Below are 144,179 nucleotides of genomic sequence, written 5' to 3'. Positions count from 1 at the left end.
TGAAGTTTTGCCATATCTATTTTCTTTTTTTCTTCAGTTTTACTTGGTTCACCCTTTCCCATCTTTATAAATTTTTAACCTTTGTGTGTCATTCTATTTTAGATATCATGCTCATTAATAACAAAATACTGGATTTTTTATTTATTCTTTTTAAAATCTTATTCTGGCACTATTTTCCCTCTTCTCTGGGTTGTGGTTCCTTCCATGGTTCAGGATGATGCAGAGAGATGGAGGTTAACACCAAGATGTTGAGCAAAGTGCTGGCCCGACTGGGATTCACTGGCCAGTGGTGCTTCAAGGATGTGCTGGGGCTGGAGGAGGAAAAAAGTGTCTTATTCTGATAGTCACTTTTTAATAAGAAAATTTAACCCATTTACATTTATTAACACTGGCTCATATTTTATGCATTTTTCTATATGATGTGTTATTGTTTCCTTTCCCCCCTTTATTGGCCTGTGTGTGTGTGTGTGTGTGTGTGTGTGTGTGTGGTGTGTATGCATGCATATGGTGGAATTGAATGAGTTTTCTTAGTCCAGCTTTTTCATCTGGTTTGGAATTGTGGTTCAATACCTATTATTGGTACTTGATTTGTTTAAATGTTTAGTGCATATTTTAAAACTCATATTTTCTATAATCATTTAAAGTTAGTCATTGTATTTTTCTCTGACCACTGAAAGAAATTTAGGATACCATCTCTCTTATTCTCCTTATCATTCATAATTATTATATTTTCTTTAATTTATAAAGATTATGCATCAACTGTTGTTTAGAAATAACCATAATTTATTTTTTGGGTGCCCCATCATATTCCATATCATGTAATTAATTTTTCCACAGTATAACCTTGAATGATTTACAGAATGTTTGGTTTAATAGGACATCTGTATTCTTGCATGACCAAAATATTTTTTCTTCTTTGATATATATATATATATATAATAGATAGATAGAGAAAAAAAATCTATCTATATATATAGATAATAGATTTTTTTTTGCCCTTGTACTAATAAGTTAGTTTTACTGTGCATAGAATTCTAGGGTCCAACAGTTTAACCTTGAAACTTCAAATATTGCTTCTGATTTTGTAATAATTATTTAGTGATGCTGATGAAAAGACAAGTGTAATTTTTTTTAAAGGGGCCTCTGTCCATTTCTTTGAACATTTTATGCTTTTGTAGCTATCCACAGAATTCCAAAATTTTCCTAGAGTATGTTTTATATGAGTCATTTATGAATTTGTTAACTTGTTCAGTGCGCTTTTCACTATGAAGAAACATGACTTCACATCAAAGATGTTTTATTTTTCTTGTATTAATTGATTAATTAATCTCTTTGTTTCATGTCTCTATGCTTTTGACCTTTTACTAAATGGAATTGTGCTTTCTAGATTAATCCTCCAATATTTAACATAGTGCCTTTAATGTATTAGGTATATTATAAAATCACTTAAATAAAAAATGCCTCCAGCAAAGAACAGAATGCTTAATTCTTGATGGGTTCATTTATTAAGAGTTCACAGCACATTACGTATACCTTGGAGACAGAGCTAAATTATGATATGATAGTTGGAAAAATATTTTATGTAAAAGTAATGGCTTCAGTTAAGGTGTGGAGCTAGACAGGCACAAGAGAGGTTCAAGCAGCAGAAATAGCTTTGCTGGAATAAAGGGTATGGGATGAGAAGTAGCAAGTACGAAGCTGGAAAAATGAGTGTCAGAATGTAGAGGGTTTTGAACAGTAAATAATGAAATGTAAGTGCTTCATAAAGTGGACAGTGAGAAGCCACAGGCGGGACACCATTCATGTGACGTTACAGGAAGTTTAATGTGACTGAGTCGTAGGGGTGACTGGATTTGGAAGAGAAAGTTTAAAGGGAGATCAGATAGGAGGTTCTGAAGTTGTCCTGAGGAGAAGTGATAGAAGTCAGAACCAGGGCAATGGCATTAATCATTAAAGGAGAGAATGACTATGAGAGATACTAAGGAAGAGAAAAAAAGAGTTAATGTCACCTGTGGCTGTGGGCAGGTTAACACAAGGAAAAGTCAGAGCTTCAGAGAATTAGAGGCGGTCAACAAGAGGACTTCATTTTGGTAGAAAGATGATCCCAACTTTAGATGTATTGAGGTTCTGGTTCTTGTAGACTGTCCACCAGGGGAAATCCAATAGGCAGACAGAAATAGGGCATTAGTTATCATGGGAGAGGAATAACCCTTGATAACAGTGTGAAGGACGCTGATGGCCTTACAAGGTATAGTTTTTTCTCACGGGACTTAAAATCTATTTGTGAGGTCAAGGTAACACTTTATAAGCAACAACAATAAAAATAATGTAAGTTAGGGCTAAATTGTGCATGGCACATTTTCTTGGTTGTAAGAATTTAGGGGAAAAGAGAAAGACTTCTAAGGGACATGGAGGACTTGAGCTGGCTTTTCATGGGTGGAAAGTGTTTAGTCAGGTGCAAGAGCAGGGAAGATTGACATATTCTAAAGAATTAATATATATCCATGTGATATGGTCACTATGAATAAAAGTCTTGATAATTAATTAGTCTTGCTGAAGGACAGGCATGGGGTTCCCATGTACTTCTGGATTTCTGTACTCTGTGCCCCAGCTTGCTGTTGCATACACTGTCATCCACACTAAATCTGAAGTAGGTCTGTGTCTCCTTAGGACTGTAGCTGGCACAGGTAGCTAGTGTAACAAGAGATGCAAGCTGTGGAACTGGAGGGATTTATGCCCTTGTAAACAAGATGGTGCTTAATCCATTGGAAGGCAATGCAAGGTAAGATTTCACAGTCTTTAGGTGATTTTGTTTCCCAGGAAAACCTAACATAAATTATGCAGCTGTACTCCCTCATGCCTGGCATCAACAGACCAAAGAATGGACTGTAACCTCACCTAATATTTCCCACAGTATTCTCTGCTTTCTAGGAAGATGGCAGTGTGTGTATGTGTGTGTGTGTGTGTGTGTGTGTGTGTGAGATGTGGCATTTATTAAGAGTTCTACAGAGCAACTTTGGGGGGCCAGTTTTTTCTGGGCATCCTCACTGATTCCTGTGTGAAATATTTGGCCTAATGTTCCCCAGCCCCAGCTTCCTCTGGTGATCCTGTAAGGGGATATTCTGGAACCACTTATTCTGCAGATGGAGAATTGCCTGCCTCTGCCTGGACAGCTCCTGCTCCTCTTTCATGGCTCAGCTCAAGTGTCATGACTTCAAGGGAGCTTCGGCTCTCTGTCCCTCCTTGCCCCAACCCAGGCTCTGCTCAGTACACATCCATTCTGTTCCTTTAGCTTCATTTAAAGCACTGACCTCTCTGTCTATTAATGGTTGGTTGAATTGTCTGTGGACTTTGAACTTCTTGAATGTGTGAGGCCTGGTATCGTCATCTCTGAACACCATTCTAAGACTCATACTTGGCCACTGCAGGCTCTCTACAAAGGCTTGTTGAGTGGATGGATGAATGAATGGATAGCATTTAAGCGTGGCCTCTGATATATTTTGTGTCCACATTTTGTTAGTATCCACATTCATGAATAAGCTGATTATTGTCACTCTGTGATGTCTAAATCAGTCTTTGAAACAATTGCACAAAAATAAAAATATTCCAGCCTGTCAACATGTTGCCTGACATTATAATCAGGCAATGGGGATGAGTCCAGCTTTAGTAAATGTGTGGCATCTATGCTCTCCCTGGACATGGCCTGAGGACAATGCCAGGAGACAGTTGTGACATAATCTACCATCTGGGTCTCTGGAATATCTATGCAGCTCTCTGGGTTTTATAAAGACTTAGGCTATCAGCCATAAGGGGTGTTGCCTTTCTTTGCCAGAAGGCATTGGAACTAGAGTCTCCTTTCCAGTAGAGACTTGAATGGATGGAGATGCAAGTGCCGAGGATATTTGTCATTCCAATTCCTTATGCAGAAGGATACAGAACTCACTTGGCCATAAAAGTGAGAACTGAATTCTCTGTGTATTTCAATAACCTCCCAACTTTTCAATCCATTACAGTTAGAAAAAATTTCACCGTACAGATAGAGGTTGTGTACACCCTTCATCACTTTTCCCTTTCTTCCTGCCTTGGAGAAAACACCAGGTGAAGCTGGGAAATGCCATTAGCTCTCCTGCTCTAAATAGACTGAATGCTTCCTCCAATATCAAAGGTTTGGCACACTTGCAGTATCTTTGCCTGCACATCACCCCATTGCTGTTGTTTTGTTGTCCTTGAGAAATCCCTGTTTTGCTTTCCTGGGAATGGATGTTTATGAAATGGAAATGTGGAGCCCTGTGAAAATGTCCTTGGTACAAATGCTGTAACAAACTGCTCTCTGTGGGGTTCCATTCTGGAAAATGGATGCACAGTGTTGTTATCTCTACAGGCTGTGTTGCAGTAAGTCTAGTCACATACTGAGACCACCAACAAAAACAATATGTATCTCTATAACCGTCCAGGGAAATATTATGGATTACTAATTTTGTATTTTAGGGAGGTGGTAGAAGGGACGAACAAATTGAAGCTGAATTAAAAGAATTTTCATGTAAGGGTAGAACAAGCAAGAAGATCTCTGAATGGATTGGGGCTTTGGACCAGAAACAGAGGTTGTATGTTAATTTGAAGATCTCTAGTACTCCTCAGCTTAGCCTTTCAGACAGCTTTTTCTTGACTAGCATGGATTTGTGAGCAAATCCAGCTGTATCTTATGCTGTAGAATTAACCTTTCAAAAAGGATAATGTGTCATTAGCTTGAGATGATGATACATAGTAAATGCTGAGTGCTGCGCAACACACGGGAATGATGATGAGGATCATGATAATGATGGTGGTGGTGATGGTGATGATGACAATGATGGTAATGGTGCTGAGGAAGATGATGATGGTGATAATGATGGTGGTGATGATGATGATGATGGTGGTGGTGGTGATGACGATGATGATTTGTCAGCAGAAATTCTGGCCCAGAGGTATTTTTCCCAAATAAGCTCAGTGGGCAAAAGAAAGTCTAAGTTAACATAAATCATAACAAATCAATCCCCTGAGTCCCAGAAAAGGAGACAAAGGTGTGGATTTCCAAGTGTAGATCAGATTCAGAAGCAGCTCCAGGGTATTGAATATTGAGAGCAGGACCATCTCTAAGAGAGGAAACTCAGGGCAGGGCAGCTGAGGCAAAAGAAAGGCTTAGTTTGCTTTTCAGAGGATCGCATACATCACGTTGATTGCACAGACACACCACCCTGCTTTTACACACAGGACCTGCATGCAGTTCCTAGGCACACACCCTCACCTTGTATGTGTATCCCAGATGCGTATACACAGCTCCACACACACATTTCCTGCCTCATATACACACACCCACACTTACCACCCTAACAAACAGAACCCCCTCCATAGTCTCTAAATATCACCTACATAAGCTCATACACATTCTCTTTTCTAATCTCCATCCATACCCACGGCCCCACACCCCTTATTCAAGTACCCTTATACACATCCTCCAGATACACACCCTGCACACCCATACACACTCAAACCCCTCCACCTTATGCACTCTCAGTTTTCCCTTCCCTCATATACATACCACATATACAGAGACTCATACAGATACACCCAGACACACTCATTTTCATAGTCACCCACACATACCAATGGTCACACAGTGTGTTTGGGGCTGAAAATAGGAACTGGGCTAGGGGAACAAATTAATCTTGTTATATTTATTCCATTTCCTCTCTTTCTCTTCCCCTACTTTTGCTCCTCCCCCCCCGCCTCCTTCCCTAACTATTCCTTACAAAACCATTATTTTCAATTTTCATATGCATCATTTGCTTTGCTTAAAATGGAGGTATAGTGCCCAAATTACCATTTATCTACTTTTTGATTAACTCATATGAAGAAAGAGCTTAGTAAGAAAACTTGATTTAGGAATATTTTTGTGTTTATCCAGCTGCTTTCATTAACAGACCATCCAACCATCCTATAAATCCTATAATCTTCAAGTCCATTCAGATGAGATTAATTGCTTTGGATATTCAGGTGGAGCATGGAATGACTCTAGCAAGTAGTGTCCTGTAACCTGCCCATCAGCTTTTTCCTTGGTACCCTCCTTAGACGGAAAAGCAAAGCCAGGCCCAAGCATGCTGAAACTAATGAGCCATGGCCAAGAAGGAATCCACAGCTGCAGATGGAGCCAGGTAATTGACTTTTTTCATGTTCTCTTAGCTGAAGAAATATTTGTTTCAGAGACAATGACTTTGTCTCCTTAAGTGGCATAAGGAACATACATTTTGCAATTTCTCTCTTGCAGCTCAGCCAAATGAGATGACATTTCAGCTCGGTGCTTTGTGACCATCTAGAGAGGTGGGATAGGGAGGGTGGGAGGGAGATGCAAGAGGGAGGAGATATGGGGATATATGTATATGTATAGCTGATTCACTTTGTTATAAAGCAGAAACTAACACACCATTGTAAAGCAATTATACTCCAGTAAAGACGTTAAAAAAAATAATTAAATTTAAAAAAAAACAAAAAAAACCCTTGTGGTTTCCCTTCTGTCATATATGAGAGTTCTTTGATTTTTGCACAGCCATGAAATATTGGGTACCTCGTCTTCTTTTGTCATCCAGATCTGAAGTGCTCTGAGAATAGAAAAGGGTCTCCTACTTCCTGTAGATTTTGCAATGGAGAGCTTAAGCCTGTATTGATTATGGTGGATGCCCATGGAACCACTTTGGATTTCCCACAATGAATGTGAACTCACAGCTTTAGAACTCACAGTAAAGGCTTGGAAGTAAAGGCTTTTACTGAAAAAAACAAATGTCTGATTTATTTTCCTAGGGTATTTACAAGGAGGAATATTTTCTCAGAATCATGGGTTTGTTATTTCACACCAGGAACATGGGCCCAAGGACACTCTCCTTTGTCGACTGAACCAGGGCTGCCAGACACACAAGGACAAGAGAGATGGAAGGAGAGAGAAGGGTGATCAGGCTACAAATGGGGTTACGAAGGCAAACTTCAAGTTCATAGTCTTTTGCTTCTTGTTGTTTTTTTTCTTTCTAATTTTGTACCATCATTCTAGTTTTCCCATTAAGTTGGAGAGGTTAATGGAAGAGTGGGCATATATGGTCAATGATGCAACCTCAGCTGAAGTGGAATAAAACTGTTGGCAAGGACCTGGGTTTGAGCCCCATTAACAATATTTCTGACACCACTGGGTTTGTGGTAAGAATTAAATAAAATTGAGTAAGATAAAAAAGAATGTGAAAGCTCATTGTAAATTGTGAGGAGTCATACAACTGCTAGTTATTCCTAATTTATAAATAACTTTACTTAAAATATGGCATTCTTTTTCTGGAAATTTTATAAAAAGAATGTGATTTTATTTTATTTAAAATTTTTTTAAAAATTGAAGTATAGTTGATTTATAATGTTGTGTTTATTTCTGCTGTACAGCAAAGTGACTCAGTTATACATAAATATATATACACATTATTTTTTAAATATTCTTTTCCATAATCTTTTGTCATAGGCTTTTTTTTTTTTTTTTTGGCGGTACGCGGGCCTCTCACTGCTGTGGCCTCTCCCGTTGCGGAGCACAGGCTCGGGACACGCAGGCCCAGCGGCCACGGTGTACGGGCCCAGCCACTCCGCGGCACGCGGGATCCTCCCCCACCGGGGCACGAACCCGCGCCCCCTGCATTGGCAGTCAGACCCTCAACCACTGCGTCACCAGGGAAGCCCAGGTTTTTTTTTTTTTTTGATGCTGTGTTTTTATTAGAATTTGTCTTTTATTTTATTGGAGTAAAATTGCTTTACAATGATGGGTTAGTTTCTGCTGTACAATGAGGTGAATCAGCTATATTTATACCTATATCCCCTACCTCTTGGACCTCCCTCCCACCCACTATCCCACCCATCTAGGTCGTCACAGAGCACCAAGTTGCACTCCCTGTGTTGTACAGCATGTTCCCACTAGCTATCTATTTTACACATGGTAGTGTATTTATGTCAAACCTAATATCCCAATTCGTCCCACCCTCCCCTTCCTCGCCCTGTGTCCACATATCCATTCTCTATGTCTATGTCTCTATTCCTGCCCTACAAATAGGTTCATCTGTACCATTTTTCTAGATTCCACATAGATGTGTTAATATCTGGTATTTGTTTTTCTCTTTCTGGCTTCCTTCATTCTGTATGACAGACTCTAGGTCCATACACATCTCTACAAATGACCTAATTTCATTCCTTTTTATGGCTGAGTAATATTCCATTGTATATATGTGCCACATCTTCTTTATCCATTCATTTATCGTTGGACATTTAGGTTGTTGAATATAGTTCCCTATGTTGTACAGTAGGACCTTGTTGTCTGTCCATTCTATATATAATTGCTTACATCTGCTAACCCCAACCTCCCACTCCATCCTTCCCTCAACCCCTTCCCTTTTGGGAACTACAAGTCTATGTCCTTGAATCTGTTTCTCTTTTGTAGGTAGGTTCATATAAAGTGAATATGATTGTATGAACCCGTAATTAATCCAAGGCATCTTTGAGAGTAGGGGAAGTAAATTTGCCTTTTAAACTTCTCCAGGAAGAGGACAACAGTCCAGTAGATGATTAGAAAATCAGAAATTAATTGGTTTCCAAGCCTAGCAGAGTCATTAACAGGTGTCCTCTTCCTGGAAGCAGGTCCAGCCAGGTGAACATTTTTAGTCCCCTTGGCATTTGAGCCCAGAAAAATGGGGGTGCAGGGAAGCCCTCAGAGTGAGCAAAACAAGAAATGAGTGAAAAGTGACAGAGGAGAGGCCTGAAATAGGTAGAAGGCCCCGAGGCAGATGCTTCATGGACTTTCACTCACTTAATTCTTGCTGCCACCCTGAGGAGTGTCACCCACGTGTCCTCAAGCCCTCCACCCCTCCATATCCACAGCTCTCACTGCACAGGCAGTCAAGGGCCCTTCTCAATGCCTCCAGAGATTTTCTGTGTTTGTTTTGGCGGTGGTGGTTGTTTCTCCTAACCCAGTCACTTCCAGCTCTGCTATTACTTATTTTTTCACTCCAGCTATTTCTCCTTTTCTTTCTTTTTCTGGAATTTGGATCACAACAATTACTCCTCATCCTCTGGGCTGCCATCTTTTTTCCTGCTTCATCGCATGGTGGTTACCATCTACTTTCTTGTAATCCCCACAATCTCATTGATAACAAAGCATTTACTGGAAGTATGATGAGTATGCAGGGGCAGGTATGTGTGAGGAGGACAGCACAGGGCGTGAAATACCTTCAAACTTGACATTTGACTTGATAAGGACTTGTCATTTGGGCTGTTTCTCTTTGTAGACCCCTGTCCAGGGCTTTGGCAACATTTAGTGCTTTTGCCTGAAGGAAAAGGTAGCCTTAACCCTGGGCATATGGCTGGCTTGACTTGCACAGAATTCCAGCCCCCATGGCCTCACTTCCCCTTGCTGTCCATCCTTGTGCAGACTCATGTGCTCAAGCTTCCTTAGAAGGAAGCCTGCCCCTGTCTTCCACATAACTTTGGGGTTCTACTCATTGACCTCCTTCCATCCCTGTTTTCTCTCTGTTTCTGAAACCCTTCTCCCTGATCTAGGGTTTCCTGTAGAATCTTAGCATTCCTCACATGTTTTGGGGCATAGAAATCTGCTTCTTCCCATGTCTCCATCCATTTAGGCTCTGCCCAAGTGGTATCATATTTTTTAACCCCAAATGAGTCATCAAGACCAAACTGAGACATTTTTCTAAACGCCTCAGAAAGCTGTTCTGCCAGCTACACAAAGAAGAAATGTCTGCAGTTTTTGCATTAAAAGCAATGTCCTTTTTTGGTGTTTTTCTACAGTTATATATAAACAGCCCCTTTTAGAAACAAGAAAGCAGAAGCTCAATGAAGCTAAATAAACTTCCCAGTGAATTATGATACTAATTACTACTAAAAGATAGACCTGGAATTGAAGTTCAGGGCTGTGGGCTCCAAGACCCATTATTTTCTCATTTGCTGCATGGTCTATAGAAAGACAGCAGTTTTGGGCCAGCGGTATTTTAGGATGGTGCTCAGTAGACTTCACGAGCAAAGAATGTTGCTAATACAGCCCTGCCCTTGGCAGATGGACACTTTGGGGACACTGGGATGGGCTTCAATAGGAGGAATGATAAGAGCAGCCTTAACTGAGCACAAATCATCAGCTGCCTCTGACAGTGCTGGTTCCCTGCCTGCCTCCCCTGAGTCTGCAATACACAAGGAAAGGGCAGTGATTCTCAGGGGAACTTGCAAGTCAGCAGTAGGTCTTAAATCTCAATGACCTAGTGGCATTCCTGGCTAAACATTGTCACAGGGAAACACTCATTTCGATAACCAACTGCAAAGAAATGTCTAAGGAATGTGCAGCCCAAAACACATTTGCAAAAGGAACCTGAGAAAGGAACAAAATAAAAAACAAACAAGCTTTCCAGTATTTTCAAGACTCTGATATTTGACGTAAGTACTAAAAGAAAAAAAGGGAAAAAAAAAGATTGAAGTACTTGGGACCCATAACGAAAGCTTGTGAGCCAGGATGAAATTCCAGCTGCTTTAATTAAAAGATATTGTAGAAATCCACAGGAACACTGTTGAGACCATTTTAATTTTGGTTCTCCTCAAATGGCCTTTCATCTCAATCATTCACTTGTTAGTAGATTTCTTGAGCTGTGACAATGATTTCTTCTCATTGATCTGATACTTAGGGGATGACAGTCTCAGAAAGATGGAACAGGGGTAGTATAGATCTTTTTGTGAGTGACTCAGCAAAGCATCTGAGAACTCACCCTGAATCAACACTTTCCAAAGAAGATGACTGGTAATATTGAGACACATACATTTTTAAGATCCTAACATGATGAGAATGTTGTTTTCTGTTTTGTGTATTTACATATATTGTTTTAAATTGATTTTTATCTTCTTTCTAAAACTTTAATTTCCTTACCTATTTTGTAATATTTAGAAATGTCTATTAGTGCTGAGAGTTTTCATTTGGGTGATCCGTGAAAAGTTGTAATTATCCATAATGGAAAAGGAAAAGGGTTGGGTGGTGGAATCAGAAAGTCATGGGTTTGGGACATCATGTGATTGCTCTGTTTAGTTACTTCACTAACTCTTACTTTTGTTTTCTCAACTGTAAGATGAGGATAACAATATCTATCTAATAGGATTGTTTTTAGGATTAAAATAGCTTATATAAAAGGCCTCGAATACTGCCTGACATGGAGTAAGTGTTGAAATGGTCATTCTCTTCCCTCTTTGCTACCTTGAAGTGCTTATAATAACTATCATTACGAATTTATTCTTTAACACAATGTTTTGAGAACATCAGAGGCAACCAGGTGAGCTTTTGATGAAATTTATCACCTCATTTATTTATTCAATAAATATTTATTAATTCCAGACATGGTAAATGGAGTAAGCCAAAGTAAAACCAATTTACTTGCTATAGTAATTTCTCTAGCTCTGAGATTTAAGTGCCCTTGACTTTAAGTAAAAAAAAAAAAAAGAAAAAAGAAAAAGTCCAGCATTTTCTGAACATCCAGGACTATCTTTAAGAGTCAACTGATTCAAACATATGGAAGGAAAAAAAGCTAACAAAAGATTCAATTGTCAATTGACTAGTATATTTTATTTCTACCTTTCGTGAATATATATCTATGTATGATGCCAGGTGCTTGTCCCAGTAGGAAAGGTTGGCTGGCTTACCTTTGAAATTCCATTGATAAGAGTTAGAGTGAACTGGTTTTTCTCATTTAAGTTTGATTTATATCTATTGACAATGTAATTATTAATAAAACCTTCCTCTACTTTTAAAAGTGTTCCAGGAGATGATAAGTGTTTGGATGATTTATTACATGGTGTTCTCTCAGGAACAGTGGTTTTGTGGCTCCTTTTGAAAGGTTCTGGAAGTGGTCTCCTTGACCATTTCCTGTTCAGGGTCTGGGATTCCATTGCAAACACCTCTGGAACAGTGGGGCCGGACTATCCAAGGAGTTGCTATGATGGATGGAAACTCACAAGGCAGCTGAGGCCAGAAGGGGCAGATAATGAATGTCCAGTTTTGCAGGATGCACCATTGTTAACAGTTCCATCGCTAACTAGAGATCAGCCTTGTGAAAAATGACTTCCCATTTCCAGCTATAATGAGAGTGAAATCGTGCAAGGATAGATGAGACTCTGCTTGGAGTAGTCCTTGATGAAGCTGGTTTGAGAAATAAAACCATTTGTCTCTTCCATGCAACTGGCTCTAGTTATATCAAATAGCTATGTAATCATCTTAAACCAGAACGGGCTGAAGGGGCTAAGGGACAGAAACTTCTGAGTCTTATGTTTCTGTCATCCACAGCTGCTCATCAATAACAAAGAAGCAAATGTTTCAACAATTACTTTCTCATGACGATACTGGACACTCAGGCATAACCTGAAAGAAAAATCCTTCCATGGATTTGTAAGCACTTGTGCATTCAGTTTCACTCAGTGATTTGCCTTGATCAAAAAAAAAAAAAAAAAAATCAAGAGACAAGTCTTTGCCAGAAGCATGTTGTTACTCTAAATTAACTTTAGAGTCCAGCTCATTTCCAACCATTTGACTGTTTACCATTCAAATCCTTGGTGGTCTTCATGCCTGACGTCCATCCCGCCCTCTGTTGAATTTGCCATGTTGATAATTCAATCGGTTATTAGCACAGTCTAAACAACAGAAGGGTTTGGGGGGAGAAAGTGCTCTATTGGAGAAAACCCTGGATAAGGAGTCTGGTGACACTATTTTCTAGTTTGCTGTGGTTCGGCTTTATTTTCACTGTAGCCTTGGGAAAGTCACCTTGTTTCCTTATGCACACCCGCCCAACCCATCCCATGTAAATAGGGCTCATCCTGGTGCTGTGATCCAAAACACCAGCACTTCCTTCCACATACCATGAACATCCCCAGGCATCTGCCTGTACTCCTGAACTCTATTCCCCACCATTCTTTATACAAAAATTAACAATATTTTGAGATGCAGCACAAATGCCAACTTTGCCACGGGATAATTCCTCTTCTTCTTCCAGGTTCTTTGAAAGAAATGATGTCTGTCTCCTCTGAGCTCGTTAGCATGTTAGCTCTACTTTTTCAGGGCAACATCCATGTGCTCACTTTCCATGTTTTACTGTCATTCTCAAGAACATGTTGGGTGTCCTTGTGAGCTGGATCTGCTTGCAGCTCCATTTGCCTTGTTGCCAGAGGCAAAAACTTGCAAGTTTTTCTTGCTGCCCTACCCATTTTCTTCAGCTCTCTTCCCCAGTCCCCACCCTCCATGCAATCAAGATAGTGGTTCCTAAGTCCTTTATCTTCTCCTGGATCCTTCTGCACCTCTCTAGCCCTACTGCTACTGGCAGGTTGTTTAGGCCCTTCTAATTTTTCACGACAGTGCAGTTTTCTTCCCCAGGCCTCTTGATAACAATTGTCTACAATGCATCTGCACTGATCTTTCTTAAAGACATCCTTAAATCTGATCATCTTGGCCCTGCTTAACATCTATCAAAGATGCTTGATTGTGGGCTTCCATGGTGGCGCAGTGGTTGAGAGTCCGCCTGCCGATGCAGGGGACACGGGTTCATGCCCCGGTCCGGGAGGATCCCACATGCCGCAGAGCAGCTGGGCCCGTGAGCCATGGCCACTGAGCCTGCGCGTCCGGATCCTGTGCTCCGCAATGAGAGGGGCCACAGTAGTGAGAGGCCTGCGTACCGCAAAAAAAAAAAAAAAAAAGATGCTTGATTGTCTGTAGTCAGGGTTGGCTTCACGAGTGTGGCACAATGCAATTAACAGAGGGCCCCACACTTGGTTTAATTCTCTGTGGTTACCCTCTTGAACTTCTTAATAATTTTAAAACAAGGGGTCCTGAAATATCATTTCACACTGGGCTCCAAAACTTATGTAGCTGGTCCTGTCTTTGGTGTAGAATTCAAGCCCGGGAAAAAGCCATCATGGCCCACGTGACTGGTGATGGCATCTCCTTACAGCCAACACCCTGGTCAGAGTTCTCTGACCTCAACCCTGAGCTTTTCCTGTATCTTCCCATCCATCCTTCCTTCCCCAGCATCCCGTTTGGTCTAGTTGGTGCCATTTATGCATCAACAATCCATCCCATGCCTAATGCTTGCCAGATATTGTAGCTGGGTACTGGGAATACACAGATGAGGGGAGAAACCTTGTCTCATGGAAAAGACCAACTATGTAGAGTTAACAAAGACACAATTTGGAAAGTGCATTAAAAGAGAAATGAATATCTGATAAGCCAGTTACACACACACACACACACACACACACGACTTCCATTTGTTTAATTTTTCCAAAATAATATTGTATTTTACAAATTATCCTGAAATGGTACAAATTTTTGGTGATTTTTCTCCATATTTATGTAAAGGTTTTCTCATTGTTTTTCAAAACTGGCACATTGTACATTCTGCTTCTATTTTTTTCATTCTTCTCTGCTTCTTACTTTTCTCCCTCAATAACTCTTTGTGTAAATATCTCTTAAATCAATGATTAAAACAAAGTTGGTTTATCTTAAGAATCCCCTTTTAATCATTTCTTTGTTTCTATCATCAGAATAGCTAACTTAAAGTTCATTTTTCATTCCACTGCTTTGGAAAGAAACATTGAGTAGTAGCTGTTTTCCAACTTGATCTATTTGCTTATTAAAATTAGATACTCAGTCCCACCCTTGTATTTATTCTTTCAATTAGGCAAACTAACATGTTATTTGGAAACTGTATTGTAAATGCTGGCTTTCCCTTACAATTTTGTTCTTGAAACATCTATTTAGGAAGGAAGCATGTAAGTCATAAAATAATTCCATAAATAATGTTCTGATGAAAACTCCACCAGCTCAGCCTAAATTTAGGGCCACGTTATAAATATTCTGTTTAATTAATTTCATTTGCATTTGGTGTTCTTTCTCCTGTCACTTTCCTCTTCCCAGGGGGAACAGACCTTTCTTAATGCTCCCTTTCCTTCCTTCATGTCTATGCTGACTCCATGGGTCTCCATGTGCATTCTCCAAGATTTGCCTGCCCAAGTACACCCTGTCCTTGCCTTACTTCCTTTCTTCCTCAACCAGGTGGAAATTAGCAAACAGAGCCTGACTTTTTCCACTAGTTATGCAAAGGATGGCAGTTTTCATTTAATTTAAATTTTAGTCTTTATTTTTCCTAGTCTGAATTATCTTGGATAAAACCTGATTTTGATGGGGACCTGAGGATGTAGCAGGGAGCAGGCTAAATCAGAGGGCAGATTCTATTTGGGCTTGAAAACATAAAGCAGAGACAGGTAAGCCTGGAGACATGTTGAAATCTTATCCCGCTGCTGCTCCCAACCCTTCTCTCTGTACACTTAACGTCCTTACTCCCCTCCACTCTGCACCATGCCATGGATACATGCCTTCAAGTGGAAAATTGTTCTTCCACAGATTCTTCAGGCCTCCTCTTAGACTTCACTCTTCAAAGTATCAATTGCTGTCTGGGATGTTCTAAACAAGTCAGATCTCACACTGCACTCTCTCCAAGCACCCAGCACCTTTCCTTTGTAAGCACTATCTCAAATTATTCTTGCTGATTTATTTGAGAGAATACTTGCTTACAGTCTGTCTCCCAGCTGGGCTATATGCTCCTTGAAGGCAGGGCATACCAAACAGAACAAAACATAGAAGGACTCATATACGGACAGTGCTATGCCACAGAACTTTCTGCAATGATGGAAATGTTCTGTATCTGTGTTGCTTGTTATGGTAGCCGCGGGCCACCTGCATCTATTAAGTAATTGAAATGTGGCCAGTGTGACTGAGGAATAAAGTTTTATGGGATTAACATATACACACTACTATATATAAAATAGATAACAAGGACCTACTGTATAGTACAGGGACCTACGCTCAATACTCTGTAATAACCTAATGGGAAAATAATCTGAAAAAGAATAAGTATATGAATATGTGTAACTAAATCACTTTGCTGTGCACCTGAAACTAACACAACTATACTCCAATATAAAATAAAAAAATAAATTCCATTTAATTCTAATTCACTGACATTTAAGTTTCGAGAGCCCCATGTGGCTTCCATATTTGATAGCACTAACTGTGAACTAGGCTGTTGGGTATGTGGATAGACCAACATCAGTACCAAGGGTATGAGAGTAAAGGACAGTCAAAGTCATCACAGGTAATATTTTTGCATTTTTCATACTCAACATACACACTCGCCCAGACACATTCACACACCTGTGTGTTCCACTGGCTGGACTGGCCTGAAGCAGGAGGAGGATGTTTGTAGCCTCCCAAATTGACTCTGATGTCTCCCTGGCAATGAGTGAAACCTTACTGCAGTTGAGCAGGGTTTGCTAATCCCAGCCCCGTTTTACCCTTGCACTTGGCCCTGCCTTCCTCTGGTGCAAGGAGGCTGTCACCAGTCCAAGTGTATTGGTGTGGTCCCCTGAGTCACCAGGAAGCAGCAAATCCTCACTGGGTGAGTTCCTTGAACTGGGAGGATATCCTGAACATGTTATAACCTGAACAAGAGCATGTTTATCTTGTAACATAAAAACCCTCTATTGGCCATACAGCTCTTGTTAATCCAGGACTCTCTTTAAGCCTGACTCAGTAGGTAGTAAATAAAGAAATAAATTTACCCTCTCTTTTCCTGTAACCCATGCTGACTGCACATGTCTTGACTGGATGTTGGCTTTTTCTTTTCCAAAGGGTATGTTTCCAATGGTACATTGATTTGTGTCGATCAAAGACTCCCTTGCCTTAGATAACATAGGAGGTCACAACCCAATCAACTCAGTTCTCTATTTAGAGGAGCTATATCTGAAAGGATTGGCTTAGAAAGTTCCCATTTTTAAAAGCTGTGTCAGCAGGACAGTCTCAGCACATACCTGAAGACTCAGAATGTGAAAATCAGATTCTCAGATATGCCTCTTCAGCCAATGAGATGTAGTCTCCAGGCCACCTGAGTGAGAAAAGACCTTCTGACCCTACTAAACCCAACACAAATATTTCAACAGCCTTTCAAATATCTGTTTACATGTTCCTCTGTTGCTGGTTCAATCTGGTGGGCTTAGATATTGGGATGCTTCAGCTGAATTGTCTCTAGAAATCTGCCTTTTCTATGGCTGGTCTAAGTTATTCAAGGGATATTTAATTTATTTAGTCAGAGGAAAAAAACAATTCCAGAAGATGAAGCACTTATATTATTTTTGGTTTTAATAATGTTGTGGAATAAAGTAATTACTTAAATAACCAATAAGGATATATTGTATAACACAGGGAAATATAGCGATTATTTTGTAATAACTTTAAATGGAGTAGACTTTATTAAAACATTGAATCACTATGTTGTACACCTGAAACCAATATAATATTGTAACTCATCTACACCTCAGTTAAAAAATAAAATAAAAAAATAAAATGAAGTAATATATGTAGTTTTATTCCACTGAATTTCTGGATCCTTTCAAATTGCTCAAATTCCTTGCAATGGGGCCCTGAAACAAACCTATATGTCTATGGGACTCTGTTGTCAAGAAGAATAGCATTTTCTCTTGGAAGAAAAATACTGGATTGACATAAATATTTTGGGGACAATTGGTTATCTATCTTAAAAAGTACACCACACCACAGGCAAAAATAATCTAGATCGATTTAATTATAATCTTTTAAAAAATAAGCAAACAACAATAGCAATTCTAGAAGGAAATAAAAGGATATATTTGCATTAAGTAATATTCAGCCAGAAAGGCTTTCCTAAGAAATTTATAAAAATCGAATTTCATAAAGAAAAAGATAGAAAGATTTTAGCACACAGAAACTCAAAATATTTAGGTGATGAAAAACATTATAAATAAAAGATAAGCAAATGACTGGGGTATTTTTTACCAGCAACAAAAAGCACAGACAAGATTAATACTTAGAATAAAGAATTCCTATAGATTAACAAGAAAAAGACAAACAGCTGAATAAAAATAAGCAAACACTATGGGCAGATAATTCACAGTTGATGGAATACAAATGGCCAATAAATAGCTGAAAATAATGTCAATCCTGCTAATAATCAAACAAATGGAACTTAGTGGAATAGTTCTTATTTTATTAGCATAATATTTTAAAACAATATGTAGCACTGGGGAGGATGCAGAAAATGCGAGCTCTCATGCTGCTTGAGGGAATCTGAATTGGTACAACCTATTTGGACAGAAAGTCAACTTAATCTATTAAAATTCTAAATGTACTTGCCCTTTTCCCCAACAATTCACTGCTAGTAATTTATCCTACAGAAATACTTGCCCATGTGTGAACAGATATGTGTATAAGGTTATTCACCGAGGTGAAAAATTTGAACCAAGAAAAATGCTATGAGTAGCATCATGGTATAATAAATTAAGGTGCTTATAGAAATGACAGAAAGAGGTTTTCTGCCCACTTCAGTTTCTCTTTCATTTCTTTCTACCTTTTACTTTCTACCTTAATCTCTTGGATGCTTATGAAAAAATATGGCTTTATTCTAATATAGGTCAACTAGCATTGTGGCATACAATATCAATAATTTTTAAAACATAATCAAATTTATTTTTCATTTTTGCATGTAAAGGCTCTAAGCTGGGGACCAGGTTAAGGGAATGACCATTACTAGTGAAAGCCAAGATAGGGTGATTACCAGGTGAGATGATTGAGCTCCCCAAGAATAATACAATATATTTTCTGTACCAAGAGCCCAACTCAAGAAGAGGGAAATGAGAGAATCTGTAACCTACCAAGTTACAATCTTGAATTTGACTTAGTTATTAAAACTAATTGTTAAGGATGAAAGAGATTGTTTTAAATTGGAAAGGGGCTGAATTACTGTTGTCAAGTAAGGAGAGCTTTATTTTGGCTTGGATTTTGCCATTGGCAAAACTAGGTGTCTTGGGCTAATTGAGTTTAGTTTTAGAAAAATAAAGTTACATTTTGGCGTGGTCAGTATCTCCTGTCGTGGGGTGACTGCAAGGCCAGGAAGAACATAGAAGTCGTGGCCATTTCAGCCATTCCAGACAACTCACTGGGTCACCATGACATCGAGCCTTCTCATGTTCTCAGCCCAGGGTCCCTCCAGGCACTGAGGCTGCTGGTTACAGCAGGCAGGATCATGTGGGAATATGCAGACAGGTGATTCCTTACACATCTGTGGCCATGAAACTAGAGGAGAAAAGAGCAGGTCTGCTGTTGGCCATGTGTAATCTCAGTTTAATAACTTTATACAGAACATGGATTCTTTCGCCTCGTGACCTCATACTTTCATCTGACATGATCACCAGACTCCTCCAGTGTAGAATCAGCCATGTGACAAGTAGCTCTGCTATTCAGTACTGGTCTCCCTTTTATATTATTTTGTCAGAAGGTGAAGATAATGATGTCTGGGCCACAGAGAAACCTTAAGGCTACTTGATCAACGTTCTACTGAGTTGTAGGCACCATATCTCTGCCAGTAGCTGTAATTCTGCAAATCATCTCATACTTCTGCAGTTTTGTCTGTTTCTTTTGACCTGCACATTTGCCTACATTTTATTTCTATTAATATACCTTAACCATGTCTTTCCTCCTTTTCGACAGATGCCCCCTTCTGAACAATCCTGCCAACTCACTACTGTGTATCTGCATTGTTACTAAAATTCTTGACTCTCTTTCATTCAGAACAAATGGAGAGACCAGTTTGGTTGACTGAGGGTAGCAACAGGGAAAAAAATCTCTTGGAGGCACTAGGTTTCCCCCCTTTGACAGGCTTGCTCTTCCTATGATCCTCTCCTTCCCGTCTTCTGGATTTATAGAAACATCCAGCTTGGGGTGATCTAAAGACAGAACTGAAATAAAGCAAATGGAGAAATGGCATTTTACAGTGAAGGTGATTTATGGGATCATGGGACCATAGCAATCAATGCTGGAAAGGACCCCACAATTTACCTGGTCCAATTCTCATCTTTTCATGTGAATAAACTAAGTGATTTAAGTGACCTTCCCAATATCACACACCTAGATTTGAAACTCAAGTGAAATTAACTGAACTCACTTTCAGAAAGTTCAAATAAGATATATGCAGCAATCTCTGCAATCAACAATAAAATAAGCCTCTGAACGGGAATTTGAAATGAAGGTTAGGGCATTGCACTTCTTTGCATACTATTCTTTATGCAAAATAATGAAATTAACTTATGCAAAATAATAGTGTTATTTTAATTTTATAAGCTGATTTATGGTTATCCAACCAAGCATTTTGGTGTAAATACTCATTTAATATTCATGACAACTTTGCAAAGTCTGAATTATTATTCTGATTTTGCAGTTTAATTACTATAGGTGCATGGAGGTTAACTGGCTTTCATATTAACACAGAGCTGTTAGTTTTTGAAACACAGATTCCAATATGAGTCACATCACTCCAAGAGTAGCTTCAATCAGAGCCCAAACAGTAAAGGCACTTCTAATTCATACCAAAGATACATTGCCTAATGTTTCCAGAAGAATTAAATCAGTGATCCCCTTTCCTGCTCTGGTAAGCCTCATGTCAGGTTCCACTAGACCTCGTTATTGGTGTGATCCCAGTTATTAAGGAGACCAGAGAGGATCATGATGCATTATGTTTCCTTCAATACTTATAGCTTCAAATGTCAAAAATGGCAATAGAAGTTGAGAATGAAGCCATAGTATATGAGTATATTTTTTCAAAAATAAAGGAGTCCCTCTTACTTGCATTTTTATTTACAGTAATTACATTTGAATCAAGATTGACTGTCAGTTCATCAATTACAGAATTGATTATGCACTGGGTAAGGGAAAATGTAAATAAAACAAAAAATATTTTCTGTCTAGTTATAGGCAATTGACCAGGTTTCAGGGGCTGTATTGAAGGCTCCTTACCTAGTCTGCAGCAGTAACTAACTCTCTCCTTTTTCCCTCTTGGGATATGTCTATAATCTATCTTCTCAACTATAAAACCACTTACCCTCTCCCTCCCCACATCTAAAACCACATGATGCCTAATGGTTAATATGTGGGTAAATGTTAAAAATATTTTTGTTTGTTTCTTACTATATTGACAAGGCATTTCCCATTTTAAATAAGAATGATCATCATGTGTTATGGTGTTTACAACATACGGAGAAGAAACATTGTAGGACAAAATTAGCACAGAGAGCAAGAGGTGATAAATGAAAGTATAAGATTCTTGCATTATACATTAAGTGATATAATATGAATCCAAGGTGGAACATGATAGGTTAATGATGCAACTGTAATCCCTGGAGTGATCACCAAACAAATAAAAACAAAGTGATAGAACTAAAAACCAATAGAAGGGGTGAAGTTGATTCATATAAATATTCAGTTACAGAGCCTCCAAATACAAGAAGCAATTAAGTGACAGAACTGAAGGGAGGAACAGACAAATCCATAATTCTGCATGGCTATTTTAATAATCTTTTCCCAGTAATATACCAATGGGTTCAACACAATCCAAATCAGAATCTGAGCCAGATTTTCTGTAGAATTGATAAACTGATTTAAAAATTTATAGACATGCAAAGAAACTAGAATAGTCAAAATAATCTCAAAAAAGAAGATAGTTGAGGCCTTACACTATCAATTTTTCAAACTTAATATTTTTAACACTATATTAATCAAAGTATATAGTATTGGCATAAGGATAGACAAATAGGTCAATGAGACAGAATAGTCTTCAGAAATAGAACCACACTCATATGATCAAAAACATTTTTGACAGTAATAATGGCAATGTGGTTAATGAAAATCAGCAAAGAAAAACCTTTCAACAAATGGTGCTGTAACAACTAGATATTCATATGCAAAAGTTAACCTCAAGTCATTTCTTGTAACATAAATATTAATTTGGGATAGAACATAGACTGAAAGATAAAAATTAACACTACAAAGTTCTTGGGAGAAAATACAGGACAATATCTTTACCACTTCCAAGTGAGCAAAGTCTTCTTAGAACACCAAAAGCACCAATGATAATTATTTTAATTGATAAACTGGACTTCATCAACATTAAAACTTTTTGCTTATCAAAAGACAACACTAAGAAAGTGAACCGGCCAGCCACAGTTTAGCAGAAATTACTCATAGTGCATAATTGACAAAGGATTTGTATCTTAATTGTAAATAAGCTTACAACTCAATAATAAAAACAAATAACCGAATTTAAAACGGCCAAAAGCCTTGAAAAGAAGGCATAATGAAAGACTGAAAAGCATGTAAAAAAGTGCTTAACATCTGTAGCAATCAGGGGGATGCAAATTAAACCACAATGACATACTCTTACACAAACACTAGAATGACTAACAGTAAATATAAACAATTGATGACGTTTTAGAGAGAACTTTCACATACTGCTGGTGAGAGTAAAAAACTGTAGTAATACTTTGAAGAATTTCGATAGTTTCTCACAAAGTTAAACATGCTCTTACCTTATGAACAAATAATTCCACCACTAGGTATTTACCTAAGGGAAATAAAACATATACATTCTCCAAAGACTTATATGTACTAGAGTAATTATAGAAGCCTTATTCATAATATTCTCAAATGGGAAATGACCCAAATCATTTTCAATAGTATAATAGATAAATAATTGCCATATATTCACTGGAGTACTATTTAGCAATTTAAAATAACTTGTTACTGATACAACAGCATGGATGAATCTGAAACCGTAATGCTGAATGAGAGAAGAAAGACACAAAAGAATATATACTGTATGATTCCATTTATAAAGTAGCAGAAACACCAATATTAGTCTGTTGTGATAGAAATCAGAGAAGAAATTGCTTCTGGGAGGTTGAGACGAAGCACAAGGAAACTTTCTGGGGTGAAAGAAATATCCTATATCTTAATATGTCTGTAGGTTACTGTGGTATACACACTTTTCAAACTGCACATTTCTGGCCTGTACATTTCATAGCAAATGAATTCTACCTCTACTAAAATAGAAAAATGAAAAGCAAAATGAAGTTAGGAGGGATTATAGACATTTGTAAATTCACATTAATTCTTGTAACTGGATATATTAGCCATAGAATCTTCTCATTACAAAAAAAAATGAAAAAAGGATCACAGAGAGACAGACAGATGGATAAGTCAGGCAAGAAGATCCAACATGGTTATAATAATCTTATTTGTAGGAGAAAAATAAAACAAAGAAATAGACTTAATCATTTAAATTTATAATTCAAGAAAATTTTCCTTACAAAAAAGTCATGGATGAACATACTGAAAGGATTTACCGTGTATGTGGGAAAATAGGCCAAAAATAATCAATTCCAAGACATAGCCTAGTAAAAAATGTTACTGTTTTGAGATAAAATAGGAAAATTTCTATGGCTTCCAAAACAAAAACTGTTTCTTATGAAGGAAAGAAAATAATCTTGGTATCAGGTAATATTCTGTAATCACATTTGACTTGAACAAATGGAAAGACATCATAAATATGTCAATTCTCCCTATGTTAATATATAAATTTAATAGTTTAATATAATCTTAATAAAAACACCAAGGTGTCATTTTTTGTTGTTGGTGGTGAAATGATAATAAAGTTCATATGGGAAAATAACTAAGGAAGAATAACCAGAAAAAAAAACCTAAAAAAGAAGAGTCAAAGATTGGGAAGGGGCTGGTCTGATAAGATATTATCACTTACTAAAAAGCCTCTCTAATTATGTTGTGTGGATTTGACACCTAAATAGACAGACTGATGGCAAACTACAGAAAGTCCAGAAATAGACCAAGTACATATGAAAAGTTGGCATATGGTAAATGTGACACCTCATATCTTTGGAGAAACATTGACTTTTCAATAAATGGCACTGGGGCAACCTAGGAGCTAAGGAAAAAGATAAAATTTGACCCCAAACCCTGAGTGAACCTGAGAACTACATACAAAAGTAGAGAATATTATAATTGAGATGTGAGGAGGGCCTTTTTAAACAGGTCTCAAAATCCAAAAGCAATAAAATAATTATTGATAAATCTGGTTATATAAAAAGTTTGCATGGCACCAAGATCCAAAGCAAAGTCGAAGAAACATATATCACAAAATTTTCCCTGATTTATAAAATTACTTTTAATTAAGATGAATTCTGGGTGCTCTGTTTCTTGATCCAGGTAATGCTATGTGTGTGTTCAGTTTATGAAAATTCATCAAGCTATATACTCAAAACATGTATTTTTCTGATAACTGGGCAAAAGACATAAAAAATGAGTTCTTTACATTAGTTTTGTAATTATAAGAACTTATTAAGTAGGATGTTTAACTCATTAATTTTCAAACTTTTCATTCTTATTCAAGAAGTAATGGTTATAGATTCCTTATTTTATACTGCCTCAGCTACATATTATGTTTTGAAATGTAGTATTTCTTTTACTGTTTAGTCAAATGTTCTCAATTTTATTTTTATTTCTTCCTTAACCCATGAGTTATTTGAAAGTGTATTCTTTATTTTTTATGCATATATTTTTCTAGTTATTATCTTTTTATTGATTTTGAGTTACCTGGATGGTAGTTAGAGAATTTTGTTTGTATGCCATCGTAGGAAATTCTTTTGAGAGTTACTTTATAGTTTGAAACATGGTCCATTCTTATTAACTATCAATTTATGCTTTAATACAATATTTATTCTCCAATTGTGGGGTGCCATGTTCTGTGTATTTCTATTAGTTTGTGTTTTTAAATGTGTTGCTTTCATCTTTACTGATTTTTTGAGTCTGATTAATCACTTGATTACTGAGGTATGTATGCTATATTCTTCTTTTCGAAATTTTATTCTATTGTAATGAGAATTCTTAACATGAGATATACCCTTTTAACAAATTTTTAAGTGTACAGTAGTGTCATTGACTAGAGGTACAATGTTGTACATCAGATCTCTAGAGCTTATTCATTTTGCTTAACTGAAACTTTGTGCCCATCGATTAGTAACTCCCCATTCTCTGCTCTCTCAGGCCCTGGCAAACCCCATTCCACTCTTTGATTGTATGAATTTGACTGTTTTAGAAACCTCATATCAGTGGAATCATGCAGTATTTGTGTTTCTGTGACTGGCTTATTTTACTTAACATAATGTCCTCAAGGTTCATCCATGTTTATACATATTGCAGAATTTTCTTCTTATGTAAAGATAAATAGTATTCCATTTTGTGTGTGTGTGTGTGTGTGTGTGTGTGTGTGTGTGTTTTCTTTATCCATTCATCTGTCCATGGACAGCTGGGTTGTTTCCACATCTTGGCTATTGTAAATAGTGCTGCAATGAACATGGGAGGGGTGACTTCAATTCTTTTGGGTAAATACCCAGAAGTAGGATTGCTGGATCATATGGTAGTTCTATTTTCAATTTTTGAGTAATCTCCATATTGTTTTCCATAGTGGCTGCACCATTTTTCATTCACAAAAACAGTATACAAATGTTCCAATTTCTCCACATCCTTGCCAATACTTATTGTGTTTTGTTTTTTGATAATATCCATCGTGACAGGTGTGAGGTGATATCTCATTGTGATTTTGATTATATTCTTCTACTACACTGATGGATGTATCAGTTCTCTGTGTAGTTCCATTGATTTTTGTTTCCTATATTTGAGGCTAAGTTAATATTGTCTTTCTCAGGAGGTTTGTTTAAATTTTTAGAAATCATCTTGGTCATATTTTATAGTATCATGTTTATTTTTATTTTCTAAAACTATTTTCAATTTTTTGAAACATACTAAGCATACAATTTTTATAATTCTGTGTATGATAATTATAATACCTTAGGCCATTCTTTATGCTGCTGTTTTTGTTCTTTATGTATTCTTATTTATTTTTCAGCTGACACTCTTTCTTTGAGAGGATAATTGTACTTTCTTTCTTGCAGATACATGAAACAATAACCACCAAAACAGGTTTAGTATAAATTCTTGGCTGGAGGTATTCTGGACACATATGTGTAACTCTGCCCTCAAATTCTCATAAAATCTGGCTTACAGGTTTTTCCCCTCTCTACCCAACACCAAGTTAGACTTTGGCAAATTTCTTGCTCTGCTTTGTGACTTTTTTCTCTCATTCACCTAAACACTGAAGGAATAGGCCTTTGGGGTCCCAGCTTTACACAGACACTTTTAGTTGATTGTTAATTTTTAGATAAACCTGGGTTTCTTCCCCTGTTCTCCATACTGCATGTAAGTGTGGAAATAAAAACTATGGTTCATCAAGATTAATGAATCCAGGATAAAGTCAGCAATTGCTTGCCTTTTTGGATTCCTGCTTTCACTAAATAGTTGGTTTTGAAGAACTTTTTAATCTTCTTGCCAATAAAGGGATTTGTTTAAATTATGACTATATGTGCATGTGTGCACGTGTGCATGTGTGTGTTTATGTGTGTGTATACATATATGTGTATGTCTCCACTATTTTGGTTATTTTTCCACCATGAGTTTTAAAAAATATCTAGGCTATCATTCTGTCAGGAAGAGTGTGCCCTCTTACTTTAATTCCAGTCATATGTCAAATTTTAATATATGTATGGATTTATTTTAATACTACCTATTTTTTCCTTATTTAATTTATCCATACCTCATATTTAATCACTATATTTTATAGTATGAATTAATATCAGGTTATCTGATTCTAATACTTTGTATTTCTCCCATAAAATTATCTTAGTTATGTTTGGCCTTTGCTGTTTCATATCAATATTAGGGTCAGCTTGTCAAGTTCCACAAAAGTTTTGTTGCTATTTGATTCGTGGTGTTTAGGAAGGGTATCAAGTTCTACATATTAATCTTATTCACTAGAATTGGTTCTACTATTTTGCTGGTAGATATATAAATAATCAATAACCTCTAAATAAGGAGAATAAATATCAATCTTGGAAAAGTCTTGTTTTACTATATTGACTGGTAAAAATATCTGTTTGTACTGTATTAATGATGGATTCTGAGGCTAGACTCAGATATTCTAATTTCCTGGATCATATCCCAAATGTGAAAAAAAAAAACACAAAACACTGGAAGGCCATAATGGGCCTGAAGAAATTATTTGAAACTATTGAACACTTGAAAAAAAGGGTACCCTAGTCTTGTTCCTCACTATATTAAACATAATTCTAAAGCTTGATCTTTGAGTTTGATGATATCTGTAGGTTTTTGATAGAAATGCATAATCAGGCTGCTTTTGAAATTTTCTCTTTGTCTCTGGCTTAAGAGGTTTTACTACAGTTTCCTAGGTTTGGCTGTCTTTGAATTCATCTTGCTTTGCTTTTACAGAGTTTCTTGAACCTATGGCTTGGTGTCTCAAGTCTGTTTTAGAAATTTCTTAGCTGTTATCTATTCAAATACTGTCTCACTACCCTTCATCTCTCTGGTTCTTTAATTACATGTACATTAGAACTTTTCACTGTGTCCCATATATTTTTTAATACTCTTTTCTGAATTTTACATCTTTACTCTCTCTGTGCCCCAAACTAATTTATCTACAGATTTATCTTCCAATTCACTAGTTCTCTGTTCTGCTGTTAAATCCATCTTCTGAGCTCTTAATTTCTGAAAATTATTTTCTCAGTTCTGAAACTTCCTTTGATTCTTTTTTTTTTTTTTTTTTTTTTTTTTGCGGTATGCAGGCCTCTCACCGCTGTGGCCTCTCCTGCTGCAGAGCACAGGCTCCGGATGCGCAGGTCCAGTGGCCACAGCTCACGGGCCCAGCCGCTCCCCGGAATGTGGGATCCTCCCGGACCGGGGAATGAACCCACGTCCCCTGCATCGGCAGGCGGACTCCCAACCACTGCGCCACCAGGGAATCCCCCTTTGATTCTTTTTAATAGATTCCAGTTTTCTGGTAAATTTTTGCATCTATTTCTCTATTTTCTTAATTATATTCATTAAAGTTTTTAAAGTGTCCTTGTCTGATATTATAATAGCTATATATATCACTTGTGAGTTTATTTCTGTTGTCTATTTTTGGTCATTTGTTCCTGTTCATGCTTAGTAATTTTTGATTGAATGCTGGGCAATTCTTATGAACTATATCAGAGGACTTGGATGATGTTATCGTCCTACAAAGAGGATTTAATATCTTTCTGTTAGGCAGTTAGAATACTAGACAATTATCATAATCTAATTGAAGCTGAGTTTCAGGCCTTGTTAGGTCTGGTCTGTTTTTGGTTTGACCTTAGTCCTGGGAGATGCACTGAGATTTCATATTTACTTTGTTTCATACTTGGTGGAAGTTGGTAAGCTAGTCTTAGAATGATAGTTTAATAATTCTCCTTAGAAATACAAAGTTTGGTTTTATTTGTATTGATCATGGTCTCTGAGGCTATGATTCATAATTATTTATAGTCTTCTATAACTCTGTGGGCCATATACAAACAAACAAACAAACAAAACAATACTGGAAGCCCATAATGACCATGAAGAAATGCCTCTGAAACTCTGAACACTTGGAATTTATGGGTTAACAGTGTAATAATTTTGATGGTGAGGAACCAAGCTGACCATTACTTCTTATATCCAGATTCACTATTTTTTTTCCTTTTTTGGCTAGTGGAAGTGTTAATTAAATACATGAGAGTGACATTACAGTAAAATTAATGATTTAATTATATATGATAAAGTTTTGGGGCAACATCTATGTCCAATTTAAGTAACTTTCAACTGACAAAATTTAGGATGCTCTCATTTGATACACATTTACACATTTCTGAAGTTACTAGTTTATCTTCTGACTCTCAGAGAGAGCTTCTTATGAAGATCCATTTCAGTGTTTTTCAGGGGCATATAATCTGGATGTGACCCTTCACCAGCTAAATATCCAGAGGGATATAAAGCACATTTGTGTTTGCCTTTTTGTTTGTTTCCTTTAAATTTTAATGGTTTTGTCACAGGCCTGATCTAGGCAATCTTTTTCAGCCACGAAATTGCTGTTGGGTTTCCCCTATAATATGAATATTTGACTCTAGGCATGCATGCAGTCTGGTTATGGTTAATTTCAGAGTCCGATTACTGAAGAATCTCTACCCTAGTGTGGCACAGAGTCTCTTCTCACGAATTCTCAAACACTGTTTCACAAAACTTCCAAAAGAGGGCAAACCTCAAGCCAGATGGCTGGAGAATAATAGGGGAGGTTAGATGATAGACACCAGCATGCATTCCGGGAAAACAGCTATGGCTGGGCTGGTGTGTTAAGGTGGTGAGATACTTAGAAAATAAAATATGTCAAATCCCTGATTTTAACCAGCTGCTCACCATCTCCAGATGGATGGAAAGAATTCAATTTCCCCTTTGTCTTCTGTGACAAACAATACATTATTATAAATTAACGTTTTTTTCTGAAATGTGCATAACAGCTGCAGGTTGGCTGCAATAGTGAAGAGCATACAAAAAAAAAAAAAAAAAAGCCTAATGTGAAGCTTTCAAAACAGAGGGAATTGTCAGGCTCCACGAACTAGAGACAGTTCAAGTTGGCTGTGTCTTGTGAGCTGCCTGTTTTGTCTCCTTCCCTTCTCAGAATCTGTTGCTAAATCCTTGTGTCTGTAGGGAGATTTTTCCTGTTACTGTTAGCTTATAATCTTTCTCCTCAAGATATTGTATTCACTCCGTTTTGGAGAACATAGTTTGCAACAAGCTGTAAGGGAAAAACTCAGAGAGGGCTTTTTTTTTTTTTCCTCCATGAGTTATAATCTCTTCTTTTGTTAATTTCCAAACTCCTTCACTATTTGTACTTGAAAAAACAGTCACATGAACAAATGAGTTAAAGCATGTGTTCCTGTTCTTGGGAAAATAAACTTATCTATTATGGTATGAATTAATTAATTTTTTTCACTTTAAAAAGGCAAGCTTCTGAGATGAGATCTTGCTGGGAAGAAGCTGAAAGTCTAATTCTTGTTTCAAATTTGCATGAACCATAGAGAGAATAGAGTTATCCTTTTGAAATCACTTTCTACTTGGATCTGTCTGGGATAAATGGACATGATTTAGGGAGCCAGAGATACTCGATGACTTTCAGATGCACTGCATGACTTTCCCAAGCAATTGCACCGACTAGATAGAACCCATGGATTCCCTCTTTTATGGGTTCTCAATCCAAGGTCATTGTTTGCTTCCTTTTAGCTCTTTATTTTAATTCCAGAGCAGCTACAAATGAGAAACTCAATCCATGTAATGGCTCTGAAAGTGGTCGCCATGCCCATTTTGCTTTTAAAGTAAATAGATGTTCTCTCCCCATTCTATTGTGGGATTAAGCTGTCCTAGGTTTAGGGAGATAATTTCTCTAGGGCAAAGACATTTAACCTCTTTTGTTGGTTCACCTACCTATTGAGAATGAGATGGGTGTATTCATTCTCATCCTCCTCTCCCCAAATATACATATACCCCAAATTTAGCATATGATATGCAAGGGTGGTGAATCCTCCTGATAGTTCATATACACCAAGTAAAGAATCCCTGATTTAGAGGCATGTGGAGTAGATAGACATCCAAAGCCCAGGCTTTGGAGCTAGACAGACATGATTTTGAAACTCAGTCTGACACTTAATAACTGTGGGAATTTAGACAAAATACTTAAAACCATAGTGCATGTTTCCCCATCTATAAAATGAATATTATAGTACATATCTAATGGATTAGTTATGGTGGATATTGAAGTGCCATATAAACCATGAGAAATGAAAACGGAAAAATTACAACTCATAATCCTGTTCTATAACTTGCAAAACAGATAAAATGACATGCAACAAAACCATCAAAACTCAAGTTGTTCAAATACCGCTCCTTCAGATGAGTATGTTCTGAGATTAAACCATAAAAATACTGCTTTACTGGTAACTCCACATGGACCTATGTGTTCCAAAGATAAGAACACTGACTGTTTCATTCAACTATTTATAAGTTCTGATCAGTCCCTGCCCAGGTCTTGATTAATAACTATCCCCAAATCAGTCTATAACTCCTCTTCCTTAATTCCCCATTTTGAGACACTATGATACTTTATACGATTAGTGGGTTTCTCTAGTGGTCTTTGTAAGTGGGCTTCAATAACTACTAAGAGTCCCTCGAGTACAGAAATTGCCCTTTTTTCTTTCCCTTTTGTAGTATCATCCTTCCAAGTTCAGTTTTAATTTTGGGAAAGGAAGTGTTCCCCAAAGTGTGTTGTTTGTTTACTATTCTCACTGTTATGCCCATTTCCAGATAAGAAAAAAAAACAGAGCAAGACTGAGTGTGAGGCTATTGAGCAGTGGATTATTAGCCACACTTTTCTGTGAATTATTCATATATTTTCCCCATTTCTCTTGAGCTGTTGGTCTTTTTATTTCTAAGAACTTTTTATACATTAGGGAGATTAACCCATTATCTGTGATGAGTTGCAAATATTATTGTCCAGTTTGTCATTTGTCTTTTGACTCTGTTTATAGATTTTTGTTTCTTTTAGTTTGTCTTTCAAAAGAACTTACTATCATATAGATTTATGTATCAATCTGTTAATAGTTACTGCATTTTGAGCTGGAGCTACACATTTCTTTCCCATCAAAGATAAACATAAAGTTTGTTGGGAAAAAATAGGCAAATAAAAATGGTGAGGCTTTTTTTTTTAAAAGAAGAGCTAACAGTGGAGACTAGCACTGTCAGATGTGAAAACCATTTTAAAGGTGTGGTGATGGCATATGAAGTGATAGATGGACTAGAATAAAATGGAATATAATACGAACCTGAAAACAAAAACTCATAGGAATTTACTGTTCAATACCACTAGCATCTCAAATCAGCAGAAAACATACAGCCTACATAAACAATGGAATTGAAACTGTCAAGTCACATCTGGAAAGATGAAAAATGGAAACTTTAGATAAATTTTTAATGGATCAAATATTTAAATATGAAAAATAGAATCCATTACAATTCTAGGAGAAAAGAGAGGAGAATTCTTTTATAAGTTTGATTTTTTTTTTACCTGGCACACTGGACACATGTTAGTTGCCTTCCTCCCCACCATGATTCCATTTATATGAAATGTCCAAATTTTATAAAATATATAGATGCAGGAAGTACTTTAGTGGTTACCTGGTGCTGGAGGTGGGAACAGGGATTGACTAACTACAGATGGGCATGAGGGATAGTTTGGGGTTGATGGAAATGGCCACAGTGATGTTACAGTGACTGAATTGTACATTTAAAATGATGAATTTTGCAACATGAATGGACCTAGAGATTGTCATACTGAGTGAAGTAAGTCAGACAGAGAAAGATAAATATCATATGATATCGTTTATATGTGGAATCTAAAAAAAAAAAGGTACAAATGAACTTATCTATAAAACAGAAATAGAGTTACAGATGTAGAAAATAAATGTATGGTTCAGGGGCTAAGAGGTGGGGAGAGGGATAAATTGGAAGATTGACATATACACACTACTATATATAAAATTAATAACTAATAAGAACATACTGTGTAGCACAGGGAACTCTACTCAATATGCTGTAATGGCCTATATGGGAAAATAATCTTAAAAAGAGTGGATATATGTATATGGATAACTGATTCACTTTTCTGTACACCTGAAACTAAGACAACATTGTAAATCAACTATACTCCAATAAAAATTTAAAAAAAAAAATAAAATGATGAATTTTAGGGAATTCCCTAAGAGTCCAGTGGTTAGAACTCAGCACTTTCACTGCTGAGGCCTGGGTTCAATCCTTGGTCAGGGAACTAAGATCCTGCAAGCTGCACAGTGTGGCCAAATAATAAAAAAATTAAAATAAATTAAAAAAATAAAATGATGAATTTTATGCTATGCAAATTATATTTCAATTAAGCTGTTAAAATCAAGTATGGCTTAGTGGTAGACATGCTGGGCAGAATAAGCCAAGAGGTACCCTCACACCAAGGTATATCTATTCATCAAATAGCCAATTCTTCCCCAGGAATTGGATTTGGTAAGAATGGAGAGAAGTGATGAATAAAAAGGACAGAACTAGAAGAAAGGGAAAGTTGGTTTTTTTTTTTTTAATCTGAAGGTCTAATTTCCTTCCACCTGTTATCTTACTTCCAGCAGGTCCCAACAATCTTTATTGAAAATGGCATCCTAACTTGCTTTCACAGATGGTGACCGGCACAGCCTGTCTCATGGCTGAACAATAGCCAACAACCTTTATTGATCTCAGCCCAGTTGTTGCTTCTCTTGCTTAATTGGCTTTACATGGAAGTGCTTCAACTGAAAGCATGTCATGTTTTTACAGAATTGTGCCAGAAAATAATTAATTTCAAATACGCAGCTTTTATATTTGATGCTGCAGTTCCTGTCTGAGGCAACATTTATTTATGTTCCTGTCTGAAGGAGATAACACACTAGCTGAAGGAACAAGCAAATGCACACCTCTGGGAATAGCACTGTTGTTGGTCTAACTCTCCTCTTGGCTTTTGCATTGTGCAGCTGTGGCCGCCTTTGCAAAATGGTAGCAATCAACTGTACCCAGGGACTGTGGCTCTTCTTTCTTTTTTAAAAATTTAATTTATTAGCTGCTTCATAATCTGAATAGAACCCTAACAACTGTGGGAATGTTCCCATGAAATCCTACATGCAGAGGGATATTATTCGAATTCTGTGGGGATTTTCATGCCCATCTCAATGCTGGCTCTGCAAAAAAGAAAAAACAAAAACAAAAAAGGAACCATACCATTTATTCTCTTTATGTCTCTCAGGAGCCTACTAATGTTTCATTTAACCCAATATGTTTCCATGTTTTATTATGCTCTCCTGGGATTCTGTTGCTATCATTTAAACTTGTGAGGACATCTCAGAGAAGGATTGCCCCAGAAGGACAAGGACTCAGCATGATAGGGTCAGAGGCACTTGGGGTATTCCAGATCACGTCTGAGTGGTGGAGGTAGGTAGCTTCAAGGAGATGTACCCTATATGGCAGCACTGTCTTCTGCTGTCTCACTCTCCAGAGCTGTAGCAATATAATATTGCACACAAGAAATTTATAGAATGTTATAAACCAATGTTACCCCAATAAAAATAAATTTTAAAAAATGGGAAGAAAGTTAAAGGCTTATTCATTTCGGTTACTTGTCTCTCAAGTATGCAGAATGGAGAGCTTTACAGTTACTTCTGGTTAGAACTGATCAACTATCTTGTTCCTTTGGTCAAAGTCCCCTCTCCTGGTCATCTAGCTTTCAATTTTCTCTTTTGTGCCCGTAAAGTCTGCTATTGTTATTTGGCTAACACAAGCCATGTAGCTTGTGTTAAAGAATCCTTTCTATTTCTTTAAGAAAAATGTGATGTTAATAAAACGTCAAAATATTTTTTTTGCCAGCGACATTAGCAGGGGAAAAGGATACATAGATAATTCCTGATTCCTTGAACAATCTAATCCCATTTCAACAAATGCATTTCCTGCTTTACTCCTCCTTCCTCTATCCTTCCTTCCTGCTACTCTTCCTCTTTCCTTCCACATCTTTCTTCCCTCCTTCCCTTAGACAAATATAAAAAAGAAATTAAAAATTGCAACAACAAAAAGACAAATCAGAAGAGCAATACGTAAACAAGATCACAGTGCAGGCAACCCCCATAGACCCTTATATTGTTGTTAAAGTTGAACTTAAAATTTGGCTTTGTGGGCTTCCCTGGTGGCGCAGTGGTTGAGAGTCCGCCTGCCGATGCAGGGGACACGGGTTCGTGCCTCGGTCTGGGAGGATCCCGCGTGCCGCGGAGCGGCTGGGCCTGTGAGCCATGGCCGCTGAGCCTGCGCGTCCGGAGCCTGCGCGTCCGGAGCCTGCGCTCCGCAGCGGGAGAGGCCACAGCAGTGAGAGGCCCGCGTACCGCAAAAAAAAAAAAAAAAAAAAAAAAAAAATTTGGCTTTGTGCTTTCTAGTGGTTAGAACAAAAGAGAAGTATCGTCAGTTGTATGGGTTCTATTGACCACACAGAGAACACATATCAGTTTCACTAGAAAAGTAAAAATATTCTTGGCATTTGTTCTGAAAGTTACCCTCTGTGGCTCTATATAGTATAGCAGCCAGGCACCATGCAGTGTATAAGGCAATGGCTTTATAATAAAATGGATACTGGTTTTAATAACCTCGATTCTGTAACATTTCCTGGGAACACTCAGGCATGATACAAGTGTATGACTTAATAAAAGGAGTACTTGAAAGCTTGGGCAGTTTTCTACAAACTAATGTAGATTTCTGATTCTTTGGCTTAATGTATAGATGAAGCATGGATTATATTGAGAAATGGATTATCTTACTGATTTTCAGACCATCTAGTATAAATATCAATTATCCTGGCAAGGTTTTGGATAAGTGTTGGGCAACAGATAGCTCAGGGATATGTCCTCTGACAAATATCATAAAAGAGTAATTTCTCTCCCCTCCAACCTGCAACTAATTTGCCAAGGAATCCAAGTAATAAGCCTGAAATCAGAGAATGTGCTAGAGAATTCTTTAATGGTAAGAGTTGAAACATCATTGAAGAGTTGCATTCACCTTAGAAAATATAGGGAGATGATGAAAAAACCTCTGGATGTCTTCAGTGAATGCTGGTTGCCTCTTTTTGACAAATGAAGTTGTCTAGCTCTGCAATGTGTTCATTCATCTTGTTGGAGAACGATTGTTGTTTGCCATTTCAAAGTCCAGGTGAACCATCTATATTCATTAAGCTTGTTGGGATGTTGAAGGGAATGAATAAATAATGCCTTCTCGTTTCACAAAGATCTGTTATCACACTTTCAATTTATCTAGAAAACCCAGGCTAATATATGCATTTCTTCTTGTCTTCTGTAACAAGTGTTCCATATGGGTCCATCTAGCTGTTTTGCTGAGATCTATTTAATAGCTTTCCATCAATAACTAATGTTGGCATTTGATTGAAGAAGTTCAATTGCAGAATATCACCAAGAGTCAGCTTTAAGGAAGCTGGAAAGTTTCCAAAATGTGGTCATGAGTTAAGGCTCATGCTCTTCTGTCTTACAGTAAACTTTACTCAACAAATGGAAGCTGCTCCCCAACTTCTTGGTGTCTAGTAGATATCCTCTTATTCCCACCTCCTGAGCATGAAGTCAATGGTGTTTGAGACAGATTAAATGAGGATTAAAACTGAAGAATTTTATCCAGTGTGTCAGCAAAGCAACGGAGTGAGGAGTGTTAGAGGCAAAGAGGTATATAGTTAAAAATATTTACTTTGTATTTTAAAATAATTTCAGACTTACAAAAAATTGTAAAAATAGTACTAAGAACTCATGATTATCCTTTATCCATATTCCACAGCTGTTAAAATTTTAACACATTTTCTTTTTCTTTTTCTTTTACTATACAAATTTGTGTTTTCCCATTTTCCTTCTCCTTTTTCTCCTCTTTCTCCTTTTTCCTCTTCTCCTTCTCCTTCTTCTTCTTAGTATTATTAGTATTATTATTATCATTATTATTATTTTACGAAGACAATTTTTTAGAGTAGTTTTAGGTCCACAGCAAAACTGAGGGAAAGGTACAGACATGTACCATATACTTCCTGTTCCCCACACACACATAGCCTCACCACTGTTAACATTTCCCAGCAGAGTGGCACACTTGTTACAATTGATGAACCTACACTGACACCTCATAATCACCCAAAGTTCGTAGTTTACACTATGGTTCACTCTTGGTGATGTACGTTCTATGGGTTTGGACAAATGCATAATGATATGTATTAATAATTATGGTATCAAACAGTATTTTCACTGCTCTAAAAATGCTCTGTGCTCCACCTATTCATCCCTGCTACCCTCTAACCCTTGGCCATCATTGATTTTTTTTTTTTTTGAGGTACGTGGGCCTCTCACTGTTGTGGCCTCTCCCGTTGCAGAGCACAGGCTCTGGACGTGCAGGCTCAGCAGCCATGGCTCACGGGCCCAGCCACTCCACGGCATGTGGGATCTTCCCGGACTGGGGCATGAACCCGTGTCCCCTGCATCGGCAGGCGGACTCTCAACCACTGCGCCACCAGGGAAGCCCCATCATTGATCTTTTTACTGTCTACATAGTTTTGCTTTCTTCAGAATGTCATATATTTAAAATCATACAGTATGTAGACTTTTCTGATTGACTCCTTTCACTTATTTCTTTTTAATATGCATTTAATATTGCTCCATGTCTTTTTATGGCTTGATGGCCCATTTCTTTTTAACACTGAATAATATTCCATTGTCTGGATGTACCACAGTTTATCCACCCACCTAAAGAAAAACACCTTTGTTGCTTCCAACTTTTGGCAAGTATGATAAAGCTGCTTTGAACATCTGTGTTTTTGTGTAGACGTGTTTTCAACTTTTTTGCATAAATACCAAAAAGTGTGATCACTGGATAGTATGGTAAAAGTATGTTTAATTTTGTGAGAAACTACCAAAATGTCTTCCAAAGTGGCGGTACAATTTTGCATTCCCACCAGCAATTAATGAGAGCTCCTGTTGCTTACATCCTCTTCAGCATTTGGTGTTGTCAATGTTCCAGGCCATTCTAATAAGTATAAAGAACTATCTTTTTGTTTTAATTTGCATTTCCCTGATGATATATGATATGGAGCATCTTTTCATATGCTTATTCTCCATCTGTGTATCTCCTTTGGTAAGTTGTCTGCTAAGGTCTTTGGTCCATTTTTAATTGGGTTGTTTGTTTACCTGTTGTTGAGTTTTAAGATTTCTTTGTATATTTTAGATAACAGACTTTTATCAGATGTGTCTTTTGCAAATATTTTCTCCCAATCTGTGGCTTTTCTCATTCTCTTGATATTATCTTTCACAGAGCAGAAGTTCTTTTAATTTTAATGAAGTCCAGCTTATCAATTATTTCTTTCATGGTGTTGTATCTAAAAAGACTAATATCCATATCCAAGGTCATCTAGGTTTTCTCCTATTTTATCTTCTAAGAGTTTTATAGGGTTTTTCTTTTACACATATTATTTTTTATAAACCATTTGAAAATAAGTTGCACATATGATGCCCATTTTCTTTTAAGTATTTCACTGTGTACTTTCTAAGAATGAGGACATTTTATTATAGAACAACAGTACAATTGTAAAAATCAAGAAATTAATATTGATATTATATGTATAACATATGAACATTATTCATTTTCAATTTTCCCACTAATAACATTTATAGTGAAACAAAAGAGAGCGAGAGGCAGAGGGAGAGGGAGGGGAGAGAGGGAGAGAGAGAAAGAGAGAGGGAACATTTTTTGGTGCAAGAAATATCCTAGGATCAGATACTGTGTTCAGTTGTCTTTTTAGTCTCCTGTAATGTAGAATGGTTTATTGGTATGTCTTTGTGTTCCATAATCTTTATTTTTTGAAGAATACTGGGAAATTATTTTATGTATTATCCCCCTATTTGGATTTGTTCCACATTTTCTCAAGATTTGATTGAGGTAATAGGATTTGGCAGAACTACATAGAAGTGACATGTGCTTCTCATCAGCAGGCATGTGATGTCAAGTTTATCCCACTGCTAGTGAAACTAACTTTGATCATTTAGCTAAAATGGTGGATATATTTCTTTATTATGCTCCCTGGGTCTCCATTCTGTCCATGACAAGACTGTGTCATATCGGAGTCCTGGAAATTCTCTTTCCCTCTTTCCCTCTCATTCTCCCTTGCATCTTCTTGAGTCAAGAACTCACAAGACAAAGACAACTTTTTCTCATTGACAACATTTTTCTCTAAAAATTTTTTTGAAACCTTCAGCGATTCTGGAAAGAGCCAGTGATGGCAATATAGTTGTAAGGTCTCCAAATCCCCAAGTGAAAATAGAACAACTCAGTAGGAGATGAAACTTCAGGGACTACACTGAAAATAAGTATAAGAATGAGGTATCTCAACAAACTCCCAAATGCAAGCTGGTAGAACAAACTACAGAGAGCCACAAGAGTCACATGTGTGTCTTGGAGAAAGCAGAGGGATGTAGAGGCTGTCTGGTGGATTTGAGTACAGCAGAACTGCAGAATAGTCAAAAGGTATTTTCTGGAATGAGAACAGACACATTTAGGAATATTTTAAACTATAAAATGTTTTAACCAATTCAGTAGTTGGTAAATATAACAAGGACTTCAGTAAGGCCTGAAAAGACTGGCGCATTCTAGTTCTCATGGGACAATGAAGATAAAGAAAGAGAACATCCAAATAAAGGTGGGAGAGGGAACAGAATCAGGACATCACAGAAAGCAAGAGGCCAAAATTTTTAGCATTATATAGAAGCAATAGAAAATGGAGCTCTGGGGCATTAGAAAATACATATACATGAACAAAGTCTACTTCTAAAATCTCAGAAAAACTAATTTTACATGTAAAATACAACCACAGTCCAGCATCAGTGAGAACACTCAGCATCCAGATCTTGGTTTCTAATATCATTTTCCAATGAAAGGAATCAGAGTTCCTTGGAAAGATGTCTGAGTCTAGGACTAGGACAGAAAATATATATAAGATGAGCCTGGAGCATCATGTAATGCCAGAAAAAAGTAAATGCTCAAAAAACAAAACAATGCAAGTATATCAAAGGGACACAGGAGACAACTGAAATAGTTCCCAATGTCCAGAGCTGGAACAATTTGAGTGACAAAAAAGAAATAAAATAGTAATAGTTTATAACCCACATGTAAAATCTGAGTCACTGAGTTTATACTGATATAAATAAATGCTAGAATTAATAAATAAATAGGGGAGAATGAACAAATCTCCCACACAGAATAGTTACAAATAATTTATGTAGGTACTCCTCCCACAGAAGGTGAAGCATAACTCTCTACATCGTGAGTGTGGGCTATAATCCGCGACTTGCTTCCAAAGACTACAGTATGGAAAGGGGAAAAGTTACCAGTGGAAAACTGACAAACACTCTTAGCCAAGTGATTGACGTTAACATCATCAATGATAAATCATGCTGATAGCTTGTACCCTTGTTATGATGTGTTGAGAATATACACTCTGGCCTTCCTCCCTCAAACCCATAACCCTGGTATAATGTGAGAAAAACAGCAAACAAATTCAAATTGAGGGACATTCTGCAAAATATCTAAAGAGGACTCCTCAAAACCATGAAAGTCATCAAAAACAAAGAATGTCTGAGAAATTAACCTGGCTAAGAGGAGGCTAAATGATGACCAAGCTTAATCTGGTATACTGGATGGAAGCCAGGATGAGAAAGAGAATATTAGGTGGAAATTAATGACACCTGAATGAAGTATGGATTTAATTATTAATAATGTATCATTGTTAATTCTTCAGTTGTGACCAATGTGTCAGCATAATGTTACCTGCTAACAATAGAGGAAACTAGGTACAAAGTAAAAGGAAAATATCTGTAATATTTTTTGCAACTTTTTCTGTAAATCTAAAATTATTCTAAAAAAAAAGTTTATTTAAATATATAAAACTGAACTAAAGAAAAGTTTTAAGGTCAAATCCCATACAAAGTTACTATAAGAAAAAATAGAATGAATAGCAGAGAAATTTCCCTATAGGCAATGACCAGAAAGACATACTCATAAAAGGATCAAAACTCTAATGACTATTTGAAAATAAGTTAAAAGGCATAAAAAATGATTCAAAATATAAAACAATAACATCAGTCATAAATTAAAAAAAAAAAAAAACCTCAGAAATGAGGTGACAGAACTCAAGAAAGAATTGGAAATAAATATAAAAGTCATTTGGGAGCATGGCTTCAAGATGGCGGAAGAGTAAAACGCGGAGATCACCTTCCTCTCCACAAATACATCAGAAATACGTCTACATGTGGAACAAGTCCTACAGAACACCTACTGAACGCTGGCAGAAGACCTCAGACCTCCAAAAAGGCAAGAAACTCCCCACGTACCTGGGTAGGGCAAAAGAAAAAAGGAAAAGCAGAGACAAAAGAATAGGGACGGGACCTGCACCAGTGGGAGGGAGCCGTGAAGGAGGAAAGGTTTCCACACTAGAAGACCCTTTGCGGGCGGAGACTGCGGGTGGCAGAGGGGGGAAGCTTCGGAGCCGCGGAGGAGAGTTCAGGCACAGGGGTGCGGAGGGCAAGGTGGAGAGATTCCCACACAGAGGATCGGTGCCGACCAGCACTCACCAGCCTGAGAGGCTTGTCTGCTCAGCCGCCGGGGTGGGCGGGACTGGGAGCTGAGGCTCGGGCTTCGGTCGGAGCGTAGGGAGAGGACTGGGGCTGGCGGCGTGAACACAGTCTGAAGGGGTTAGTGCACCACGGCTAGCCGGGAGGGAGTCCGGGGAAAAGTCTGGAGCTGCCGAAGAGACAAGAGACTTTTTCTTGCCTCTTTGCTTTCTGGTGCGCGAGGAGAGGGGATTAAGAGCGCCGTTTAAAGGAGCTCCAGAGACAGGCGCAAGCCGCGGCTATCAGCGCGGACCCCAGAGACGGGCGTGGGACGCTAAGGCTGCTGCTGCCGCCACCAAGAAGCCTGTGTTCAAGCACAGGTCACTATCCACACCTCCTCTCCTGGGAGCCTGTGGAGCCCGCCACTGCCAGGGTCCCGTGATCCAGGGACAACTTCCCCGGGAGAACGCACGGCGCACCTCAGGCTGGTGCAACGTCACGGCGGCCTCTGCGCCGCAGGCTCGCCCTGCATCCGTGCCCCTCCCTCCCAAAGGCCTGAGTGAGCGAGGCCTCCTTAATCAGCTGCTACTTTAACCCCGTCCTGTCTGGGCGAAGAACAGACGCCCTCAGGCGACCTACAGGCAGAGGCCGGGACAAATCCAAAGCTGAACCCCAGGAGCTGTGCAAACAAAGAAGAGAAAGGGAAATCTCTCCCAGCATCCTCAGGAGCAGCGGATTAAATCTCCACAATCAACTTGATGTACCTACATCTGTGGAATACCTGAATAGACAATCAATAATCCCAAATTGAGGTGGTGGACTTTGGGAGCCAGGATATATATATTTTTTCCCTTTTTCTCTTTTTGTGATTGTGTATGTGTATGCTTCTCTGTGTGATTTTCTCTCTATAGCTTTGCTTTTACCGTTTGTCCTAAGGTTCTGTCCATTTTTCCTTTTTTTTTAGTATAGTATTTAGCACTTGTTATCATTGGTGGACTTGTTTTTTGGTTTGGTTGCTCTCTTCTTTCTTTCTTTCCTTTTTTTAATTACATTTAAAATTATTTTAATAATAATTTTTTATTTTAATAACTTTATTTTATTTTACCTTTCTTTCTTTCTTTCTTTCTTCTTTTCTCCCTTTTATTCTGAGCTGTGTGGATGAGAGAGTCCTTCTGCTCTGGCCACACGTCAGGCCTGTGCCTCACAGGTGTGAGAGCCGAGTTCAGGACATTGGTCCACCAGAAACCTCCCAGCTCCATGTAATATCAAATGACAAAAATCTCCCAGAAAGAAAGAAGGGAGAAGACTCAAATCAATAGAATTAGAAATGAAAAAGGAGAAGTAACAACTGACACTGCAGAAATACAAAAGATCATGAGAGATTACTATAAGCAACTCTATGCCAATAAAATGGACAACCTGGAAGAAATGGACAAATTCTTAGAAATGCACAACCTACCAAGACTTACTCAGGAAGAAATAGAAAATATGAATAGACCAATCACAAGCACTGAAATTGAAACTGTGATTAAAAATCTTCCAACAAACAAAAGCCCAGGACCAGATGGCTTCACAGGCGAATTCTATCAAACATTCAGAGAAGAGCTAACACCCATCCTTCTCAAACTCTTCCAAACAATATCAGAGGAAGGAACACTCCCAAACTCATTCTACGAGGCCACCATCACCTTGATACCAAAACCAGGCAAGGATGTCACAAAGAAAGAAAACTACAGGCCAATATCACTGATGAACATAGATGCAAAAATCCTCAACAAAATACTAGCAAACAGAATCCAACAGCACATTAAAAGGATCATACACCATGATCAAGTGGGGTTTATTCCAGGAATGCAAGGATTCTTCAATATACACAAATCAATCAATGTGATACACCATATTAACAAGTTGAAGGAGAAAAACCATATGATCATCTCAATAGATGCAGAGAAAGCTTTCGACAAAATTCAACACCCATTTATGATAAAAACTCTGCAGAAAGTAGGCATAGAGGGAACTTTCCTCAACATAATAAAGGCCATATATGACAAACCCACAGCCAACATTGTCCTCAATGGTGAAAAACTGAAACCATTTCCACTAAGATCAGGAACAAGACAAGGCTGCCCAATCTCACCACTCTTATTCAACATAGTTTTGGAAGTTTTAGCCACAGCAATCAGAGAAGAAAAGGAAATAAAAGGAATCCAAATTGGAAAAGAAGAAGTAAAGCTGTCATTGTTTGCAGATGACATGATACTATACATAGAGAATCCTAAAGATGCTACCGAAAAACTACTAGAGCTAATCAATGAATTTGGTAAAGTAGCAGGATACAAAATTAACGTACAGAAATCTCTGGCATTCCTGTACACTAATGATGAAAAATCTGAAAATGAAATCAAGAAAACACTCCCATTTACCATTGCAACAAAAAGAATAAAATATCTAGGAATAAACCTACCTAAGGAGACAAAAGACCTGTATGCAGAAAATTATAAGACACTGATGAAAGAAATTAAAGATGATACAAATAGATGGAGAGATATACCATGCTCCTGGATTGGAAGAATCAATATCGTGAAAATGACTCTACTACCCAAAGCAATCTACAGATTCAATGCAATCCCTATCAAACTACCACTGGCATTTTTCACAGAACTAGAACAAAAAATTTCAAAATTTGTTTGGAAAAACAAAAGACCCCGAATAGCCAAAGCAATCTTGAGAACAAAAAACGGAGCTGGAGGAATCAGGCTCCCTGACTTCAGACTATACTACAAAGCTACAGTAATTAAGACAGTATGGTACTGGCATAAAAACAGAAAGATAGATCAGTGGATCAGGATAGAAAGCCCAGAGATAAACCCACGCACATATGGCCAACTTATCTTTGATAAAGGAGGCAGGAATGTACAGTGGAGAAAGGACAGCCTCTTCAATAAGTGGTGCTGGGAAAACTGGACAGGGACATGTAAAAGTTTGAGACTAGATCATTCCCTAACACCATACACAAAAATAAGCTCAAAATGGATTAAAGACCTAAATGTAAGGCCAGACACTATCAAACTCTTAGAGGAAAACATAGGTAGAACACTCTATGACATAAATCACAGCAAGATCCTTTTGGACCCACCTCCTAGAGAAATGGAACTAAAAACAAAGATAAACAAATGGGACCTAATGAAACTTCAAAGCTTTTCCACAGCAAAGGAAACCATAAAGAAGACCAAAAGACAACCCTCAGAATGGGAGAAAATATTTGCAAATGAAGCAAATGACAAAGGATTAATCTCCAAAATTTATAAGCAGCTCATGCAGCTCAATAGCAAAAAAACAAACAACCCAATCCAAAAATGGGCAGAAGACTTAAATAGGCATTTCTCCAAAGAAGATATACAGACTGCCAACAAACACATGAAAGAATGCTCAACATCATTAATCATTAGAGAAATGCAAATCAAAACTACAATGAGATATCATCTCACACCAGTCAGAATGGCCATCATCAAGAAATCTAGAAACAATAAATGCTGGAGAGGGTGTGGAGAAAAGGGAACCCTCTTGCACTGCTGGTGGGAATGTAAATTGGTACAGCCACTATGGAGAACAGTATGGAGGTTCCTTAAAAAACTAAAAATAGAACTACCATATGACCCAGCAATCCCACTACTAGGCATATACCCTGAGAAAACCATAATTCAAAAAGAGACATGTACCAAAATGTTCATAGCAGCTCTATTCACAATAGCCCGGAGCTGGAAACAACCTAAGTGTCCATCATCGGATGAATGGATAAAGAAGATGTGGCACATATATACAATGGAATATTACTCAGCCATAAAAAGAAACGAAACTGAGCTATTTGTAATGAGGTGGATAGACCTAGAGTCTGTCATACAGAGTGAAGTAAGTCAGAAAGAGAAAGACAAATACCGTATGCTAACACATATATATGGAATTAAAAAAAAAAATGTCATGAAGAACCTAGGGGTAAAACGGGAATAAAGACACAGACCTACTTGAGAATGGACTAGAGGATATGGGGAGGGGGAAGAGTAAGCTGTGACAAAGCGAAAGAGAGGCATGGACATATATACACTACCAAACGTAAGGTAGATAGATAGTGGGAAGCAGCCGCAGAACACAGGGAGATCAGCTCGGTGCTTTGTGACCGCCTGGAGGGGTGGGATGGGGAGGATGGGAGGGAGGGAGATGCATGAGGGAAGGGATATGGGAACAGATGTATATGTATGACTGATTCACTTTGTTATAAAGCAGAAACTAATAAAAAATTAAAAAAAAAAAAAAAGAACCTAGGGGCAGGACAGGAATAAAGACGCAGATGTAGAGAATGGACTTGAGGACACGGGGAGGGGGAAGGGTAAGCTGGGACGAAATGAGAGAGTGGCATGGACATATATACACTACCAGGTGTAAAATAGATAGCTAGTGTGAAGCAGCCACATGGCACAGGGAAATCAGCTCGGTGCTTTGTGTCCACCTAGAGGGATGGGCTAGGGAGGGTGGGAGGGAGTCACAAGAGGGAGGAGATATGAGGATGTATGTATATGTATAGCTGATTCACTTTTTTATACAGCAGAAACTGACACACCACTGTAAAGTAATTATCCTCCAATAAAGATGCTTAAAAAAAAAAAAAAAAACTCCCAGAGATCACCATCTGAACACCAAGACCAAGCTCCACTCAACGACCAGCAAGCTACAGTGCAGGACACCCTATGCCAAACAACTAGCAAGACTGGAACACAAACCCACCCATTAGCAGAGAGGCTGCTAAAATCATAATAAGGTCACAGACACCGGATGCAGACCTGCTCACCAGAAAGACAAGATCCAGGCTCATCCACCAGAACACAGGCACCAGTTCCCTCCACCAGGAAGCCTACACAACCCAGTGAACCAACCTTAGCTACTGGGGTCAGACACCAAACATAATGGGAACTACGAACCTGCAGCCTGTGAAAAGGAGACCCCAAACACAGTATCATTTTGCTTAACTAACACAGTAAGTTGAGGAAAATGATATGACAAGGAAACACACAGCAGATGAAGGAGCAAGGTAAAAACCCACCAGACCAAACATATGAAGAGGAAATAGGCAGTCTACCTGAAAAAGAATTCAGAATAATGAGAGTAATCATGATCCAAAATCCTGGAAATAGAATGGAGAAAATGAAAGAAACATTTAACAAGGACCTAGAAGAACTAAAGAGCAAACAAACAATCATGAACAACACAATAAATGAAATTAAAAATTCTCTAGAAGGAATCGATAGCAGAATAATTGAAGCAAAAGAACGGATAAGTGACCTAGAAGACAAAGTAGTGGAAATAAATACTGCAGAGCAGAATAAAGAAAAAAGAATGAAAAGAAATGAGGATAGTCTCAGAGACCTCTGGGACAACATTAAATGCACCAACATTTGAATGATAGGGGTCCCAGAAGAAGAAGAGAAAAAGAAAGGGACTGAGAAAATATTTGAAGGGATTATAGTTGATAACTTCCCTAATATGGGAAAGGAAACAGTCAGTCAGTTCCAAGAAGAGCAGAGAGACCCATACAGGAGAAATCCAAGAAGAAACAGCCAAGACACATATTAATAAAACTATCAAAAAGTAAATACAAAGAAAAAATATTAAAAGCACCAAAGGAAAAAAAAACAACATACAAGGGAACCTCCATAAGGTTAACAGCTGATATTCCAGCTGAAACTCTGAAAGCCAGAAGGGAGTGGCAGGACATATTTAAAGTGAGGAAACAGAGAAAATTACAACCAAGATTACCCAGAAAGGATCTCATTCAGATTCGACAGAGAAATTAAAACTTTACAGACCAGCAAGAGCTAAGAGAATTCAGCACCACCAAACCAGCTTTACAACAAATGCTAAAGGGACTTCTCTAGGCAGGAAACACAAGAGAAGGAAAAGACCTACAATAATAAACCCAAAACAATTAAGAAAATAGTAATAGGAGCATACATATCGATAATTACTTTAAATGTAAATGGATTAAATGCTCCAATCAAAAGATATAGACTGACTGAATGGATACAAAAATAAGACCCATACATATGCTGTCTACAAGAGACTCATTTCAGAGCTAGGGACACATACACTGAAAGTGAGAGAATGGAAAAAGGTATTCCATGCAAATGCAAATCAAAAGAAAGCTGGAATAGCAATTCTCATACAGACAAAAGAGACTTTAAAAAAGACTATTACAAGAGACAAAGAAGGATACTACATAATGATCAAGGGATCAATCCAAGAAGAAGATATAACAATTGTAAATATCTATGCACCCAACATACGAGCACTTCAGTACAAAAGGCAAATGCTAACAGCCATAAAAGGGGAAATTGACAGTAACACAATCATAGTAGGGGACTTTATTCCCCATTTTCACCAATGGACAGATCATCCAAAATGAAAATAAATAAGGAAACACAAACTTTAAATGATACATTAAACAAGATGGAGTTAACTGATATTTATAGGACATTCCATCCAAAAACAACAGAATGCACTTTCTTCTCAAGTGTGCATGGAATATTCCCCAGGATATATCATATCTTGGGTCACTAATGAAGCCTTGGTAAATTTAAGAAAATTGAAATCGTATCAAGTGTCTTTTCTACCCACAATGCTATGAGACTAGATATCAATTACAGGAAAAAATCTGTAGAAAATACAAACACATGGAGGCTAAACAATACACTACTTAATAACCAAGAGATCACTGAAGAAATCAAAGAGGAAATCGAAAAATACCTAGGAATAAATGACAATAAAAACATGATGACTGAAACCTATGGGAAGTAGCAAAAGCAGTTCTAAGAGGGACGTTTATAGCAATACAATCCTACCTTAAGAAACAAGAAACATCTCAAAGAAAGAACCTAAACTTACACCCAAAGCAATTAGAGAAAGAAGATCAAAAAAACCCCCAAAGTTAGCAGAAGGAAAGAAATCATAAAGATCACATAAGAAATAAATGAAAAAGAAATGAAGGAAACAATAGCAAGGATCAATAAAACTAAAGGCTGGTTCTTTGAGAAGATAAACAAAATTGATAAACCATTAGCCAGACACATCAAGAAATAAGGGAGAAGACTCAAATCAATAGAATTAGAAATGAAAAAGGAGTAGTAACAAGTGACACTGCAGAAATACAAAGGATCATGAGAGATTACTACAAGCAACTCTATGCCAATAAAATGGAAAACCTGGAAGAAATGGACAAATACTTTGAAAAGCACAACCTTCCAAGGCTGAACCAGGAAGAAACAGAAAATATGAACAGACCAATCACAATTGAAACTATGATTAAAAATCTTCCAACAAACAAAAGCCCAGGATCAGATAGCTTCACAGGCGGATTCTATCGAACATTTAGAGAAGAGCTAACACCTATCCTTCTCAAACTCTTCCAAAATATAGCAGAGGGAGGAACACTCCCAAACTCCTTCTACAAGGCCACCATCACCCTGATACAAAAACCAGACAAAGATGTCACAAAGAAAGAAAACTACAGGCCAGTATCACTGAAGAACATAGATGCAAAAACCCACAAAAAAATTCTAGCAAACAGAATCCAACAGCACATTAAAAGGATCATGCACCATGATCAAGTGGGGTTTATCCCAGGAACGCAAAGATTCTTCAATATACACAAATGAATCCATGTGATACACCATATTAACAAGCTGAAAGAGAAAAACCAAATAATCATCTCAATAGATGCAGAGAAAGCATTTAACAAAATTCAACACCGATTTATGATAAAAATCCTCCAGAAAGTAAGCATAGAGGGAACTTTCCTCAACATAATAAAGGCCATATTTGAGAAACCTACAGCCCACATCATCCTCAATGGTGAAAAACTGAAACCATTTCCACTAAGATCAGGAACAAGACAAGGTTTCCCATACTCACCATTATTATTCAACATAGTTTTGGAAGTTTTAGCCACAGCAATCAGAGAAGAAAAGGAAATAAAAGGAATCCAAATCAGAAAAGAATATGTAAAGCTGTCACTCTTTGCAGATGACATGGTACTATACATAGAGAATCCTAAAGATCCTACCAGAAAACTACTAGAGCTAATCAATGAATTTGGTAAAGTAGCAGGGTAAAAAATTAATGAACAGAAATCTCTCGTATTACTATACACTAATGATGAAAAATCTGAAAGTGAAATTAAAGAAACTCTCCTGTTTACCATTGCAACAAAAAGAATAAAATACCTAGGAATAAACCTACCTAAGGAGAAAAAAGACAAGTATGCAGAAAATTATAAGACACTGAGAAAGAAATTAAAGATGATACCAACAGATGGAGAGATATACCATGTTCTTGGATAGGAAGAATCAACATTGGGAAAATGACTATACTACCCAAAGCAATATACATGTTCAATGCAATCCCTATCAAACTACCAGTGGAAATTTTCACAGAAGTAGAACAAAAAATTTCACAATTTTTATGGAAACACAAAAGACCCCGAATAGCGAAAGCAATCTTGAGAAAGATAAACAGAGCTGGAGGAATCAGGTTCCCTATCTTCAGACTATACTACAAAGCTACAGTAATCAAGATGGTATGGTACTGGCACAAAAACAAAAATATAGATCAATGGAACAGGATAGAAAGCCAAGAGATAAACCCACACACATATGGTCACCTTATTTTTGATAAAGGACCTAAGAATATACAATGGAGAAATGAGAGCATCTTCAATAAGTGGTGCTGAGAAAACTGGACAGCTACATGTAAAAGAATGAAATTAGAACACTCCCCAACACCATACACAAAAATAAACTCAATGGATTAAAGGCCTAAATGTAAGGCCAGACACTATCAAACTCTTAGAGAAATACATAGGCAGAACACCACTCTATGACATAAATCACAGCAAGATCCTTTTTGACCCACCTCCTAGAGAAATGGAAATTAAAAAAAATAAATAAATGAGACCCCATGAAACTTAAAAGCTTTTGCACAGCAAAGGAAACCATAAACAAGACGAAAAGACAACCCTCAGAATTTGGGAAAATATTTGCAAACAAAGCAACTGACAAAGGATTAATCTCCAAATTTTACAAGCAGCTCATGCACCTCAATACCAAAAAACAAACAACCCAATCCAAAAATGGGCAGAAGACCTAAACAGACATTTCTCAAAAGAAGATATACAGATTGCCAACAAACACATGAAAGAATGCTCAACATCATGAATCATTAGAGATGCAAATCAAAACTACAATGAGATATCATCTCACACTGGTCAGAATGACCATCAATAAAAAATCTACAAACAATAAATACAGGAGAGGGTGTGGAGAAAAGGGAACCCTCTTGCACTGTTGGTGGTAATGTAAATTGATACAGCCACTATTGAGAACAGTATGGAGGTTCCTTAAAAAACTAAAAATAGAACTACCATATGACCCAGCAATCCCACTACTGGGCATATACCCTGAGAAAACCATAATTCAAAAAGAGTCATGTACCACAATGTTCATTGCAGCTCTATTTACAATAGCCAGGACATGGAAGCAACCTAAGTGTCCATCGATAGATGAATGGATAAATAAGATGTGGCTCATATCTACAATGGAATATTACTCAGCCATAAAAGGAAACAAAATTGAGTTATTGGTAGTGAGGTGGATGGACCTAGAGTCTGTCATACAGAGTGAAGTAAGTCAGAAAGAGAAAAATAAATACTGTATGCTAACACATATCTATGGAATATATATATATAAAAAAAAGGTCATGAAGAAGCTAGGGCCAGGACAGGAATAAAGATGCAGACCTCCTAGAGAATGGACTTGAGGACATGGGGAGGGGGAAGGGTAAGCTGGGACAAAGTGAGAGAGTGGCATGCACATATATACACTACCAAGTGTAAAACTGATAGCTAGTGCAAAGCAGCCACATAGCACAGGTAGATTAGCTTGGTGCTTTGTGACCACGTAGAGGGGTGGGATAGAGAGTGTGGGAGGGAGGGAGACTCAAGAGGGAAGAGATACGTGGATATATGTATATGTATAGCTGATTCACTTTGTTATAAAGCAGAAACTAACACACCATTGTAAAGCAATTATAGTCCTATAAAGATGTTAAAAATAAATAAAAGTCATTTGGAGCTAAAAACTAAGCTAGAAGAAGTACAAGAAAAATAGACATAACAAATCATCCCTTAAGAGAAGTAGGAGGTGAATGAGGAAAAATTTAAAAACAAAAAGAAATGTAAGATAGAAGGAATTGAGAGAAAATAACACCTGTAGAAGATAGGCAAAGAAGTTCCAAATGAGAGAGAGAAATTCTCTCTTTTTTTTTTTTTTTTTTTGCGGTAGGCGGGCCTCTCACTGTTGTGGCCTCTCCCCTTGTGGAGCACAGGCTCTGGAGCACAGGCTCAGTGGCCATGGCTCACGGGCCTAGCCGCTCTGCAGCATGTGGGATCTTCCCAGACCAGGGCACGAACCCGTGTCCCCTGCATCGGCAGGTGGACTCTCAACCACTGCGCCACCAGGGAAGCCCAGAAATTCTCTTTTTAACAGTATATTTTTTAAAGGTTATTTTGATGTGGACCATTTTAAAAGTCTTTATTGAACTTGTTACAATATTGCTTCTGTTTTATGTTTGGTTTTTTGGCCATGAGGTATGTGGGATCTTAGCTCCCTGACCATAGATTGAACCCACTCCTCCTGCATTGGAAGGTGAAGTCTTAACCACTGGACTGCCAAGGGAAGTCCCTAGAGATAGAAGTTTCTGAAGAAGAAAACCAAAGCAAGGTAAAAGAATAAATACCAAAATATATAATTCAAGAAAACTTTTGAGAAATTAAGAAAAAAATTAAACTACGTATGGTAAGCACCCTCGTGGTTACAAGGGTATTTGTCTTGTAATAATTCTCTAAGCTATTAGAAAGTAATCAGATAATTGTTACTCTTGGGGGAGAACAGTGATTGGATGGGAGCATGAGGAGACAGGTGCTGGTAACATTCTGTTAATCTAAATTCTGGTTACACAATAGAATATGCTTTGTGAAAAGTCATTGAGTTGTACACGTATTTGCACTTTCTTGCATGTAAATTAGTGCAATAAATAAAAATGTAGAAAGAAAATGATAAAATTATTTAAAAAAAGAATACCCCATCACAGGTGAGGATGTGGAGGTATAAGCAGAATTCCATTTTGCCACACTGATGGGAATTGAGCAGAAAGAATATCAGTGGAGTAAAGATCATTGCCTTGCCCCATGTAGGGTGACCAACTGTCCCTGTGTTCTTGGGACTGAGGTTTTTCCTAGGATGCAAAACTTTCAGTGTCACAATGTAGACAGCCCTGGGTAAACTGGAAGGGCTGGTTATCTTAGCTCCAATGTATGTATATTTGGGACTGTGCTAGACAGAGGAAGCTATAAAATTCTTGCTGGTTATGCTGTAAGGAGGTTGCCCTGGCAGCTGAACCTAACTGCATTTCATTGACCACAGGTGGTGAACCAGAAGATGCCTCTTCTATTACTTGAGGTCAATTCTTTCCATTAAAGTTGCTTTGTACTGCAAAGTGGCAATCCTGCCCAATCGAAGCTGTCCTTCTTGGACAAGGTTAAAATAGAGATATAGGAGTCCCTGAGGCCAAAAAGCTATGAATGAGACCGCATCTCATACTATCCCACATTCTATATGTTTCCTGGCGTCTTCCTCACTGAAGGGAAGTGAAATCCAAAGGAAGTTGCTTAATACAGAAGCTATGAAATAAAAATTTATTTTTTAATAAACACAATAATAGTGACAAAAACCCTGTTTCTGAATTTAAAGTATTTTGCATCAGTTGTTCACAGGAAAAAAAGCCTTCTATTTTGAATCAATAGTAAGGGACTTAAAAGCTGTATCAAATAAGGTTTATTTTACCCACTTCCTACTTAAAGTGTGGGCTATGGAGCATCACAAGTGAGAAATGAAAAATCCAGGGTTTTCCCTAACATCTACTGGATTAGAATCTGTGTTTTAGCAAGTTCCTCCAAACAACCAGACCAGTATGTGGTCTGTGTGTGCATTTTTAGTTTACTTCAATACAAGTGTCCACTTAACTGTGCTACAGAATAGACATACTCATCACTTCTAAGCTAAATCTTACTGTTTAGCAAGATATCTCTATTTATACACAGTACTCTAGTACAATGCTTCTGAAAATGTGGCTCCTGGACCTGCAGCATCAACAGGCCCTGGGAATCTGTTAGACAAGCAAATACTCCACCACATCCCAGACCTACTGAATCAGAAGATCTGGGGCTGGAGCCCAGACATCTGTGTTTCAACAAGCCTTCCTGATAATTCTGATGGCTTCTAAAGTTTGAGATCCACTACCATAGGACCTAGCTGCTCCAATAAGCAGACAATCTTGTTATTACAAACAACTCACCAGAATTTAAAGGGGTAGAAATGGAATGAATCAGGGAAAACAGGAGAAAGAGTCATTTCCATTCTTATCTTAAAAATAATTGAAGAAAATATGGTTTCAATATTTCTTTTGAATTGTTCTCCAAAACACTTGGCCAGCACCTAGATTTTTACTTTTAACTGTGATGTCACCCTTGCTCGGAAAAACAGCCTTTGGCGAATGCCAAGAAGATTGCCATAAAGACAGCTTCACTACAGCCAGATGAGAAGAACCTGTACAGAATCGATAGCCCACACTAATGTGATTTTCTAACTAGATGATTTAACGGATCCACAAAGCATGTTTCAGAAAAGTAGTTGTGGCTGCAGCTTGAGCAGTCTGAATAGCATTCCCAATCAAACAAAAAAAGAGAAGGGATTTGCAAGCAAATGCTGATTTGTGGCTTAGCAGGGACTGTGGTGTTCATGGGCACAACTGAGATGAAGTTTTAAAGTCTGAAAAACCACTTAAGGATCAACTGAGGAGTCATCAGTATTAGTTGATGGGGCCCCTAAAGCACCAGGAGGAGGTATGTGCCATTTCAAACAGGTCCCACATCAGATGCAGATTAGAACCAACTGTCCAGGCAGTCCTTTCTCCTTAGGGCACCTTGAATCATCTCAGAGCCCATCACAAATTTCCAAAATTGACTTCTTGGCTTATTTTTGCAGTTGAAAATATTTTTGGGGAGTTTGCCTCTACTGAAGTCAGGAAAGTAAAATTACAACCAGTCCTGTTTTGGGTATAAATAAATATTTAAACATAAAATAATGTGAGTTTTAATAACCTGACTTCTCAATTTTCAACAATTTTCAACTACTTCAATGTTCTGGAAAAAAAGTACCATTAAAAATACACACAACTTCATGGATGAAATATGATTGATCTAAGTTAATCAAGGATTCATCTCTCCATGTCACGTGGACCAGTTCTGGACAATAGCCTATAAGGTAACTCTGACGGTGGCTTCTGGAAAGGTATGTTTTCTTATTGATCCTGATTGACCCCCTTTTTGCCCTTTCAATCCAAGTTCTTAAATCTTTTTTAGGTCTAGGACTTTCTCAATCATAAGTTCTTCAAGTGTATCCTACCCTCTTTTTACCTTTTCTTCTCACTTTGAATTCCAATTAGTTGGATGTTAAAATTTCTACTTTTATCATTCAGTTCTCTTTTATTCTGACCTCCTTTAACTCCATTCTAATGTCTTTTGGGGAGGTTCCTGAAAATCCCCTAGCTCTCTAGGTTTTTGTTGAATCCATTCTGTTACTCAAATCATCTTCTGAACTTTTCATTTTAGCAACTATAATTTTAATAGTGAATATATCTGGTTGGTTCCTCATAATGCTTATTCTTCCTTCATATTTCTAAGAATACTCCATTAATACCTTGAGCATATTTTTTTGAATTTTATTTTATTTATTTTTTTATACAGCAGGTTCTTATTAGTCATCAATGTTATACACATCAGTGTATACATGTCAATCCCAATCGCCCAATTCATCCCACCACCACCACCACCACCCGCTGCTTTCCCCCCTTAATGTTCATACGTTTTTTCTCTACATCTGTGTCTCAATTTCTGCCCTGAAAACTGGTTCATCTGTACCATTTTTCTAAGTTCCACATATATGCGTTAATATACGATATTTGTTTTTCTCTTTCTGACCTACTTCACTCTGTATGACAGTCTCTAGATCCATCCACGTCTCAACAAATGACCCAATTTCATTCCTTTTTATGGCTGAGTAATATTCCATTGTATGTATGTACCACATCTTTTTTTTTTAATTAATTAATTTATTTATTTTTGCTGTGTTGGGTCTTCGTTTCTGTGCAAGGGCCTTCTCTAGTTGTGGCAAGCGGGGGCCACTCTTCATTGCTGTGCGCGGGCCTCTCACTGTCGCAGCCTCTCTTGTTGCGGAGCACAGGCTCTAGACGCACAGGCTCAGTAGTTGTGGCTCACAGGCCTAGTTGCTCCGCGGCATGTGGGATCCTCCCAGACCGGGGCACAAACCCGCGTCCCCTGAATTAGCAGGCAGACTCTCAACTACTGCGCCACCAGGGAAGCCCATACCACATCTTCTTTATCCATTTGTCTGTTGATGGGCATTTAGGTTGCTTCCATGACCTGGCTATTGTAAATAGTGCTGCAATGAACATTGGGATGCATGTGCCTTTTTGAATTGTGGTTTTTCTCTGGGTATATGTCCAGTAGTGGGATTGCTGGATCATATGGTAATTTTATTTTTAGTTTTTTAAGGAACCTCCATACTGTTCTCCATAGTGGCTGTATCAATTTACATTCCCACCAACAGTGCAAGAGGGTTCCCTTTTCTCCACACCCTCTCCAGCGTTTGTTGTTTGTAGATTTTCTGAGGATGCCCATTCTAACTGGTGTGAGGTGATATCTCATTGTAGTTTTGATTTGCATTTCTCTAATAGTGATGTTGAGCAGCTTTTCATATGCCTCTTGGCTATCTGTATGTCTTCTTTGGAGAAATGTTTATTTAAGTCTTCTGCCCATTTTTGGATTGGGTTGTTTGTTTTTTAATATTGAGCTGCATGAGCTGTTTATATATTTTGGAGATTAATCCTTTGTCCGTTGATTTGTTTGCAAGAGCATATTAATTAAGCTAATTTTGAATCACTACTTTTTCTATTTCATTAGCCCTGCTTCTGCTCTGATGGGTTGCTCTTGTTTTTTCTTGTGGCTGTTGGTTCTTTAAATGTCTTATCATTTTTCACTGAGGTCATTTTTATTTTCTGGAGATTTCCTAGATGTAAATGATGACATTGAGAAGGAGGGACAGCGTGAATGCTTGGAAATTTAGGGGTTGGAGATTTAGAAGTTGTGAGTGAAGACTTTGAGTGTTTCTCTCTGTTCTTTGGAATCCAAAACCCTCTATCTCTCATCCAATCTATCTCTTTTCAGTGGCATTCTTGCCTCCCAGGGAAACTCCTGATATCTCTCTTTCAGGTAATGCTCTTAAAAGTCTGTGATTCTTTAACTCCGTGGCTGAAAATATGGAGGGACATCTCACAGGCTGGCCAGGCTGCCTTCACTCCTCATTGGTTCCCATTCATTCTGACTCCAGAGCTGTCTTGATGGCTTCTGTAGCCTTTGGCTGGAGTATCTGCTCTACTGATCTTCACCTAGAGCAACAGAAGGTAAAGAGTGGAATGGCCCAGGGAGCTGTCTCCCAGCCTGCTTCTTGTCTATAGCATCCTTATGCCTAGTCACTGAGTGAGATTCTGAAATGAAATACCAACTCCTGGTTGTGAGCACTGAGAAAAGGAAGTGATGATGACAAGGAGACAGACTGAGTATGCTGAAAACAAATCATATTAGGCCAGTCTCCTGTTTTTTTGAAATTTACTTTGCCAAAGATTAGGAAAAAGAGGTAGCCCCAGGAGATATCAGCAAGGCACAATATCTTCCTAGAGCCTTATGAGCTAAATACAGACATAAATAAAAGATTAAAGAGTTGTATTATTAGATGGCTGTTGACTGAACCCAGTTAAGTCAGTTAATGATAAATGTCTACCTCAAGAGAGTTTTCTAACAGTGTACTTCAGGGGTTTGGCCTTAGACCTACCCTCATAGTTTAATATTTATGGTATTAATAACATGGAAAAATGTAAGACATATTCATAGTTGCAGATGTTCAAAAGTTGGGAGCAGACAATGCTTATGACGTTACCAGAATCTGTCTCTAAATAAACATCAAAAGGCTAGAGAGGGGCTTCCCTGGTGGCGCAGTGGTTGCTAGTCCGCCTGCTGATGCAGGGGACGCGGGTTCGTGCCCCGGTCTGGGAAGATCCCACATGCCGCGGAGCGGCTGGGCCCGTGAGCCATGGCCGCTGAGCCTGCGCGTCCGGAGCCTGTGCTCCACAATGGGAGAGGCCACAACATTGAGAGGCCCCCGTAACGCAAAAAAAAAAAAAAAAGGCTAGAGAGATGAATTTAATAGAAGTTAATAGCAATAAACATGAGGTGCTGAAAATTTTCCAAAACCCAACAGGATTAGCATCAGCAAATGTTGAACATTTACCTAACTGTAAGCGTACTATGAATCGACAGTGTAATGTGGCCGACAAAATATTGTTACCAAAAGCTGCATCTATAGGAATATATTATGCAGAAAAAGGAAGGTAAGAGCCTGCTCTTCTCTATTCTGGTCACACTATAGCCAAGACAGCTCAGTTCAGTTCTAAGAATATCAAGTTCAGAACAACAAGCTTGAAGCTCAGTAAAAAGTACATTTGTGGTATAATCAGAGTAATAAAAGCATTTGCAACTACATCATATAAGGATTTGTTTAAGGAACTTATGATGTTCATCCTGAAAAGAGAAAGATGCCTGGAGAGGAAACGGGCATCCTCAAATAAGGGCTGTTGGGTAGAAAAGGAATCAACTGCATTTTATACCCTTCTAAAAGGATAGGGATATTTATACCCTTTCTAAAAGGATAATACCAACGGATGAAAGCTGCAAGCAAACGGGTTTCAGCTCAACCTGTGAAAAAATTTTTTCAAGAGAGTTTAGCCTTTGGACATTTCATCTTTGTGAAGGGGTTGACTGATAAAGATGTTCAAGAGTAAACTATATGAGTAGTTAAAGGCACACAGTGGATTAAAATTGGGCAACAGGAGAAGTGATCATGAAAATTCTCCTATAATCCAAAGTGGCTTGGACTATTTGGGGAATCTTTATGGAGGAGATATCACTTGAGTTGTGCCGGGAAGGATGGATATAAATTGGATCATGCATCTTAACAGGGATGCTATTACCCCAAGACAATGAAATTAGTTCTTAGGGGGTGAAAAATACCTAGATATTACAGTAGTCTGTGGCTCTCCTAAGAACCACACTACATATACAATATATATGTGATATTACTATTTCATGCTGGAAGGGGGCTGGTTAGGAAAATGAAAGGTCTAAAAATGTTCCTTACTGAAACCATGATGAAAAAAGAAGATTGGTGTATTCGTTTTCTATTGTTGCTGTGACAAATTATCACAAACTAGTCACTTTAAAAAGCACATATTTATTATCTTACAGTCCTGGAGTTCAGAAGTCTAAAATGGGTCCGCAGAGCATCAGTCCCTCTGGAGGTCCTAGGGGAGAATCCTTGGAATTGCTTGCCTTTTCCAATTTCTAAAGTCTGCCACATTCCTTGACTCATGGCCCCGCATCATCTCTCTGCTTCTGTAATCACATCTCCTCTCTCTCTTTTCCTTTATAAGGTCCCTGTGATTATATTGGTCCCACTTGGACAATCCAGGATAATCTTGCCACCCCAAAATCTTTAATTAAACACATTGGCAACATCCCTTGACCATGCAAGGTAATTTATTCACATGTTCTGGGATTGGACGTATTTGGGGAGGAGCACATTACTCTGCCTATCACTTGGGAAACACTGACTTAGATGAAAGAAAGGTATGTGTTATTAGTTTTGTGTTAGGGGAGGAGGAACAGGGAAAGAACATATATGGTCCTGTGCAATCATAATCATGGGAAAACAACTCAGGACAGAGATGGCCAACTAATGGGGATACAGGGACGTTATGCTCAAGTACGGATACCATTGTTATCATTTGAATTGTGGTTCACCACTGTTGGTCACCATAATAGTTTTGATTTTATGTTTCTACATGACTTTTTAAGTGTTCCTTCATTTGAATATGTAAATCCAAAAGTCCCAATCACTCCTTGCATTAGTTTCTTTTAATTATTGTAATGTTACCACAAATTGGGTGGCTTAAAACAGAAATTCATTCTCTCCTAGTTCTGGAGGCCAGAAGTTCAAAATCAAGGTGTTGGCAGGGCTATGCTCCCTCTGAAGGCTCTAGGGGTGAATGCTCCCCAGCCTCTTCCCATTTCTGGTGGTTCTAGGCATTCCTTGGCTTGAGGCTGCATCACTCCAATCTCTGCCTCTGTCTTCACATGACTACTTTCCTTCTCCCTCCCGTCGTCTGGGTCTTCTGTCTTTTATAAGGACACTTGTCATTAGATTCACAGTTCACTCACCTAATCCAGGATAATTACATCTGCAAAAACCCTTTATCCAAGTAAGATCACATGCACAGGTTCTGGGGGTTAGCTCATGGACGTATCTTTTGGGGAACCTCCATTTAACCCAGTACATTCCTCCAAATCAGAATTGTCTCATGGGAAAGAAATTACAATTTTTTTTCCCAAAGGAGCTGGCCTTCCAATATGCTGGCCTCATGATGAATCATTCTATTGGTAGTTGTTCTCAGATGTCAGTGGGCAGCAGCAGCATTTGGAGGGTAGGTGCAGTGGGGCCCTGAGAAACTGTACTATTGACAGATTCCCTGGGAATGGAGGTGGTGGCTAATATCTGATGCTGTTTCAAAACACTTATCTTATTGATTCTCATTTCCCCCCTCACTTCCCTCCTTCACACAGCAACTGGTGATGTGTTTCTAAAGCACAGTCCTGATCAAAGTTTTTCTTCCTCAAAACCATCATTAACTTTTCATTTTTTTAGACTAAGTCCAGATTCCCACCTTGACATCCAAGCCCTTTAATGATCCTGACCTCAACTCATCTGGATCTCAATCCTATGCTCCAGTTTGCTGCTTTCTGTACTCACCTGGTGTTCCCCTGGAGTCATGTCAATGCTTTGGGGTTTCTGCCCTCATTCCGTTTTCAGGGAGGCTCTCAACTGCTGGCATCTCTGCCTCTGGGTATAAGCATTTTGCTTTTACATTTCTTGTATGAAATGTAAAGAGATGCTTTACATTTCTTGTGCTTCTCAGGCTTTCAAGTACATAACAGGCTCACCGGGGAGCTTGTAAAAATACAGAATCTGATTCACCAGGTCTGGCGTGGGCTGGAGATTCTACATGTCTCACAAGCTTCCAGGTGATGCTTGGTTGCCGTCTCTGGGACTCCACGTTAGTGACGCAGTTCTATAGCACTCACCACCACCTGCCTTCCTGGTTAATGGTGTGTTGGCCTCCCCATCAGACTCTGATCTTCCAAGGGATTAAGAGCTGTGACTTGTTCCTGTCTTATATCCATGCCTAGCCCCCTGGGCTCAGCGAATATGCCAAGAAGCTGGTTAAAGGGAATGGAGATAAATTAAATTTTAGTAAAATTAGAGGATAATTGCTACAATTTGGCTCTGCTGTCTCCTTTCTGCTCTGCTGATGGACTATTAGCTCTGCAGAGAGGAGGCTGGTATCCTCAGCTGGCTAACGAGAGAACCACGGCCACCAGTCTTCAAGAGTCAAATGCTTATCTGCAGTATTTTCATGTACCCAAACTCTCCATTAGGCAAAAATAATTGTTTAAACAGATGATGTCACCCAGCAGATCCAAGCCATGGCAGCTATGAAGAGAGAAGACGTTTTGCATAATGTTTGTGGAATCATGAGAAAACACAGTATTTTCTCCAAAAAATTGTCTCTATTGGGAACATGCGGAATGAAATGGTAAAATTCCTGTTTGGAGGTGGGCCGGCTTGTTCTGCTGCTCTCTTTGGAGGTAACTGGAGAGGATATTAAGAAAATAACAAGACATAAAAATAGTATTCCTACGGGTCCCAGTAGACTACTCTTCCAAGGGACAGGGGTCCCTGGGTGCCTCTTTTTCTTCTGTGTGCTTAGTAGAAGGATTAGACAAGTGAAAGGGTGAAATGCAGTTTTAAAAGGAGAGAAGATAAAGTGGATTTCAGTGGCGAAATAACACCACACCCTGAGAAGCAAAGGTACAATGATCTGGCCACTGGAGCTCGGTAAGTATAGGTAGGGTGACCATGTCTTCTTGGTTGCCTAAGACCTTCCTGGTTTTAGCCCAGAAAGTCCCAACTCCCATAAAACCCTGCAGGCCTGGGCAAATTGGGAAGCTTAGTTATCCTAGGTACAGTAAGTCCCCATACATACGAACGAGTTCCGTTCGGAGAGCATGTTCATAATTCCAATTTTTTTGTAAGTCCAATAAAGTTAGCCTAGGTACCCAACTAACATAATCAGCTATATACTGCTGCTTTTATGCTTGCTTGCGGACATCCTGGGCTTGAAATAACGATACTGTACTACTGTACTCTACATAGTACTATACAGTAAAGTACAAAAACACAACCACTTGTAGAAGATACACGCACGTGACAATGTACACCAGACACATGAACTAACTTACATGATTGGACATGAGAACACACGTTTGCATCTTAGAAAGTTCACAACTTGAAGGTTTGTATGTAGGGGACTTACTGTATAAGAAAGGTTGGGCTTCCCTGGTGGCGCAGTGGTTGAGAGTCCACTTGCTGATGCAGGGGACACAGGTTCATGCCCCAGTCCAGGCAGAGCCCACATGCCGTGGAGTGGCTGGGCCTGTGAGCCATGGCCGCTGAGCCTGTGCGTCCGGAGCCTGTGCTCCACAACGGGAGAGGCCACAGCAGTGAGAGGCCCGCATATCTCAAAAAAAAAAAAGAAAGGTCACCTTAGGAAAGTTTTGAATCTGTTCAATTGTCTCTGTGTTGTCTAAACTTTTCAACGGCAATCTTCGTTCCTGTGATCTCCACCTGCCTTCTCATCATCAAAAAAATGGGGTTACCTTTGATGCTCTTCTTAATCCATCCTAAGTGTTTAATTCTGGAAACATTTAAGGGCTCTGCCTTCCAGGAACATTTAACTGTGAGCTCCTGGGACTCTTCCAGTCTCGATGCATTTGTACATGCCTGTTTTCATGTTTTTATTAACAACAACAACGTAACACAATTGCATAGAGTCTAATTTTGCAAGATGTTACCCTATTTTATCACCTTGCTGATAATTACAACTCCCCCATTAGGAGATTCTGTTGGGAAATGTGTTGGTATCTTTAAATTTCACTTGAAAAATCACATGGTCCAAAAGATGCACAGGTGGCCTAAAGTGACAAATGATTGGAGGGAGAGTTGGGGCTTCAAACTCAGGACTCTTTACTCCAAATGCAAGACACCTCCATGACCTCACTTAAAATGTTCTGTCTTTATCTTTAATTAATGATGTTGTTTCCATTCTCAAATTTTCTGTATGTGAAAGTCAAGTTACAAATTAGCCCATCAACAACAGCTACTAGAAAAGTGCCCTGTCTTATCTATGGTGGAAGTATAATGACTGGGTTTCATTATTTTTATTTCCATCTCCCATGGCTTCCAAGCTTTCAAATCAATTGGGAGAATTTTCTGTGTTTGATGACTTGAATCAGGCAAGAGGTTAACTGTCTACTCCTAGAGCCAGAGTCGGGTAGAGGAGGAGCAATGTCCCTTCTGAGGCCCACTAACTGTGCCAGTGTAGACCCTGGGAAAATGGATTCAGACAAAGAGTTTCACCCTGGCTTTCCAGGGCTGGGGAGATCCACTGTCTAAACAGAGCCTTTGACTCAGTTGTTGCTGTGGCAGCTGTGGACTCAAGGGTCTGTTATAGCTGTGGAGGGCGTGGCAATCACAGACACTAGAATTTGGGGTGTCTTCCTCCAAAAATCTGCAGAAAGATAGAGGATCCCAGCCTCATCCTTACAGGGATATTTCATGACAATATTTGATAACAGATAAACTATAAAGAGATGTGTGTGCCTTGTTTGCTTAGTAATACAGGTTTTAGCATCTAGACTGCTAAGGAGAAATCCAGATGAAAGTGGAAATGATTCACCTGATATTTTCCTACAAACAAATTGCTGTGGACCTGCAGGATTTTATCATTTTCATGGCTACTTGATTGAATTGTAATAAAGGAATTAGAAATGAGGAATTGAAAAATAGAGAATTTGACTGTTGGCTTTGGAATTCTTTTTATTATTTTAAGTTAGAACTGTTATATGTCTTAGCCCATAAAATATTTTTAGAGTGTGCAGTACTGAGGCACCCAGCAGGACACAGACAGGACATTCAAATTAGGATAATCTTGAGTAATTTTTTTAAACATCTTTATTGGAGTATAACTGCTTTACAATGGTGTGTTAGTTTCTGCTTTATATCAAAGTGAATCAGCTATACATATACATATATCCCCATATCACCTCCCTCTTGCATCTCCCTCCCACCCCTCTAGGTGGTCACAAAGCACCGAGCTGATCTCCCTGTGCTATGCAGCTGCTTCCCACTAGCTATCTATTTTACGTTTGGTAGTGTATATATGTCCATGCCACTCTCTCACTTCATCCTATCTTACCCTTCCCACTCCCCGTGTCCTCAAGTCCATGCTGTACGCCTGTGTCTTTATTTCTGTTCTGCCCCTGGGTTCTTCAGAACCATTTTTTTTTTTGATTGAGTAATATTTAATAAAAGATCTCTTAAGATGGTGTGAGCTGGATACAGCACAACCACAAAGGATAAAGCAGGACCCTGAGCTGGTAACAAAGCTGGGGGACACTTATGCATAAAGGAGTGAGGGGAGGGACAGTTATTGTAACTCACAAACAGAGGGTAGGCACCACCTCAGTTCAAAAGACATGACTAGCCTGGGGTGACCTTGCCAGGAAAGAGCCAAAGGAATACACCCCCAAACCCACTCTCCTTCTTCCTTCTGTTCTCCTGCTTCTGCTCACCATTGACAAAACCAACCTAAAGCCAGAGGGTGTAAGGGCCAGGAAAATTCATCCAGGTGTGTCTCCCAGGGTAGAGATGGGGCTGGAGAAGGGGACAGGGGGATTTAGTGTCAGCAGAGGGAAGCTACCCAGAACACAGTTCCCATGATTATCCCAACTTTTGAAACTTACAGTGGCTGAGTAGTATTCCATTGTATATACGTACCATATCTTTTATATATATATATATATACATACACACACACACACACAATGGTACATATATACAATGGAATGAAATAATGTCATTTACAGTAACATGGATACAACTAGAGATTATCATACTAAGTGAAGTAAGTCAGAAAGAGAAAGACAAATACCATATGATATGACTTATATGTGGAATCTAAAATACGACACAAATGAACCTATCTATAAAACAGAAACAGATATTCAATCTGTTTGAATAGATACTCAACAGGAACGATATTCAACAGGAGCGATATTCAATCTCCTGTGATAAACCATAATGGAAAAGAATATGAAAAAGAATATATATATATGTATAACTGAGTCACTTTGTTGTACAGCAGTAATTAACACAACATTGTAAATCAACTATACTTCAATTAAAAAAAGAAACTTACAGGGAATTCCTTGGTGGTCCAGTGGCTAGGACTCTGCACTTTCACTGCTGAAGGCCCAGGTTCAATCCCTGGTCGGGGAAATAAGATCCCCACAAGCCTCTCTGTGTGCCCCCCCCCCCCAAATAAAAGGAAACTTAAGTGATCCTATGAAAAGCCTGTACAGTTATTTCCATTTATAGATGAGAAAACTGAAGCCAGAGACATGTCATAGGTCGCCCATCAAAGCCACACCTTTTCTCTACAAACCCCTTGCTCTTTCTTCTGTTTCAGAGCAGCGAGTTGATGGGCTGGTTGATTGTGATGCTATGTCCAGTGGAACATTGTCCCAGAGAGGGCTAATACAGAACCTCACGTAACTCCTGATGTTTAAAATTGACTAAATCACTTCTTACTCTCTTTGGTACCAGGGCTGAATCACCATAGTTCTGCATCTGGTGAGTTTCCGTATCAATTTGACCTCTTGTGAGCATCTTGAGGTTGTCCAGACTTTGGTATCATATTTTATAACTCTTCTGGGGTTGATTGATACATTTTGCAATGTGGGGCTCATTTTATTTTATGGTTTAATTAACCCATTTGAAAAAGTTTCCCTGTCCTCAGACCTTCCTGTGTTGCCCATACTCTAAGTTCTGTAAATTGCAAGAAAACAATTTCATTACCTATATTTCCTGAAAGGAAAGGGATAGAACACTCCATAAGTCACCTCGATGGGGATGCTTCCATGGTCACAAAGAAGTCAGCTAGTATTTATGAAAAGGTGGAAAGGCACACTTTTCCTTCCTCATCAGGTACATGCAATTTGCATATCCCATTATCTGCTTATTAACCAGAGTGTCTAGTAACAATGGCAGATTGTGAAATAGGCACACACGGGCAGTTGAACACAAGCTCTCAGGGGTTCATCCTGTGATTACATCCCTGTAATGAAGAGGCAAAAGGTGAAGATGCGACAATTGGATATTCGGCAATGGAATAAAATCAGGATTTGATCTAATGCAACATGACTTGCTCACAGCACAGTTAGAAGAATATCAAATGATCCATGTGAAATTCAATCCTTGTATAATTTTCCTATTATATCCATTGTTCTCCTATTAATCTGAATGCCATACAAAACAGTATGTAAATTAGGTTTTCATTAACATGATGCTTCCTTTTATCTTCATTTAGTTTAATTGTGACTTCTATTTTTAGCTTAATTTTTTTGTGGGTATGTGAATGTCCTGGTAAATTTGGCAATATTATGGGAAGGAAAAAAATAAAGATACTCACTGACATCTAGGTTATGCATATTCAGTACCACTGAAGTTGGATACATAAAAGCTATTTCTTTGAAAGCAGTAGAGGTGGAGTTAAAAATGTCTAAAATGCAACATTGTTTTTGGAGTTTGCTATGTATTAATTTTATCCTTAAGAACTTCCTGAAATATAACTTTTGGACTTTATCTTATGTTAAAACAGCAGAAGATGTACAATGATCTCTTTGCAAGGAAGAGAAGAGTTACATAGTTACCCTGGGCCAGGGACTCTGATACTCAGCATCTGATTGGATTTCCACAATAACCTTTGAGGAAGCAATTACTATGACTCTTTCTGCTCTTTCAGAGCCCTTCTCAGCCAATCAGGATGCTCATAGGAGGAAATGAGGTAGTCAGTGGGAAGGGTTATTTAGCAAAGATCTCTACTTTGAGCTGCCAGAACAAGATCACGAGGCTCTTGAAGTTTCTGTTATTTGAAACATTATTGCTATTTTAAGCATATATACCCACACATCAGAATCTCCAGCCCTGGGATTTGGTTGCTCTGCCAGAGCAGTACATGCTGTTTAGTAAAAGGTTGCTCTGTTTCTTCCTGGCACCTAGGGTATCACCAGTGCTGGCTCCATCCTCAACTAGGCTCCATTCTTGCCACCCTCCCACTCCCTTTGATGGGGAGATGGATGTAGGTCCTTCTCCAGGACTTTCAGGTTACCTCATTCATTCCTTATTTCCTCTTCTGAGGAAGAGCCCATTATAAGGTTTGTGTTAATTCTGGGATCAGATCCCTATATCCTGATCAGGCATCTGGAAAATGGGTAAGCCTCTTTTTAAAAATGTTAAGTGGATACAACACAGCTACAGGAATTTAGCCAATCTATTTATTGTTCTGGAGAAGATATCTAATGCCAATAAAATTAAAAACAATTTCTGTCTCTGCTTAGAAAGAAACTTAAGCACCACTGGAAATGAACCTTTTAAAAAGAAAAGCTAGGTTCTCAACTCTCCTCACCATTTTAGCTGGCTGCATTGCCAGGTCCTGGTTTAAATTTGAAGGTCAAATAGTTAACTTATGATAAGTGATACTATATTGAGGTTTGAGCCAAGGCAAAGAGTGTGGGAAAGCTTATAAGAAAACCATTAAGGCTCCAATTTTGCTGACCTGTGAGGACTCTGGACTGAAAAAGTATAGATTCTTGTAATAAGTACTTGTGAAGAAGCCAGAGAGGGTATTACTGGCTGAGCTGAGGTCAGAGGAAGAAAGGGCATCAGAACCTGACAATATCCCCATTTAAGTTTGAGAATTTACAAACCTGTCCTCTGAAATTTCATATTTGCCTTTCTTTTTTTCTTTCCTTCTCTAACTGTATAGAAGAACTGTTATAAACTGTGCACTGATTGAGGGTTTGGAAAGTGGTTTCTAATACCACTTTTTCTGTATGATATTTTTGTTATGTTTAATAGGGCTTTGAAGCCAAACTGGTTCTGATAAGGCCTAAAATTGGTCTCCAATTTACCCAGTCCTCAGCTTTAGTATCACTACCATTGTTTTTTGTTGTTGTTTTGCTTCAAAAATCTGTAGGCTCATAAATAAGTACCATCTATGCTAGAGATAATTATGGGAAACTAAAGATAAATTCCATTTTAAACCTGAGTAACTCACATCATATCTCATGACCTCAGAGTTCCTTGCCTGTATCATGAAGGTATAATTCCCCCCCTTTATAACTATTAGAATTTAGTAAATGCTTGCTCTGTGCCAGGACTGACCAAAACATACTCTATATTCATACATACTGTCTCATTCAGTTTCAAAATCATCCTATGAATCAGTTATTTTTCTTATTTCCAGTTCCTTAGAGAAGGACACTAAGGCTCAGAGACGTCAAATAATTGGGAAGGGATGGAAAGTGAATTCAGCCCTTAAGCACTGGACTAAACGTTTATGTAACTTCCAGCCTTATCATTGTTTGACTCATATTTTTAAAATAAAGATTCTCATTGGTTTAGCTACTGAAATACTAACTGTAATGAAATCATTCTTTGTATGACAAAGGAATATTTTGATTTCTTCTAAAAGTTAAGGTGGCTTGTACATTGATATATTTTCCCATACAGTAAGTCCTTTTGTCAAAGAGAAAGGGTGAGTAGAGACGCCAGGCATTCTTTTTCAAGGAAGATGCTCAATGATAACAAATTTATATCTTCATTACATAAGTACAAATGAGCGAGATAGGAAATAAAAACAGCATTGAAAAAGCATTTTAAAATGTATACAACATACTTTGAATTTTAAATCATGAATGGTTTTTGTTGCTTCTTACAAGAATACAATCAACAGAAACAACATTTTTACTATTAAGGAGATTGCTGCTTTGATTTTTATTTAGATTTTTATTTTGGGGTCTCAAATTTTTCATGCCTTTTAATTAAGTCTAACAGCTCCAGGATGAGTAGAGGAGAACGGAGGATATGGACAGACCTTAGTTTCATCACAGCACATTGCAAGACAATGCCACTTTACTACAAAAAGCAAGTGGTAACTGGCTAGGAAATAGATTGTAACTTTTCTATCATCCATCCATCCATCCATCCACTCATCCATCCATCTGTACACCCATTAACTGAGACTTTTCATCAATACGTATTGAGTATTTGCTGGGTACCAGGCACAGGGCAGAAATTAGTAAGACTAAAATTAATGGCAAAGGTCTTGGTCTTTGGAATTTCTCAGTCAGTGAGGCAGACAGATAAGTGAAAAAACAACAAAAATACCCCAGGTGATTCTAACGTGTAAATAGAGTTATGAAAGAAGATGGTGCTGAATGTGGGGATACTTATTCCAATCTCTATGAGGACCAGGGCACACTATCTAGATCCAGAGCCTTAAAAGATGGATAGGTATTCTCCAAGAGACAAAATAGAGGGAAAGTGTTCCAGACATAAGCAAATAGATGAGGATTCAGGTAATAACAACACATTTAAGTGAATAGGGGCACAGTTTAAGGTGTGCAGGTGAGAATAAGGAAAGCTGAGATAGGTGTCATAGGAAGATTCAGGTCAATAAGAGCTTTGCGTGCTGAATACCTTAAACCCTTTCTTAAAACTCTCAAGGAATATCAAAATAAAAGGTGTCATGATGTGATTTTTTTCAAGACAATGCTGGTGAATGTTGTGGAGCAAGAAATGCATAATTATCCCACTGCAATATTGGACTCTGTATGTGGAACCCTTCTTGTTCATCAGCAAGGACTTTTTTTTTTTTTTTCAGCAAGGACTTTTGAGAGGCTTCTAGAAATGATTTTCCTTCAGTTGTGAGACCAGCCATATCTAATTCTGAGTAATGTAGAAGGCAGAAAATGGGCAATTGGCCAACAGTTTGGAGGCAATATGGCACTTGCACACCTCTTTGATAATGTGGAAATGAAATATAAATGTACAGGGCCATAAGAGAAGCAGTCATGAGAAATAATTTACTGACGGATTTTGGCCAATAAAACATCAAGGGAAACCTAAATTTGCTCTATTTTGCTAATGTTTATCCTGTACTTAGCACATTAATTAGAGGCGCTTTTTAAAAAAAGTCAGCATAATATGGCAGGGCCCAGGAGCTCTTCACCAACCCATCTTTGTGATAGTTCCTTATTTAAGATTTGAGCTGAGAGATTGATGCAAATAAGGTGTGTGTGGGGGTAAGGGCTAAGGCAAGCACCTGGCAGGTTGCTTTAGTTTAGAATATAGTGTTAAAATTGAAAAAGAAATCTGCAAATATTTCATTATTTGTGCAATCATAGCTATTTGTATAGTTATTTGTGCTAATTATATGTTTGTATACACTATTGAGTTCAGCTTAGATTGTATTTTCTTAGAAGGATCTATTCAACTAGACTTTAGGTTAATAACGAATAGATACAAAAAAGATAGTGTTTAAATAAATGCTACTTGATGTTGACATTTTCAACTTTAGTTAGGACTAATGAATGAACAATCATTTAAATAATGAGTAAATAATTTATATCATCCTGTGTAATAAAAAATGCCTTAGAGTTACATAGTGACATTATTTTAAATTATTACATTTGTTGTTTTATGTAATTCTCTGAAACATCTGCTACACTAATGTGGAGAAATGTGGGGTAAGGGCTTTGGGAAGCTCTGCTGGCTCAACCTCTTCTTCCAAGTACTTTGTGCATTTTATTTCTTCCACCACAACAAACCCATGTTGCACAATCATTCTGACAGCATGCACACTGAGAGCATTAACGCTGCAGCCACAAAAACTGCACTTGCAAAGCCATCTTTTGCTCTGATTTGTGGATTTCTCTGCTCATGCATAAAGTGTCATTTTGAATTTTTATGGATTACAGGAGAAATCTGGCCAGTTGGAATCCCTTCATCAATTCCCTTCAACTTGGCTGAGTGGTGCTGGGCAATATTCTCCAAATGGTCTGCTGCATATGTGCTAATATTTCCCATCGTGTACTCTCCTCTCCCCATATTTCCCATTCCCATTTTTTTAAAATCCTATTTTTGATTACAGTTGATTTATCCCAAAGGGGTACAGTGGACAAAATATAAAATGGACTATATACATATATATGGAGAGAGAGACAGGGAGAGAGAGAATTTCTGCTTATGTTTGGGGAGATGCAAGAGAAAACTTCTTCAATCTGGAATCAATTATTCAGCATGATAGATGAATTGCTTGTCAGCAAGGAACTAAACAGATGGAAAGAAGGGTGAATAAAGAGGACAGCCCACCTGATCCTAATTACATACACCTACACTTGGAAGTCTTTTTGCCAGACATCTTGAATAGCTCAGGACTTGGTGGAGGAGAGTTCCCAAGAACTCAGTGTAAAAAATGCAAACCTCAATGAAGAACAAAGGGGTCATGTGAAAAAAAATGGGGGAAATCACCACTTGACAAGGACACCTGGAATGGAACATTAGGTTCTTACCTTTTATAAGCATACATATTCCACAGACCTTGGAACCATCTAAGGGCTTAATACATTCTAGGTACCACTTTAGAAACGAAGAATTGGAATACTTCAAAACACAGTTTCCATGATTCAAAAAGGAAATTCAGCATGCATGATGTACTTAAGAATTATTAGAGCATTTAGCAAGAGTCTATGTATCATCAGGGTCATTTGTGGAACCGGAGTTGACACGTGGTCAAAGATTGAATACAAACCTCTGAAGCAGAAAAGCTAGTGGAGAAGAGCAAAGTGGGAGAGAAGGTGGACACAATTTTTCAAGCATCTGCTGTGTACCAGGAACTTTTGCTTGTAATTTCTCATGGCATTTTCATGGTTCATTGAGGTATGTTTCATTATTCTCCATTTACAGATGAGGAAATGGAGTCTCACAGAGGTTAAGTAACTTCCCCAAGATCACACAGTAAATGCTGTGACAAGGGTACAGCATCATTCCCACTAGAGCCAAGTATTTGAGAAAAGAGGAGAGGCAAGAAATATGGAGGCAGAGAGGTTTCCTGAACCTGCCTCCTGAGCCCGTGCCTCTTTTGTGCCTCCCTCCTCCTATTATAAGGTATTTGTACCCCAGTTCTGATACCCTTTTGGTCTAACTCATTGTACTGGATTTTTATTGTCAACATAGTTACATCGAGACCTACCTTTCCCAGAATCTTCTTCCTTGTTTTGTTTCAAGTTTGAATTGGCCAAAAGAGAGACATATTTGGGAGGTAGAAGGAAAACAGCTGCTATTATTCTCTGGATGTCTTCACCTGGTTAAATACAGGGACTGGAATGATGCTGAGGTGACCAGAGTGATGAGCAGGTCCCAGTTCTTCCTTGCTCTCCACTGCTCTACATCATCTCTTCTTCCTGATGGCTCACCCCACTGACCGGCGGGGATTCCAGGCTCACCATCAGACACTTAGTGGTGGATCTACAGAGGTTGTGGCTGTACAGGAGGCTCCCAAAGACCTCTCCACAAGCTTTCCCTTCTCTGGTCCCCACATGTCCCTTCCTGTTCTGGCTTTTTACCCACACCAGGGCTTCAGGCAGACTTGTTAGTGCCTTTTCCTCTGATCCTCCAGCTTCCTTTTCCACACCTTCATTTCCCTCAACAACTCCACAATCATGAAGGTGTGCATCCTGTAACAAGTCCCTTATCCCATAGGACCCATGGTGGCTCTACTTCCCTGACTGAATTCTGACTGATACTATTACAGCCACCTAAACCTTTATTCATCTCTTCCAGTTCCTTGTGGGGGAAAGAAACTCTGTTGTTCCACACAGTGTTCTGCACAGTTACTTACATATAATGGATGCTCAATAAAGATGTATTAAACTTTCAAAACATTTCCTTTTAAGAACTAGTGAAAAGCCCACCATTGAACTTAGGATGCTAAGAAAATGCCTTTCCAAGTTTGAAAGATTCTATTCTCCTGCAATCACCTAGTCACACCTGTGAGGTTATTGTTTATAACACCATAAACTTGACAACCCTGAGATTATCATGTCTTGGGAGTCTTGGGAGGAGTGCTGAGAGTTACTGTGCTCCCTGGAACTCCTGGGGTACCTGTATGATACGGTAGAAAAATGATGGCATTTGGGGACAGAATACCTGGGCTGAGATTTCAGCACTGTCATGTGCAGGCAGCATGACCTTATGCAAGTCAATCTTATACTTGATTTCTTCAAATTTCATTTGTGGCTTATGCTACCTAGTTTATAGACTTGATATGAGGCCCAAAAAAAGAAAACGTATGGAAAGTGGAAAATTTATATGTTTTAAAAGTTTATAAATATTAGTTACTAATGTACCTATATAGATGCTAAGTATGTAAAGCACTTTGGAGTTAGTGAGTTGTATAACTAATCAATTACCATTATGTACTTTTATATGACCAAAATTAACACTTACTAATAATTACTAACCTGATACCTGTCCAAAGGATTTCATAAAATATATTATGTCACCACACCCCATCTAATTCCTCATTCTCTGGTCCCATTGAGTTGACATGTAATTATTTCATTATAAAGATTTTGCTCAGGATTATCACCAAGCTGATCAGAATCCACTTTCTTCCTTTTGGAAACTGGAATAACTTTCCATTAAAAGTAATTATAGATATGTTAAGGCTTAAGTCTGCTATTTTGTTATTAGTATTCTGTTTGTTCCTTCTGTTTTCTGGCGTTACTCAAAAGAGATTGAGAATTCTATTTTGAATTTTTTATACTATTTTTAACATCTTTATTGGAGTATAATTGCTTTACAATGGTGTGTTAGTTTCTGCTTTATAACAAAGTGAATCAGCTATACATATACATATGTCCCCATATCTCCTCCCTCTTGCATCTCCCTCCCATCCTCCTTATCCCACCCTTCTAGGTGGTCACAAAGCAACAAGCTGATCTGTGCTATACGGTTGCTTCCCACTAGCTATCTATTTAACATTTGGTAGTGTATATATGTCCATGCTACTCTCTCACTTTCTCCCAGCTTACCCTTCCCCCTTCTCGTGTCCTCAAGTCCATTCTATAGGTCTGCATCTTTATTCCTGCCCTGCACCTAGGTTCTTCAGAACCATTTTATTTTTTAGAATCCATATATATGTGTTAGCGTATGGTATTTGTTTTTCTCTTTCTGACTTACTTCACTCTGTATGACAGACTCTAGGTCCATCCACCTCACTACAAATAACTCAATTTCGTTTCTTTTATGGCTGAGTAATATTCCATTGTATATATGTGCCACATCTTCTTTATTCATTCATCTGTCGATGGACACTTAGGTTGCTTCCATATCTTGGCTCTTGTAAATAGAGCTGTAATGAACATTGTGGTACATGACTCTTTTTGAATTTTGGTGTTCTCAGGATATATGCCCAGTAGTGGGATTGCTGTATCATATGGTAGTTCTATCTTTAGTTTATTAAGGAACCTCCATACTGTTCTCCATAGTGGTTGTATCACTTTACATTTCCACCAAAAGTGCAAGAGAGTCCCCTTTTCTCCACACCCATTCCAGCATTTCTTGTTTGTAGATTTTTTGATTATGGCCATTCTGACTGGTGTGAGGTGATACCTCATTGTAGTTTTGATTTGCATTTTTCTAATGATTAGTGATGTTAAGCATCCTTTCATGTGTTTATTGGCAATCTGTATATCTTCTTTGGAGAAATGTCTATTTAAGTCTTCTGCCCATTTTTGGACTGGGTTGTTTGTTTTTCTGATATTGAGCTGCATGAGCTGCTTGTAAATTTTGGAGATTAATCCTTTGTCAGTTGCTTCACTTGCAAATATTTCCTCCATTCTGAGGGTAATCTTTTTTTCTTTTTCAGGTTTTCCTTTGCTGTGAAAAAAGCTTTCAATTTTCATTAGGTCCCATATGTTTATTTTTTTTATTTCCATTTCTCTAGGATGTGTGTCAAAAAAGATCTTGCTGTGGCTTATGTCATAGAGTGTCCTGCCTATGTTTTCCTCTAAGACTTTTATAGTGTCTGGCCTTACATTTAGGTGTTTAATCCATTTTGAGTTTACTTTTGTGTATGGTGTTAAGGAGTGTTCTAATTTCATTCTTTTACATGTAGCTGTCCAGTTTTCTCAGCAACACTTATTGAAGAGGCTTTCTCCATTGTATATTCTTGCTTCCTTTATCAAAAATAAGGTGACCATATGTGTGTGGGTTTATCTCTGGGCTTTCTATCCTTTTCCATTGATCTACATTTCTGTTTTTGTGCCAGTAACATACTGTCTTGATTACTGTAGCTTTGTACTATAGTCTGAAGTCAGGGAGCCTGATTCCTCCAGCTCCGTTTTTCTTTCTCAAGGTTGCTTTGGCTATTCAGGGTCTTTTGTGTTTCCATACAAATTGTGGCAAATTTTCTTCTAGTTCTGTGAAAAATGCCAATGATAATTTGAAAGGGATTGCATTGAATCTGTAGATTGCTTTGGGTAGTATAGTCATTCTCACAACGTTGATTCTTCCAAACTAAGAACATGGTATGTCTCTCCATCTGTTTGTATCATCTTTAATTTCTTTCATCAGTGTCTTATAGTTTCCTGCATATAGGTCTTTTGTCCTCTTAGGTAGGTTTATTCCTAGGTATTTTATTCTTTTTGTTGCAATGGTAAATGGGAGTGTTTCTTTAATTTCACTTTAGATTTTTCATCATTAGTGTGTAGGAATGAAAGAGATTTCTGCACATTGATTTTGTATCCTGTTACTTTACCAAATTCATTGATTAACTCTAGTAGTTTTCTGGTAGCATCTTTCGGATTCTCTATGTATAGTATCATGTCATCTGAAAAGAGTGACAGCTTTACTTCTTTTCCAATTTGGATTCCTATTATTTCTTTTTCTTCTCTGATTGCTGTGGCTAAAACTTCCAAAACTATGTTGAATAACAGTGGACAAGCTTGTCTTCTTCCTGATCTCAGAGGAAATGGTTTCAGTTTTTCACCATTGAGAACGATGTTGGCTGTGGGTTTGTCATATATGGCCTTTATTATGTTGAGGTAAGTTCCCTCTATGCCTACTTTCTTCAGGTTTTTTATGGTAAATGGATGATGAATTTTGTCGAAAGCTTTTTTCTGCATTCATTGAGATGATCATATGGTTTTTCTCCTTCAGTTTGTTAATATGTGTATCACATTGATTGATTTGCATATATTGACAAATCTTTGCATTCCTGAAATAAACTTGATCATGATGTATGATCCACTTAATGTGCTGTTGGATTCTGTTTGCTAGTATTTTGTTGAGGATTTTTGCATCTGTGTTCATCAGTGATATTAGCCTGTAGTTTTCTTTCTTTGTGACATCTTTGTCTGGTTTTGGTATCAGGGTGATGGTGACCTTGTAGAATGAGTTTGGGAGTGTTCCTCCCTCTGTTATACTTTGGAGGAGTTTGAGAAGGATAGGTGTTAGGTCTTCTCTAAATGTTTGATAGAATTCTCCTGTGAAACCATCCGGTCCTGGACTTTTGTTTGTTGGAAGATTTTTAATTACAGTCTCAATTCCAGTGCTTGTGATTTGTCTGTTTATATATTCTATTTTTTCTTGGTTCAGTCTCAGTAGGTTGTGCTCTTATAAGAATTTGTCCATTTTTTCCAGGTTGTCCATCTTATTAGCGTATCGTTGCTTGTAGTAATCTCATGATTCTTTGTATTTCTGCAGTGTCACTTGTTACTTCTCCTTTTTCAGTGCTAATTCTATTGATTGGAGTCATCTCCCTTTTTTTCTTGATGAGTCTGGCTAATGGTTTATCAAGTTTGTTTATCTTCTCAAGGAACCAGCTTTTAGTTTTATTGATCTTTGATATTGTTTCCTTCATTTCTTTTTCATTTATTTCTGATCTGATCATTATGATTTCTTTCCTTCTGCTAACTTTGGGGGATTTTTTGTTCTTCTTTCTCTAATTGCTTTAGGTGTAAGGTTAGGTTGTTTATTTGAGATGTTTCTTGTTTCTTAAGGTAGGATTGTATTGGTATAAAGTTCCCTCTTAGAACTGCTTTTGCTGCATCCCATAGGTTTTGGGTCATCGTGTTTTCATTGTCATTTGTTTCTAAGTATTTTTTAATTTCCTCTTTGATTTCTTCAGTGAACTCTTGGTTATTTAGTAGTGTATTGTTCAGCCTCCATGTGTTTGTATTTTTTACAGATTTTTTTTCCTGTAGTTGATATCTAGTCTCATAGCCTTGTGGTCAGAGAAGATACTTGATATTGTTTCAATGTTCTTAAATTTACCAAGGTTTGATTTGTGACACAAGATATGATCTATCCTGGAGAATGTTCCCTGAGCACTTGAGAAGAAAGTGTATTCTGTTTTTGGATGGGTTGTCCTATAAATATCAATTAAGTCCATCTTGTTTAATGTATCATTTAAAGCTTGTGCTTCCTTATTTATTTTCATTTTGGATGATCTGTCTATTCGTGAAAATGGGGTGTTAAAGTCCCCTACTATGATTGTGTTTCTCTTGATTTCCCCTTTTATGGCTGTTAGCATTTGCCTTATGTACTGGAGTGCTCCTATGTTGGGTGCATAGATATTTACAATTGTTATGTCTTCTTTTTGGATTGATCCCTTGATCATTAGGTAGTGTCCTTCTTTGTCTCCTGTAATACTCTTTTTTTAAAGTCTATTTTGTGTTATATGAGAGTTACTACTCCAGCTTTCTTTTGATTTCCATTTGCATGGAATATCTTTTTCCATTCTCTCACTTTCAGTGTATGTGTCCCTAGGTCTGAAATGGGTCTGTTGTAGATAGCATATATATGGGTCTTATTTTTGTATCCACTCAGCGAGTCTATGTCTTTGGTTGGAGAATTTAATCCATTTACATTTAAGGTAATTATAGATATGTATGTTCCTATTACCATTTTCTTAATTATTTTGGGTTTGTTGTTGTAGGGCTTTTCTTTCTCTTGTGTTTCTTGCCTAGAGTAGTTCCTTAGCATTTGTTGTAAAGCTGGTTTGGTGGTACTGAATTTTCTTAGCTTTTGCTTGTCTGTAAAGATTTTTATTTCTCTGTTGAATCTGAATGAAATCCTTGTGGGTAGAGTAATCTTGGTTGTACGTTTTTCCCTTTCCTCACTTTAAATATGTCCTGCCACTCCTTGCTGGCATGCAGAGTTATGCTGAAAGATCACCTGCTAACCTTATGGGGATTCCCTTGCATATTATTTGTTGCTTTTCCCCTGCTGCTTTTAATATGTTTTCTTTGTATTTAATTTTTGATTCTTTGAGTAATATGTGTCTTGGCATGTTTCTCCTTGGATTTTTCCTATATGGGACTCTCTGAGCTTCCTGGACTTGATTGACTCTTTCCTTTCCCATATTAGGGAAGTTTCAACTCTAATCCCTTCAAGTATTTTCTCAGTCCCTTTCTTTTTCTCTTCTTCTTCTGGGACCCCTATCATTCGAATGTTGGTGCATTCAGTGTTGTCCCAGAGGTCTTTGAGACTGTCCTCATTTCTTTTCATTCTTTTTTCTTTATTCTGCTCTGCAGTAGTTATTTCCACTATTTTGTCTTCCAAGTCAGTAATCTGTTCTTCTGCCTCGGTTATTCTGCTATTGGTTCCTTCTAGAGGATTTTTATTTTCATTTATTGCATTGTTTATCATTGTTTGTTTGCCCTTTAGTTCTTCTAGGTCCTTGTTAAACATTGCTTGTAGTTTCTCCATTCTATTTCCAGATTTTGGATCACCTTTACTTTCATTACTCTGAATTTTTTTTCAGGTAGACTGCCTATTTTCTCTTCATTTATTTGGTCTGGTGGGTTTTTTACCTTGCTCCTTCATCTGCTGTGTATTTCTCCTCTTCTTATTTTGCTTAACTTACTGTGTTTGGGGTCTCCTTTCTGCACGCTGCTGGTTCATAGTGCCTGTTGTTTTTGGTGTCTGCCCCCAGTGGCCAAGGTTGGTTCAGTGTGTTGTTTAGGCTTCCTGGTGGAGTGGACTGGTGCCTATGTTCTGGTAGATGAGGCTGGATCTTGTCTTTGGTGGACAGGACCACATCCAGTGGTGTGCTTTGGCGTGTCTGTGACCTTATTATGATTTTTAAGCAGCCTCTCTGCTAATGGGTGGGTTTGTGTTCCTGTCTTTGGCATAGGGTGTCTAGCACTGTAGCTTGCTGGTAGGTGAGTGGAGTTGGGTCTTAATGCTGAGATGGAGATCTCTGGGAGAGCTTTCCCCATTTGATATTATGTGGAGCCATGAGGTTTCTGGTGGACCAATATCCTGAACTCAGCTCTCCCATCTCAGAGGCACAGGCTTGACACCCGGCTGGAGCACGAAGACCCTGTCAGCCACATGGCTAAAAAATCAGACTTGACCACACTTCACACCATACCCAGGAATTGTTCCCAGGTGGACTGCAGATCTCCAGACTCTGGAACCCCACACTCAAGAGGCCCTCCTTTTAACTTGTTGCCTCTCACACTCTGCACAGGTCCTAATCCTATACTATTTTTGAATACATCATTTTGCATACTGATTGCTTATCTTCATGATTGCTCTAGGTATTATGATATATGTTTGTATATATAAAATATTTATTTATTACAGGCCACTGATACTGATGTTTTTACCATTTCAACTATTAAAAATCTTACTCCCATTTTTATCTCTTTACCTCCCTACTTTTCAAATGAAATTATCCTAGGTATTTTCTCTGCGTACATTGAACACACATCCCATGTTATAAATAATATAAATATGAAATATAACTAAAGAAACTCATGAGGTGCAGGATAGTTTATTGTGTTTTTTTCTACTTTTACTCATTTTGTTGTCCTCTTATTTATGAAGGTCCCAGCCTGCTTATGTTATCATTATCTTTCTGTTGGAGAGCTTCTATTAGCCATTCTTCAAGGGTAGGTGTGCTAGCAAAACACGCTCTTTGTTTTTCTTCATCTGAGAATGTCTTTAGTCCTCCTTCAGTCCTGAAAGATAGTGTCACCAAATATAGAATTCAGAGTTGACAGTTCTTCTGAAAGAATGTTGTGCCACATCCTCTGGCCTCCATAGTTTTGGGTGAGAAATCCACTGTCATTTGAATTGGTCTTCCGTCACATGTGATGTTTCTTTTCCATCTAGCTGTTTTAAAGATTTCTTTTATTTGTCTTTAGTTTTAATGAACATATCAACAAAACAGAAATAGAGTTAAAGATGTAGAAAACAAACTTGTGGTTACCAAGCAGGATTATTAATCAATAATTATTATTATTGATTATAATAATCAATTATTAATCAATAATTAATAAGATGGGGGGTAGGAGGGAGGCTCAAGAGGGAGGAGATATAAGTATACACATAACTGATTCACTTTGTTGTACAGCAGAAATTAATACAACATTGTAAAGCAATTATACTCCAATTAAAAAAAAAAGAACCTACTGTATAGTACAGGGAACTCTATTCAGTACTCTGTAACTACCTATATGGGAATAGAATCTAAAAAAGTGTGGATATATGCATATGTATAACAGACTCACTTTGGTGTACAGCAGAATCTAACACAACATTGTAAATCAACTATTCTGTAATTTAAAAAATTAATTTAAAAATCATTTAGTCCATGTTGGCAGTGTTTTAATAAATACAGGTTTCTCAAGAAAAAAAAAGTTTAATTATGTTGTATCTTCATGTGAATTTCTTAAGGTTCACCCTATTTGAAGTTCATGTAGCTTCTTGAATCTGTAGATTTATGATTTTGCCTATTTTGAAACATTTTCAGGCATTATTTCTTGAATATTTTTTCAGTCCCATACCCTCTCTCCTTCTGAAACTCCAATGATACAAACATTAGATCTTTTGCTATTGCTTAACATATCCCTGGGGCTCTGATCATTTATTTTTTCAGTCTATTTTTTCTCTGTTGGGCAGACAGTAAATTCTATTGATCTGTTTTCAAGCTCACTGATTCTATTCTCTATTATCTCTGTACTGTTGAGACCATACAGCCACTTTTAAATTTTGGTTACCTTTTTATTTCTATGATTTTTATTTGGTCCCTTTTTATAATTTCTATTTCTTTGCTGAGATTGACTTATTTTCATTTTTTTCAGGAAAATTTGTAATTGATTGCTGAAACAGTTTTATGACGACCATTCTAAAATCCTTAGCAGATAGTTTTAACATCTGATACATCTCAATGTTGACATAAATTGATTGTATTTTCTAATTCAAATTATGATTTTCCTGGTTCCTTGCATAAATGATGTTTTATTTCCTCCTGAACACTTTGGTTACTATGTTAGGAACCTTGATCCTACTTAAATCTTCTATTTTAGCAAGCAGTAGCCTTGCTGAAGTTTATTGTGTAAGTTCTAACCTACTTGTGTATCTTTATTTCCATGGCATTTTAGTGTTCAGAACCTTTGCAATGCTGTTTTGGTCTTTTTCTTTTTTTTTTTTTTTCTGGTGTTGGTGGGACTCCTAACTCAATCCTGCTGGTAACATCTGCAGGGGTAAAAGGCACTTCTGTAGGTTACCTGCTGTTACTGGGCCACCTTCTGTGTGTATGAGGGGGCAGAAGCCACTAGACCTGAGTGTTCTTGCATCACTGGATGGAGATCAGGGACACACAAAGCTTCACTGCTAATGCTGCCGTCAGCAGATTGGGCTACCTGGCCAGTGCCCTGAGTATAGAGTGCAGATTGGGTTGGCATGGGATTTCTTGCTCTTCTGCAGGTTGATTGGACCACTTCCTTGTTGTGGAAAGAGAGAGGGGAAGACAAGCATCTCTTTTCCAGTCCTTTAACCAAAGAGAAGAGGCTTTTCTGATTTGTTTTTTTTTCTTTGTCCATAGTGCTTTGTGGGTGCAGGTCTCTCCAGAGCCCAGTCTGGGGTAGATGGGAGATTAGACTTGAACCCAGGAACCTCACCATGTTGTTGTTCCTCGAGTCCTAAGATTTCTAGCCAGCTCACCTTCTTTCCAGCTTTCAAAGTCTTTTTATCATTGTCTGCTGAGTAATTTCCAGGGTATTCAGTTGAACTTAGGACAGGAAAAAGTGAGTTTATGTCATTTTTTTTTCCAGAACCACTTGTACCACTTTTTGATAAGGAAAAATCTTCATTGTACAGTAAGTAAACTTCTAAGGTTTGAAACAGTTATGTATAGTATGGACCCATTTTACAATATGCAAGTTATACTTATAAATATGCATAGAAAAGAGTTCAAAAATGTACAACAGGGCTTCCCTTGTGGCGCAGTGGTTGAGAGTCCGCCTGCCGAGGCAGGGGACACGGGTTCGTGCCCCGGTCCGGGAAGATCCCACATGCTGCAGAGCAGCTAAGCCCGTGAGCCATGGCTGCTGAGCCTGCGCATCCGGAGCCTGTGCTCCACAACGGGAGAGACCACAACAGTGAGAGGCCCGCGTACCGTAAAAAAAAAAAAAAAAAAAAAATGTACAACAAAATGTTAGCTTTTTTCAGAGTAATGGAAATAGTGATGATATTTATTATGTCTTCATTTTCATCTGTATTTAAAATTATTTTTATAGTGAATATATACTGTTTTTATAATCCAAGAAAAAAGGTTAAGTCTTATCACTGAACTGGTCTTTGAAAAAATTATACTGACCAGAAAATTAAATGTAATCATAGAGGATATAGGTTCTAATTTTGACTAAAAAGAAGGCCTGGGGTGGGTAATATGCTTGAGGTTTTTAAATCTTTAAAGAACTGTCAAAGTGAAGAGGGATTAAATTTGTAACATGCTTCTTCCAAAGGCAAAATTCAGAATGAGGACAAAAATTACAGGGAAGGACATTTTGGCTTAACTTCATAGAGAACATGTGTAAAACAAATTTTGCTCAACAATTGCATGATCATTTGTTAAGTGTATTTTAGAGTTTTGTGTGATGAAAAGGTCCTCCAAGAAGGCAATATGTCTTTTCTGCCAAGTGCATCCTTTGCACTGTAATTATCTAGTAGAATAGGTGAGGATGCCTTCCTGAAACTTGACTGTTGATTGGTAAATACATTTGTCATGTTTGGAGAAAGTTAATCTAAGACAGTAAACATTTACTATTACAGCTTTCCTGTTTATCTTTCCTTTGAAAGATACATACACTTCGATTCTCTCCTGGTACCAGTGATGTGAGTCTGATCTCCATTTTAGTGATAAAGGATGGTGGACAGCCTTTTTTTTTCACCTTCCCATTGTGAAAGAAGAAAACACTCCTCACCCCAACACCTGGGGTCTATCTTGTCCAAATCTTTATCATTTTGGCAATGAGGTGAGGAGTCTTTTCCTGAACATTTTCCTTTATTTATAACAGTTATAAGCAGCATAAGAGCGTATCCCAGATTTCAGAGGTGTTGGGGAGAGGTAGGGCAGTGGGACTGGAAACAACACTGTAGAGGGTGGCGAGAGCCCTGAATTTCAATGTCTGTGCTGTAGCCTGGTTACTGAATGACATAGAGTTACCTACCCAATCTCTCCTCGGCCATGCTCCTGGTAGATAACCCAGTGCATGAGGCATTCAGTTGATGTTTGCTTAGGTAGTGAATAAGCACATAAATCTGTAAAATACTGTGGTTGATCTATGCTAGTGGTTGTGCTTGGGTGAAACTAGGGTCCAGCAGATTGTTTCAGGACCCTTTGTAAAGAGAGCAGAAGAGGGCTTCCCTGGTGGCGCAGTGGTTGAGAGTCCACCTGCCGATGCAGGGGACACGGGTTCGTGCCCCGGTCCGGGAGGATCCCACATGCCGCGGAGTGGCTGGGCCCGTGAGCCATGGCCGCTGAGCCTGAGCGTCTGGAGCCTGTGCTCCGTAATGGGAGGGGCCGTGACAGTGAGAGGCCCGCGTACCGCAAAAAAAAAAAAAAAAAAAAAAAAAAGAGAGAGAGCAGAAGAGTTGCAGTGAGAACTTTGGATGTAAAATTTGCATAAGCCAACACACAGACAAAACCGTGTGGCAGAGAATCAGTTTTGGAGAGGAACTATGTGAAGTAGAAAATTAGTCTCTTTGGCTCATTCCAAATAGAACTTTAACAGTTCAACCTGTCGAGTTTTCCATTTTGTTTCTGAGTGATTGAAAACATCTCCTTTAAGAACTAGACAAAGCCAAGGCCACATTTCAGTAATAATAGAGCCACAGATCTCAGTCAGCACAGAACATGAAAGCAGCTTTGAACGTACAGACTTTGCCTGCATCAAATAAAAATAGTGGGTGTTACTTTGAAAACAGGTGGATCTTAAAATCCTTTAGTTCTTATGATGAGCTTAAAGCCTGCTCTTTCTGTCTGCTGGGAGCTCCTAGGGATAAAGCCAGCATGAGAGGGTGTGGATGGAGAGGCCTGCAAGAGAAACACGCAAGATACCTCGGTGTCTTCCCAAAGCTGTGAGCCCTTTCTCTTTGCTTCAGTTCTCATGGAATCCAGACTGCATCCCTTCCTTTGTTTCTGCAAGTTTTATTCCTTTTTCATTTTCCTGAAGATTTTAAAAACTTTTAATTGACATATAATAAACAATAAAATTTTACAAAGTAAACTCACCAGTGTAATCCACACCCCGACCAAGGGAGAGTGTTTACTGGGACCAGAATTGCACTCCTCCAGCCCCCTCCCCTCCCAGCTGCTTCCCCCAAAATATACCGGGCTGACTTCTAGAACAAAAGATTACTTTTGCTTTTGTTGAACTTTATATAATTGGTATCATACAGTAAGCACTGTTTTGTGCCTAACTTCTTTTTTTCCTTTTAATTTAAATATAGTTGATTTACAATGTTGTGTTAGTTTCAGGTGTATAGCAAAGTGATTCTGTGATATATATATATATATATATATATATATATATATATATATATATACACAAACACATATCTATATATAATATATATAATATATATATATAATTTTTCAGATTCTTTTCTATTATAGATTATTGCTTATAATCTATATAAGCAATAATATAAGTATAGTTGATTTACAATGTTGTGCCAATCTCTGTTGTAGAGCAGTGACTCAGTTATACACATGTATACATTCTTTTTTTTTAAATATTTTTTTCTATTATGGTTTATCCCAGGAAATTGAATATAGTTCCCTGTGCTATACAGTAGGATCTTGTGTATCCATTCTAAATGTAATAGTTTGCATCTACTAACCCCAAACTCCCAGTCCATCCCTCTCCCCACCACCCTTGGCAACCACAGGTCTGATCTCTATACAAGATATTGAATATAGTTCTCTGTGCTATTCAGTAGGTCCTTGTTGTTTATCTATTACACACACATATATATAGTAGTGCATATCTGTTAATCCCAAACTCCTAATTTATTTGCCTCCTTTCTTGTTTGGTGAGCATGTTTGTTTTCTATGTGTCTGAGTCTATTTCTATTCTTTTGCTTGTTATTATGTTTGTGAAATTCATCTATGTCGTGGTGTGTAGTTGTGTGCTCTGTGTAGTTCATTCTTATTGCCATATGGAATGCCATTGCCTGAATATGTCACAGTTTATTTAACATTCTACTGTTGACGCACATTTTGGTTATTTCCAGTTTTTGGCTGTCATGAATAAAGAAGCCATGAATATTCTCAAATGTGTCTTTAAGTGAACTTATCTATGCATTTCTGTCGGGTATATACCTAGGGGTAGAATTTCGCGGTCTTAGAGTATCTAGCTTGAATAGATCTTGCTAAAGATTTTCCAAAGTTAATTGCTTTGTCATCCCACCAGCAGTGTATAAAAATCCCTGATGCTTCACATCATTGTCAACACTTGGTACAGTCTCTATTTCATTTTAGCCATTTGGATGTGTATGAAGTAGCACCACCTTGTGGTTTTAATTGATGTTCTCTGGTGATTAATAAATATGAGCCCTTGGGACTTCCCTGACGGTCCAGTGGTTAAGGCCTTGCTTTTCAATGCAAGTTTGATCCCTGGTCAGGGAGCTAAGATCTCAGATACCTTGCAGCCAAAAAACCAAAACATAAAACAGAAGCAATATTGCAATAAATTCAATAAAGACTTTAAAAATAGTCCACATCATAAATAAATAAATAAATAAGAGCCCCCTTTGAGACCACAAACAAAATGAAAAGACAACTGACAAAATGGGAGAAACTATTCACAAATGATATGACCAACAAAGGATTATTCTCCAAAATTTACAAACAGCTCTTGTGGCACAATATCCAAAAACAAACTACACAGTCAAAAAATGGGCAGAAGACCTAAATAGACATTTCTCCAAAGAAGACATACAGATGGCCAAAAGACACATGAAAATATACTCAACATCGCTAATCATTAGAGAATGCAAATCAAAACTACAATGATATATCACTTCACACAGTCAGAATGGCCATCATCAAAAAATCTACAAACATTAAATGCTGGAGAGGGTGTGGAGAAAAGGGAACCCTCCTACACTGTTGGTGGAAATGTAAATTGGTACAACCACTATGGAGAACAGTATGGAGGTTCCTTAAAAAACTAAAAATAGAGCTACCATATGATCCAGCAATCCCACTCCTGGGCATATATCTGGAGAAAAATATGGTTCAAAAGGATACATGCACCCCAATGTTCATTGCAACACTATTTACAAAAGCCGAGACATGGAAGCAACCTAAATGTCCATCAATAGAGGAATGGATAAAGAAGATGTGGTACATATATACAATGGAATATTACTCAGCCTTTAAAAAGAATGAAATAATTCCATTTGCAGCAACATGGATGGACCTGGAGCTCATCATAGTAAGTGAAGTAAGTCAGAGAAAAACAAATATCACACGGTATAGCTTATATGCTGAATCTAAAAAAAAATAATATAAATAAACTTATTTACAAAACAGAAACAGACTCACAGACTTAGAGAATGAACTTACAGTTACCAGGGGAGAAGGGTTATGGGGGAGAGATAGATTGGGAGTTTGGGATTGACATGTACACACTGATATATTTAAAATAGATAATCAACAAGGACCTACTGTAAAAAAATTTTTTTAATAAATAAATATGAGCCTTTTTAATATATTTATTGGCCACTTGGATATCCTCTTTTGTGAAGTGCCTGTTAAATACCATTGCCCTTTTTTTTTTGCCTGTGAGGCTATGTGTCTTTTCAAAAATAGTTTTATTATAATTCTTTTTATTTTCAGAATATGAGTATTTTGTATATAAATGTACATATATATGTATATCCATTCCTTCCCTGGGAAAGAATAGGCGGCCTGCCCTGAATTTTTTTTTTTTTTTAAAGATTCTGACCCATGATGAAGTCCCTGTGCAATAGGAAGGGAACAGGATTTGGAATCACCACACTATGTTTAACTATGTCTCCCATTTACTGACGTTTTACCTTGTACAATAACTTCAAACTTATGGTGGGAATTTTTATGGGAAGAAGAAACAGACCGAAACATCTTATGAAGACTGTATGCATTTGTAAAGCACCTTGAGAGGGGTGTTTGACATCCAGGTGCACAACCAATGTTACTTCCAGGGCATTCCAGCATCCCCTCCTTACCAATGCCCACCCCATGCTGGGTGATTCTGTTAACTTATATAGGTCTTCTCATCTGTAAAAGTGGGAATAATATATAAATTAACATTCTGCTGTCAAGGTTAAGTGAAATAAATGAGTTTATGGAAGGGTTTTGTCAGCAGAAAAATGATTCAAATGTAAGAGAAACTTTCCCTGATTTAAACTAGCATGACTCACTCTGTACTCCTGCCCTGCTATGTTTTTCTTCAGAGTACTCATCACTACTAGAATTAATTTACATATTTTTAAAAATTGTCTTTCTCCAGGAGGGCAGGAACATTATTTACTACTGTGTCACTAGAATCTATTGGCACATACTTGTATACAATAAAAATTTACAGAATAAATGAATATTATGTGGTTTTTGTTGTTATGTTGTTATTGTACAAATTAAATTGTTTCCATTTTTTACAGTGATAACCTCAACTCTTCCCCCTTCTCAGAGACTAACACACTTTCTCCTTCAGCATTGTGTTAGATTTATTAATTTCTGCATTCATTCAATATACAGTATTCAAGATTGTCTTAAATAAATTCTCCTTCACTCCCATTATGTCAGCATTTCTGGGATGTTTCTTTAGCATCAGACAATCACAAAACCTGGAAACCCAGCCTGCTTATCTCATCATGGCTCACTATCTACTTGCAGATGAACTTGACCAGGGAATTAAATATAGTAACTTTAACATTTCACTGCACAAGAAAGGCACTGTTATCTATTGATTTGAATGGACATATTTACTCTTTTATTTCATTTCATTCCCAGTACTATAGTTATCAGTTCCCAGCCACTTCCATTTCTAGGCTTTTACTTATTTGTAGTGTCTTCTGCTGGCTCAGTAACCTTTGGGGTAATTGCATCAAATGTTATCAAGCATTGCAACCAATGGCCTTTTTAACTGCCATTCTAATTCTTCTATTAAATATTACTCGAAGCAAATTTTATCTTTTATCTAAATCAAAATGTAACTTCATAAATATTTAACTTTGGGGGAACATTGTCAGATAACATTGTATGTTAATAAACTTACTGTGGAATCTCCATTCATTTATTCTTTGAGAGGAAAAAAAATTTCTAATTAAATAAAGACATAAAAATTGTCCTACTCTCTGTTCCTCAAGCATAACATGACATTTCCTACGTCCATAACATAACCTTGAATTATTATTTCTTCAAACAATTTCTCTAACCTAAAAATTCTCTTTTTCTTTATCTTACTATAGATTATCTACTGGTCCTTCATAGTTGGACTTAAATGTCACCTTCTCCATAAAATTTCTCCAGGGCTTCAACTGAAATTATTCCATCCATCCCTTAGGATTATATAGCTCATCTAATAAATTTTTAAAAGAGGTTTTTATTGAAGAATCTTTTCTGGGCAAGAACATATACAGAATTCATCTTGGCTAAACTATAGCATTATGTGTTTCAAGGCACCCACAGTAGCTACTCAGAATACCACTACCTGAAACATTGATATATATGGGTATTTATTTTTGAAGCACTTTGCTAGTCATGAGATGACCACAAGTTCTGATTTGTCCCCTGTCATTCTCAAAATATTCTGGATCAGAGCTGCATTGTATGGTCACATTACTGATCCATGAACTATAGCTTTTATTTAACTGTGTATTATTTAATTAATTAGCTGCTTATCTTAGATTTAGAAGTTATGTCATCCCATGTTTTTTCTCTCACTGTGAGATTTTCATGACTGCCTTTGCTGTTCTGGGCTCTACATCCAAGTCCCTTATTCAGCACGGTCAGTGAAAGGAGCCCACAGCTAGTCAACGGATATACATCAGCCCTCGTGGGGGGATCGTTTGACACCTCCTATTCCTAGAATTTGCACACCCATGTTGGCTTAGTTTCCTCATCTGTGGAAAAAAAAAAACAGTGAAGACCACTTCTCAAGGCTACTGGGAGTATTTAATGGGATAGCATACAAAGAAAAGCACACACTGTGAACTGTGAAATGTTATCCAGTGTGCGTTACCAGCAGTGGTCTGCAATGTTCTAGTGAGATCATGCCCTTCTCCCAACCTCAAACTTTCTGTTCAATTATGCATTTTTAGAATGATCAAACCTTCCTTTTGATATGTGTGTCTTTGGAAGAAAAATGAGCAGCCTCAGCAGAGTCGTTTGAGAAAAAATGATTTTAGATTAAGAGAAGGTTCTAGAGAAATGGGATGTGACTGTGAGCGTTGGGAAGGTGCAGGAATGGAGAGCCAGTTCTGGGTTGCTGCTGCTCCATTTGGAGGGCAGGCACATGGAGGATCTGTGTGATGACTCCCGCTTCCCTGGCGGGTGGAGCTGCTCGCTGGCTCACACGATGGCTCACGCGAATTGGCGTCACTGGGTGGCTAAGACTTGGCTGCAGCTTGAGCCTACCCACTTGACTTTTTAAGAAACCTTTCTCATTCTGACTTGGATCGACTTGGTACCCAGAACAAAAGCTGCTTCTGAACCTTTAATTACTGAGGTTCATTTTCTTTTCTGGGAAGAAACATAGACTCCAAGTTTAATCATCTCTTTGGCAGGTAGTGCACAGCTTCCCTGTTAATTAATCTTTAATGTCATTAATTGGCTGTCTGTGTGATGACAAGGAAGAGTAAACACTGTTTGCAAATCAGTTGAATTCTCACCTGAACCAGAATTTAGTTTTCAAGGTGGATAAATATAATTACAAGCCTTTCACTGGCTGGACTTCCTTCCGGTGCCTGGCTGATAAGACTATTGAACCAAAAAAATATTCAGGCAACAATCTCTGTTGCAGATGTGCTAACTGAAAGTTTTCTTTGCCACCAGTGCCCCCCTTTGAAATTGGCTCAGTGGTTTGGTATGGATCATGGGTGAGACTGGAAAGACAGTATCGTGAGGTCAGGGTTTTCCTCCCACAGCTACTTATTTCTCTTCGTATTGATTTTGCCTTCATGGTCTACTTTAAATCAAATCTCCATCCCAAGCAGACTCATTGAGAGCCATTTGGCTGGGGTCACCTACTGTCCTTACACACATGGTAGAGACTTAGTATGGTGCAAAAGTCCACACGAAGTGAGGGTTGTGGGCTAGCAGGGTCAGCATCCCCTGGAGGAGTGGTTAGAAAAGCAAATCTTTAAGCCCCACCCCCAAAGATTGAATCAGAAACTCAGGGGGTGGAGCCAGGATTTGTGCTGTGAGCAGCTTTCCAGGGGATTCAAATGTGGACGGATGCTGGAAAACACTCGTACAGAGCATCACTGTGTCCACTTCATGTAAGCAGGAGGGCATTGCTCCCTCTCCTCACTGAGGGGACCTACTCAATGCGGGAAAGTGTAAGAGGTGACTTGTTTTAATGGAGTGACTCCACTTGCCTCCCTGGTAAAATGTTGTGAGAAGTAAATTGCTTTTTCTTGGCCTCGAATGCCCCTATAACATTTGGCCTTGAGCAGCTTCTGGCCTCCGGGAGAGGAAATGGCCGTTTCAATTTCTTCAGTTTCTGATATTCTTAGTTTACTGAGGTAAACGATTAGGGCCAGGGAGCTGGCCTCTAGAAAATAGGAAGCGGAGGGCAAGCTGCTCCACATGAAGGAGAAAAAACTCCAAGATAGAGTATGGCACTCTGCAGAGGAAAGGAGAGGAACTTAATTTGGAAAACTGTAATCCTCGGGGCCCATGTAAGAAATCACAAGGATGCTGCCAATGGCGCCCTGCTGACTTGCAGGGAAGAATGGAAAGGAACTGAGCTATTGCCCCTGGCTGGGAGGACTGAACATCTCCATCTTCCTCTCTCTGGGGTGGCCATGGAAGCTTGGTCAAGTCCTTCTGCAAGGGAGCAGACAGAATGTCCAGGAGAACCAACCCTTCCTTCGGGTGAGGAAACCAAGCCTCAGAGTTTTCTTTAATGCTCTGACAGTCTTCCCTCAAATCCTTTTCTAGACTTGCTGCACCTGTTAACATTTGCGTCTTTGCAAACATCCCAGGACCCAAAACCAATGTCACATTTGCAATCAGAGAGCAGCAATCTTTAAGCAATAGGACTTACATTTCAGGCTTTCAACAGGCAGGGACAGGAGCTGCGTAGTTCTCTTTATTACAGTTTGTTGATGGAGAAGCTTGAGCATAAGAACTAATTTCAGCATTTTTATCTATTCCTTGTAATTTATTAGGGAGCCAAGGAATGTTGTGGACTGTTGGGGGGATTATATGACAAATTGTTGAATGGGATAAATTGAGAATAAGTCATCGTGAATAGCCTTCTTGTATACTGCTATATTTCGAATCTTGAAATTTTTCTTCTTATCCTTCTCCTCTCTCTCCTTTCTCTTTCTGCTCCCCAACCCCACCCCCTGCCTCCTCTTTCTTTTTCCTTTAATTGAAAAAATCTTTGCATGGATACAAATGGATAAGAATGAGGCCCTTATATTACTCCCTTCCAGGAAAATAGATTATTCTTGTCTTATACTGGCATAAGTTCTAAATATTTCTTCATAGAATATGGAAGCCCACTTAAAGGAATGCATCTTGTGACAGGTTTTATTTTTTCATTAAATACAGGGAAAAACAAATTTATTTTATGATAGCCCATAGACATATATATATATATATATATGTGTGTATACACACACACACACACACACACACACATGTATTCCTCGCTTGACACAGTACCTTGTTAACTGAAATGTGTAAAGATCAGAAATACTGTCATTGCTTTGCATGGTCCTGTGGTTGCTGATGGCAGCTCTGAAGCTGGAGTGATTCTTCTGAGATAGGGCTTAGTACTCCCTCCCACATTAACCAGTAGTTGAGTGAAGGCTATACTTGAGATAGGGCATAATGTTGGATGAGCAAGCTCTCAATGGCTGACAGAAATTCCTGGAGAATTCACACCTGTGCTGCCATCTGGAAATACACCTTGGCAGCTGGGGGAAGTAGTAACTCAGTCTTAAGTGGGGGATCTGGGTGCTGCACCCCAGCATCCACTACTGTCTACTACTTTTACTGCTTGGATCCATTTGCTGTATAAGTTCAACCTATCTGGGAACAGCTCCTCTAGAATTCTGGTTGGTCTATTTTTGTGGGGAAGTTTACAAGGGTAAGGTTGGTGAAATAAATTACAGCTCCCACTGCTACAGTTGTTCATGGGGCCATAACTGATGCTCCCTCCTGCATGGCCCATTGTGAGTCCTGTACTCTCTGCTAGCACCTCTTCTGTCATGGCTTACCTCATGGGGTGACCCAGGCTCTCATCTTTGAGGGGTCTGGGGACATGGTCACTATGCCCTTCTCATGTCATTAATGCTTCTCTTGACAATTTTCTGCCACAATTAGGCAGGGGAGTATTAAAAAGCTCCAGTGAATCAGCTGGGCTTCTAGCATACATTTACCTTCATTGTGTAACAGTAGTTCAACATCCTCCTGAAGACCAGTGTCAATTACTCCTTCCAGCATAATGAGCTTCCTTGCAATCTGGTCTCTTGACACAAGGAACCTGAAGTGATAGGCCAGCAGCCAGGGCTTATAGATTAATGGTACTCTTGCTGCATCCCCTGGTAGAAGTGTTCTCCCTCCATGAATCAGAACCACTAGACCCAAGAGCCTACTTTTATGTGGATGAGAGAGAAAAACTCCCCACTGGGAGTGATGGTAAATGGAGTTGCTCCTACTTCTGCTCCTCAGTTTTCAGCTCTATGTATTCTGCCAGTTGGAACACAGAACCATACAGTGGATTTATGGTGTATGCTAGGTCTTGGAGAGTGGTGCCCATCCTTGAAAGTGTCATCTTCAAGCTGGTGCCTCAACTATGTATTCTATGGCTCTATTTTGCCTGCAGTTTCTAGGTGATGTGGTAGAAGATGAATAGATCCTATAATTTTGTGTCAATTACCTCACCTCCTGGGCCATAAAATAGAGCCTTTGGTCTGATGAAATGCTGAAGAGGATCCTTTATCAGTAGCTCAAACACTTTATAAGCCATTATGTAAAACCTGTGAAAGTTTTAATATCTATCTTGCTATAGCATACAAGGGGGCTATCAGTTCCACCCCGACTACCAGTGATGTGATCCTCATTGCCAGTCAGCAGACAAGTGATAGAAACTAAAATCTCATTTTAGTTTCTTCTTCCTAGGGCCAATTCCGGCACCAGTACCTTATATTGGCTTCCCTGGAAAAGTCTTCTCTGAGACTCTGAAGTGGACATTTGTGTGCAGTTGGTTTATTGGATAGTTTCCTAGGGAACATTAAACTGTAAGGGAGTGCAATGTAGGTGTAACAGATAATTCCAGAAAGAAAATTGGGACAGTGCTACCAAAAGAAAGGGGGATTGTTGCTAGGCAGCTCAAAGTGAAGTATTTTCTTTTCATCTTCTTGAGAAGCATACTTTATACAGATTATAAATTATGGATATAGATTTGCAGTCAACTCTTCCATATCTTGTAAACTCTCAGGATGGCCACATTTAACAGCTATTGTTGTGTGTGTGTTTGAGTGTGTGTGAGTGTGTGTGCATGTGTGTTTTATCCTATTTATATAAGCACCAAGTCACTGGATTTCAACAGAAGCAAACCACTTTGGCTTGGAGCTTTCTTATTTACTTGTTTTTGCTTGTAGGGGAGGCCCCTCTCTAAGTTAATTATGCTTGCTTTTCTAAGAGAATAATATGCTCTCAGTCTGGGATAATTAGTCAGTCTAATTAACCTTTAAAAAATCAAAACATAGCTTTCTAGTGGCTATATCCCCTTCATTAGGTTAGTTTGGCTCATCTTGACTGGCATAGTTAATATTGCTGATTTCCATATCTTTTCTCATGGTATTTAGCACCATAACTTGTAATGAAAACACATTTTAGAGTACACTGGAGATTGGCTTAATAAAACTGGTTATATCACAAACAGAGATCCTTACAATAGCTATGGCTCTATCTTCATATTTATTGCAAGACTCTTAAAGGTACAATTTAAAGTGGGAAAAGCTTTTTGGAGTGATCATTTTTTAATAATTAGTTTAGGAATAATTTGGAAACTATTACTCACAGCACTTTAATAATGTAAAGTAAGCTATTTCTGGAAATGTTAATGGAAAGCAAACTCCTTAGAGATTGCAGAGTTAAAAGATCTGCAACAATGGCTATTAATTGTGGCCCAAAGCCCTCTTTCTGTTATTAGGCATTGCAGTTATAAAGCAAGATAATGTAGCATTTAGAATTCATAGTACCTCTCCCATTCGACACAGATAATCTCAGCCAGCATGGAATTCAGGCACTGGTAAAAGCAGGCACGTCACAAATGGAAGGACTTTTTTACTTATATCTTTGCGGTACCTGCATGCAATTTCCTTTGAGTTAATAAGGGAGTATGCAACAAATACTTGGAATTAAATTAACAAATACACTATATTCAAACATTCCAGTATTAAAACAACTAAAATAACTATACTTTCTAGGACCTGCTTTTTCTTCTACGATATTAAAGGAAAGCACACATTTCATAGTATCACCACAGAAATACATAGAATGGGATCCATGTGAACTCTTTGATGTGCACCTGCCCACCTGTGACAAGACTCAAGGGTTTTCAGCCTCAGCCCATTGCTTTCCCCATTCACCTTCCCCCTCTGGTGCCATCCAATTATTCCCTCCTTGAATGGAGTTCTGAGGACTGCATTTGAGATGCATCTTAAATGTGCCCTGTAGGTCCTGTCTTTTTTTCCCAGGGCACCTACTGAATATGCAAACTTGTGATTAGACATCATTTCCCAGAAATTGATGGATTCACCAGCCATGGGCTTTCCCCCTTCTTTTGTTTTGCCTAGAAGCAGGGATACAATCTGCTTTCACAGGATGTTTCTGACCTTGGTCTCTCTGCATCTTGGCTTTGACAGATCATCAGAATCACAGGTGATATCTAAAAGGGCTATTTTTATAAGTGCTTCCTGCCCTAAGTGGGGCTCCCTTGTTTCAGAGAAATGCATCAAGTAATCAGCTAGAGGTTTAATGATGTGCAGGAAACATATATTATGATTTAATAGAGAGCTTGTAGCAAACTTAGAATTTCCCTTCTAGCTGTGAAGGCAGAAAAGAGGAAGGGTCTGACAACAGCTTTCAGTCTGTTCTGCTTATCTACATCCCTGACTCTCTGAAAACAAAAAAACCTGTAAATCCTTCTTATGTACACACTTCTATCTGATATATGCCTTCCTAATGGCGAGCTTTTTTAAGCGAGAGGGTTCCTTTGGAATCAACTACTATTTGTTCTTTCCTTCCTACACTTAGTTGCACCAAAGTTATAGTATCAACTAAAGATTTGTTATTGGAGAAAAGTTGTAATGTTTGCCAAAAAGGGCATTACTTGCCAGTGGCTGTACATGTGTAAAATTAAGTCGATTGGGCTGATGCCTGCCCACCTGCCTATTTTTATCTTTAGACAACATTCCTCATCATACAACACATTATGACTGCTATCAAGGGCTTACTGTAATATACAAGACACTGGCAGTGTCCCTTTGATAGTTCTTCAAATACCCTGTTAGCAGGGATCAGAAAGTCGGATTTAATAGCCTACAAGATTTATCCCAAGCAAGTGAAATCTGACTGGAAATAATTGTAATCTTGGCTGTGGAGAATAAACGTGTTACTGATGGACTCAGATTTTGCTGGGAAAAGAGGTTTTGCAGTATCATACTGGCTTTTCCCACTTTAAATTGTACCTTTAAGAGTCTTGCAATAAATATGAAGATAGAGCCATAGCTATTGTAAGGATCTCTGTTTGTGATATAACCATATCATTCCAGCATCTGCTGCAAAAGCACCTATCAGTGTGTAGTCTGTATTAGAATGTAGAGTGATTCAGGATAGAAATGGAAGGTGAAAAAGTGAAAACGTCAGTCCATCAATCACCACGAAGAAATGGCTAATCTGAGAGCCTTCCCAAGCAATCATTTTTTTGTTGTTTTAAAACAAATAGGTACGATCTTGATGTTGTTTGAATAAAAAAGAAAGCAATAGAGGGAGGAAACAAACCATAAAAACCTCAGTTGTTGAGATTGTAGGTGCATGTTTACACATTCATCCATTTAGCACTACACATATATTTTATTTATTTATTTATTTATTTATAGAGTGAAACTTACTTTTATTATATTATGTGTTCATCATTCTTTTTTTTTTATTAGTTTCTGCTTTATAACAAAGTGAATCAGTCATACATATACATCTGTTCCCACATCCCTTCCCTCCTGCGTCTCCCTCCCTCCCACCCTCCCCATCCCACCCCTCCAGGCGGTCACAAAGCACCGAGTCGATCTCCCTGTGCTATGCAGCTACTTCCCACTATCTATCTACCTTACGTTTGGTACTGTATATATGTCCATGCCTCTCTTTCGCTTTGTCACAGCTTACCCTTCCCCCTCCCCATATCCTCAAGTCCATTCTCAAGTAGGTCTGTGTGTTTATTCCCGTTTTACCCCTAGGTTCTTCATGACATTTTTTTTTTCTTAAATTCCATATATATGTGTTAGCATACGGTATTTGTCTTTCTCTTTCTGACTTACTTCACTCTGTATGACAGACTCTAGGTCTATCCACCTCATTACAAATAGCTCAGTTTCGTTTCTTTTTATGGCTGAGTAATATTCCATTGTATATATGTGCCACATCTTCTTTATCCATTCATCCGATGATGGACACTTAGGTTGTTTCCAGCTCCGGGCTATTGTGAATAGAGCTGCAATGAACATTTTGGTACATGTCTCTTTTTGAATTATGGTTTTCTCAGGGTATATGCCTAGTAGTGGGATTGCTGGGTCATATGGTAGTTCTATTTTTAGTTTTTTAAGGAACCTCCATACTGTTCTCCATAGTGGCTGTACCAATTCACATTCCCACCAGCAGTGCAAGAGTGTTCCCTTTTCTCCACACCCTCTCCAGCATTTATTGTTTCTAGATTTCTTGATGATGGCCATTCTGACTGGTGTGAGATGATATCTCATTGTAGTTTTGATTTGTATTTCTCTAATGATTAATGATGTTGAGCATTCTTTCATGTGTTTGTTGGCAGTCTGTATATCTTCTTTGGAGAAATGCCTATTTAAGTCTTCTGCCCATTTTTGGATTGGGTTGTTTGTTTTTTTGCTATTGAGCTGCATGAGCTGCTTATAAATTTTGGAGATTAATCCTTTGTCAGTTGCTTCATTTTCAAATATTTTCTCCCATTCTAAGGGTTGTCTTTTGGTCTTCTTTATGGTTTCCTTTGCTGTGCAAAAGCTTTGAAGTTTCATTAGGTCCCATTTGTTTATCTTTGTTTTTATTTCCATTTCTCTAGGATGTGGGTCCAAAAGGATCTTGCTGTGATTTATGTCATAGAGTGTTCTGCCTGTGTTTTCCTCTAAAAGTTTGATAGTGTCTGGCCTTACATTTAGGTCTTTAATCCATTTTGAGCTTATTTTTGTGTATGGTGTTAGGGAGTGATCTAATCTCATACTTTTACATGTCCCTGTCCAGTTTTCCCAGCACCACTTATTGAAGAGGCTGTCCTTTCTCCACTGTACATTCCTGCCTCCTTTATCAAAGATAAGTTGGCCATATGTGCGTGGGTTTATCTCTGGGCTTTCTATCCTGTTCCATTGATCTATCTTTCTGTTTTTGTGCCAGTACCACACTGTCTTGATTACTGTAGCTTTGTAGTATAGTCTGAAGTCAGGGAGCCTGATTCCTCCAGCTCCGTTTTTCGTTCTCAAGATTGCTTTGGCTATTCGGGGTCTTTTGTTTTTCCAAACAAATTTTGAAATTTTTTGTTCTAGTTCTGTGAAGAATGCCAGTGGTAGTTTGATAGGGATTGCATTGAATCTGTAGATTGCTTTGGGTAGTAGAGACATTTTCACAATATTGATTCTTCCAGTCCAGGGGCATGGTATATCTCTCCATCTATTTGTATCATCTTTAACTTCTTTCATCAGTGTCTTATAATTTTCTGCATACAGGTCTTTTGTCTCCTTAGGTAGGTTTATTCCTAGATATTTTATTCTTTTTGTTGCAATGGTAAATGGGAGTGTTTTCTTGATTTCACTTTCAGATTTTTCATCATTACTGTACAGGAATGCCAGAGATTTCTGTGCATTAATTTTGTATCCTGCTACTTTACCAAATGCATTGGTTAGCTCTAGTAGTTTTCTGGTAGCATCTTTAGGATTCTCTATGTATAGTATCATGTCATCTGCAAACAGTGACAGCTTTACTTTTTCTTTTCAAATTTGGATTCCTTTTATTTCCTTTTCTTCTCTGATTGCTGTGGCTAAAACTTCCAAAACTAAGTTGAATAAGAGTGGTGAGATTGGGCAGCCTTGTCTTGTTCCTGATCTTAGTGGAAATGGTTTCAGTTTTTCACCATTGAGGACGATGCTGGCTCTGGGTTTGTCATATATGGCTTTTATTATGTTGAGGAAAGTTCCCTCTATGCCTACTTTCTACAGGGTTTTTATCATAAATGGGTGTTGAATTGTGTCGAAAGCTTTCTCTGCATCTATTGAGATGATCATATGGTTTTTCTCCTTCAGTTTGTTAATATGGTGTATCACATTGATTGATTTGCATATATTGAAGAATCCTTGCATTCCTGGAATAAACCCCACTTGATCATGGTGTATGATCCTTTTAATGTGCTGTTGGATTCTGTTTGCTAGCATTTTGTTGAGGATTTTTGCATCTATGTTCATCAGTGATATTAGCCTGTAGTTTTCTTTCTTTGTGACATCCTTGTCTGGTTTTGGTATCAAGGTGATGGTGGCCTCATAGAATGAGTTTGGGAGTGTTCCTCCCTCTGCTATATTTTGGAAGAGTTTGAGAAGGATAGGTGTTAGCTCTTCTCTAAATGTTTGATAGAATTCACCTGTGAAGCCATCTGATCCTGGGCTTTTGCTTGTTGGAAGATTTTTAATTACAGTCTCAATTTCAGTGCTTGTGATTGGTCTGTTCATATTTTCTATTTCTTCCTGATTCAGTCTCGGAAGGTTGTGATTTTCTAAGAATTTGTCCATTTTTTCCAGGTTGTCCATTTTTTTGGCATAGAGTTTCTTGTAGTAGTCTCTCATGATCTTTTGTATTTCTGCAGTGTCAGTGGTTACTTCTCCTTTTTCATTTTTAATTCTATTGATTTGTGTCTTCTCCCTTTTTTTCTTGATGAGTCTGGCTAATGGTTTATCAATTTTGTTTATCTTCTCAAAGAACCAGCTTTTAGTTTTATTGATCTTTGCTATCGTTTCCTTCATTTCTTTTTCATTTATTTCTGACCTGATCTTTATGATTTCTTTCCTTCTGCTAACATTGGGGGTTTTTTGTTCTTCTTTCTCTAATTGCTATAGGTGCAGGGTCAGGTTGTTTACTCGAGATGTTTCCTGTTTCTTAAGGTGGGATTTTATTGCTATAAACTTCCCCCTTAGAACTGCTTTTGCTGCGTCCCATAGGTTTTGGGTCGTCGTGTCTCCATTGTCATTTGTTTCTAGGTATTTTTTATTTCCTCTTTGATTTCTTCAGTGATCACTTCGTTATTGAGTAGTGTATTGTTTAGCCTCCATGTGTTTGTATTTTTTACAGATCTTTTCCTGTAATTGATGTCTAGTCTTATAGCATTGTGGTCAGAAAAGATACTTGATACAATTTCAGTTTTCTTAAATTTACCAAGGCTGATTTGTGACCGTAGATATGATCTATCCTGGAGAATATTCCATGAGCACTTGAGAAAAATGTGTATTCTGTTGTTTTTGGGTGGAATGTCCTATAAATATCAATTAAGTCCATCTTGTTTAATGTATCATTTAAAGCTTGTGTTTCCTTATTTATTTTCATTTTGGATGATCTGTCCATTGGTGAAAGTGGGGTTTAAAGTCCCCTACTATGAGTGTGTTACTGTTGATTTCCCCTTTTATGGCTCTTAGTATTTGCCTTATGTATTGATGTGCTCCTATGTTGGGTGCATAAATATTTACAATTGTTATATCTTCTTCTTGGATCGATCCCTTTATCATTATGTAGTGTCCTTCTTTGTCTCTTCTAATAGACTTTATTTTAAAGTCTGTTTTGTCTGATATAAGAATTGCTACTCCAGCTTTCTTTTGATTTCCATTTGCATGGAATATCTTTTTCTATCCCCTTACTTTCAATCTGTATGTGTCTCTAGGTCTGAAGTGGGTCTCTTGTAGACAGCATATATATGGGTCTTGTTTTTGTATCCATCTAGCCAATCTGTGTCTTTTGGTGGGAGCATTTAGTCCATTTACATTTAAGGTAATTATTGATATGTATGTTCCTATTCCCATTTCCTTAATTGTTTTGGGTTCGTTATTGTAGGTATTTTCCTTCTGTTGTGTTTCTTGCCTAGAGAAGTTCCTTTAGCATTTGTTGTAAAGCTGGTTTGGTGGTGCTGAACTCTCTCAGCTTTTGCTTGTCTGTAAACGTTTTAATTTCTCCATCAAATCTGAATGAGATCCTTGCTGGGTAGAGTAATCTTGGTTGCAGGTTTTTCTCCTTCATCACTTTAATTATGTTCTGCCACTCCCTTCTGGCTTGTAGAGTCTCTGCTGAGAGATCAGCTGTTAACCTGATGGGGATTCCCTTGTGTGTTATTTGTTGTTTTTCCCTTGCTGCTTTTAATATGATTTCTTTGTGTTTAATTTTTGACAGTTTGATTAATATGTGTCTTGGCATATTTCTCCTTGGATTTATTCTGTATGGGACTCTCTGTGCCTCCTGGACTTGATTAACTATTTCCTTTCCTATATTAGGGAAGTTTTCAACTATAATCTCTTCAAATATTTTCTCAGTGCCTTTCTTTTTCTCTTTTTCTTCTGGAACCCCTATAATTCAAATGTTGGTGCGTTTAATGTTGTCCCAGAGGTCTCTGAGACTGTCCTTTGTTCTTTTCATTCTTTTTTCTTTATTTTGCTCTGCATCAGTTGTTTCCACTCTTTTATCTTCCACCTCACTTATCCGTTCTTCTGCCTCAGTTATTCTGCTATTGATCCCATCTACAGTATTTTTCATTTCATTTATTGTGTTTTTAATCGATGTTTGATTCATCTTTAGTTCTTCTAGGTCCTTGTTAACTGTTTCTTGCATTTTGTCTATTCTATTTCCAAGATTTTGGATCTTGGAAATAGAATCTTGGATCATCTTTACAATCATTATTCTGAATTCTTTTTCAGGTAGACTGCCTATTACCTCTTCATTTGTTAGGTCTGGTAGGTTTTTATCTTGCTCCTTCACCTGCTGTGTGTTTTTCTGTCTTCTCATTTTGCTTATCTTACTGTGTTTGGGGTCTCCTTTTTGCAGGCTGCAGATTCGTAGTTCCCATTGTTTTTGGTGTCTGTCCGCAGTGGCTAAGGATGTTTCAGTAGGTTGTGTAGGCTTCCTGGTGGGGGGGACTAGTGCCTGTGTTCTGGTGGTTGAGGCTCGATCTTGTCTTTCTGGTGGACAGGTCCACGTCTGGTGGTGTGTTTTGGGGTTCCTGTGGCCTTATTATGTATTTAGGCAGCCTCTCTGCTAATGGGTGGGGTTGTGTTCCTGTCTTGCTAGTTGCTTGGCATAGGGTGACCCGCACTGTAGCTTGCTGGTTGTTGACTGAAGCTGGGTGCTGGTGTTGAGATGGAGATCTCTGGGAAATTTTCGCCACTTGATATTATGTGGCGCTGGGAGGTCTCTTGTGGATCCGTGTCCTGAAGTTGGCTCTCCCACTTCAGAGGCACAGCACTGACTCCTGGCTGCAGCACCAAGAGCCTTTCATCTACCTGGCTCAGAATAAAAGGGAGAAAAAGTTGAAAGAAAGAATTAGTAGAAGAAAGAAAGAGAGAGAGAAAGAAAGGAAGAAGGAAAGGAAGGAAGAAAGAAAGAAAGAAAGAAAAAAAGAAAGAGTGAAAGGAAGAAGGGAGGGAGGAAGGAAAGAAAGAAAGAAAGACAGGAGGGAGGGAGGGAGGGAGGAAGGATGGAAAGAAAGAAAGAAAGGAGGGAGGGAGGGAGGAAGGAAAGGAAAAGAAAGAGTGAAAGGAAGAAGGGAGGGAGGGAGGAAGGAAAGAAAGAAAGAAAGAAAGACAGGAGGGAGGGAGGGAGGGAGGAAGGAAAGAAAGAAAGAAAGAAAGGAGGGAGGGAGGAAGGAAAGAAAAAGAAAGAGTGAAAGGAAGAAGGGGGAGGGAGGGAGGAAGGAAAGAAAGAAAGAAAGAAAGAAAGAAAGACGGGAGGGAGGGAGGAAGGACGGAAGGAAAGAAAGAAAGAAAGGAGGGAGGGAGGGAGGAAGGAAAGAAAAAGAAAGTGAAAGGAAGAAGGGAGGGAGGAAGGGAGGAAGGAAAGAAGGAAAGAAAGAGAGAAAGGGGCAGAGGGAGGGAGGAAGGGAAGGTAGGAAAAATAGAAAGAGAGAAGATAAAATAGAATAAAGTATAAAATATAATAGCATTATTAAAAAAAATAAAAAAATGGACCGATAGAACCCTGGGACCTATGGTGGAAGCAAAGCTATACAGAGAAAATCTCACACAGAAGCATACACATACACATTCACAAAAAGAGAACAGGGGGAAAAAGTCGAAAATCTTGCTCTCAAAGTCCACCTCCTTAATTTGGGATAATTCGTTTTAAAAAGAGGAAAAGGGAAAAAATCTTAAATCTTGTCCTCAGAGTCCACCTCCTCAATTTGGGATGATTCACTGTCCATTCATGCACTCCACAGACACAGGGCACATCAAGTGGACCGTGGAGCTTTAATCCGCTGCCTCCGAGGCTGCACAGAGAGATTTCCTTGTCTCTTCTCTGCTCTCACAGCTCCCGGGTCTCAGCCTTGGACCGGGCCCCGCCTCTGCGCGTAGGTCGCCAGAGGGCATCCGTTCTTCGCCCAGACAGGATGGGTTTAAAGGAGCCGATGATTCGGGGGCTCTGGCTCACTTAGGCCGAGGGGAGGGAGGGGCACGCAGTGCGGGACGGGCCTGCGGCGGCAGAGGCCGGCGTGACGTTGCACCAGCCCGAGGCACTCCGTGCGCTTTCCTGGGGAAGCTGTCCCTGGGTCCCGGGACCCCGGCAGTGGCGGGCTGCACAGGCTCCCCGGAAGGCGGGGGTGGACAGTGACCTGCGCTCGCACACAGGCCTTGTGGCGGCGGTAGCAGCAGCCCCAGCGTCCCACGCCCGTCTCTGGGGTCCGCGCCTTTAGCCGCGGCTCGCGCCCGTCTCTGGAGCTTCTTTAAGCAGCGCTCTTAATGCCCTCTCCTCGCGCACCAGGAAACAAAAGGGAAGAAAAAGTCTCTTGCCTCTTCGGCAGCTCCAGGCTTTTTCCCCGGACTCCCTCTGGGCCAGCCGTGGCGCACTAGGCCCTTCAGGCTGTGTTCACACCGCCAACCCCAGTCCTCTCCCTGCGCTCCGACCGAAGCCCAAGCCTCAGCTCCCAGCCCCGCCCGCCCCGGCGGCCGAGCAGACAAGCCTCTCGGGCTGGTGTGTGCCTGAGGGCACCGATCCTCTGTGCGGGAATCTCTCCACTTTGCCCTCCACACCCCTGTTGCTGTGCTCTCCTCTGCTACTCCGAGGCTTTCCCCCTCCACCACCCGCAGTCTCTGCCCGCGAAGGGGCTTCCAGTGTGTGGAAACCTTTCCTCCTTCACGGCTCCCTCCCACTGGCGCAGGTTCCGTCGCTAACTTTTTGACTCTGTTTATTCTTTTTTCTTTTGCCCTACCCAGGTATGTGGGGAGTTTCTTGCCTTTTGGGGCATCTGAGGTCTTCTGTCAGCGTTCAGTAGGTGTTCTGTAGGAGTTGTTCCATGTGTAGATGAATTTCTGATGTATCTGTGGGGAGGAAGGTGATCTCCGCATCTTACTCTTCCGCCATCTTCCTGCCTTCCTACACATATATTTTAGCACCTACTGTTTTCCAGGTGTCGAAAATCTCATAGTGAGTAAGACAGACAGGTCTCTGTTTTTGTGGAGTTTAGAATCTACTGAGGAAGAAAAACAACGAAGAACTGGATAAAAATAAATACATAATTTAAAGCCCTTAGTAGATGCTAATTAAATAATTGTTACCTAAAAAATTCGAGAAGAGAAAATACTACTAAAAATTAAGACATTGATGTGATTGAAAAAAAAACTGAGGTAGAAGTGGGAAACAGATAACACTTGTAGGAACACTATATCTGCAGAGCAGAGAGCTGCTCTATGCATCCTTGATTCATTTCATGTGCATTTATGGAGCACCAACTATAACATGACAAAAAATTAAGGAAATTCTTATATTGCTGAAGAGTCCTTGATTAGCTCTTATTTCTTTCCAAATATTAAGAACTTTCCTCCAACAAACTTGGAGGTATATCCAAGCAAGTGCAGGTTGAGTATGGTTTGGTAGGGTTGAATGTAGGAAGAGAAGCTGGAAAAGTAAGATGAAGGCTAATGTTATTGTTCAAGTGAGAGATCATTAATCCTGAACTCAGGTAGAGGCAGTTTCAGTGACAGATTGACAGATGTTAGATACAGGGGCTCCTGCATTCTGGCTGGGGGGTGGGGTTCTGTAGTGCCCCATGCTCCAGTCTCTGGTTGAAGCCAGTATGGGTTTGGCAATACCTCAGTTAAAAGATGTTTAGGTGCATGCTAGTATGACCTTGCCTTAAGCCCTTGTCGGCAAGATTCAATGTGATTCCAACTGTTAATCAAGAGAATGTACAGCCCATTCACAGTACAGACCCATGGCATGAGTAGAATTTTTCAAAGGTAGCAGAACATCATACTAGGTAGCCTTCATGCACTCATTCTGGAATGAAAAATTAATAACCTCCTGGAATGATTCATTATGAGATTTGAGTAAAGAAAAGATAATTAAATCTCCAAGTGATGGACTTGTTGATTCCTCTGATTCAGAATGACTAAGATCAGCTGGTGAAAGGCACAAGAAGGGCTCCCCACTCCCCGGAGGGGAAGTGCCACTGTGCATCTACCTGCCTGCTTGCTCAGTTAAGGATGTCCCTAGGGAGACTTGGAGGGAATGACCCCATCTGGCTCTTCACCCTAATATTTATTCTATTTGGAGCACTGAAGGTGGGAGTACTTTTTGACCACAGTGTTGCTCCAATGCACTGCAGCCTGGGTTTCCAGCAGCACAGGTGACCTCAGGTTTCCCCTAAAGCTTTCAATAACTCATTCTCTCTTTTCATTTCTCATATACTATGTCTCGTTTGAATACTTTTCTATGCCTTTTAAGAAACTAAAATATAACCAAAGCAAGTTGAGAACTGTATAACCACAATGGCTATGATTCTGAATACACACAAACACACACACACAAAAGAATGGAAAGAGCAGAATGTCAAGAGTGATACTGTTGAAAATAATCACCCATTATGTCTTGATTTCCTTCTAGATTCTAACCCTTCTGGGTCAAGGATTTTTGTAAAGACTTAAACTACCTGACTACCTTTTATTTTGTAAATCCCAATGAGATGGTTCACTCTGAAGGGTGGGGTGATCCTTTGTGTACTGTATTGTGAAGGAAGAGGAAAAGGCATTTTTTTCACCGAGAAGCTGTTTCACTGCTGTCTTTGGGCAATTCGTAGGAACAGATGAGGGGAATAGCATTCCCTTCCTCATTCCCCAGAAACTCTTTCTTATTTCCTTGCAGATGGGTCTGCTGATGCCACCCCTCTCTGCTCTAACAGACCAGACTCCCTCACTTTTCTAATCCATCTCCTCAGGAGTTGGCTGCATATTATGATGACTCCCTCCCCCCAGAGAAGTGTGGGGCTTAGAAGAAAAACATAGACATACCTGTATTAGTTCGCTATGGCTGTCATAACAAAGAACCACAGACTGGGTGGCTTAAACAACAGAGATGGATTTGTTCACAATTCTGTAGGCTTGGGGTCAGAGATCAAAGTGTTGGTAGGGTTGGTTTCTTCTGAGACCTGTCTCAGGTCTTACAGATGGCTATCTTCTCCCTATGTCTTCACATGGTTTTCCCTCTGTGTTTGTGTCCAAATTTCTTCTTGTTATAAAGAATCCAATGCAATAGTATTGGATTAGGGCCTATCCTAATGAGCTCATTTTAACTTAATCAAATCATTTTTTTTAAATTAAAGTACAGTTCATTTACAATGTTATATTGTTTGGGGTGTACAACATCGTGATTCAATATTTTTATAGATTATACTCCATTTAAAGTTATTATGGAATAATGGCTATATTACACTCTGCTGTACAAAATATCCTTGTAGCTTATCTATTTGATACATGATAGTTTGTGTCTCTTAATCCCATACCTTATTTCATTGGGAGAATTAATATCGTTAAAATTTCCATACTACCCAAAGCAATCTTCAGATTTCATGCAATCCCTATCAAAATACCCATGACATTTTTCACAGAACTAGAACAAATAATCTTAAAATTTATATGGAACCACAAAAAATTCCAAATTGCCAAAGCAACCTTGGAAAAAAGAACAAAGCTGAAGGCATCATGCTCTCTGACTTCAGACTGTACTACAAAGCTACAGTAATTAAAACTGGCAAAAAACAGAAGCATAGGTCAATGGAACATGATAGAGAGCCCAGAAATAAACCCACACACCTATGGTCAATTAATCTATGACAAAGGAGGCAAGAATATTATGATGTAGAAAAGGCAGCCTCTTCAATAACCTGTGCTGGGAAAATTGGACAGCTACATGTGAAAAAATGAGATTAGAACATTTCCTCACACCATAAGCAAAATTAACCCACCCTTTAAAGGCCCTGTCTCCAAATACAGTCATATTCGGAGGTACTGGAGCTTAGAACTTAGACATAGGAATTAAGGGTACACAATTCAGCCTATACCAATACTTATTGATCCTCTCATTTTTTCCCTCTTTCCCAAGCATATGTGGATAGAAGGAATTGGAGTTGGTCCTTTGGGAGAATTATTGGACCCTCACGTTTATTTTTGTGTCACAACTCATCACTGTACTTCTCTTTATACCAGGTCAGCAGTTTCTCTGGGGCTGAGCTTTCATCCCATGGCCTTGTCTAGGATGGAAGCTTCTCCTTTTGGAACCCCAAACTTTTGGCAGTTCTCTGGTACCCAATTAATGTTCAATATTACCTCTTCTGGGCTTTCCCTTACACTCCCAGCCAAACTGGGCCCCTGTCTCTCATCTCTCATGGGCAAATCTTCCAAAATATCAACCATCATCCAATACCACCCATGTTGGTGGCCTTGGTTTTCTAGGAATTCTGTGAAGCCGACTCATCTAACTGAACCCTCTTGGATGAATTATTTTGTAAAGGGTTGGCACTCTAGATCTACAGAGGTCTTCTTCAAAGGTTAATGTTTGCAGACAGAAAAATTCTGCCTACCTCCAGCCTCTTCCTTTGTCCCAGGCAGCAGCCTCTGACTTGTTATTTGGCTGCCAAAACCCAAGTTGTAAGGTGTAGGCTGAGAACTCAGAAAATTAGAGGGGGGAGATCAAAAAATCTTTGTGTTTCAATAGGAACTTGTCCCCTACCCTTCTTCTTCTTTCTAGCCTCTCTGCTCTCCTTTGGTAAAGAAGCAAAGTGACTCTCACGTGCATTTCCCTGTTGGTGAAGAAGAATGCATGGATGGCTTCCTGCCTGTGTGAATCCAACGTCCTAGAGCTCTCTGGCAATCTGAAGAAGAGAAACTAACACAGTTAGAGTTATGTGGCTTAGGATCATTCACTTTCCCTTAGTGATCTTCAGTCTCCTCATCTATAAATAGAATGAATAATGCTTGCCTTCCCCAGCTTGTTTTGAGTCTCTGAATGCTGTAAGTGAAAATCTTTGTAAACTACTACCCCAGGTTTTTAAGAAAAAAATTATGATTAAAACATCTGTAGCAATATGGTACAGGAAGAGGGTAAGGGCTGAAAGGAAAATGCTGAATTATTATCCCAAGAAATTTTTAGCACTGTAAGAAAGATGCTGTAGTAATTACAAGGGCAGACAGATTTAATCAGGAGTTCCTACAAAACCAATCAAGATCAAATGAACTATAATTATGGTAATCAGTTCATGAACTTTAATGCCATGTTCCTAATTTCAAATATTATGAAGTCCTGTATAGTGAATCAATCTGTCATTGCAAAGATAATAAAATTTTCATGTCTGATGGCATATATTCTGTGTGACTGAAAATTTGTCATTCTTTTCATCAGGAGCCTCATTAGGGTCACCATTTAAAATTTTTAATTAAAGTGACTGAATTCTATAACTCTATCATCTCTATCTATCTTTATTTATTCATATAAACCTAAAATAATCAACTTAATGTAACTGGTTATATTAATACAACTCCCCTTTAAATTTTCCCTTAAAGGTTATTCCCCCCCAAGAAGCCTTTCCTACCCCCAAATTAAATTGAGTTTTCTGGTTATAAAACCCCAGGGTGATCTGGAGTCTTCCTCTGTGTCATATCCCAGTCTGTAGTTCTATTTTTTGTGTGTGGCTATTTGTTTAGTGTTTGTGCCCCACAGTCTAGACTGGAAGACTCAAGAGGGCAGAGAGTGTGACCCTGTAATCCACATGGCCCAGCACTTGGCATTTAGCATTAAATCCACACCCCTCCCCATGGCCTATAAGGAGCTATGTATATTGGCCTCTGCTTTCTGTGTCATCCCTCTTTCTGTTCCTCAAATTCCCTAGCATACTCCCTCCTCTATTCCACTTGATATTTTCTCTAGATGGAACTGTCTTCCTCCACAGTTTGCCTGGCTGCTTTCCATGCAAAATGTTATCCAAATGTCACTGCCTTAGCAAGGCTTTCTGTGATCTAACATAGCAAAATTAGAATTCCCCTTCCTCAGGCATGCTTAATCTCATTTCCCCCTTTTATTTTCTTTAGTACATTTTCATTGTATGAATTATCTATCTTAGGTACATATCTATGTTCTTATGTGTGTATTTGTGTTTATTACTTGTGTTCCTTCTAAGATGTAAGATCTCTGAATGCAGAGCTCTACCTTATTTGATTTGTTTACTTCTGTATCATCAGGGACTAAATGCCTGATATTAGTAGGCATCCAATAAATACCTGTTACATGAATAAATATATTATTAGCAGATGTTCAAGGGCATATTTTGGATGAATGAAACAATTAATAAGTGAATTTTATTATAACAAGTTTTTTCAGAGAAGCTTTTTTCATTTACAGCCCATGCATTGTCATTTCATTAAAGTAGGGTTCTGCTAGAAACCAGTTTTGCTTTGGATGTTAACTTGTAAAAGCAAACAGGTCTTCTCAAGTAGATGTGAACTCCACTCCAAAGTAGATTAAGGATACTGATGCTACTGGATCCAGGTGTTCCTCAGATCCTTCTGGTTCCTGACCATGCATGAGGCCGACATGACTTCTAATTTCCTAACTGGAATTTGTCTTCAGAGTTCTGTCCTTGAGAAGAGTCTACTCTAAGCAATTGTCTATAGGATTCTCTTCACATAGCTTATTTGCGAGGAGAAGCAAAGATTAAAATCAATGACTTTGAGTCCACGTAATTGTTCCAAATGGATTCTGTGTGAAGGTAGGTTTCATGTTGACCCTGAGCCATGCCCTTTGTGTTGCATTCCTCTTCTTTTCTAATATCTTGGGCCACTTGGTCTTCAGCTGAGGACATGGTCCTGCCTAGACTCTGGGACAAATCCTCTCTGGAAGGGGTGGAGATTTAAAGAGCTGTAGCTCATCACTCTGGACTCCAGAATTGTTATATTTTCCACTTATATTTTCTTGACTTTGAGGTCAATTCTTGTCATGGAATCTTAAAGGATTCCATTACTTTCTGTGTTTCCTTTTGACAATTCACCACTCAAACCCATGGAAACTTCCTGAAGCTAGTGCTTTACCAGAGCCTCTCTTGATGTCCCTCCTGCACTGCATGCATCTCTTACTTGTTCCATGGATGCTTTTGTTTATTCCCATAACAGAACTTCCACAGTAAATTTTTAAAAATTATCGCCAGTAGTTTAACTTTTCTTTTATTCGGGCATTATTTCAATAGCAGTGATAGACATACATTATGCTTCTGAAGAATCCTTCTAAAATTCTTTAATATGACTCAAATTCCTATATTCACTTTATATGCATGTAGGCAGTATCTATCATAAATCAGGATTCAATGTTCTTTTTCTTTCTTTTTTTTTTAATAGCAGCTTTATTGAGATATAATTCTGTGTAGTAAGGAATTTGACCTCACTTAAAGAGAGATTTGAATTTTGTCCTGGGAGTGCTGGCAAGTAGTTTCCAATCTCTTTTAATTTCCTGAGTGATAAGAGTATCTTTGTTATTCATGATGTGTAATTTGGATTATATCTGATTGTTTATGCTCAGGAGATGCTAAGTTACATTAAGGAGGTAACACTTGGTCGTGCCAGAAAGACCAATCAAGTGATTAGAGAGTTTGGGCTTTGAGCTACCTGATATGAACCCCACCTTTGGGCAAGGAAAGAGGGATGGAAACTGAGTTCAACTATGTGGGCAATGATTTAATCAATCATGGCTACATAATTAAGCCTCAATAAAAGCTCTGGACACTAATGCATGGGTGAGCTTCCCTGTTTCACAATACTCCATGTATATTGTAACATATTGATGCTGGGAAGGTAACACACCCTTGAAGATGATGGAAACTTTACTTTTAGAAATTTCCCAGATTTCACCCTAAGTGTCTCCTCCTCTGGCTGGTTTTAATTTGTATCCTTTCTTAAAATAAAACTGTGACTCTAAGTACAGTGCTTTCTTGAGTTCCATGAGTCATTAATGAAACTGAGGGTTGTTATTAGGAAATCCCCTAATTTGCAGACAGCTGGTGTAAAGTGAAGGTGGCCCTGGGGACCTCCAAATCTGTATCTAGGGTGTGAAGTGAGGGCAGTCTTGTGGAGACTATTTCCTTAGACTGCATAAGTTGTCTGAATTCCTTGAAGATTCATATATCATAAACTTTGCCCTTTTAAAGTAGATTAATCAGTGGCTTTTAGAATGTGCCCAAAATCATGCCTGAATCACTGATACCTAATTCCAGAATACTTTAGTCATTCCTGAAAGGAGGCTTGCACCCATTAGCAGTTACTCCCCATTCTCTCTTTCCTTCCACCCCAACCTTTGGCAACCACTAATATATTTTCTGACTCTATGGAATTGCCTATTGTGGACATTTCATATAAATGGAATCATACAATATGTAGTTCTTTGCGACTAGCTTTTTCCATTTATTGTAATGCTTTAAAAATTCATCTGTGCATATATCAGAGCTTCACTCCTTTTGTGGCTGAATAATATTCCATTTTGTGGCTATACAGCATTTTTTTAATCCATTCATCAGCTGATGAATATTTAGGCTGTTTCCGCTTTTGGTCTATTGTGTCTAGTGCCTCTATGAATATTCATCTGTAAGTTTTTGAGTGGGCATAGGTTTTCAGTTCTTTTGGGTATATGCCAAGAGTGGATCATATGGTAATTCCATGTTTAACTTTTTCAGAAGTTGGCAAACAGTTTTTTAAAAGTGACTGACTTGTTTTACATTTCCACCAGCAATGCATGAAGGTTCCAATTTCTCCACAATTTCACTAACATTTGTTATTATCTGTCTTTTTGATTGTAGCTATTATATTGGGTATGAAATGGCATCTCATTGTAGTATAAGTATCTTTTTATTCTATTGGCCATGTGTATATCTTGTTCGGAAAAGTGGCTATTCAGAACTTTTGCCTATTGTCAATAGGGCATTTGTTTTTCTGTTGTTGAGTTATAGGAGTTATTTATATATTCTAGATACAAATCCCTTATCAGGTACATAATTTGAGATATATTCTCACATATATTCTCCTGTTCTGTGGGTTTTATTTTCACTCTTCTGATGGTGTCCACTGAAGTACAATTTTAAAAAATTGATGAAACCCAACTATATATATAGCTGTTGTTGCCTGGACTTATGGAGTTTTCTTTACGAATTCATTGCCTAGGTCAAGGTCATGAAGAGTTACTTCTATGTTTTCTTCTAAGAATCTTATAGTTTCAGATATGATATTTATATCTACAATCAATTTTGAATTAAGTTTTTTATATGTAGCTCAGTATCATTCTTTTGCATGCAGCTATTTAGCTGTCTCAGCACTATTTGTTAAAAGGCTGTTCTTTACCTCATTGAATTGTCTTGGCAAACTTGTCAGAACTAAATTGTTCCTAAATAAATGCGAGGTCTTCTTTCTGGACTCTCAATTCTGTTCCTTTGATCTATATGTTTACCTTATGCCACTACTACACTTGCTTGATTGTTCTAGGTTTGTAATAAGGTTTGAAATCTGTAAGTGTGGGTTTTCCAACTCTGCTTTTCTTTTTCAAGATTGTTTTGGCCATTTTGCATACCTTGAATTTCTAAATGAATTTTAAGATCAGTTTGTGAATTTCTTCAAAGAAACCATCTGTGATAGGGCTTACATTGAATCTGTACATACATATGAGGAGTACTGCCATCTTAATATTAAGTCTTTTGATTCATGAATGTTTATTTAGATCTTCTCTAATTTCTTTCATTTATTTTGATCTTTCCATCTGTTTAAATTTTCTCTAATTTCTTCCAACTATATTTTGTAATCTTCAGAGTATGAGTCTTACACTTCTTTGGGCAAATTTATTTCTAAGCATTTTTTATAATATTGTAAATATAATTTTCTTAATTTTATTTTTAGAGTGTTTATTGTTAACTTACAGAAATATAACTGAGTTTTGTATTTTGCTCTTGTATTAACAGTGAATTCTAATGGCATGTTTTATTGTTTGGGAACCCCACCTAGACCATAAACACTTTGACAACAGAGAATCGTTCTTGTTTGTGATAGACATTTAAAACCTGGTATAGCAACTAGGATATAGTTGGCACTATAAAAAAGTGGTAAATATTGAATGAACAAATCTTTATTGAATCCTTCTATCTTTATAGCCTACTGCAAGAGCCTGAGGGGAATATAAAAAAAAGTATGAAAGCCTAACTTCTCTCTTAAAAGTCTTAAAACTTGTTTAAAGTTATATTTTGCTTAGGACAAGCACTTAATAATATTATGAAGCCTACCTTACTCCTTTTTATGACTCATTCCTCCTAATGTCATTTTTCCCCTTCTGGATTGCATTTGTTACCTTTCCTGAAGTAATTAATAACTTCATGCTGCTTAAGTTTTCTGGTTCTAGGTGTTCACCAACTGACATTAGAAAACTATTGTCTTGATTTGTTACCAGTCTTGGTATCATTTGAATTTTTAAATTGAAAAAACTAAAAGGGCAGTGTTTATCCCCAAAAGTTGAGAGTAGGAACTTCAAATCTAATCGTCCACAAATATTGAGTGGAATGTTAGCTATGTTTGCACTTCAGCCGAGGGTGTATTTTTTTTTATAGGGAGGCTATCATTTTTGGAATCATGCAGTATAATAAACTCTCTGTTTTACTTATAAACATGAATGCTACCAAATCTAATTGTCCTTGGTAGAAATGTCATTCCAAACCTACCCAGAGCCAATGCAATGAGGGATTATGCTGACCTGCTCTCAGCATCATGTTGAAAACTTCTCATTAGTGTCAAATTCGTCTCCATAAATATATATATATATATATATATATATATATATATATATATATATAGTTTTAGTGCTTGTAGATGTATGCCTTATAGATGTTTCCAATGAAACATTTGGTAAATTTGTTCTATGCAGATAAAATCTTAATACCTTTCAGTGAAAATCTGAAGAAAAAACATGAAAGGAAAAGCCATCTTAATTAATTTTATTTTTATTTTTTAGTAAAAAGCTGATGATTAGCTTCATTTGATCTCTCATATAGTCTAGAATTATTAGGACTAATTTTCAATTTTCCTTTTCTAGTCTGAGTATCAAAACGTTAATCCAAATGCAACATAATTTGCCATAGAAAATAAAGTCAGTGCATTAATCCAAATTGGACAAACTTTTATTTTATGGGGGTCACAGAGAGGTGTTCCTGAGGACTAATAAATATAAGAGCCCTCTGAGAATTACAATGGCAAAAATCTACATATCATAAATGAGGTGATGTGTAATACTAAGAGTGAATATGTGCTGAAAGGATGTGGGAATGTCTAAAATTGTAATTAAGGCTTTCTGGAAGTCATCTCAGAGAGGCAGTGTGGAATGGACGTAAATGCAATTCAGCCATCTGAAATCTCATTACTTGTGCTTACTCTATTTGGAGAAAGCCCATGGAAAATAGATGGTTTAGTCATGAAAGTGTAAAATAAGAGTACCAGGTCTTGGACAGCATTATGTTTATACCATTAGATAGCTGGTCTTGGCTAAGCAGACTTATGGCTCATGCTCTCCTTGGTCAAATTATTCCTACAATATATGAGAATTCCTCAAGCCTTCTTATCTGAGAAGCAATTCTGGAGATCAGCGGACATTCCTTTTTTTAATTTCCTATTTACCAGGTAACAGTGATTTTCCATTTAGTATTTTCTTCTTGTAATAAGAGTGTGAGTTTGTGAGTCCTATCTGAGAATGGAAGTGTTTCCATCTTAAATTAATATATTGGAATTCTGTTTAAATATGACCTTGTCCCTGAGAGACCGAGACACTCTTAGTGTTCCAACAAAGTCTTTTTGATCTTTAGATTTTGGACAGTGGTGAGATTACTCTGAGCAGCTGTCTGGCCTTTGTTAGGTGACATTTGATTTCATTTTATTCACCTGAGATATATATGAAAGCACAGGACACTGCTAGGAAAAAAAAAAAAAGGGCAGCTAGGCAAGTTTGTTTTCTGTACCTCTAATGTGTCAGTTCTGTGTCCAGTTCCTCAATCTCAGGTTCTTTTCCTCACCTAAAAATGCATCTCTTAAGTGGTTCTTGTCAATGTGTAAAAGACTGATAACATCATCCAGTGCCATCTTGCCATCTTCATGCTTTTATGCTCTAGATTGGAGTGACTGATGTTGGAAATTAACACTTCACTAAGCTATGCACACTGTGGTAGACACTTTAGGTGTGCAGCCATGTCCACTCTGATTTGTCTTCTGGTGCGTGGGATGGTGATGTTTCTCTGATCTCCTTTGCCTTGGAGTCTTGTGATGAGTTCCAATAATGTGCTATGAGTAGATGGTGTGGGCTCCTTTTGATTCAAAACAGTTTGTGTTGGGGCAAGATCTCCCAAAACTCTCTATCCCTTCTGGGGCAACAAGGGAAATTTCATCTTTGTCTCTCTGATAAAAAAAATGACAGTCCCTCCAACAGCCTGAATCCCTGAAAGACTCAGGAGTAGAGCCCCCCACTGGGTTTTTATATGTACCATTTTGGGATATGGACCATGATAAGAAGTTGACCATTCTGGTGGAAATAACCGCCACAGAGCAGAATAAAGGAAAAAGAATGAAAAGAATGGAGGACAGTCTCAGAGACCTCTGGGACAATATTAAGGACACGAATGTTTGAATTAGAGGCATCCCAGAAGAAGAAGAAAAATAGAAAGGGTCTGAGAAAATATTTGAAGAGATTATAGTTGAAAACTTACCAACATGGAAAAGGAAATAGTCAATCAAGTCCAGGAAACACAGAGAGTCCCATACTGGATAAACCCAAGGAGAAACATGTGAAGACACGTATTAATTAAAATAACAAAAATTAAACACAAAGAAAAAATATTAAAAGAAACAAGGGAAAAGCAACAAATAACATACAAGGGAATCCCCATAAAGTTAACAGCTGATCTATCAGCAGAAGCTCTACAGGCCAGAAGGGAGTGGCAAGATAAATTTAAAGTGATGAAAGGAAAAAACCTACATCCAAGATTACTGTACCCAGCAAGGATCCCATTCAGATGTGACAGAGAAATCAGAAACTTTACAGATAAACAAAAGTTAAGAGAATTCGGCACCACCAAATCAGCTTTACAACAAATGCCAAAGGAACTTCTCTAGGCAGGAAACACAAGAGAAAGAAAAGATTTACAGAAACAAACCCCCCAAAATTAAGAAAATGGTAATAGGAACATACATATATATAATTAACTTAAATGTAAATGGATTAAATGCCCCAACCAAAAGACACAGACTGACTGAATGGTCAAAAACAAGACCCGTATATATGCTGTCTACAGGAGACCCATTTCAGGCCTAGGGACACGTACAGACTGAAAGTGAGGGGATGGAAAAAGATAATCCATGTAAATGGAAACCAAAAGAAAGCTGGAGTAGCAACACTCATCAGACAAAATAGACCTTAAAATAAGGACTATTACAAGAGATGAGGAAGGACAGTACATAATTATCAAGAGATCAATCCAAGAAGAAGATATAACAATTGTAAATATCTATGCACCCAACATAGGAGGACCTTAATACATAAGGAAAATGCTAATAGCCATAAAAGTGGATATCAACAGTAACACAATAATAGTGGGAAAATTTAACAGTCCACTTACACAAATGGACAGATCACCCAAACAGAAAATAAATAAGGAAACACAAGCTTTAAATGACACATTAGACCAGATGAATTTAATTGATATTTATAGGACATTCCATCCAAAAACAACAGAATACACTTTCTTCTCAAGTACACACAGAACATTCTACAGGATAGGTCACATCAAGCCTTGGTAAATTTAAGAAAATTGAAATCATATCAAGATCTTCTCTGACCACAACACTATGAGATTAGAGGTCAATTACAGGAAAAAAAACTGTAAAAAATACAAACACATGGAGGCTAAACAATACGGTATTAAACAACCAAGAGATCACAAAAGAAATCAAAGAGGAAATTTAAAAATACCTAGAAACAAATAACAATGAAAACACGATGACCCAAAACCTATAGGATGCAGTGAAGCAATTCTAAGAGGGAAGTTTATAGCAATACAATCCTACCTCAAGAAACAAGAAACATCTCAAATAAACAACCTAATCTTACACCTAAAGCAATTAGAGAAAAGAAGAACAAAGAAACCCTAAAGTTAGCAGAAAAAAAAATCATAAAGATTACAACAAAAATAAATGAAAAATAAATGAGGGAAACAATAGCAAAGATCAATAAAACTAAAAGCTAGTTCTTTGGGAGAAGACTCAAATCAACAGAATTAGAAATGAAAAAGGAAAAGTAGCAACTGACACTGCAGATCATGAGAGACTACTACAAGCAATAAATATACCAATAAAATGGACAACCTGGAAGAAATGGACCAATTCTTAGAAAAGTACAACCTTCCAAGACTGAATCAGGAAGAAATAGAAAATATGAACTGACCAGTCACAAGCACTGAAATTGAAATTGTGATTAAAAATCTTCCAACAAACAAAAGTCCAGGACCAAATGGCTTCACAGATGAATTCTATCAAATATTTAGAGAAGTAGTAACACCTATCCTTCTCAAACTCTTCCAAAGTATAGCAGAGGGAGGAGCACTCTCAAACTCATTCTACAAGGCCAACATCACCCTGATACCAAAATCAGACAAAGAAAATTAAAGGCCAATATCACTGATGGACATAGATGCAAAAATCCTCAACAAACTATTAGCAAACAGAATCCAACAGCACATTAAGAGGATCATACACCATGATCAAGTGGGGTTTATCCCAGGAATGCAAGGATTCTTCAATATATCAAATCAATCAATGTGATACACCATGTTAACAAACTGAAGGAAAAAACTTTATGATAATCTCAGCAGATGCAGAAAAAGCTTATGACAAAATTCAACACACATTGATGATAAAAACTCTCCAGAAAGTGGGCAAAGAAGGAACCTACCTCAACATAATAAAAGCCATATATGACAAACCCACAGCGAACATCATTCTCAATGGTGAAAAACTGAAAGTATTTCCTCTATGATCAGGAAAAAAACAAGGGTGTCAACTCTCACCATTATTATTCGACATTGTTTTGGAAATTTTAGCCACAGCAATCGGAGAAGAAAAAGAAATAAAAGGAAAACAAATAGGAAAAGAAGTAAAACTGTCACTGTTTGCAGATGACCTGATACTATACATCGAAAATCCTAAAGATCCTACCAGAAAACTACTAGAGCTAATCAACGAATTTGGTAAAGTTGCAGGATACAAAATTAATGCACAGAAATCTCTTGCATTCCTATACACTAATGATGAAAAACCTGAAAGAGAATTTAAGGAAACACTCCAATTTACCATTGCAACAAAAAGAATAAAATACCTAGGAATAAACCTACCTAAGGAGACAAAAGACCTGTATGCAGAAAACTATAAGACACTGATGAAAGAAATTAAAGATGATACAAATAGATGAAGAGATATAGCCTGTTCTTGGATTGGAAGAATCAACATTGTGAAAATGACTCTACTACCCAAAGCAATCTACAGATTCAATGCAATCCCTATCAAACTACCACTGGCATTTTTCACAGAAGTAGAACAAAAAATTTTACAATTTGTATGGAAGCACAAAAGACTCCAAATAGCCAAAGCAATCTTGAGAAAGAAAAACAGAGAAGGAGGAATCAGGCTCCCAGATTTCAGACTAAACTACAAAGCTACAGTAATCAAGACAGTATGGTACTGGCAAAAAATAGATAGATAGATAGATAGATAGATAGATAGATAGATAGATAGATAGATAGATCAATGGAACAGGATAGAAAGCCCAGAGACAAACTCACGCACATATGGTCACCTTATCTTTGACAAAGGAGGCAAGAATATATAATGGAGAAAAGACAGCCTCTTCAACCAGTGAAGCTGGGAAAACTGGATAGCTACATGTAAAAGAATGAAAGTAGAACACTTCCTAACACCATACACAAAAATAAACTCAAAATGTATTGAAGACCTAAATGTAAGGCCAGACAATATAAAACTCTTATAGAAAAACATAGGCAGAACCCTCTGTGACATAAATCACAGCAAGATCTTTTTTGACCCACCTCCTAGAGTAATGGAAATAAAATCAGAAATAAACAAGTGGGACCTAATGAAACTTAAAACCTTTTGCACAGCAAAGGAAACCATAAACAAGACAAAAAGACAAACCTCAGAATGGGAGAATACATTTTCAAATGAAGCAACTGACAAAGGATTAACCCCCAAAATATACAAACAGCTCATGCAGCTCAATATCAAAAAAACAAAAAACCCCATCCAAAAATGGACAGAAGACCTAAATAGACATTTCACCAAGAAGACATACAGACGCTTAACAAACACATGAAAAGATGCTGAAAATCACAAATCATTAGAGAAATGCAAATCAAAACCACAATGATGTATCCACTTCACACCAGTCAGAATGGGCATCATCAAAAAATCTACAAATAATAAATGCTGGAGAAGGTGTGGAGAAAAAGGAACACTCTTGTATTGTTGGTGGGAATGTAAATTGATATAGCCACTATGGAGATTCCTTAGAAAACTGAAAATAGAGCTACCATATGATCCAGCAGTACCACTCCTGGGCATATATCCAGAGAAAAGCATAATTCAAAAATATGCATGTACCAGAATGTTCTTTCCTGCTCTATTTACAGTAACCAGAACATGGAAGCAACCTAGGTGTCCATAGACAGATGAATGGATAAAGAAGATGTGGTACATATATACAATGGAATGTTGCTCAGCCATAAAAAGGAACGAAATTGAGTTATTTGTGTTGAGGTGGATGGACCGAGAGTCTGTCATACAGAGTGAAGTAAGTCAGAAAGAGAAAAACAAATATTGTACGCTAACACATGTATATGGAATCTAAAAAAAACTGTACTGATGAACCTAGTGGAAATGCAGGAATAAAGACGCAGACATAGAGAACGGACTTGAGGACATTGCGGGAAGGGGAAGCTGGGACGAAGTGAGAGAGTAGCACTGACATATGTAAAATGGATTGCTAGTGGGAAGCTGCTGCATAGCACTGGGAGATCAGCTTGATGCTTTGTGATGACCTAGAGGGGTGGGATAGGGAGGGTGGGAGGGAATCTCAAGAGGGAAGGGATATGGGGATATATGTATACTTATAGCTGATTCACTTTTTTGTACAGCAGAAACTAACACAACATTTTAAAGCAATTATCCTCCAATAAAGATATAAAGAAAATAAGAAATTGACCATTCTTGAATTATTTACTACTGAAAATTCAGTTTATCTGTTATCACAGCATAATTTGGTTTAGTATGGTATAATAGTAATATAACTTGAGCCAGATAGGTAATTATAAATTATTTAGCAGCCATATTAAAGAGTAAAGGTAAATAGGTGAAATTAATAATATATGTTATTCAACCTCACATATCCAAAATATTATAAATTAAACACGTCATTAATGTAAAAAATCACTAATGAGATACCTTACATTTTTTTATCAGGCTGAGTCTGAAAGCAGATGTGTATGTAGCTGTAGCTCATCTCATTTTGAACCAGCTATATTTCAAGTGCTCAAATTCCATAGGTTGTTATTGGATAAAACAGATCTATACCATCTTGACTAAATATATAAATTATATAAGCATAAATTTATAAATCAATTATGACTCAGGGTCCTGAAATTATTATTTTCACAAAATTAAACGATGCTTTCTTTCATCATCTTTTTATTTCTGGACATCTCTCTTTGCCCTGTATTTCTTCCCAGTTTCCTGGGAACTCTAAGTTTGCTTTTGCTGTGTTAATCACAAACCCTGGCTCTTCCAGGGCTTCTTGAGTTGCACAGCACACTATGATGTGAACATATACAGAACACTTTGCTGGGTGCATAAAGGTAGCCACAGGGTTATGGAGTTCTACACACTGGCATATTGAGCTGTTTACTCTGCAGGGAAGGCAGCTAAGTAATAATATCCAATTCATGCAGGCACATCCCAGGGTATTGATACTTCATTCATCTATTCTCTGGAGGTCAAAAGAAGGGAGAAAATATAAAGAGACTCAAATACTTTAAAGAATACTTTTGTTTTAGTTTAATATGTGTGTCTTAATTCAGATTCCCCCAGAAGAAGAACCTGAGATAGGATTTAAGCACAGATAATTTATCTGGGCTGTGCAGAGAGTGGAGGGAGTTACACAGGGAAGGGAAGGCAGGAAATAGAGTGTGCCCTATTAAGCCAGCTGCCACCATGGGGGATTAGTATTTGATCCTGAAAGCAAAGTCTGGGAAATGGTGCAGAATACAAGGCATGGAATTAACCCAGCTGAGGGGCAAGCAGGCTGGGGAATTTATACACTAATTCTTGAGTCATTGGTTTTGGGTGCTCCCGTGGGATGTCAGTTCCCTGACACTTCTGGCCTCCGAGATGCCAAAAAACACACCCAGACAAAGAAAATGGTAGGTTCAATGAATATGGGGGAGACATTGGCAGGGAGAGCCTAGGTAAGACTTTCCTTTCAACATTGGATGAAATCATAGAATTATAGTGTCAGATTTGACTAATCTAGCCAAGGAAGAGAGTTTCTGAGGACAGATTTAATGAAGTGTCACAAATTTAAGTTATAAGAGGGAGAATTTTTAGTGTAACTGCTACTCTTCGGTGAGGAAATTGAGGCCTTAGAAATGCACACAGCCTGAGGTCACACACTCAAGGAAAAGAAAAACACAAGACATCACTAAAATTTTTTCAAGCCATGAAGATATAAGGAGGGGCTGACCACTGCTCCTGGGCATCATGGTGGAATGGCAACTTGATAGATGTCCTCCATGCTCTAGAGAGGCTACACAGAGTCAAGTAGACTCCAGAACCTGACTCACATTATGGATAAGGCATCTACCTAAAAGGATACCCGAAGGACATCCTATAATTTGCAAAAGACATTTCCTCCTTGATGAAGTTTATAGCTTCATTCTAATGAGTCATTTTTCCCCTGAAAGAGCCCCATGATTAGATTGGCACCTTGACTTTGTAGACTGAGAATTGAGAAACACCCCAGTCTTAGCATAACACACTCAGAAACTACCTTTCTGGTGAGGGACACTCTGATTATGGCCAAACTCATGCATTTTATTTTTCAGACTTTATATGAAATATTGAAAGCATGATAATTAATCTCCATGTTCCCAAAGTCTGAACGTATATCATTGGGGAATTATAGTTACTTATATAAGGTATTGGAATATGTTAAAGTCATTCACTCAGAAATATTTACTACTAATGTCTTATATGTCAGGTACTGAGCTAGGTGCTGAGGTTACCATGAGAACAAGGTAGATGTGAGCCTTGAGCTGATGGGGAACAGAGATGAATCAAAAAGAAATGATAATACAGTGTGACATGTGTGATGACAGGGCAACAGCAATACCACTTGGGAACTCAGAGTTTCTCTCCCTGTGTTGTTGGCCATCTCATGGCTGAATTGGATGAGGATTTTACGGGCCTTATCCTGCAGAAAAAAGAGAAATATCCTTAATTATCGAAGGCTGATGACTTAACAAGTAACTATGAGTTGCATTTTAAAAGTCCAAGATTGCTGAACAGTTCTTGCTCTGGCACTGGATTCTGTTTGTTCAGGTGGCCCAAAACATTCTAAGAGGCTAAGTCTCTAGAAGAAGAGTGTTCCAGTGGTTGCAACTCTGTGTCATGTTTCAATAGAACAGGATTAAGAGAAAATAATGTAAACATATTTTAAAGATAAACATGCTAGACAAAGATTTCTCTAGTTAGTTTGGGGTATAGGGTCTATATTATCTCTACACCTGAGAGTCAGGCTGGGCAGGTCTGATGGGCTTGTGGAGCAGTTCTATCAGGAATCTGCTTCTATGAGAGTCTCATAGTTAAGTACTTATTTCAAGGAAAGTAAAGGTCAGGCACAGCCTTACAGCTGGAGGGGAGAAGCAGAGCGATGTCAGGGATGAGTGATGAATAACACTTGAGTTAGAGTCCAACTCAGCCACCAAGGAAGGACTCTTGTCTTTGTCCTAAGGTGAAAGAAGTTTAAAATTAAAACTGGTAATGCTATTCCATCAAAAATATATGTCAGGGCAAGCCAATACTGTTGTATCAGAGTAGGAAGAGAAAAAATAAAGATTTTCCTCTAGACCACTACACAGCTTGGGCACCATGGAGGTCTGATGTACTGGGGGGGTGCTAGGTGGGAGGGGATGGAAGTGGCAGCTGCCTCCAATGGAATTCTGAAACATGTGATGGAAGATGGCAGAAATTTCTTAGCACTAGTGTCCAAAGTTCATAGCAGTGGCAGTGTGTGGCAAGTGTAGCAGACACAACCAATGGTAGTGTCCAGTGGATGACAGCAGCTGTGGTACTTTGCAGAGATATGAGTTCCCCAGGGATTTGGCAGGGATGTTCCATGGATGCTGATGGGCATATTTATAAGCACATGGGAGACATCCTCTAGGGATGCCTAGAAACCCTTGGTGGCCAAGTGGAGGCTTTACAGGGAATAGGTTTCCTTGGATGAGCAGGAAGAAACAAGAACCAGTGGAGTATGGATTGGAAACCAATTCCCATTTGTATTCTCAGGTGGATGGACTTACAGGAAACTCCAGGTAGTTTTCCTCCTTCTCCCTCAGCTCTTTTAAAATTATTATTATATTTTAGTATTACTATTTCCATCACACAAGAAGCTTTTAGTTGTTACTTATTTGTAATGTCAAGATGGTAATTTTGGAAACATAAAAAATAAGTGACACTCGCTTTGAAAGAAAACTCTGTCACCTATATCCCTATTTTTCTTACTGTCTTGTATTCACATTCCAGGGTAGTGTTACAGTTTGACTTAATAGAAAATGATGACAGTTGTTGACCGCCTACAGAGAGTCTTGGGTAAATTACTGATAAGTCTGTTTTAGTTTCCTTAGGGTTATGGTTCATCATATTCTTGGAAAGACATCTCCTGACATTGCAGGAGAGAGCTAAAGGATCTTCACATAGTTGTAATTTCCTCCCCAGGGCTTTTCGATCCTATAACATTCCATCTTCCTCTCCACCAGAGTTCTTTATTAAATTTGATATTTTCTGCCCATCTCTTTACCCACAATTTATTGTTTGATTCCCTGACCCCACTATTGAGAGTTCCAGATAGAGATTGCTCTTTCATCTTTGAATTGGGAACTTTCTTTCATCTCATAATTATAGTGTTTAACTCCTTTTGATTACCTTTACCTAAAACATTTGGTAGAAGTGTGACATAAGCGGCTAGGCACTTTAACCATCTCCACTAGAAAGTGAAAATAACCACATCTGTCTATTGAATTCAGGAGGGACAGATGTGGGTCCCAGTAGGTGTGAGTGTAGGAAAGCATTAATATGTCAGCATAACTGAATTTCCCTGTCTTGTGACTGCTCTGAATCCTTGTAGTGGAAAGAGCTACAAAATACAAAATCTTGTGACAGCATAAGAAATTTAGAAATTTTCTAGAGGAAAAAAAAAGAGTTCATTTAACTTGAAAATTATTAATAATTTATTTCAGAAGGTCTGATTATAATAGTGAGTGAAAAATTACAAAATAAACAGCTCTTTCAAAACCCTGAGAGTAAGCATAAGAATTTTTTCTTTCTGCTGAGTGACTGAAATTAGACATTCAAATCACTCTTCTTCACATTCATTATGTGGGGTTTGAATAGATTCATATAAACCTAACCTTCTGTGTTCTTCTCTTGCTAGTCTCTTCCAACACCAGTGGAATATTAATGACTGTGGAACCACAACACTTTCCATAACCTCTGCTATTTACTCTGACAAAATTAAGTACAGTCTGCATTTAACTGCTCAGCATTGGACTTCAGCAGGAAAGAATTCAATTTTGTAAAATAACAAAATTGGGTAACTGCATGCATAATCAATGCATATTTTGTCTATTCATCAGCAGTCTGAAGGGCCAGTCATTATTCCTTTCACTGCCTAAAGGGATGTTACATTTTTTTAAACATCTTTATTGGAGTATAATTGTTTTACAGTGGTGAGTTAGTTTCTGCTGTATAACAAAGTGAATCAGCTATACATATACATATATCCCCATATCTCCTCCCTCTTGCATCTCCCTACCACCCTCCCTATCCCACCCCTCTAAGTGTTCACAAAGCACCGAGCTGATCTCCCTGTGCTATGCGGCTCCTTCCCACTAGCTATCTATTTTACATTTGGTAGTATTTATAAGTCCATGCCACTCTCTCACTTTGTCCCAGCTTACCCTACCCCTTCCCCATGTCCTCAAGTCCATTCTGTACATCTGTGTCTTTATTCCTGTCTTGCCCCTAGGTTCTTCAGAACCTTTTTTTTTTTTTTTAGATTCCATATATATGTGTTAGCATATGGTATTTGTTTTTCTCTTTCTGACTTACTTCACTCTGTATGACAGACTCTAGGTCCATCCACCTCACTACAAATAACTCAATTTCGTTTCTTTTCATGGTTGAGTAATATTCCATTGTATATATGTGCCACATCTTTATCCATTCATCTGTCGATGGACACTTAGGTTGCTTCCATGTCCTGGATATTGTAAACAGTGCTGCAATGAACATTGTGGTACATGACTCTTTTTGAATTATGGTTTTGTCAGGGTGTATGCCCAGTAGAGGGATTTCTGGGTCATATGGTAGTTCTATTTTTAGTTTTTTAAGGAAGCTCCATACTGTTCTCCATAGTGGCTGTACCAATCTACAAGGAATGTTACACTTTTAAGGTCACTGTCCTCATAGTCTTAATTAACAGCAAGAAAAAAGTGAATTGAACTTTACACATTTCTTTTTTTGGTTTTATGATCACTTTTTTTTTTTTTTTTTTTTTGCATTTAACATTAAGGTCACAGATTTTTGAGGCCAAGGCAGGGTTTTCCTTGGATATTTTTCTTGGACCACTTCTCTAGATGAAGTTTGCATTCTTGTAAAATGTGGCGTATTTGCTTTCTGTCAGAAAAAAATTATATAACTGTCTTATTGTCCAGGGCTGAGAACCAAATCAAGACACGCAGATGACAAAGGACAACTTATTTTTGACACTAGAATGAACATCTATACAGTAATAAGGTGATCATTATCCATAGGGACCCCAGCTCCTTCCTTACAGGCATTAATGTGGTAAGGGAATTACGGGCAGAGAAACTTTGCTTCAGGCTCGCAGATGTTGGTGTAACCCGATGTGGCCGTTTATTCTTCCAAATTAAGATATTATTTTAGCTGTAGCCCTCCAAATCTAATACTATAGCATTAATCCAACAATCTTTTCTTCTATTTATTTTTTTACCATTCTTCATTCTGTCCTTCTTTAAATGCTCTCAAAACTAGTCGTCCATACACAGGATTCCTCTCTGAAGTCAGGAAGTGGGCCCTGAAAATCATGATTTTCAATGTGGCTCATTCTGGGTTTCCTTTGTAGACAAAACCACACACAATATTTCAGCTAAGGAATTTTTTAAGACCTAACGTTTGTGAACCATGGGAGGAAGGATGAAGGGCAGTTAAGGGGACCAACCGGGAAAATGGAGGAAGAGCTAGCTCTTTCTTTCTCCTGACTTCCTCAGCTTAATATTTAGGGGCATGGGGTCAGGGAGAATACTGAGACCAATTCTACCAAGTTAGGAAAAAGGGAGGCTCAGCGTCTCCTTCCTTGCATCCCTTACTCCTACCTCGGTCCTGTGTCTGTTCTGTGCATATGACTTGTAGGGAATGTTCTGTTCCAGGAGTGTGCTCTGTATCCCCCCCCAAAATTTGAAAACCACTGAAGAGGGCTAAAGTGCTTTATTTTATAGAAGTGCATTCTGCAGCTCAGAAATGGTAGATGACGTACTCAGAGGAAAGAAAGGCAGAGTGGAACCTAGCTCTTGAGACTTCTTTTTTTCTTCTTTTCTTTCTTTTTTTAAACTGAGGTATAGTTGATTTACAATATTATATGTTTCAGCCACACAACATAGTGACTCAGAATTCTTAAAGATTATATTCCACTTATAGTTATTATAAAATATTGGCTTTATTCCCTTCTTGAGTCTTATTTCCATACTCCAGTTGTACACTTACGTGTCTACAGGGGCCACCCCACCTCAAAGTCAGTATAGGAAGCAGCCAAAGACAGTCACATTCACAATCAGAAGATAGGCAGTTGGCTTTACGTCTTCTTACTTTTGTTTAAAGAGTACACAGCTTGTCAAAAATGAACTGTAGATAACACAAAACTTGGGTATCCTCAGCTGTCGTACAGTTCTTTAGTTTCAAAGTTTATTGATTCAAATTCCTGTAAAATTACATCCACCCCCAGCCTCCTCGAACTGCTAACTCTGTCCAAGAAAGAATCTATGTTTGCATCTGACTACATTCTCCTCCTGCCCCCAATGCCCACAGTGTTAAGCAAGAAACACAAAACACATGGATGCTCATGAATAATTCAAGCCCCTGAGAGAAGGCTATTCGATACTGACCCAACACCAACCTTTCCCATCGATCTGCATTTTTTAAACTAACCCTGGGAAAGTCAGGCTCCTTCAGACATGTGAATACAAGGCACTTCTGATTTGCAAGCCTAAAAGGTTTTTAAGTAGGAAAATCAGTTCAAACCCAAAGTGACATTTCAGTTTTATTAAGTCAGCTTTGTCTGGCCTGCATTATTTAATAGGGTGTATCTATTATGACCTTTGAAGAGTTAAATCTCATGAACAGTGGGGCAGAATACTATCTATTATAATTTCAACTTTAATGACTGGAAACACCGAATTCATTATTCTGTTGAAAGTAAGTTCTGAAATGGTTTTCATTTCAGCTCATCCATCAGAATAGAACATGCCTCAGAAGATTTAATTGACCTCATTTCAGTTTGTGACCCATTTGTTTAAACATTTATAATTGATACCCAAAAGGAACAATACTCAGGGCCATTCTGACTAGCCCTGATTTCCAGGTAGAAGAGAGAATCTTCAGATATGCAAGGTGGAGCAATACCCAAAGACAGTAAGCTAAAAATCTCATGAAAACATGAACTTATGAAAATCTCATGAAAACATCAAACAAAGCCAAAGCTGTCCTTTCAAGACTGATACATTAAACGTCCAACAGCTGTGATTCGACATTCACCAGCATTAGGGATCAAATGTAAGGCATTGTAGTTCCTGGAAAAATTCAAAATTCAAACTCAGTTTTGGGGTTCAACTTATGACTAACAATTTGATGGTTTATTTTTCTCCTCAAAGATATTATTAGTTGCTTGATTGCTTTATTCAAATACAGAGTTTATTCTGCTGTAAGAGAGACAGTGCCATTTTCCTCACTTGTAAAGTGGATATAATAGAAAATGAAACTTCTGCATAGATATTTATAAAACTTCAGTAGGAACATCTAAGAACAAGTTGGACTAGAGTTTGACAAACTGTGGTCCAGAGGCCAAAACCAGCTTACCTGTTTTTGTAAATACAGTTTTATTGGAACACCCCTACCCTATTCATTTTCAAATTTTCTGTCTCTGCTTTCACATGACCGTGGCAGAGTTTTGTGGTTTCGAGAGAGACTATCAGGCCTGCAAACCAAAAATATTTACTATTTAGCTCTTTAACAAAATGTTTTTCAATCCCTAAGTTAGACTACAGTACGCATAGTCCATGAGAGGCAGTATCTACAGATACCCTCAGAAATAAAAGGATATTTATCAGGTTAAAAAATCAGAGAGAAATGGCCTGGAAATCTAATCAAGACTAGATTGCCGAACAGAGCTATTTGACAATGAACATTATAGCTGAAGAATAACTAGGCGGCAAAAAGAAAACAAAGTTTCTAGCACACTGGTGAAAGAAAGCACCAAACCCAAAATTTTGTTGGCACCACGGATACAATCTTTTTCAAGTTCAGAAGACTAAATCCAGGTAATATGGAACACAGATGCTTCATCGGGTCTTGCTTAAATTAGGGTTAGATAAAATTTTTCTATAAAAGTCCAAATAGTAAATATTTTAGGCTTTGCCAGCCAAGAAGCAAAATCAAGTGACTCTTCTCAGAAGGCTAATACATTTAGCTTTCTGGCTATATAAAAACAGGTGGCAGGCTGGCTCATGGGCCATAGTTTGATGACTATGGCCCTTTTCTCTATGATTAGATGAAAGGCTCTTTAATACTTCCACTTCTTTTTGCTTGTCATTACTATGTTCATTAACCATCCTTGTCATTACTACATGCTAAATTGGTATATCCTATTGAGAGAACTTAAGGACTAGAAATATTGACTTCCAGAAAAGCAAAGATAAGAACTACCCCAAACACCCTGCTGGGATGTAAACACAAGTGGAACGCTCAGCCCTGTGGCAGGCATGTGGTGGGTACTTAATAAATATCACTGAAAGAATGACGATATTGCCAAGGCAATTCTGCCCTTTGAGGGCCCATCTGGACAACAGCTGGTTTCCCTAGATAACACTTCCGCTCATATATCTCTGACTCTAACATATATTTGAAAATTTAATTTAGCGAATGTGTGAAATGACATCAAATGTGTTTTCTTGGGTTATTGCTGACAAGTGAGGTGTCCTGGTGCAATTGACCTGGTTGCTTTGGTACACAGGCAGCGTTTGTTGATTTTCAACAGATGGTTAAATTAAACATCTTTTCTACTATCCCACTGTTGAAGAAAGTAGTTTTGATCAGATAGCATTTCCCTCAAGTAGTACTCAGTTTGGGATTGTTTCTTTCCTAGATTTTAGATATTTTGTTTTTGTTATCCTCATTCATTTATCAAAGACTTTGGCATTTGGCTCAGGATCTTTCTTTCTCCCTCAATCTGTGCCATGATCCTGGGTAATTTTTTTTCCATGTGGATAAGTCCACACAACGGTCTCTCATTTCTTTGAGATCCTCAACTCCAGGAGTATCTCCTCCACTCTGCATGTACTCTTTGTCCTGTTGTGGCCCTGGTCATCATCCATAACTGCCCACCTCTGTAAAACCAATTCACTATCCCATTATCTGCCTATAACCCCCTCTGATTCAGGTATCTTATTCATTCTCCTCCACTACAGCCACTCTTCAGGCTCATCAGGGCTCCAAGTCTTTGTATACCTTTACTTTCTCCCAGTTATTGATGCTTTTCATTTCTTCACTGATTCCTTACACAGCTTATTTTCATTTATTTCTTCAACTCCTTTAGCATAAAATAATTTATTACAATTTCTTTGGTCTTAAAGGCCCACTAAACTCATATTTGTCAGTAATATTCGTATTCTAACTCTTTAATAAGTTAACTTCAGAGCTTTGGCACATTCTACAGTAGTAGGGCATGGCAAAAAATTATTTTTGAAATTTTTAAATTTTACTGATTTATTCTTCTTACTTTACCTAGAGAGACCAGCTATGCTTTAACATTTCCAGATGTATCTAGATAAAGCTAATAATATATATTTTCTATAAAATTTCTCAAGTAATATCTGGCTTATGTAATTACTATCTTTCCCAGAAATAATCATATAAATTGAATTGACCATTTGGTGTTGAAAATCTGAATTAAATGGCCCAAGCCATGAAGTAAAATAAATATAGTAGGATTCCTCCTAATTCCTTGAGCATGTTTACGCATATTATTGGACTATTCTGCTGTTAACATAATAGCAATGTGTCATTTGAGATAACTATAAGGAATAAAACTGAATATCTTTAAGAAATAAAAATCAGACCAGGGCTTCCCTGGTGGCGCAGTGGTTGAGAGTCCGCCTGCCGATGCAGGGGATACGGGTTTGTGCCCCGGTCCAGGAAGATCCCACATGCCGCTGAGCGGCTGGGCTCGTGGGCCATGGCCGCTGAGACTGCACATCCGGAGCCTGTGCTCCACAATGGGAGAGGCCACAACAGTGAGAGGCCCACGTACCGCAAAAAAAAAAAAAAAAAAAAAAAAAAAAAAAAAAATCAGACCAAATTTCATGCCTCTTAAGGTGGTAAACTAACAAACCCAAAACAAAACCAAAAACATAGCTATTGAATCATTGGCACCTACAGCCAAATATACGAACAGCAGTTTATGTAAAACAAATAATTACTCATTAATTTATGTTTATTGTTTTCTTTAACATGGTAGTTTTATGTTTTTATGAATTGAAATAATGCCTATATCACAACATAGGAAAAATTATTTTCTTTTATGTAATGAGTTTTTGCTTCTAACAGATTGCAAATATTATAGAAAATAACTAAAGCAGAACGTTTTAACAACATTCTTCATTTTCCCCTCCTACCTCCAATTTTAATAATTTTTTTAGATCTAAGCAAAAATTTAACTCTGAGAGCAGTTTACTAGGAAGAATCTTTCTGCATTTACATTTGAATTATATTTTGTCAAATAAAGCAACTTTGAGATTACTTTTAGTAAAGGAGGATTACATTACAAACCAACCATCCTATGAGGGCAAATAGGAAAGCTGCAAACACTTAAAAAAAGAAATGTTTACTTGAAGGAGTTGACAGGACAGTGAAGGCCAAGACCTGGATGAGGACTGAGCCCAGAGAACAGAGCCCAGGATTTGGGACATCTTCCAGAGCATCAGGAAGGAGAGTCCTCCCCACTTTGATAGCCTTGCTGGGATAAGAAATAGGATTTAATAAGGCTAATAATGAATGAGTTTACCACATTTGCTAAAGTAAATGGCATTTAGAAATTGGATTTCTAGATTATAGCAACAAACAGAAAATGAGAGAGGAGCTTCAGGACGGCGGAAGAGTAAGACGTGGATGTCACCTTCCTCTCCACAAATACATCAGAAATACATCTACACGTGGAACAACTCTTACAGAACACCTACTGAATGCTGGCAGAAGACTTCAGACCTCCCAAAAGGCAAGAAACTCCTCACGTACCTGGGTAGGGCAAAAGAAAAAAGAATAAACAGAGACAAAAGAATAGGGACGGGACCTGCAGCAGTGGGAGGGAGCTGTGAAGGAGGAAAGGTTTCCACACACTAGAAGCCCCTTCACGGGTGGGGACAGCGGGTGGCGGAGGGGAGAAGCTTCGGAGCCGTGGAGGAGAACACAGCAACAGGGGTGCGGAGGGCAAAGCGGAGAGATTCCCGCACAGAGGATCGGTGCCGACCAGCACTCACCAGCCTGAGAGACTTGTCTGCTCAGCCGCCGGGGCGGGCGGGGGCTGGGAGCTGAGGCTCGGGCTTCGGTCGGAGCGCAGGAAGAGGACTGGGGCTGGCGGCGTGAACACAGCCTGAAGGGGGTTAGTGCACCACGGCTAGTCGGGAGGGAGTCCGGGAAAAGTCTGGAGCTGCCAAAGAGGCAAGAAACTTTTCCTTGCCTCTTTGTTTCGTGGTGTGTGAGGAGACAGGATTAAGAACGCCGCCTAAATGAGCTCCAGAGATGGGCGCGAGCCGTGGCTATCAGCACGGACCCCAGAGATGGACATGAGATGCTAAGGCTGCTGCTGCAGCCACCAAGAAGCCTGTGTGCAAGCACAGGTCACTATCCACACCTCGCCTCCCAGGAGCCTGTGGAGCCCACCACTGCCAGGATCCCGTGATCCAGGGACAACTTCCCGCTCAGAACACACGGCGTGCCTCAGGCTGGTGCAACGTCACACCAGCCTCTGCCGCCACAGGCTCGCCCCGCATCCGTACCCCTCCCCCTCCCCAGCCTGAGTGAGCCAGAGCCCCCGAATCAGCTGCTCCTTTAACCCCATCCTGTCTGAGCGAAGAACAGATGCCCTCAGGCAACCTACATGCAAAGGTAGGGTCAAATCCAAAGCTGAACCCCAGGAGCTGAGAGAACAAAGAAGAGAAAGGGAAATTTCTCCCAGCAGCCTCAGAGGCAGCGGATTAAATCTCCACTATCAACTTGATGTACCCTGAATCCGTGGCATACCTGAATAGACAATGAATCATCCCAAATTGAGGCAGTGGACTTTGGGAGCAATGGTATATAATTTTTTTTTCCTTTTTCTCTTTTTGTGAGTGTGTATGTGTATGCTTCTGTATGTGATTTTGTCTGTATAGCTTTGCTTTTACCACTTATCCTAGGGTTCTGTCCGTTTTTGGTTTTTTTTTTAGTATAGTTCTTAGTACTTGTTATCAGTGGTGGATTTGTTTCTTGGTTTGGTTTCTCTCCTCTTTCTTTCTTTCTTTTTTTATTACTTTTAAAATTATATTTATTTTTAATAATTATTTTTTTATATTAATAAATTTATTTTTAAATTTTTCTTTCTATCTTTCTTTTTTTCTCCCTTTTCTTCTGAGCCGTGTGGATTACAGGGTCTTGGTGCTCCAGCCAGCTGTCAGGCCTCTGCCTCTGAGGTGGGAGAGCTGAGTTCAGGACATTGGTCCACCAGAAACCTCCCAGCTCCACATAATATCAAACACCGAAAATTGCCCAGAGATCTCCATCTCAAGGCAAAGACCCAGCTCTACTCAACTACCAGCAAGCTACAGTGCTGGACACCCTATGCCAAACAATTAGCAAGACAGGAACACAAACCCACCCATTAGCAGCGAGGCTGCCTAAAGCATAATAAGGTCACAGACACCCCAAAACACACCACCAGACATGGACCTGTTCACCAGAAAGACAATATCCAGCCTCATCCACCAGAACACAGGCACTAGTCCCCTCAACCAGGAAACCTACAAAACCCACTGAAACAAACTTAGCCACTGGGGGCAGACACCAAAAGCAATGGGAACTACAAACCTGCAACCTGCGAAAAGGAGACCCCAAACACAGTAAGTTAAGAAAAATGAGAAGACAGAGAAACACACAGCAGATGAAGGAGCAAGATAAAAATCCACCAGACCAAACAAATGAAGAGGAAATAGGCAGTCTACCTGAAAAAGAATTCAGAATAATGAGAGGAAAGATGAACCAAAATCTTGGAAATAGAATGGAAAAAAACAAGAAACATTTAACAAGGACCTAGAAGAACTAAAGAGAAAAAAAAAAGATGAACAACACAATAAATGAAATTCTCTGGAAGGAATCCATAGCACAATAACTGAGGCAGAAAAACAGATAAGTGACCTTGAAGATAAAATAGTGGAAATAACTACTGAAGAGAAGACTAAAGAAAAAAGAATGAAACGAATTGAGGATCATCTCAGAGACTTCTGGGACAACATTAAACACACCAACATTTGAAGTATAAGGGTCCCAGAAGAAGAAGAATAAAAGAAAGGGACTGAGAAAATACTTGAAGGGATTAGAGTTGAAAACTTCCCTAATATGGGAAAGGAAATAGATAATCAATTCCAGGAAACACATAGAGTCCTATACAGGATAAATCCAAGAAGAAACATGCGAAGACACATATTACTCAAACTATTAAAAATTAAATACAAAGTAAAAATACTAAAAGCAGCAAGGGAAAAACAATAACATACAAAGGAATACCCATAGGGTTAACAGCTGGTCCTTCAGCAGAAACTCTACAAGCCAGAGGGAGTGGCAGGACATATTTAAGGTGATGAAAGGGAAAAACCTACAACCAAGATTACTCTAACCAGCAAGGATCTCATTCAGAATCAATGGAGAAATTAAAACCTTTACAGACCAGCAAAAGCTAAGAGAATTCAGCACCACAAAACCAGCTTTACAACAAATGCTAAAGGAACTTCTCTAGGCAGGAAACTAAAGAAAAAGAAAAGACCTACAATAACAAACCCAAAACAATTAAGAAAATGGTAATAGGAACATATATATCGATAATCGAAATGTAAATGGATTAAATGCTCCAACCAAAAGGCATAGACTGGCTGACTGGATACAAAAACAAGACCCGTATATAGGCTGTATACAAGAGAACCACTTCATACCTATGGACACATACAGACTGAAAGTGAGGGGATGAAAAAGATATTCCATGCAAATGGAAATCAAAAGAAAGCTGGAGTAGCAATTCTCATACCAGACAAAATAGACTTTAAAACAAAGACTATTACAAAGACAAAGAATGACACTAAATAATGATCAAGGGATCAATCTAAGAAGAAGATATAACAACTGTACGCCAATAAAATGGACAACCTGGAAGAAATGGGCAAGTCCTTTGAAAAGCACAACCTTCTGAGACTGAACCAGGAAGAAACAGAAAATATGAACAGACCAATCACAATTGAAACTGTGATTAAAAATCTTCCAACAAACAAAAGCCCAGGACCAGATGGCTTCACAGACGAATTCTATCAAACATTTAGAGAAGTGGTAACCCCTATCCTTCTCAAAATCTTCCAAAATATAGCAGAGGAAGGAACACTCCCAAACTCATTCTACGAGGCCACCATCACCCTGATACCAAAACCAGACAAAGATGTCACAAAAAAAGAAAACTACAGGCCAATATCACTGATGAACATAGATGCAAAAAACCTCAACAAAATACTAGCAAACAGAATCCAACAGCACATTAAATGGGTTATACACCATGACAAAGTGGGGTTTATCCCAGGAATGAAAGGATTCTTCAATATATGCAAATCAATCAGTGTGACACAACATATTAACAATTTGAAGATTAAAAACCATATGATCATCTCAATAGAGGCAGAGAAAGCTTCTGACAAAATTCAACACACATTTATGATAAAAGCCCTCCAGGAAGTAGGCATAGAGGGAACTTTCCTCAACATAATAAAAGCCATATATGACAAACCCACAGCCAACATCATCCTCAATGGTGAAAAACTGAAACGATTTCCACTAAGATCTGGAACAAGACAAGGTTTTCCACTCTCACCACTATTATTCAACATAGTTTTGGAAGTCTTAGCCACAGCAATCAGAGAAAAAAAAGAAATAAAAGGAATCCAAATTGGAAAAGAAGAAGCAAAGCTGTCACTGTTTGAAGATGACATGATACTATACATAGAGAATCCTAAAGATGTTACCAGAAAACTACTAGAGTTAATCAACGAAATTGGTAAAGTTGCAGGATACAAAATTAATACACAGAAATCTCTTGCATTCCTATACACTAATGATGAAAAATCTGAAAGAGACTTTAAGGAAACACTCCAATTTACCATTGCAACAAAAAGAATAAAATACCTAGGAATAAACCTACCTAAGGAGACAAAAGACCTGTATGCAGAAAACTATAAGACACTGATGAAAGAAATTAAAGATGATACAAATGGATGAAGAGATATAGCCTGTTCTTGGATTGGAAGAATCAACATTGTGAAAATGACTCTACTACCCAAAGCAATCTACAGATTCAATGCAATCCCTATCAAACTACCACTGGCATTTTTCACAGAACTAGAACAAAAAATTTCACAATTTGTATGGAAACAAAAAAGACCCTGAATAGGCAAAACAATCTTGAGAAAGAAAAACAGAGCTGGAGGAATCAGGTTCCCTGACTTCAGACTATACTACAAAGCTACAGTAATCAAGACAGTATGGTACTGGCACAAAAACAGAAATATACATCAATGGAACAAGACAGCCCAGAGTAAACCCACTCACATATGGTCACCTTATTTTTGATAAAGGAGGCAAGAATATACAATGGCGAAAAGACAGCCTCTTCAATAAGTGGTGCTGGGAAAACTGGACAGGTACATGTAAAAGAATGAAATTAGAACACTCTCTAACACCATACACAAAAATAAACTCAAAATGGATGAAAGACCTAAATGTAAGGCCAGGCACTATAAAACTCGTAGAAGAAAACATAGGTAGAACACTCTATGACATAAATCACAGCAAGATCCTTTTTGACCCACCTCCTAGAGAAATGGAATAAAAACAAAAATAAACAAATGGGACCTAATGAAACTTAAAAGCTTTTGCACAGTAAAGGAAACCATAAACAAGATGAAAGGACAACCCTCAGAATGGGAGAAAATATTTGCAACAAAGCAACTGACAAAGGATTAATCTCCAAAATTTACAAGCAGCTCATGCAGCTCAGTATCAAAAAAAGCAAACAACCCAATCCAAAAATAGGCAGAAGACCTAAGTAGACATTTGTCCAAAGAAGATATACAGATTTCCAACAAACACATGTAAGAATGTCCAACATCATTAATCATTAGAGAAATGCAAATCAAAACTACAATGAGATATCATCTCACACCAGTCAGAATAGCCATCATCAAAAAATCTACAAACAATAAATGCTGGAGAGGGTGTGGAGAAAAGTGGACCCTCTTGTACTGTTGGGGGCAATGTAAATTGGTACAGCCACTATGGAGAACAGTATGGAGGTTCCTTAGAAAATTAAAAATAGAACTACCATATGACCCAGCAATCCCACTACTGGGCATATACCCTGAGAAAACCATAATTCAAAAAGAGTCATGTAGCACAATGTTCATTGCAGCTCTATTTACAATAGCCAGGACATGGAAGCAACCTAAGTGTCCATCGACAGATGAATGGATAAAGAAGATGTGGCATATATATACAGTGGAATATTACTCAGCCATATAAAGAAAGGAAATTGAGTTATTTGTAGTGAGGTGGATGGACCTAGAGTCTGTCATACAGAGTGAAGTAAGTCAGAAAGAGAAAAAACAATACCGTAGGCTAACACATATATATAGAATCTAAAAAAAAAAAATGGTCATGAAGAAGCTAGGGGCAGGACGGGAATAAAGACGCAGACCTACTAGACAATGGGCTTGAGGACACGGGTAGGGGGACGGGTAAGCTGGGACAAAGTGAGAGAGTGGCATGGACATATATACACTACCAAACGTAAAATAGATAGTTAGTTGGAAGCATCTGCATAGCACAGGGAGATCAGCTCGGTGCTTTGTGACCACCTGGAGGGGTGGGATAGTGAGGGTGGGACAGAGGGAGACACAAGAGGGAAGAGATATGGGGATATATGTATATGTATAGCTGAATCACTTTGTTATAAAGCAGAAACTAACACACCATTGTAAGTCAATTATACTCCAATAAAGATGTTAAAAAAAAAGAAAAAAATTACAAGATATAATCTCTCTGTACCAAAGATTAAATACCTTGGAATAAATTCAGTGCATCATGTTCAGGATTTCTACACAGGCAACTATGAAACGCTTTTGAGAGAATTCAGAGTGATGAATTGGAAATAGCCAGGTCTTCACTATAGCTTTGCTTTTAATAGTCCCTAAACTGCCTAGATCATTGATCCTAGGTCAATGCAATCCCACTCAAAATCTTACCAGATGTTATTTTGTTTTATTTTTCATTGGAACTTGACAAGCCAATTCTTGCAAATTCTGGCAATAGCCAAAGCACACTCAAAGAAGAAAAACAGTGGGAGGACTTACTCTACCGTACATTAAGGTATTAAAATATATGGTAATTGGGCTTCCCTGGTGGCGCAGTGGTTGAGAGTCCACCTGACGATGCAGGGGACACGGGTTTGTGCCCCGGTCCGGGAAGATCCCACATGTCGCGGAGTGGCTAGGCCCATGAGCCATGGCCGCTGAGCCTGCGCATCCGGAGCCTGTGCTCTGCAACGGGAGAGGCCACAACAGTGAGAGGCCTACGTACCGCAAAAAAAAAAAAAAAAAAAAATATATATATATATGGTAATTAAGACATTAAAATATAGGTGCAAGGATAGAGGCATAGACAACTAAACCAATAGTGGGAAAAAAATGAGATCCTAGGAACAAAACCATATGTACATGGCAAATGATTAATGATACAAGTAGCACTTCACAGCAGTGGAAAAAGGATGGCCTTTTCAATAAGTGCTGTTGAAGTAATAGAATGTCTATATGGAAGGAAATGAAAAATGATCCCTATTTTAGGCCATAAATGAAAATTAATTCCAGGTGGATTGTAGACATTCATATGCCCAGCAAATGTGTGAAAAGTTTCTCATTCTCATTAGTTATCATGAAAATGCATATTAAAAGAATAAGATATCACCTGCACAGACACTGGAATGGTAAACATGCAAAAGACAGGTAACACTAAGTATTGGAAAGGATGTGGAAAAATAAAACTCTCATGTGTTGCTGGTAGGAGTTAATTTGGTACAGTCCTTTTGGAATACACTTTAGCAGTATCTATTAAAGTTAGGAAAGGCAAATCCTACGATTCAGCAATTTACTCCAAGATATATGCCAAGAACATAAATAAATGCCCAGGTACAGAAGAGACACATGCAAGAATGTTTATTGCAACATTATTATAAAAGCCTAAATTTGCAAATAACTACAATCAATGTTCATAAGGAGTAGAATGGTAAATTATGATATTTTTATACATATACTAAATATACATGCAATGTAATACTACACTATAGTGAAAAAAGAACAAAATACATCTTCATATAATATGGATAAATATCACAAATATAATTTTATTTTAAAAATTAGATACAAAAGAATATGGACTATATGAGCCCATTAAAATAAAGTTTATAAAATCATCAATAGTATGCTTTGGTTGGTAAATTATAAAGAAGTATAAAAAATAAATATATTGGTTAACTTTGGGGGGCACAGAGGGGACATTTATTGGGATTCAATATATGGGAGGCTTCTGTGGTGTTGGTAATATTCTATTTCTTGATCTGGGTGGTGGTTTTAGAAATCAATGATCTGAAGTTTTTTTGGTGCATTTTTCTGTATGTATATTATCTCAGCATAGTAAAGGAAGAAATTTTGATGTTTTATTGTTGCTTTTTTATATATAAGCAGACAAATGCCCTATCCAAGGATAGAGCCCTTCTTTTTTCTCAAGAAATAATAACATTGTTTGAATTAAATCCTGGAATAAATAATTACTGAAAAATCCATTTTTGTCTCTCTGAAAACTGGAAGAACTGGTTTCTACATTAGCCAGACTTTCATAATGTCATTAGATATTGAATTGAATTTTAATCTGGTACTAGGAACTCACCAGTAAAATGTACTTTTCATGATGAATATAGGCTAAGCTTTCCATTTGCTGATTCTCAATTTATTTATGATCGCAATTTTTACTGAACAAAGTACTTCACAAACATAGGTGAAACCTAGAGCTTGGTGGACACCATTAATGATAGTGTGAGGTTTATGGTTGGGACCAGGATTTACCTATTGTGTCCAGAGAAATGAATCATTTTTCTCCTCTCCTTTTCGATAAAAGTATAACAAAATTTGCTCTACTTCTGTTTTTCTTGTGCCTATGTTTTAGAAGACTTTGAAGTATACCCTATACATTACCCTGAATTTTCTGAGAACTGAGTGAGAAGGAAAGATTAGTTGTAGTGGTGGCTAACGATGAGACAGTCGACTGGTCTAGGAGCTCTGAGTTAGTAACTGAGCTAAGAGTACAACTCAGCCTTGTGACCTGATACTGACTTCAGCTACTTCCAAACTTTCCTCCTAAGATTCATAGTCTGCAGAGTATAGATTATCAATTTGGGAAGCATATGGATGGGTTTTTGAACCATAACCTCTTCTTCACTGTCTGGTCTTGGGTGAATCATTTGTCTTCTATTGTCTGGTGATTGTATTCCCACAATCGACAACATTGTATCCACTTTGCCGAATTTTTATGCGACTGTCTGACATGCAGTAAGGTAACTCAATAAATGAAAAGATACCATCTATACAAATGTGTCCAAACTATTCATTTCATTGCCAAGGGACCAACATCCACGGCGGAGAGAGAACCTGCTCAAGATCACATAACAGAACTGGAATAAAACCTAGGTCTTCTGACATCTAACTAGTTGCTCTTTCCACCAACTTCTCTGCTTCCCAAATCATAATTAGTCTTGGTCCAACAACTTACAATAGAGAAAGAAAAAAACAAAACAAAACTGTATCTGCATTGAAGCCCACTTCTTTAAAATTTCCAGGCTAATTGTATAGATTTAATTGGATTGGCATGGATAAGGTTTGTCTTAATAAGAGAATACTTTCATTAGGCTGCAAAGTATAACCCCAAGCAGGAGACAGCATGGGACAAATTACAGAAATAACAAGGCTCCAAAGGGCTGAGCAAGTGCACCTGCAGCCACCCAACCTGGGGCTGTGATTTCATTACCCTCATAAACCAAAGCAAGGTCAGGCTTAGTCAGACTTCGATTCAGAGGCCCCCAAGGAGATCCCAGGTGCAAAAGGAACTAGGGTAGACGCTGTGAGAGATACGTGAGAACTTTTCTTTCCTGTCCTGAAGCAGGACTCGCTGGGACAGCTAAATGATGAGGTTTTGTGAACGAGGTGCAGGGAGCTGTCACATGCGGCAGTGGGCCAAAGACCAGAAAACCTGAGTTAAATTTGTCTTTGGCCTTTGTTAGGAGTGGGATCCAGGGAAGGTTTTCATAAACTGCATGTGAACCTAACCTTGCAAGTTTGTTCAGGTGCAGCTGTTCCTCTTAGGGGGCAGGGAGAGTAAATCTGTTCCTTGATTTGCTGGTAAGTGGCCTGTGTTCTATGAGCTGGTGCCAGCTGAATGAGAGTGAGGCCAAAGTCCTAGAGCCTTGGGAATGGCGCATGAAGCCAGTTGACCTGGCCATATTTCAGGTCTCCCAATTAGATTTGCTTTTCTAAGAGGTTCCTGCAGTTTTAAATTTTCCTTCTTAGAGTTAACTATGCAAAATGATCCCTGCGCGTGGAATACCTCTTCCAACACCACTTGGCAAAATGCCTTGGGCTAGATTTGAGGCAGAGGTGGCACGGAATAGCCTGTTCCAGACTTTCAAAATGCATTCTCTGTAAGGTGGTCTTAGGGGGTCTTTTAAGAGATAATGTGGTTAATGCAGCCATGGCTGATTTGGGGCAAAATATTCTGTGGTCTTTAGGTATGCGTGTATCCTAGCAAAGCTTGAGTTTTTCACAATGTCCAGAAATTACAATGGGCATTTAATGAACTGAGGTAGCTCTTGACTGAGAAACAGGATCCAGATATTATTTGGAAATAACCAAACACTGGAAAGTCCAGAGCATGTATAAAGGCTTCATCAAAAGAGCACCAAGGACCAACGCTGTGAACACTAAATTTTGTCTTCAAGTAGAAGGACCAAGTTTATGGCAGGGAATGAGAGGTGAAGTCCAAGGAGATCTGAAACGATGTAGACATGACAATGATGTAGAGAAGGTTGAGGAGAAACACACCAGAATCCTGAGATGTTGTTTTTTGTTAAGGCTGGAGTTTTTGTGCTTTTATTTCATTTCATTTTATTTGTTTTGTTTTGGTTGTCTCTGTGGTGCATGAATATGCCCACTTTGAGCTTATTAACTTCCCTGCAATTTGTTTGGATTTTGTTGTTCTTGCTAGAATTACCCAGAGAAATCATTCCAAAGCATACCTTGAGGCTCAGTTATTGATTGATTTGGCCAAGTCCAAAGCCTGTTCTTTTAAACCTCAGTTATCTAGATGATTTATGTCCACATGTGCAACTGCAGATTTTCACCAGCATGGAATACTGTGAGAGCAAAATAAAATGTGATTAAAAAAATAAGAAGACAGGGTGACTGTGTCAGATACCTTTTGTGTCCAGTGCTTTGTAACGTTTAACCCTGCATAAACCTTAACAATGACAATTATTTCTGCACCAGTGTTAACTGAAAGGGGGAAGCAATGGGATCAGCACCCTGCAGGTGAATGAATGTCCTCTGAATGATGGGCAAGCAGATGTCAGCCTTGCTTGTTAAGCACCTGTCCCCTCCCCCAATTAAAAGTCTAGTGAAAAAATCTAGTAATTAACTGAGGTCTACTTCCCTCCTTTCTCTGGGGTAGCAAACTTGTACTAACTTGGCCAAGAATCTGAGAAGAAGAGGATTTATAGATCTCAAGGGAAACCTGAAGAATCCACTTCTCTAAAAGCCTCCTGTACCTGGCTGACTTGTGGTGCTGTGACACCAAGAGGGGAGTATAACTGCAGTCGGGGATCTGCCACAGATCTGCTCCATCCCAGGTTGTACTCCTGAGCCTGTATCAAACATTCTCACATATAGGTATCTAGGAGGGATCCTGGAGAAAATGTGAGATGTATGAGTAGTCGCTTGGAGAAGGCCCTCAGTGGGAGAAGGATGACTTCCAGGCAGGTGGCCACAGCTAGGGTGACCTGATTTGGAAAACTGGGGCCCCATGCAGTTGGATCTGGGCCATATGAGATGCGGGGGGACTGGGGGAGGGATTCTTGGTCCTCTGAGCACTCAGGTGGTAGGAGAAAAGTTAGGGCTTGTTGAAACCTTGAGGTAGATGTACAAAATTGCAGGTAGAGTGTGGGAGTTGCTGGTGCCTTAGCGAGAGGACCATGGATGTGTCAAGCTCTTTTAAGCCTTTGAAGTAAGAGAGGTCTCTATTGCCAGCTAAGTGATGTTGAGCAAGCTTTTTAATGTCTGTGTTTATTTCTTCATTTATAAAATGGGGAAACTAATAACTGGCCCATAGGATTGTATGAGACTTATGCAAGCTAATAAATGAAATTGTGGAGCTCAGCATCCTACACTGTCCAATAATCAGAATAAGTGGTTATTCCTCATTCCTTCATTTACATGTTTACATTCTGAAAACTGTTACATGTTATTGCATTCTTGCAGGTGGATCCAGAAAAAATTCATTTTTTCAGTCTTCAAGATTTTATAAGTATATATATTTTCTTTTTAGTTTCATAATTTGATATTAAGATCATGCTACACAAAATATTTTTTGTGGCCTGTGTTCTCTCCTCACCTATAAATATTTTATATTAGCAAATCATCTTCAAAAGCATAACCTTTAATGGCAGCATAGTATTTTTTTGAATTAATATCCTACAGTTTATTTGAAAAATTATATTGCTTCTGATTAAAGAAGACAGTGAAGGTTCCAGTCATTCCTATGGAATTATTTAATTTCAAGTATTAAAACCTTTTATAAGCACTTAGGAAAAAACAAAAATTGTATGTCTGGCCTCACATTTGTCATTCATAAAAATAAAAAGCAGAAGCAATAAATGACATTGTTTGATTAAAGGCACATTTGAGTACATGAATGCCTGTGTGTGTGTATACACCCATGTTCACGCATATGCAGGTGTATAAATATAACAGAAAAGGAAAAGCTACAATTTGAGGCCCTAATATTGCCAAGAGGTCAGGCCTGGCTTCCCCAAATTCCATATCTGCTTTGATATCTTAATTGGATATCAGGGACCCTATAGGAGAGGCAGGAAAGCCAAGTCATTTAAAAACGCCTGGAGATGGGGTGTCACACTGCCTGGGTTCCTATCCAGGACTCAGCAGTCACAAGCTTTGTTACCTTGTTCTTTTAGTTAGTTGCTAACTCTTTAGTTAGTGCTTTAGTTTCCTCCTCGGCAAAATGGGGATAATCATA

This window comes from Hyperoodon ampullatus (genome assembly GCF_949752795.1).
Source record: "Hyperoodon ampullatus genome assembly, chromosome: 3".
Taxonomy (NCBI): domain Eukaryota; kingdom Metazoa; phylum Chordata; class Mammalia; order Artiodactyla; family Ziphiidae; genus Hyperoodon; species Hyperoodon ampullatus.
The sequence above is the reverse complement of the archived record's forward strand: the minus strand, read 5'-3'. Positions refer to the sequence as shown.